This window comes from Saccopteryx bilineata, chromosome 10, assembly GCF_036850765.1.
Source record: "Saccopteryx bilineata isolate mSacBil1 chromosome 10, mSacBil1_pri_phased_curated, whole genome shotgun sequence".
In the NCBI taxonomy this organism is placed as follows: Eukaryota; Metazoa; Chordata; class Mammalia; order Chiroptera; family Emballonuridae; genus Saccopteryx; species Saccopteryx bilineata.
Window position 1 is genome coordinate 46,413,737 of NC_089499.1, and position 115,670 is coordinate 46,529,406.

At 41.5% G+C, this 115,670-nt stretch overlaps 1 protein-coding gene across 1 annotated transcript; it reads left to right on the top strand.

Moving 5' to 3' along the window:
- The first annotated feature begins 3,188 nt into the window (after positions 1–3,188).
- On the top strand, positions 3,189–115,439 carry C10H3orf20 (chromosome 10 C3orf20 homolog). Its single transcript, XM_066245138.1, is given in 16 exon segments — positions 3,189–3,669; positions 4,426–4,563; positions 25,930–26,049; positions 35,679–35,814; positions 36,777–37,056; positions 42,406–42,410; positions 46,795–46,947; positions 47,710–47,830; positions 54,979–55,119; positions 62,642–62,765; positions 64,165–64,417; positions 100,658–100,961; positions 102,855–102,962; positions 104,269–104,411; positions 114,553–114,687; positions 115,300–115,439. Coding segments are annotated over 16 exon segments (2,739 nt in total). The 3' UTR covers positions 115,397–115,439.
- Positions 115,440–115,670: the final 231 nt, after the last annotated feature.

Genomic DNA, 115,670 nt, shown 5'->3' on the forward strand with positions numbered 1-115,670 from the left:
TTCTAGATTTGAATAGACTTTTCTCCAAAGAAAATATAAATTGTCCAATAGCACATGTAAAGATGCTCAGCATCACTAGTCATCAGGGAAATGCAAATGAAAACCACAGTGTGGTACCACTTCACATCCTCTACAACAGCACTAATAGACAAGGCAGGTCTGACCTGTGGTGGCACAACAGATAGTGTCGACCTGGAACACTGCACTTGCCTGGTCAAGGTACCTATGGGAGTTGATGTTTTCTGTTCTTCTCCCTTCCCTCTCTTTCCTCTCCAAAATGAATTAAGTCTTAAAAATATAAAACATACTAAGTATTGACAAGGACATGGAGAAATTAGAAATTTCATACATTAAAGGTAGGACTGTAAAATGGTGCAGCCACTTTGGAAACCAGTCTGTCACTTCAAAATGTTAAATATTTAGTTACCACATGACCCACAATTTTACTCCTAAGTATGTATATACATCCAAGAGAATGAAAACATCTGTCCACACAAAAACTTACACGTGGATGTTCATAGAATCACTATTCATAGTAGTTAAAAAGTGGAAACTACCAAAATTCCCACCAAATGATGAGATCAACAAATTGTGATATAGCCATGTAATGGAATATTATTCTACTAAAAATAAAGTACTGATACCTATTATAACACAAACCTCAAAAACACTATGCTAAGTGAAATCAGCCAGTCACCAAAGGCCACATGTTATATGATTTTACGTATATGAGTAGTCCAGAACAGGTAAACCGACAGACAAAAACTAGATTAGTGGTTGCCAGGATCTAAGGGGAATGGAGAGGGACCACTAACGGGTTTCTTTATGGGGTGATGAAAATGTTCTAAAATTAGTGGTACTGGTTGCACAACTTTGAACATACTAAAAGCCATTGTACACTTTTAAAAGACTGAATTATATGGTATGTGAATTATATGTCAGTAAAGCTGTTATAAAAATCAGCTTTTATCTGTAGGACATATCTTCAAAATTAACCTCAAAGGAAAGGAATTGGCAGGGGGGGGGGGTAAGGAGAAGTTCCTCAAGGCAGTCACCATTTCAAGGATTTTATTTGTCTTCATCTGAGCCCTGACTTAAAAAAAAAATCAGCTGTGCACGGTCAGGGTCAGATCTTCTGGCTGGCTGCCCAGATGACAGAGATTCTGAGTAGTTTCTTTGTTCCATAGGCTTAACATTTTAAAAAACGAACCTATTTTTCCAAGTCTTCAGAGCTGAGAAATAGATGCCAGGGGGTCAGCATATAGACATAGGAAACCACTTTATCTGCAAGTCAGCCGGATGTCAGAAAGGTTTGCTCTATGTGACTCTTGTTCTTTGGAGATTTTGTTGCTGACAGATGAGCAGAGGCAGTCAAAGGCCATGGGGAAGTAGTGTTGCATTTGAAAGGCCTCTGGGCCAGGAGTCCACAGACAGGCAACCCCTGACCAAGAGCTTTGCCTTTCTAAGCCTCTGATTCCTCATCAGGAAAACCAGAGAGAGAATAGCCTTGTCACCCCAGGTGGTTGCACCAGATCATGGTGGGAACCTGCTCTGTAAATGTTGACAGCATGCACCAGGGCCATGGTCCTGGAGTGGTGAACTTGGGGTGACTCTGAAGGACATGGTTTGAAAAGTTAAGAATGGGGGTTGTTTGGTGGGAGAAGATGGCCATGGACGCAGTGGGGAGTGATTGTCAGGCTGAAGGTGGTAGAGTCGATGGTTGGAAATCTGTGCTAACAGTTGTCAGAAGGTGCCAGACAGCAGTCCTTCCCCTGCTCTACAGGCCACCATTTCTAACAAGTGTGCTCAATGGGGCCATTTAAGTCAGATAGCAGGGCCAACTCACTGACACGGCATGGAAATGCTGGCAAAGGTGATCAGAGGGGGGCCCTGCCCTCTTCTGCTGTCAGCTTCCCCTTAGACCAGCCTTTCCTATGTCTTTTGAATTCCTGAACATCTTTCATATAGAGGCTCATACTCTCACAAAGCTCCTCAGAAATTAAATCAGTTTTGTGTAGTGTAAGATCAAGAAGTAACTTTGTATTTTTTTCATGTATTTTAGATTGACATGGACGTGGCATGTGCTTAAAGGGTTTATTTTGATCAGATGAATGAACCTTTCAGATCTGATTATAAAACCCTAGAAGTTTATTTGCATATTTTTTTCTAGCCATTTTGTGTTCATCAAATTGTTCTTCATACTCTCTCTCTTTAACCAATGGTCTATTTTTGGTATAAAGTAAGAAGATAAAAAATAAAACAGTTTAGAAGAATGTCAAGGTAAAAACCACCTAGTAGCATCTAACGATGTTCAGCTAACCTGACGTGAAAACATATGTCCACTTGATGATCACTCAGAGCCCTCAAGTTTTTTTTAAAGTAGGAAAATACTACAGTTTACTGATTTTAAGGTACACATTTTCCCCGTTTTAACATCTCTGACACTGTGGTATGTCTTACAATCAGTGGTATCTCACATTGATTTTTTTTTCATGTAAGATAGTGCATCAGTTATATCAAATCTAATATTTTGTGAAATGTGGCAAGTATTATTAGTCATTAAATTTTTAAAAACTTACTCTTTTTATTCTTTCTTGTCTTCCCTTGGACGTACATGTTGAATAATGGCAACGCATCCTTGCATTGCCACCAGGAGCTTATCCAGCCAGGAAGCTTAGCTCCTTACTCCAGAGAAAGCTAATAAGACATCTTTCTGTTTTTGCAAGTTTTTATTAATAGACCACGAGAGATTTTCCACTCTCAGACCTCTAACTACAAAAGGTATGATAGAACCTTTCTCCCTTCCCCATCCTTTCCATTCCTCCATCCCCTGGGGTCCGTCCATAGCAATTCGGTTTGTGTAACTGACCCTGGAACAGTTTTTGGAAACTGCTCATCCCCAGGCCCTCCCCAAAATGACTAATATGAGTCTATCTGAGGTTTCTCTGGGAAGAGAAGAACATACCTTTGCCCAATTGTGGAAGGAGTGACCAATTATTATCCTTCTTGGATAGGACCCGCTGGCTTAATGACCTATAAGAGCCATTTCAGCATTTCTATACAGTCTGTCTCCAAGCCTTCACTTTAGGTCAGAATTTTCACTCTCGTTCACCTCACAGTGCTCTGACTCTTTACAGCTGAAGGTCTCTCTTGTCTGTATTACCTAGCAGTATGCATGCTGTAGCAACATGAGCAACATGAAGAGTAACCATGAACTCTACCTGCAGTATGCAGCCATGGCCCCTATGCTGCTGGCCCACATCTCCAAATTATTCATCACATGCCGGAATGCAGGCATTGCTGTACCTAAGGGCATCAGAAACATTTTTGAGTTCACCTGGGAGGAGCTCATCGCTGGCCCTATGGTCCCTTCCCCGTCTGACATCCCGGGCCTGGAGATCAGCATTGGGACCCCACCCATGGTACTTGTAGAATCAACCCCTGTGCAGGTCCCCATCCAGAAGAAGCAGCTACCACCATTAGTACCACCACCACCACCGATGCTACCCACATCCGCTGGGCCATCCAGGTTTACCACCCACTCTAACACCTGTGGCCATCGGGTGCGCTCTAGCCAGGAGATCATGCACACGTTCCAGCAGCAGTCCATCCACCTGCTGACAGAGCTGGTCACCCTGAAGATGAAGGCCATGGAGGAGTCTGTGTCTGGTAAGTCTGGCTTGTCAGATTTTTCTCCATTTTGGGGGAGGGGCTGGAATGGTCTGTCTAGACGGATGTGTTGTGTTTACCACACCCACCCCAAACAGATATAGAAGGATGCACTGGGAACAGGTAGCAGCCATGGATCTTGCTGTAGGCATTGAACTCCTTTCATGACAGTCCCCAAGAATCGTCCCCTCACCCTCTCTGCTCTCCGTTCCCCCAACTTTGCAGAGCCAGGACTGGAAAGTTGGCTGTAGAGAATGGTGTGAGGTTAGAGGTACTGAGGGGTGGAGTTTGTGGAATTGCTACAGAACTGGATAGGGGTGGTACTCAGGAGCAGGGGACATATGAAGTTGCCAGTCAGGGGGAACAATTGGTGGGTGGTACATAGAGCCCAGTAGGGCCAGAATCAGGGAGAGTTATGAGAACTGGGGTCCATCCATGGTGAGGGTGTCATCCCAAGATCAAGGCCAGGACCTAGAGTCACATCAGTAATCAAATCTTCTAAATATTGTTATTTTAAATACCAACAGTATCAGTACCCAGGTCTATGGGTATGGAAGAGAGAAGGGCAAGGTGGGCAGAGAGGAATGTGCTACCGGAGAACTTACCCTTCTTTTAGGAACCCCCCCAGTCTTACTTACCCTAGGTACAGATCTCCAGTCTACCCTTATTTCCTGGGCCATTTATGGAGGTCCTTTTCTAGAAGCATTAGCCCCATGCTGGAAGGAAAATTAGTTGCTTTGAAGATTTGTTTAATAGGTGCCAACCCCCTGGACATCAGAAGGCACTTCGTGGAGGCCAGCCAGCTCCTCCACCTCAAAGCTAAGGAGATGGCTTTCAATGACCTGATGTGTGCCGTCAGGAGAAGTGGCTATGGTGTTGGACACATGGGGAAAGGTGGGTACCCACGCTTTAGCCCTTAGGTGAAAATTCAAACAGTACCAACCAAAGTGCAATGGAGAGGTCAAATATCCAGTTTAAAATGTTTGATGTTTCTGAGAGTTGAGGTGGATTTGGAGCAACAAAGATTCTCAAATGCTGCAGGTGAGTGTATAAATTAGTGCAGTTCCTGAGGAGAGCATTTGTTAGTATCTGTGAGGTGGGAGATGCTCTAACATCTCACAACCCAGCAATTCTTCTCCTAGCTCATTCCCTAGAGCTGTGCTTCTCAAACTATCTGCAGTGAAGGACCAATCTGCAAATTTCTGACCTCTTGTGGACCTACCCTTTTAAAACTATGATAAAGATGTCACAGCAACGTCAAATTGCTACAGAGGTTTCTAAATGTTTACTCTGAATTTTTGTGCTCCCACGGTCATGGCCTGCTGTGGACTCATACCAGTCCACAGGTCATACTTGAGAGTTGTTGTTGACACTTGTGCAAGAAATCATACCATAATGTTTATTGCAGAATTTTTTGGAGTGCAAAAAATTGGAAACAAATGTCCATTGACAGGAGGAAAAAACAAGTAAATTATAGTCTGTTTAGAAGCGAAAATGAAAGTGAATCAAGTACTAAGCACATATATCAATAGAGATAAATATTAAAAAATACTGTTAAGAAAAAATGTTATAGAAGGATACATTTGGTATGATACTATTTAAATAAAGTTGAAAAGATTGCAAAGTAATAATATATTGCTTATCTGGTACATTATACAAAGTACAAGTATAAAAGCACAAAGTTGGAAGAGTGATCTTTGGAGCAGGGTGGAGGGGAGTGGGATCTGGATGCCACAGTGATTCAGTCATATCTGTAATATTGTATGTCTTAAGCTTGGTGGATATACAAGTATTCATTTGGAATGCCTTAAAGTCCTCATTGTTAGGAGGTTTCAAAAGGAAGCATAAAAATTTTACACAGTAGTTACCCCTTATTTGCAGTTTCACTTTCCACGGTTTCAGTCAACTGGGATTTGAAAACATTAAGTGGAAAATTCCAGAAATAATTCATATGTTTTAAATTGTGTGCCATGCCATTCTGAGCAGTGTGATGGAATCTTGTGCCATCTTAGTCCGTCCCGCTCAGGACATGAATCATTGCTTTGTCCAGTATATCCACACTGCAGATGCTCCTCACCCACTAGTCACTTAGTAGCCATCTTAGTTATCAGATTGATTGTCATGGTATCACAGAGCTTGTGTTCAGTAAACCCTGTTTTACTAATAATGGCCCGAAAGTGAAAGAGTAGTGATGCTGGCAATTGGGATATGTCAAAGAGAAGCCATAACTTGCTTCCCTAAATTGAAAAAATTAAACTCCTAGACTTAATAAGGAAAGAAAAAAATTGTATGCTGAAGCTTCTAAGACAGACATGGCCAACATATGGCTTGTGTAATAAGTGTATGTGGCCCACGAATAAATTTTTAATATTCTCCGCTACTTTAAAATCTCAGCTACTCAGAAGCTGAAACGTCTTTGATTATTGGAAATCGAGATATTTAAGAAGATAGTGATACGCGGAAAAGAATTCTGCGTGTGACTAATCTAGAGTTAACTTCCAATAATTGGTTGAATGGATTCATGATACTTATTTATTTTTTTTAAAAATTCCATTATAAAGATTTACAACTTTTGTATTTGTCTGTATTTGACATGAACTGTTTGACGTTTAGTAGTGATGTGAAACCCACATTCTTTTAGGTGGGGTTTGCCAGTGTGCACCCAAGGTCAAACAATTCGTTATTTTTGTGGTCAAGTGTGCTGAATCAAGTGGCATTGTAGCATAGACAATAGCTGCAGTTGATAACTGAAAATGTGTCCAGGCTGTTTGTAAAACGAAATGATTGTTTTATTTGAGATATAACCCCTTCAAGCTCATTTTACTAATTAAATATTGTTTCAATTGCTTGTGATACAGTTTGGATATTTGTACGGTATGTAATTATAGTTTTATTAAAATATTTTTTTATTAAAGTAATATTGTATATTAAAATTTTTCCCCTTACTTATATTTTACAACAAATTAAATAATAAAATTTTGTTTACTTAAACGAATCGTTTTTGTATTTAACATTTTTTAATTTTATTATTTTGTCCGGCCCCTGAAAAAAGTTTTCTTTCTAATCTGGCCCGGGGGCAAAAACTGTTGGCCACGCCTATACTAAGATCTGTGGTAAGAACAATCTCCTACCCATGAAGTTGTGAAAAAGGAAAAAAGAAATTCATGCTGATTTTGCTCTTGTACCTCAAACTACAAAAGTTACAGCCACAGTATGTGATCATTGCTTAGTAAAGATGGAAATCAGGCATTACATTTTTGTATAAAAGACATGAACAGAAAATATTTTCCAATCAGTGGGGACACGTTGCTCCAGGAAACATTGAGGCTTCAGAAAGACTTCAGCAAGGGATCCCCTGAAAGGAGTGACACCAAGACATTTTCTGTAAGCAAGCGACGGTTTCACAGATTCAGGAATCGGTTTGGACTGAAAAATATTAAAATTACTGGAGAGAGAGAGAGAGAGAGACCACATTCACATAACTTTTATTACAGGATATTGTAGTAATTATTCTATTTTATTATTGCTTTTAACCTTTTACTGTGCCTGATCTAGAAATTAAACTTTATCATAGGTATGTAGGTATGGAAAAAACATAGTATATATAGAAGTCAGTACTCTGCAGTTTCAGGCATCCACTGGGGGTCTTGGAATGTGCCCCCTGTGGTTAAGGGAGGTTACTGTATCTCATAACCATTTGCCCCCACCTATAAAGTCTTCATTTATCATCTCTTCTATCCATTGAACATTTGTCAGGCTTCCCTTGATGGTCAGAGGTTAAACATCTGATAATAATGCACATACAGTGCAAATAAATTACATAGTAGAACTGCAATCCTTGGGGGAAATGTGGATTTCATTAAGTCAATGAAAGTGATGTTGGAAAGCTACTCTGTTCCCACACGAAGCCACTGATGAGCGACACGGTGGAGCAGAACTAGTAAGCTACTAAAGACAGGAAAACCATCTAGGGCAGTGGTCCCCAAACCCCGGGCCGCGGACCGGAACCAGTCCATGGGCCATTTGGTACCGGTCTGCAGAGAAAGAATAAATAACTTACATTATTTCCGTTTTATTTATACTTAAGTCTGAACAATTTTATTTTTAAAAAATGACCAGATTCCCTCTGTTACATCCGTCTAAGACTCACTCTTGATGCTTGTCTCGGTCACATGATACATTTATCCGTCCCACCCTAAAAGCCGGTCCGTGAAAATATTTTCTGACATTAAACCGGTTCATGGCCCAAAAAAGGTTGGGGACCACTGCTCTAGGGTAATAATGATCCATGCAGAAAGGATGGTTTGGGTATCAAAGGGTTAGAAATAAAAATTGATAAAGCTTGGGTATTTTTGCAGAAACAAAAAAACAGTCATGAAGGGCCTGACTGGTGGTGGCACAGGACAGAGTATCAACCTGGGGTGCTAAGGACCCCACCTTTGAAACCCCAAGTTCTCCAGCTGAAGCATGGGCTCATTGGCTTGAGTGCAGGTTTGGCAGCTTGAGCACAGGGTCGCCAGCTTGAGTGCCGGATCATCAACATGATTCCAGGGTCACTGGCTTGAGCCCAAAGGTCCCTGGCTTGAGCAAGAAGGGTCACTGGCTCACCTTCGGGCCCCACGCCCACCTCAGTCAAAGCACATGTGAGAAGCAATTAATAAAAACAACTCAGGTAAAGCAACTAAGGGTTGATCCTTCTCATCTCCCCCCCTCCCCCATCTCTCTCTAAAAATAAATAAAAAGCAGACATAAAGGGACTTATGTTTTATTGCTATCATACAGCCATTCAGGAAAAAAAGAATGACATCACCTCAAAAAGATTGACACAGTTGTTTTTATTTCTTATAAGAATTATCACGTGTTTATAGTATCAATGAATTTTTGTTAAATACAAGATAAAAGAGGGTGTTTGGTTTTTTTTGATAAATTTTGTTTTCCTTTTCTAAGATAAAATCCCAAACTCTTTTTCCCCCATGCTATTTACCATGCAGTGGAGGTCTCTTTTTTTTTAGGGGATTTACTCTATGCCATTTCTGTTCAGGATCAGCTATGCCCTGGTAACACAGGTCCTTCTAAATTATACTGTAACTACGTATTTTTGCATGTGGTTACCAACATATATGTAGTTCTGCACCTTGTCTTCTCTATAGGGCTTAGAGATTCATCTCATTGGGGTGGGGGCGGGGGAGACAGCTGTCCATTGGTCTGTTTATGAAAAGGGGGAGTCCCACGGGGGATGTCATGGTAGCTCTGGCCCAAGCACCCACCCATGGTACTCCCACCTGAACATTCTGTTCCTTCACCTTGGAAAGGAAGACTTCATCGCCATTTTAGCATTCCACCTCATGAAGTGTTGAAGCACTCTGCAGAGCCACAGGCTTTTACCTGTGCCGCTTGAGCGGCACACAGTAGCTTCCTGTGTCCCTCATGGTTGTGTTAATCTTAATGGAGGAGAATTTGTCAAGAGCTGAACTCTGGAGAGCCTTTTGGTGATGTCCGTGTCCTGCTGCATCAGTGGAGCTCTAGGAAAGCTTCTCTGTTCATCACACTCCCCCTCCATCACACTCCCCCCTCCATCACACTCCCCCCTCCATCACTCTCCCTAGGAACTCTCGCTTGGTGCCACATCTGTTGCAGCCACTCCTTTCTTTAAACAAGCCTAGAGCTTGGGGGGGGGGGAATCAAAATGACAGAATATAAATGAAGAATCTGTCCACTTCTTTCAGAAAAGCATTCACCAAGGAGAACTTGAATTAGATAGCTCTCCCAGAGCATTAAAGAGAAGATACAAATCAATTTGTTTTGCATAAATTTCGCTTTCCTAGACCGTCTTAATATGTGAGGTAGAACAAAGCTATAACTGAGTCTGGAGTATTCGTCCCTTAAAGGTGTAGCTAGAATATACATAATAGTAAGACTGGTTCCAGCCTTTTCTCCTGTCCTAATACCTACTAGTCCTGGCTTGTCATAAAAGAAAACTCCTTGATTTGTAGTTAATTTCAATATTATTAAATAGAGCATATAGAAAGAAGAAAGTGAATAATCTTCCCATCTTTACATATAGCTATTTTTCTTCCACTTATGTAATTTTCTTTGTGCTCTCTCTCCCACCCCTGCCTCTCTCTCTCTCTCCCTCTCTCTCTCTCTCTTTCTCATGTGTGTATGTTTTTAAAAGAATACAGCAGTTTTCTATTTCTCAGTGTCATTGACTCAACAGACAAATGTTTTCCAGTTTTCCAACATGGTTATATACTTTTAATAATTGTCATTTAGAGCAGGTATAGATTCCTTCTAATATTTATGTTCCATAATTTATTATTATTATTTTACAGGGACAGAGAGAGAGTCAGAGAGAGGGATAGATAGGGACAGACAGACAGGAATGAAGAGAGATGAGAAGCATCAATCATCAGTTTTTCATTGCGACACCTCAAGCTGGAGACCTCGGGGTCTCGAACCTGGGTCCTATGCATCCCAGTCCGACGCTCTATCCACTGCACCACCGCTTGGTCAGGCTATGTTCCATAATTAATGCTTAGGTTTCTGTTTCTTTTTATTATGAGTACAATAGGTATTGTAGCATGCAATTTTATATACATCACTTATTTCTGTAGTGTTGGTGATTAAGAGTGATTACCTAGGAAAGGGCTATTGGGGCAGAAGTTCTCAGTATGTGTTTAGCTCTTGCTAAATATTGCTTTCTTGATGAATTTTCTTTACACCAGTAGGGTTGACTAGTTTTATTCCATCTTTACCAGTGTTGGGTATAGTTCTTTTCTTTTCTGCTCAATTAGAAGGTTGTTCTAATTTTAGTTTTTGAATCACTAGTGTGATTCTGCATTACAGCATCCAGTGTGCAGTCTCTGGTTATTATCTTTGTCTACCTCTGAAGTCAAGTTTTCCTTTTTTTTATGGTTTGTTTGAGTTGTGTGAATGAATGACTTGCTTAACATTTCCTAACAATTAATCAGTGAAATGACCATACTTGGGGGAAAGAATAATGAAAGGATTCGATGAAGATTTTCTATGAGTGATGGGGGTGTTAAATTCTAATTCTTTAAAAAAAAATTTATTGTGTTTACATAGATTCAAGTGTCCCAATGAATACATCCCCCAACCCCGTGTTCCCCTCCACATCCCCCTTCCCCCCTCCCTACAACGCCCTCTACCTTCCCTCCAGGATTTCCTTTTCTACTCTCTATAATGCTGTGTTATGTATATATAGTTTCAGCAATCTCTTTCCCTTCTCTGATCCCATCCTCTCATCCCCTTTCTCTCTGTCCGTTTTCCCTCTGGTCCCTTTGATCCCACCTCTGCCTCTATTCTTTTTTTAAAAATTTATTTATTAAATTTAATGCAGTGACATTGATAAATCAGGGTACATATGTTGAGAGAAAACATCTCTAGATTATTTTGACATTTGATTGTGCTGTATACCCCTCCCCCAAAGTTAAATTGTCTTCTGTCCCCTTCTATCTGGTTTTCTTTTTGCTCCTCCCCTCCCCCAACCCCTCTTTCCTTCGTCGCCCCATCCCCCCTCCCCCCACCTCCCATCCCTGTTGCCATCACATTCTTGTTCATGTCTCTGAGTCTCATTTTTATGTCCCTTCTATGTATGGATTCATATAGTTCTTAGTTTTTTTTCTGATTTACTTATTTCACTCCGTATAATGTTATCAATGTCCATCCATGTTATTGTAAATGATCCGATATCATCATTTCTTATGGCTGAGTAGTATTACACAGTATATATGTACCAAAGCTTTTTAATCCACTCGTCCTCTGATGGACACTTGGGTTGTTTCCAGATCTTTGCTATTGTGAACAATGCTGCCACAAACATGGGGGTGCATTTCTCCTTTTGGAGCCGTTCTATGGTGTCCTTGGGGTATATTCCTAAAAGTGGGATAGCTGGGTAAAAGGCAGTTCGATTTTCAGTTTTTTGAGGAATCTCTCCATACTGTTTTCCACAGTGGCTGCACCGGTCTGCATTCCCACCAGCAGTGCAGGAGGGTTCCCTTTTTTCCACATCCTCGCCAGCACTTATTCTGTGTTGTTTTGTTGATGAGCGCCATTCTGGCTGGTGTGAGGTGATATCTCATTGTGGTTTTAATTTGCATTTCTCTAATGATTAGTGATGTTGAGCATTTTTTCATATGCCTATTGGCCATCTGTATGTCCTCTTTGGAGAAGTGTCTATTATCTCTTTTGCCCATTTTTTGATTGGATTGTTTGTCTTCCTGGTGTTGAGTTTTACAAGGTCTTTATAAATTTTGGTTATTAACCCCTTATTAGACGTATTGTCAAATATATTCTCCCATTGTGTAGTTTGTCTTTTTATTCTGTTCTTGTTGTCTTTAGGTGTGCAAAAGCTTTTCAGTTTGATATAGTCCCATTTGTTTATCCTGTCCTTTATTTCACTTCCCCGTGGAGATAAATCAGCAAATATATTCCTCCGAGAGATGTCAGAGAGCTTACTGCCTATGTTTTCTTCTAAGATGCTTATGGTTTCACAGCCTACATTTAAGTCTTTTATCCATTTTGAGTTTATTTTTGTGAGTGGTGTAAGTTGGTGGTCTAGTTTCATTTTTTTGCAGGTAGCTGTCCAATTTTCCCAACACCATTTGTTAAAGAGGCTGTCTTTACTCCATTGTATTTCCTTACCTCCTTTGTCACATATCAGTTGTCCATAGAACTGTGGGTTTATTTCTGGGTTCTCTGTTCTGTTCCATTGATCTATATGCCTGTTCTTATGCCAGTACCATGCTGTTTTGAGTACAATGGCCTTGTAGTATAACTTGATATCTGGAAGTGTGATACCTCCCACTTTATTCCTCTTTTTTAAGATTGCTGAGGCTATTCGTGTTCTCTTTTGGTTCCATATAAACTTTTGGAATATGTGGTCTATATCTTTGAAGTATGTCATTGGTATTTTAATTGGTATTGCATTGAATTTATAGATTGCTTTGGGTAATATAGCCATTTTAATGATGTGTATTCTTCCTAACCATGAGCACGGTATCTGCTTCCACTTGTTTGTATCTTCCTTGATTTCTTTTATCAATGCTTTGTAATTTTCTGAGTACAAGTCTTTAGTCTCCTTGGTTAAGTTTTACTCTTAGGTACTTTATTTTTTTGGTTGTAATTGTGAAGGGGATTGTTTCCTTAATTTCTCTTTCTGACTGTTCATTGTTGGTGTATAAAAATGCCTCTGATTTCTGAGTATTGATTTTATATCCTGCCACTTTGCTGAATTCATTTATCAGGTTCAGTAGCTTTTTGGCTGAGACTTTAGGGTTTTCTATATACAATATCATATCATCTGCAAATAATGATAGTTTTACTTCTTCTTTTCCAACTTGAATGCCTTTTATTTCTTCTTCTTGTCTGATTGCTGTGGCTAGGACTTCCAGGACCATGTTAAATAAGAGTGGTGAAAGGGGGCACCCCTGCCTTGTTCCTGATCTTAAGGGGATTGCTTTTAATCTTTGCCCATTGAGTATGATGTTGGCTGTGGGTTTCTCATAGATGGCTTTTATCATGTTGAGGTATGTTCCCTGTATTCCCACTTTGCTGAGAGTTTTGATCATGAATGGGTGCTGGATTTTATCAAATGCTTTTTCTGCATCTATTGAAATTATCATATGGTTTTTGTCCTTCTTTTTGTTTATGTGATGAATCACATTGATTGATTTACGAATATTGTACCAGCCTTGCGTCCCAAGAATAAATCCCACTTGATCATGGTGTATGATTTTTTCCATATATTGTTGGATCCGGTTTGCTAATATTTTGTTGAGGATTTTAGCATCTATATTCATCAGAGATATTGGCCTATAATTTTCTTTCTTTGTGTTGTCTTTGCCTGGTTTTGGAATCAGAATTATGCTTGCCTCATAAAAGGAGCTTGGAAGTCTTCCTTCCTCTTGAATTTTTTGAAATAGTTTGAGAAGGATAGGAGTTAGTTCTTCTTTGAATATTTGGTAGAATTCCGTTGTGAAGCCATCGGGCCCCGGACTTTTCTTTGTTGGAAGTTTTTTGATAACTGTTTCGATCTCATTTGGTGTAATCAGTCTGTTTAGGTTTTCTGATTCTTCCAGATTGATTTTTGGAAGATTGTATGTTTCAAGGAATTTGTCCATTTCATCTAGGTTGTCTAGTTTTTTGGCATACAGTTCTTCATAGTATTTTTTTACAATATTTTGTATTTCTGTTGTGTCAGTTGTTATTTCTCCTCTCTTATTTCTAATTTTATTTATTTGAGTCCTCTCTCTCTTTTTCTTGATGAGTCTAGTTCAAGGTTCATCAATCTTGTTTACCTTTTCAAAGAACCAGCTCCTAGTTTCATTGATCCTCTGTATTGTTTCTTTAGCCTCTATGTCATTTATTTCTGCTCTGACCTTTATTATTTCCTTCCTTCTACTACATTTGGGCTTTACTTGCTGTTATTTTTCTAATTCTTTTAGATGCAGGGTTAAGTTGTTTATTTGAGCTTTTTCTAGCTTCTGAAAGTGTGCCTATAGTGCTATGAACTTCCCTCTCAGTACTGCTTTTGCTGTGTCCCATAAATTTGAGTTGTTGTATGCTCATTGTCATTCGTTTCTAGAAATTTTTTTTTATAGTGTAAAAATCCAAACCTTTAATCCAATATACAAAATAGGGAAGTCTCTAATACAGGGGTCCTCAAACTTTTTACACAAGGGGCCAGTTCACTGTCCCTCAGACCATTGGAGGGCCCGGACTATAAAAAAAACTATGAATAAGTTCCTATGCACACTGCACATATCTTATTTTAAAGTAAAAAAACAAAACGGGAACAAATACGATATTTAAAATAAAGAACAAGTAAATTTAAATCAACAAACTGACCAATATTTCAATGGGAACTATGCTCCTCTCACTGACCACCAATGAAAGAGGTGCCCTTCCAGAAGTGTGGCAGGGGCTGGATAAATGGCCTCAGGGGGCTGCATGTGGCCCACAGGCCATAGTTTGGGGACCCCTGCTCTAATACAAAGTCACTTATCTTGGGCATGATGGGAATGTACCACTTCACATCAAAAAGGGTGGGAAAGGCTTAATCCCAAAACCAAGCCCCAGGCTACAAGGATCCTGCCTGCCCACAGCCTGCCCCCAACACACATTAATATCACCTGGATGACGGCCTCCACATGGGCAGCGCCATCTTTAACAAAGTGAGCAAATACATTTTATCTGCCCAACAATCCACCCCTATGCTCACTTTACTACCCACAATCTACACCACCGGCATCCCTGTGCAAGGAAATTAGGCACATTACACAAATTACAATACAACAACATGGCAAATCATACAATTTCAACAATCACAAATGTACACTTCACCAGTCTCTGAACACTTAGCCCAAAGCACAAAATGTCCTTGGCCTTCTTTCTAGCCACGGGAAAAGCTTCCCGGGGCAGGGGAGTGCTTCCAGCAAAGCCACCCCCCACCCCCATCAGGGTATTTTACATTGTCCAAAATTCATAAGTCCATACAACAAAGGAGTCAATGCCCACTCTGGTCGTAGTCCAGGAAATCAGTCCACGTACATGGGGCGTCAGCCACCCCCCTCATTCCTGCCGTCCTGGCAGGTCTTACACTGTCCCAAAGAGGGGCACATGGCAATGGCAGTCAGCATTTCAATCTCTGCTCCAGAGAACATGTCCAGCCCTATGTCTCAAAATTGCAGACCTACCAGGGCCATAGTAGGTGCTGCTTCCAGCTGGGCTATCACCTTCTGGAGACTGCAGATTGCAACTCCAGCCCGATTCTCCTCATCTTCCAAAGAGGAACTGAAAACACCAGCTCCCACTGCCGGGCTTGCAGCCCCGGGCCCGGCCTCAGCCCAGGCCTCAGCTTCAGCCTCAGCCTCAGCCCCGGCCTCCTGACGCTGCTGGCTCTCCACAATATCCAGGGCAATCTGCAACTCACGAACCTGTGAATCCTCTTTCAGCAGCTGCTCCATTTCCAGGCGAATCTCGCAAACCTGGTCGGCCTCCTCCTCCAGCGCTTCCTCCAGCTCTAGGGTCAGCATCTGTTTCTCCCAAGTTTGCTCCAGCTTCTTCCACTGCTTGCTTTGCAGGTTCTGGGCAGCCTCTTCCACAGAGCTCTCAGTTTCCCCTCGCATGGCTGTAAAAGTCAGCCAGCCTACAATCCCCAAAAGGACAGCCATGGGGAACCCTAACACTAGCCAGTCCTCTATTCCACCACTCAAAGGCTCCTTGCCGATCTGTATCGAATCCTGCCACAGACTACACCAAATGTAAAGCCAGTATCCATAGCCAGGGTCACTATCACAGCAGCCTAGCCCATGCAGGTTCGCATTGGATTCGGACAGTCGGTAAAGAAACAACGGAGCTACAAACTGGTGGGCCATAGTCTTTAATCCTAGCTTGCACCCGGCGAGCAAGTAAAAACATACACTGGGCTCCAAAACCCACTCACAGTCAGTGCTCACAAGGCTACTGACTTATCCGAGTTTCCTAGAATCAAAGGTTTCTAGGTCACCAGACTTATTCACCTCTGTTCCCCATCTCCTTCCTTCTCCCTGCACAAACTCTGCACTAACTGGCCTCTCACTCAACACTCCACCATCTTGGCTGCTTCTCCTGGCCTACTCCACGTGGCCTCCTTCTGCTCTCTGCTCTGCTATCTCCTCTAATATTAATAATCCCAGGAACCGAGAGAGCTAGGAATTTTTTTTATTTTTTCTTTGATCTCATTCTTAAGCCATTCGTTATTTAACAACCTGCTATTTAGTTTCCATGTGTTTGAGAATTTTTGAGCTTTTCTGTTGTGGTTCATTTCTAGTTTCATGCCGTTGTGATCGGAGAAAGTGCTTGATATGATTTCAGTCTTTTTAAATTTGTTGAGAGCACTTTTGTGCCCTAACATGTGGTGTATCCTAGAAAATGTACCATGAGCACTTGAAAAGAATGTATATTCTGCTGCTTTAGGGTGAAAGGTTCTGAAGATATCTATTAAATCGAGTTGATCTAGTGTTTCCAATAAGTCTACTGTTTCTTTGTTAATTTTCTTTCTTGAGGATCTATCTAGTGATGTTAGTGGGGTATTGCAATCCCCTACTATTATAGTATTGCTGTTGATCTCGCCCTTTAAATCCATCAAAGTCTGCTTTATATATTTGGGTGCTCCTATATTAGGTGCATAGATATTTATAATAGTTATATCTTCCTGTTGGATTACTCCCTTTATCATTATGTAGTGGCCTTCTTTATCTCTTACTATATCCTTTGTTTTAAAGTCCAGTTTGTCTGATATAAGTATTGCTACCCCAGCTTTTTTTTTATTTCCATTTGCATGAAATGTTTTTTTCCATCCTTTTACCTTCAATCTATGTGTATCTTTTGTTCTAAGGTGTGTCTCTTATAGACAGCATATGTATGGGTCCTGTTTTCTTATCCACGCAGGTACCCTATGTCTTTTGATTGGATCATTTAATCCATTTACATTTAAGGTTATTATTGATATGTAGTTGTTTATTGCCATTTTCTTCTTTAAAGGTGTATTCCTTTTTTGCTATATTCTTTTCCCACTTTGATCTGTTTACAACAGGCCCCTTAACATTTCCTGCAGCATTGCTTTGGTTGTAATGAATTCCTTGAGTTGTTTTGTGTCTGGGAAAGTTTTTATTTCTCCTTTGATTTTAAACGATAGCCTTGCTGGATAAAGTAGTCTTGGTTTTAGGTTCTTGTTCTGCATTACTTTGAATATTTCTTGCCATTCCCTTCTGGCCTCAAGTGTTTCTGTTAAGAAGTCAGATGTCATCCTTATGGGAGCTCCTTTGTAGGTGATACCTTTTTTTTCCTCTTGCAGCTTTTAATATTTTCTCTTTATCGCTTAGCTCTGGTATTTTAATTATGATGTGTCTTGGTGTAGGTTTCTTTGGGTTTCTCTTTAATGGAGTCCTCTGTGCTTCTTGGACTTGTGAGAGTTTCTCTTGCATTAATTTAGGGAAGTTTTCAGCTATATGATTGAACAAAGTCTCTATCCCTTGTTCTTTTTCTTCTTCTTCAGGAACCCCTATGATGCGGATGTTATTTCTCTTCAGATTGTCACAGAGCTCTCTAAGAGTTTCCTCTGACTTTTTGAGTCTCTTTTCTTGTTTCTTCTCTGCTTTCATGCTTTCATTCCAGTTGTCCTCCAACTCACTGATTCGATCCTCAGCTCTATCTATCCTGTTTTTAATTCCTTCCATTGTGGTCTTTATTTCTGATATTGTATTTGTCATCTCTCACTGATTCTTTTTTATACTTGTTATTTCTCTATTTAGGTGTTCATAATGACCATCCATTGTTGTTCTAAGATCCCTAAGCATCCTTACAATCATTATTTTGAACTCTGCATCTGGAAGTTTGATTATTTCCATATCACTCAGTTCATCTCCTGAAGGTGTCTCTTGTGGTTTCATTTGGATTGCACTTCTTTGTCTTCTTATTGTCTGTTTTGGGGTGTTTTATTTATAGAGTTGGTTGAGTCTAGGCTTGGTGTTGTCTGCCTCCAGTTTTCAGTTGTGTTATTTCTAGATCTTCTTGGGTTGGTATCAGCTGTTATCTGTAATCCACTTTCAGATTTGGGCAGCTTTGAAGTCTTGATTTTTTTGTTTTCTTAACAGGTGATAGTCTTATTTACTGATCTCAGCAGGGGGCTTCCTTGAAACTGTATCCAGGAATGTGATGGGTGTAACCTGAGACTCTGAAGGCCTCTTTAGCCAACTAATCTCTCTGGGGGCAGGGTGTTTTCTCAGCTTCAGTAGGGGGAGGTGTATCTCAGATCTCCATGGAGACCTGAGTTACTGCCCCTCCTCCCCACTTCTTGTTTTTAGCTATGTCTTGTTGCGCTGATTGGAGCTGGATAGATGTCTGGAGATCTCTGATCCGGAAGCAATTCAGTACTGTTTTGTGAAAGGTTCAGTCCCTACCCAGCTATGGCCGCCTCCAGCACGGATGAGTCAGCTTTTTTAGGTTGTCTCCTTCATTCCTTAGCCCCTCACAATCTGTCCCTCTCTCTTTCCTTTCTACTTGGGAGATAAGCTGGTCTTTTCAACACACCTTTCTCCCTGGTCACCAGGCAAGTGGCTGTGAGCAGTAGTTTCTGTGCTTTTCCCTTGTGTGAGATCCCCTCTGGGCTCTCAGCCTCATTCCCCACCCCCCCATTCCTGTAAGCAGGAGAGATTCAGGCGCTCTCTACCAGGTTTGTTGTGGCTTCTTCTTTGCTCTTTGGTTTTTGAGAGCTGTTCTTGTAGTTCAGAGTTGGTTTTTCATGCTGATTTTTCCTAAATTGATTTGTATTCCAGTTTGGTGGTGAGAGCTGGGGTCTGTGGTCCACCTACTGCACTGCCATCATCCACCTCTGCCTCTATTCGGTTCCTCAGTTCACACTGTTTATTGGATTCCTCAAATGAGTGAGATCATATGATATTTTTCTTTCTCTGCCTGGCTTATTTCACTTAACATAATAGTTTCTAGGTCCATCCATGTTGTCACAAAAGATAAGATTTCCTTTTTCATTGCCACATAGTATTCCATTGTGTATATGTACCACTGCTTTTTTTTTTTTTAATAATTTTATTTTTTTAATGAGGCGACATCAATAAATCAGGATACATATATTCAAAGATAACATGTCCAGGTTATCTTGTCGTTCAATTATGTTGCATACCCATCACCCAAAGTCAGATTGTCCTCTGTCTCCTTCTATCTAGTTTTCTTTGTGCCCCTCCCCCTCCCCCTTTCTCTCTCCCTCTCTCCACTCCCGTCGTAACCACCACACTCTTATCAATGTCTCTTAGTCCCACCTACAGTGGGAATAATGCAGTTCCTGGTTTTTTCTGATTTACTTATTTCACTTCATATAATGTTATCAAGATCCCACCATCTTGCTGTAAATGATCCGATGTCATCATTTCTTATGGCTGAGTAGTATTCCATAGTGTATATGTGCCACATCTTCTTTATCCAGTCATCTATTGATGGGCTTTTTGGTTGTTTCCATGTCCTGGCCACTGTGAACAGTGCTGCAATGAACATGGGGCTGCATGTGTCTTTACGTATCAATGTTGCTGAGTTTTTGGGGTATATACCCAGTAGAGGGATTGCTGGGTCATAAGGTAGTTCTATTTTCAGTTTTTTGAGGAACCACCATACTTTCTTCCATAATGGTTGTACTATTGATACTTTACATTCCCACCAACAGTGTATGAGGGTTCCTTTTTCTCCACAGCCTCTCCAACATTTGCTATTACCTGTCTTGTTAATAATAGCTAATCTAAAAGGTGTGAGGTGGTATCTCATTGCAGTTTTGATTTGCATTTCTCTAATAACTAAAGAAGATGAGCATCTTTTCATATATCTGTTGGCCATTTGTATTTCTTCCTGGGAGAAGTGTCTGTTCATGTCCTCTTCCCATTTTTTTATTGGATTGTTTGTTTGTTGTTGAGTTTTATGAGTTCTTTGTATATTTTGGATATTAGGTCCTTATCTGAGCTGTTGTTTGAAAATATCATTTCCCATTTAGTTGGCTGTCTGTTTATTTTGTTATCAGTTTCTCTTGCTGAGCAAAAACTTCTTAGTCTGATGTAGTCCCATTCATTATTTTTTGCCTTCACTTCTCTTGCCATTGGAGTCAAATTCATAAAATGCTCTTTAAAACGCAGGTCCATGAGTTTAGTACCTATGTCGTCTTCTATGTACTTAATTGTTTCAGGTCTTATGTTTAGATCTTTGATCCATTTTGAGTTAATTTTAGTACAGGGGGACAAACTGTAGTCCAGTTTCATTCTTTTGCATGTGGCTTTCCAGTTTTCCCAGCACCGTTTATTGATGAGGCTTTCTTTTCTCCATTGTGTGTTGTTGGTCCCTTTATCAAAAATTATTTGACTATATATATGTGGTTTTATTTCTGGGTTTTCTATTTTGTTCCATTGGTCTGAGTGTCTATTTTTCTGCCAATACCATGCTGTTTTGCTTGTCGTGGCCCTATAGTATAGTTTGAAGTCAGGTATTGTAATGCCCCCAGCTTCATTCTTTTTCTTTAGGATTGCTTTGGCTATTTGGGGTTTTTTATAGTTCCATATAAATCTGATGATTTTTTTGTTCCATTTCTTTAAAAAATGTCATTGGAATTTTGATGGGAATTGCATTAAATTTGTATATTGCTTTGGGTAATATGGCCATCTTGATTATATTTATTCTTCCTAACCAAGAACAAGGAATATTCTTCCATCTCATTATATCTTTTTCAATTTCCCTTAACAATGGTTTATAGTTTTCATTATATAAGTCCTTTATATTCTTTGTTACATTTATTCCTAGGTATTTTTTTTGTTGTTGTTGCAATCGTGAAGGGGATTATTCTTTTGAGTTCGTTCTCAAATGTTGCATTGTTGGCATATAGAAAGGCTATTGACTTCTGTATGTTAATTTTGTATCCTGCGACCTTACTGTATTGGCTTATTGTTTCTAGTAGTCTTTTTGTGGATTCTTTGGGGTTTTCAATGTATAGGATCAAATCATCTGCAAAAAGTGATACCTTTACTTCTTTTCCGATATGGATGCCTTTTATTTCTTTGTCTTGTCTGATTGCTCTGGCTAGAACCTCTAGTACCACATTAAATAAGAGGTACCACTGCTTTTTAATCCACTTGGCGACTGATGGACACTTGGGCTGTTCCAGATCTTGGCTATTGTAAACAATGCTGCCATGAACATGGGGGTGGATTTCTTCTTTTGAATCAGTGATTTGGTGTTCTTAAGATATATTCCTAAAAGTGGGATAGCTGAGTCAAAAGGCAGTTCGATTTTTAATTTTTGAGGAATCTCCATACTGTTTCCCACAGTGGCTGCACCGGTCTGCATTCCCAAAAGCAGTGCAGGAGGGTTCCCTTTTCTCCACATCCTCGCCAGCACTTATTCTGTATTGTTTTGTTGATGAGCACCATTCTGACTGGTGTGAGGTGATATCTCATTGTGGTTTTAATATGCATTTCTCTAATGATTAGTGATGTTGAGCATGTTTTCATCTGCCTATTGACCATCTGTGTGTCCTCTTTGGAGAGGTGTCTATTCTTTTCTTTTGCCCATTTCTTGATTGAATTGTTTATCTTCCTGGTGTTGAGTTTTACAAGTTCTTTATAAATTTTGGTTACTAACCCCTTTTCAGATGTATTGTCCAATATGTTCTCCCATTGTGTGGTTTGTCATTTTATTTTGTTCATATTGTCTTTAGCTGTGTAAAAGCTTTTTAGTTTGATATAGTCCCATTTGTTCATCCTGTCCTTTATTTCACATGCCCATGGAGCTAGATCAGCAAATATATTGCTTTGAAAGATGTTGGAGAGCTTACTGCCTATGTTTTCTTCTAAGATGCTTATGATCTCATGACTTACATTTAAGTCCTCTATCCATTTTGAGTTCATTTTTGTGAATGGTGTGAGTTGGTGGTCTAGTTTCATTTTTTTGCAGGTAGATGTCCAATTTTCCCAACACCATTTGTTGAAGAGGCTTTCTTTACTCCATTGTATGCTCTTACCTCCTTTGTCAAATATCAGTTGTCCATAAAGGTGTGGGTTTATTTCTGGGTTCTCTGTTCTGTTCCATTGATCTATATGCCTGTTCTTATGCTAGTACCAAGCTATTTTGAGTACAGTGGTCTTGTAGTAAAATTTGATATCAGGAAGTGTGATACCACCTACTTTATTCTGCTTTTTCAAGATTGCTGAGGCTATTTATGTTCTTTTCTGGTTCCATATAAATTTTTGGAATATTTGTTCTATATCTTTGAAGTATACCTTGGTATTTTAATAGGAATTGCATTGGATTTATAAATTACTTTGGGTAACATAGACATCTTAATGATGTTTATTCTTTCTAATCACGAGCATGGTATATGCTTCCACTTGTTTGTATCTTCCTTGATTTCTTTGATCAATGTTTTATAATATTCCGAGTACAAGTCTTTAATCTCCTTGGTTAAATTTATTCCTAGGTACTTTATTATTATTTTTTTGCAATAGTGAAGGGGATTGTTTTCTTAATTTCTCTTTCAGACAGTTCATTGTTGGTGTATAAAAATACCTTTAATTTCTGAATATTAATTTTATATCCTGCCACCTTGCTGAATTCATTCATCAGGTCCAGTAGTTTTTTGACTAAGACTTTAGGATTTTCTATGTACAGTATCATATCATCAGCAAATAATGATAGTTTTACTTCTTCTTTTCCAATTTGGATGCCTTTTATTTCTTTTTCTTGTCTGATTGCTGTGGCTAGGACTTTCAGAACTATGTTGAATAAGAGTGGTGAAAGGGGGCACCCCTGCCTTGTTCTTGATCTTAAGGGGATTGCTTTTAATTTTTGCCCATTGAGTATGATGTTGGCTGTGGGTTTGTCATAGATGGCCTTTATCATGTTGAGGTATGTTCCCTGTATTCCCACTTTGCTGAGAGTTTTGATCATAAATGGGTGCTGGATTTTATCAAATGCTTTTTCTGCATCTATTGATATTATTATGTGATTTTTATTTCTTTTGTTTATGTGATGAATCTCATTGATTGATTTGTGAGTATTGTACCAGCCTTGCCTCCCCAGAATAAATCCCACTTGATCATGATGTATGATTTTTTCATGTATTGCTGGATCCAGTTTGCTAATATTTTGTTGAGAATTTTAGCATCTAAATTCATCAGGGACATTGGCCTATAGTTTTCTCTCTTTGTGTTGTCTTTGCCTGGTTTTGGAATCAGAATTATGCTCACCTCATCAAAGGAGGTTGGAAGTCTTCCCTCTTCTTCAATTTTTTGAAATAGCTTGAGAAGGATAGGAGTTAGTTCTTCTTTGAATATTTGGTAGAATTTACCTGTGAAGTCATCTGGCCCAGAGTTTTTATTTGTTGGGAGCTTTTTGATAACTGTTTCGATCTCATTTGTTGTAATTGGTCTGTTTAGGTTTTCTGAGTCTACCTGAATGATTTTTGAAAGATTATATGTTTCAAGGAATTTGTCCATTTCACCTACACTGTTTAATTTTTTGGCATACAGTTCTTTATAGTATTTTCTTGACAATCCTTTGTATTTCTGCTGTGTCGGTTGTTACTTCTCCACTCTTATTTTTAATTTTATTTATTTGAGTCCTCTATCTTCTTTTCTTAGTGAATCTGGTTAAAGGCTCATCATTCTTGTTTACCTTTTCAAAGAACCAGCTCTTGGTTTCATTGATCCTCTGTATTGTTTTTTTAGTCTCTATGCCATTTATTTCTGCTCTGATCTTTATTATTTCCTTCCTTCTACTTCCTCTGGGCTTTACTTGCTGTTCTTTTTCTAGTTCTTTTAGATGCAGGGTCAAGTTGTTTATTTGAGCTTTTTCTTGCTTCTTAAGGTATGCCTGTAATGCTATGAACTTCCCTCTCAGGACTGGTTTTGCTGTGTTCCATAAATTTTGAGTTGTTACATGCTCATTATCCTTTGTTTTTAGGAATTTTTAAATTTCTTCTTTGATCTCATTGTTAACCCATTCGTTATTTAATAACATGCTATTTAGTTTCCAAGTATTTGAGTGTTTTTCAGTTTTTTCTATTGTAGTTCATTTCTAGTTTCATGGCATAATGATCAGAAAAGATGCTTGATATGACTTCAGTCTTTTTAAATTTATTGAGACTCATTTTGTGTCCTAACATGTGGTCTACCCTAGAGAATGTACCATGAGCACTTGAAAAGAATGTATATTCTGCTGCTTTAGGGTGAAAGGTTCTGAAGATATCTATTAAATCGAGTTGATCTAGTGTGTTCTTTAAATCTGCTGTTTCTTTGTTAATTTTCTTTCTTGAGGATCAATCCAATGATGTTAGTGGGGTATTGAAATCCCCTACTATTATAATATTGCTGTTGATCTCACCCTTTATGTCTATTAAAATCTGCTTTATATATTTTGTTGTTCCCATTTAGGTGCATAGATATTTATAATGGTTATATCTTTCTGTTGAATTTCTCCCTTTATCATTATGTTGGACCTTCTTTATCCTTTACTATAATAAGTATTGGTACCCCAGCTTTTTTTTAAATTTCCATTTGCATGAAATATTTTTTTCCATCCCTTTACTTTCAGTCTATGTGCATCTTTTGTTTTGAAGTGTGTTTTTTTAGACAGCATATGTATGGTTTCTTATCCATGCAGCTACCCTGTCTTTTGATTGGAGCATTTAATCCATTTACATTTAAGGTTATTATTGATATGTAGTTGTTTATTTCCATTTTACTCTTTAAATATACTTTCCTCTTTTACTAGATTTCCCCCCCCCCCTTTGTTCTGTTTACAACAGGCCCCTTAACATTTCTTGCAGCATTGGTTTGGTTGTAATAAATTTCTTGAGTTGGTTTGGTTTGTTTTTGTTTTTTTTTTTTGTCTGGGAAGCATTTTATTTCTCCTTCAATTTTAAATGACAGCCTTGCTGGATAAAGAAGTCTTGGTTGTAGGCTCTTGTTCTACATTACTTTGAATATTCCTTGCCATTCCCTTCTGGCCTCAAGTGTTTCTGTTGAAAAGTCTGATGTTATCATTCTGGGGGCTTCTTGTTAGGTGATTGACTGCTTTTCTCTTGCTGCTTATAGTATTCTTTCTTTATCTCTTAGCTTTGGTATTTTCATTATAATATGTCTTGGTGTAGGTCTCTTTGGGTTCCTCTTTAATGGGACTCTCTGTGCTTCTTGTGTGACTTTTTCCTTCATAAATTTAGGAAAGTTTTCAGCTATGATTTCTTCAATCAGGTTCTCTATCCCTTGTTCTTTTTCTTCTCCTTCAGAAACCCCTATTATGTAGATGTTTTTTCTCTTCATGTTGTCACAGAGCTCTCTTAGTGTTTCCTCAGACTTTTTGATCCTCTTTTCTTTTTAATGTTCTGCTTTTGTGCTTTCGTTTATCTTGTCCTCTAAATCGCTGATTCAATCTTCTGTTTCATCCAGCCTGCTCTGGTCATTTCACTCTTGAGAGATACTGGAGGAGTAGGCAGGAGGGACTATAGAAAGGAACCTTAATTTCTCTTAATAACTCAGAGCTTGCTTGTTCATTGAAAAACCTTTTTATTTCAAGGGATGGTTGTTTTGCACAACAGGGAACTTTAGAATATCTGCTCTATCATACTGATAGAGCAAAAAGTCCGTATTTTATTTCTGGTTAAAAAAATAAAATTGAAAAAATGAAGGAAGAATCCTCTCTTTTCCATTCCAGATTCCTTCACAGGCATATCAGCTGTGGGAGTGAACTCACCTTATCAGCTTACCTATGAGGCCTCTACAAACTGTCTGAGCTTTTCCCTCTCAACTGGAAAGGACATCAAGAAGAAAGCAGGTAACAGTGGTTCCCAGCAGGATCTCTTAGCCCATCTGTGATGGGAGTGGTGGGGGAATAGAAGATTCCCTGATTGATCAATAGCACAGTTTGATTTCGTTTTCTGATAGGAAGGATATCCAGCTGTCCTGGATATCCAGAAGCTCTTGACACATATTCTTTCCCATAAAGTTGACACATTTCAACTTATTACTCCAAAGTGCAGTCTTACTGTTTGAATGTTTATATGCCTGCCATTCCTGGTCATGTGGTTCTTCTCACCTGGGACAACACTTCTCTCAAACTCATATTGTTCATCCCTGAGTATCCTAACCTGACCCCCTCTGGTCAGAGAGATCCGTGTTGTTCTTACAAAGCAATTTGTAAGTGTAAAGTGGGGGAACTCCTCTCTGGAAAGAGGTATTTGGATACAAAACCTAACAGTGTGTCCTAAACTGGGCCAGTTCATGTGGGCAGGAAACAAAGAAGACATAGAGGGCACTCCTATTCTATTGAGGAAGATGTACATAAGAAAGAAAGGCTTAAGGGAAAGAATGGGTGGCAGATGAGGCCAAACAGTATAGCAACAGCTGTGCAGGCACTCAGAGCAGAGATGAGTCAGGGCTGGAGAAGGCAGGGTAAGGCCCCAGAGAACTTCAAGGCCACCTCCCTCCTCTGATGGCAGAGTGGTGCAATAGGGTTGGTGTGGGAGTCCTACATTTAAAGGAGGTGGTGGGAGAATTGGCATAAGGTAGGAATGCTTCAAGACTGTCCAATTGATTCCCACAGAAACTGGAGGTAAGGCTGGAAGTTGAGAAGTTTGGATTTTATTCCTGCTCCTTCCCCTGGCTGGCTGCATGATTTTCCTCCTCCAGGCCTCACTCTTCATATCAAGCTGATTCTATATCCTTTCAGTTAATGAGCAGATATTTAGTAAACAGTTGCTAGTTGTCAATCATTGTTCTAAATGCCAGGGGTACATATGTATACTCTAAGACAAAGAGTGTCTTCCTGAACGGAGCTGATACCTTCAGCTTCCCTGCACAGAGTAGATTCAGCCATCTCATTTCCCTGGTTCCTTTACCGCTATTGATAATGTTTCCTCTCACTGTCATTCAGCAGCCCACAATATCACCTCTAGTGCCCCACTTCATGTACTCCATTCTTATCATATTTCCTCCTGAACTGGCCCTAAACTGATACAGTCACTTTAAGGGAAAACAAAGTATCCTCAAGACACATAATGATTTTATGATTTTTCTTCCTAATGACCTCTAGTGTAATGCTTTGAGTAAGGTTGTTCATAAGCAAAAGTTAATTATGTTTGTCTCTTTGCCCATATGGCTATTTTTCTCTACTACCCCACCAAGATGCAATTTGTCTTGATATTTCATCATTCTCACTAGAACATATGTTCAATGATGCTGCATTTCTTATGGAGTATTGATACGTTTTGGAATTTTTCCCACATATGCATGCTAGACTGGATGATAAACCTTTCCTGCTAGTTTATAAGTAATCATGCATCCTATATTAACCAGGAATGTCCCAGTTTATGTTTATTGCCCTGATATAACTATGAATTATGCCCACTTTCAGTATAAAAACAGTGTATTTTCCAGTTTGAAAAATATATTGTAGAGTGATCCTGGCTTTAAGTCATTTAGGTTTGGGACCTACCCTATCTGTCCCAAGCTCATATGCTATCACACCTCACCAGCCAGCCCCCTTTGCAGTTGTAGGGCCAGACAGACTTGGAGCAGACAGGCTCTAGGAGTTGGGCCTGCCCAGAAGATAATAGCTCTTTCTGGTAAGTAGCCCAACTTTATAATAAGAGAACTGAGAGAAGTCTGTCAACAATGGAACAAGAGGCTGTCACCCTTGAGGACTCAAGGCAACAAGATGTAGGCCAGCCATGGATACTCAGGCCAGCAGATGTCCTGGGAGTTAGCCAGTTGGTAATTGGACCTAAGGGTCAAGTCTCTGTTAGGAGGAGTTGGGGAAGGGACAAGGAACCATTCAGGTTAGCAGATACCAGTGATGGTACTTAAGCATTAGCCAGAAACCCCAAAGCTTGGCTAACAATGTGAAAAAATCCTTCTGAGGCCCTCAGGGCTCAGTTGGAGCCCAAGAAATGCTCCTGACATGAAGCCAGATTTATTCTTTAGACCAAAGTGAAGTTGAGCCTGCATGTATCCAGGGAGAGCATGTGGCTGCATCTGGGTAGACAGTAGAAACTCAGAAGCAGGCAGGACCTGAATAGCTGCCTCTAGTCATGGAACTTTAGTCATGGAGGATCATCTCCACAATTTTATGTCATCATATCCTCATACCACTTGTCACAGAAGATAACTATAAAAAGAAGTGCAACAATCACAAAACATTATCATCTACAGTTTTGAGTAGGCAGAAGAAAGATTCAGCAAACGAAGACAGGGCAATGGAAATTATTTAATCTGAAGAACAGAAAGAAAAGATTGAAAAGAACAGAGCCTAAGGGACATCATCAAATGAAACAACATACATAATATGAGAGTCCCAGAAGGAGAAGAGAGAGAGATAAAGGGATAGAGAAAACATTTGAAGAAATAATGGCTGAAAAATCTCCAAATTTGATGAAAGACCTGAATATATCCACCAGAGAAGCTTGACAGACTCCATGTAAGAGGTACTCAAAGCAGCCCACACCAAGACACATTATAATCAAACTTGCAAAAGTCAAAGACAGAGAATCTTGAAAGCAGCAAGAGAAAGCAAATCACTACATACAAGTAATCCTCAATAAGATTATCAACAGATTTCTCATCAGAGATTTTAGAGGTCACAGGTCCTGAGCCAGTATATTCAGAGCACTAAAGGAAAAGAATTTTCAAATAAGAATTTTATATCCAGCAAAACTGTTTTTCAAAAGTGAGTGAAAAAGTATGGTGGTTCCTCAAAAACTTAAGAATAGAACTAACATATGACCCAGTAATCCCTCCACTGGGTATATACCCCCAAAACTTGAAAACACTGGTACGTAAAGACACCCACACCCCCATGTTCATTGCAGCATTATTCACAGTGGCCAGGACATGGAAACAACCAAAGTGCCCCTTAATAGAGTTCTGCAAGATGTGGTACATACATACAATGGAATACTACTTATCCATAAGAAATGATGACATAGTGACATTTACTACAACATGGATGGACCTTGAGAACATTATACTGAGCGAAATAAGTAAATCAGAAAAAACTAAGGACTGTATGATTTCACACATAGGGGGATATAAAACAGATTCATGAACATAGATAAAAGTGAAGTGCTTACCAGGGGGAGAGGGATGTGGGGAAGGGGAATGTGGGGGAAGGAATAGGGAGAAAAAGCACAAATATAAGGTGATAGAAAATGATTTGACTTTGGGTGATGGGTATACAGTATAATCAACAATTCAAATACTATAGAAATATTTACCTGAAATCTATGTACTCTTATTGATCAATGTCACCCTGTTAAATTAATTTTTTTTTTATTCAGTGAGAGGAGGGGAGGCAGAGACAGACTCCTGCATGTGCTCTGACCGGGATCCACACAGCAAGCCCACTAAGGAGCGGTGATCTCCCCATCTGGGGTGTTGCTCCATTGCTCAGCAACTGAGAGCTCTTATTAGCGCCCGAGGTGGAGGCCATGGAGCCATCCTCAGTGCTCCAGGCCAACTTGCTCCAATTGAGCCATGGCTACAGGATAAGAAGGGAGGGAGAGAGAGAAGAGGGGTAATAGAGAGAAGAAAGAGGGGGAGAGATGGAGAAGCAGATGGGCGCTTCTCCTGTGTGCCCTGACCAGGAATTGAATCCTAGATGAACATCCACACACCGGTGGATGCTTTACCACTGAACCAACCAGCCAGGGCCAAATTTAATCTTCTAGATAAAAATTAAAAAATAATATAAAAAAGTGAGTGAGATATTAAAACATTCCTGGTTTAATACAAAACATGAGGGAGTTTGTGATCACTAGACTAACCAACCCTGCAGGAAACACTCAAGTTCTGCAAGATGAAGTGAAAGTACACTAGCCAGTACTGCAAAGCCAAGTGGAGAAATAAACAATTCAGTGAAAGTAAAAACATGGCGAATATAAAAACTAGTAGTATGGTAACAAAGGTTTGTAACTGAATTTTTTCTATGTGATTTAAAAGACATACATTTTTAAAAATACTATTAGTGTAAAAGCTATTACTGTAACTTTGGTTTGTAACTTGTTTTCTATATAATTTAAAAGACTAATACAGGTACATTTAAAAGAATTGCTGCCTTATGTTCTGGGGCACATAATACATAAAGATATAACTCTGTGCCATCAACAACTGAAAGGTGTAGAGACAAGGCTGTAAAGGAGGAGAGTTTTTGTATGTTGTTAAAATTAAGCTGGTAAAAATTCAAATTAAAGTGTTATAACTTTTAAGATATTAAATGTAATTCCCATGGTAAACACAAAGAAAATAGCTACAGAATGTACAAAAAAAAGGAAATGAGAAAGGAATTTAAACATTTCAAAATCTTTAAATATTGGCTAAACACAAAGAAGACAATAATACAGGATATGAGGGACAGAAAGCTATAAGGCATATAGAAAACAAAAAATACAATATAGCAGTTAAGTCCCTTATCAGTAATTACTTTAAATGTAAAAATAGTAAACTCTCTAATCAAAAGACAGAGATTGGCAGAGTGGATACGAACACATAATTCAACAATATGCTTGCTGTCTACGAGAGCCTTGCTTGAGATTCAAAGACGAATGGAAAGTGAAATGATGGAAAACGATATTTTATGCAAATAGTTACCAGAAGTCAGCAGGAGTGGCTATATTATTATCAGACAAAATGAACCTTAAGTCAAAAAAGTTTACAAGAGACAAATATATATTATAGACACTATATATTAATAAAAGTTTCAATACAGCAAGACAATACAATTATAAACATTTGTGTACTTAGTGACCATCAAAATATTTGAAGCAAAAACTGAAAGATTAAAGACAGAAATAGACAGTTCAACAGTGATAGTTGGACACTTCAATACCTCACTCACTATAATAGAAAAAAAAACAATCAGAAGATAAATAAGGACAGAGAACTTAACACAACAAACCCAACTAGTTCTAATAGATATACAGAACAAAAACAGAATACACATTTTTCTCAAGTACACATGGGACATTTTTAGGAGTAGGCCATATGTTAGGTCACAAATTAATTCTCAATAGATTAAAAAAGATAGCTGTCCTATGAAGTATCTTCTCCAACCACAATAGGATGAAGTTAGAAATCATTAACAGAAGAAAAACTGGAAAATTTACAAAATTGTGGAAATTAAATAACACACTCTTACCCAACAAATCAAAGAACTCACAAAATAAAATTAGAAAATACTTATCTATGAATGAAAATGAGCACACAACATACCAAAACAAGGGATGCAGCAAAAGTGACACTAAGGGGAAATTTATAGTTATAAATGCTTACATTAAAAGACAAGAAAGAGCCTGACCAGGTGGTGGCGCAGTCAATAGAGCATTGGACTGGGATGCAGAGGACCCAGGATTGAAACTTCGAGGTCGCCAGCTTGAACGTGAGTCAGCTTGCGCACGGGGTTGCTGCTTGAGTGTGGATCATAGATGTGAGCCCAGAGGTCGCTGGCTTGAAGCCCAAGGTCACTGGCTTGAGCAAGGGATAACTCACTCTTTTATAGCCCCCTGGTCAAGGCACATATGAGAAAGCAATCACTGAAGAACTAAGGAGCTACAACTAAGAATTGATGCTTCTCATCTCTCTCCCTTCCTGACTGTCCCTATCTGTCCATCTCTCTGACTCTCTCTCTGTCTCTGTAAAAAATAAAAGACAAGAAAGAGCTCCAACCATCTAACTTTACAGCTTAAGGAACTAGAAAAAGAAGAAGAAACTAAACTCAAAGCTAGAGAAGGAAGGAAATAATAAGGATTAGAACAGAGATAAAGGAAATAGAGAAAACAATACAGAAAAGCAGTGAAACTATTAAAAACATCAACACATTTGACAAACTTTTAGCTAGATCAACTAAGAAAAAAGACTCAGATTACTAAAGTAAATTGAAAGTGGACCACTACTACTAATTCTATAGAAATAAAAAGGACAAGAGAGTACTATGAACAAGTGGACACCATAAATTGTATAACTTACATAAAATGCAAAGATTTTTAGAAACACAAAACCTACCAAGACTAAACCATGGATAAATAAAAAATTTTGAATAGATTTATAAATAGTAAGGAGATTAGTAATCAAAAAACCTCCCAACAGAGAAAAGCTCTGGACCTGATGTCTTCAGTGGTCCAAACATTTAAAGAAGAACTAATGCTGATTATTTTCAGACTTTTCCAAAAAATCGAGGAGAGAACACTTCCCAACTTATTCTATGAGGCCACCATTATCCTATACAGGAACCAAAAACACTACAAGAAAAAAAAACTTCAGGCTGATATCCCATATGAACACTGATGCAAATTTTCTTAACAAAATAGCAGCAAACAGAATTCAGCAGCATATTAAAAGGATTACACACGATGACACCAAGGATGTTTAAACTTACCAAAACTCAATCAATGTAATACACCACGTTAACAGAATGAAAGGGAAAAACCCACATTATCATCTCACTTGATGCAAAGTCATTTGACAAAATTTAACACCCTTTCATGATTGAAAAAACACTCAACAAACTAGGAATAGAAGGAAACCACCTCCACATAATAAGTCACATATGGAAAACCCAAAGCAAACAGCATACTCAGTGGTGAGACTGAAAGCTTTTCCTCTAATATTATTAACAAGGTAAGGATGCCTGCTTTTACCACCTGTATTCAACATAGTACTGGAAATTCTAGCCAAAACAATTATACAAGAAAGGAAATAAAAGGCATCCAAATTGGAAAAGAGGAAATAAAATTATCTTTGTTTGCAGATAATATGGTCTTACATGTAAAAACCCTGGAAAGCACACCAAAACTGTTAGAACTAATAAATGAATTTGGCAAAATAGCAGGATAAAGTCAACACACAGAAGTCAGTTGTATTTCCACATATGAGCAATAAACAACCGGCAATTAGAAAAACAGTTTCATTTACAATAGCAGCAAAAATAATACTTAGGAATTAACCAAGGAGGAGCAAGACTTGTGCAATGCGAACTATGAAACATTGCAGAAAGAAATTAAGAGACATACAGAAATGGAAACATATCCTATGTTCATGAATTGGAAAAATTACTATTGTTAAACTGTCAGTACCACCCAGAGCAATCTACAGATTCAATGCAATCCCTGTCCAAACTCCAATTATGTTATTTTTTTCAGAAAGAGAAAAACTGATCCTAAAATTCATATAGATCTCAAGGGACTCCTGAATATACAAAAATATTTTCAAAACAAAACAAAACTGGAAGGCTTAAGTTTCTGATTTCAAAACTTTCTACAAAGCTACAGCAATCAAAACTGTGTGGTGCTGGTATAAAGACAAATAAATAAACCAAAGGAGTAGAATAAAAAGCCCAAAAGTAAACCCTTGCATATATAATCACATAATCTTTGACAAGGGTGCCAAGACCATTCAGTGAGGAAAGGACAGTCTTTTCAACAAATGGTGCTGGAAAACTGGACATTCACCTGCAAAACAAGGAAGTTGGATCCTTACCTAATACCATATGTAAAAATTAACTTCAAGTGGACCAACGACCTAAATGTAAGAACCAAAACAATAAAACTGTTAGCAGAAAACACTGGAGAGAGGCTTTATGACATTGGATTTGACAATGATTTTATGGATAGGACACCAAAGGCACAGGCAACATGAAAAATTAGACCAATTGAACTTCATGGAAATTTTTTAACTTTATACATCAAATGACACTATTTGCATAGTAAAAAGGCAGTTCATATGGAATAGGAAAAGATATTTATAAATTATATATCTGATAAGGAATTCTGATATCAGAATTTTTAGAAAACTTCTAAAGCTCAAGATAAAAAAACAACCTTAATGAAACAGGCAAAGAACTTGAATAGATATTTCTCCAAGGAAGATACACAAATGTCCAATAAGCACATAAAAGATGCTCAGTATCATTAGTCATTAGGGAAGTACAAATCAAAACTGGGGAGGGGCTGCAGAGAATCTTCCTGGTAGGATGTGTACTGTCACAAAAACAAGCAAAAATAAACAAGACTTGAAGAGGCTATTGGAATGCTTATGCACTACTAATGGGAATGTGAAATGGAGCAGCTGCTGTGGAAAACTGTGTGGCAATTCCTCAAAAAATTAAAATGGAATCACTGTAAGATCCAGCAGTGCCACATCTAGGTATATATCAAAGTAATTAAAAGCAGGTTCTCAAAGTGATTTTGCACACCTGTATTCATAGCAGCATTCTTCACAATAGCTAAAATATAGAAGTAACACAAGTGTCCATTAATGGATGAATGGATAAAGAAAATGCAATCTACACACACAATGAAATATTACTCACTCTTAAAAAGGAAGGAAATTCTGACACTTGCTATAATATGGATGAATTTTGAGACGTTATGCTATGTGAAGTAAGGCAGTGACAAAAATACAAATACTCTGATTCCACTTACATGAGATGTGAGTAGTCAAATTCATAGAGACGGAAAGTAGAATGGTAGTTTCGGGGGCTGGAGGAGTGGGAGTGGGACTTATTGTTTAATGGGTATGGAGTTTTAATTTTACGAGATGAAAGAGTTATAAAAATCGATAATGGTAATGGTTGTGCAACAATGTGAATGTATTTAACACAACTGAACTATACACTTAACAATGGTTGAGATAGTAGCTCTGGCTGGTTTGCTCAGTGGTAGAGCATCGGCCCAGCCTGGGGAAGTCCTGGGTTCGATTCCCGGCCAGGGCACACTGAAGAAGTGCGCATCTGCTTCTCCACCCTTCCCCCTTTCCTTTCTCTCTTATCTCTCTCTTCCCCTCCTGCAGCTAAGGCTCCATTGGAGCAAAGTTGGCTCTGGGTGCTGAGGATGGCTCCATGGCCTCCACCTCAGGCACTAGAATGGCTCCAGTTGCAATGGAGTGATGCCCCAGATGGGAAGAGCATTGCCCCTAGTGGGCTTGCTGGATGGATCCCAGTTGGGCGCATGTAGGAGTCTGTCTCTCTTCCTCCCTGCTTCTCACCTTAGAAAAATACAAAAAAAAAAAATGGTTAAGATAGTAAATTTTTATGGGCATTTTACCACAATATTTAAAAAAATGCAGTCCAATTTTCAATGGATTCACACTGCTTTCTGCAGAAGGCCTGTGATTAGCCAGCATCAGAGAAGTGTTGAAGACAATGGAGACAGAATTGAAACTTTTTCCTTTAATCAGAAATATCAGAAGGGAATCACTTAGGCACCCATGGCCAGCATGTCTACGCTCTCCCCACCTAGAACATAGCTGGATTCATCACTCTGCACAAGTCTGTTTCTGACATATGCTTAGTTGACTTGCAGAATGACATTGGTTTTATAAGTAACCTTATAAAACAGGGATTCCTGTCCCCAGGAAGCATAAATGATTCTCCCAAATATTTTGACTCCATCCCTAACCTCTTTATCTCAGCTACAGGCAAATCAAAAAATTTAGAAGAGACAATCATGTCACCCCTTCAACAAGCAATGGGCATTTCTGCCTCTGAAAATGTGGAGGTCAGCGACCCCTGTCCTGAGGCCCGGGAGAAGCTGCGGAAGATGTGTCGTCATATGTGAGCACCTCAGTGGTTGGGGGTGGGTGAGAGAGGTGGGCACAGTTGCCAGTTGCCTGTGTGTGTGTATAAAGGGGAAATCACTTGAGTAGCAGGAAGTATCAGCCACCCAATGCCCTTAACAGCAGTGACAAGGTGATGGCCTGTCCCCAGTCCTTCCTCACAATCTTTTCCAGTTCTTGTATGGCCTTATGAGGAGGATGGGCTTTATGCCCATTTTGTGGGTGATGAAATGGAGGCAATGGGTCCCACAGCTCGGTGGGTCTGAACCCAAGGCATTGCTCTTTGCCCCTTCATCGGTTATACTCCATTATGGTACTTTTTATAGTATACAGCCTTTGTGCCCTGAATGTTTCTTTTACGTAATTTCTTGTATATAAAAAAAGAAACACCCCTCAAAACAAACAAAAATGTTGACATGAATGATTAATGCTATTTATGATTTTATGGATCCCACAAGTCCTAGCAAGTTAAATATATTTCTCTGAAGTCCTGGACTGTGGGTCATAAAGAACTTAAAACTTCGTCACATCTAACCCATATATGTCTTGGACTCCCTGGCCTACAGCTAATGAACATGGGTAAAAAGAAGCCACTCGGTTTTGCTTCTTACTGTGAAAATCTGGAAAGAACCTCTCTTTCCCTGTAACCTCAGGACTGGAAGGTGAGCAGAAAGCCTCCAGCTCCCCCAGGACCCCTCTGTACACAGTACCACGCCATGGGTCCTCACCTCACGCTGACGGTGGAGAAGACTGGTCTCAGAGCTGTACCAGTCCCTTCCCAGTTCTTCCTAAAAATGCTAATTAACTTTGAGGATGAAGGTTTTGGGGGTGGGGAAGACAGGTTCTTTTGGGACAGGGAAGTGAGATGAGAGTCTCGGGAGCTGGTGAAGGGCTGTGGAGAATCTTCCTGTTTGGTGATAGCCAAGTGGCCAGAAGAAATATTGGTCTCCTTCCTTGCAGAGAAGCTGAAAGGATCTCAAGGAAAGAGAAGAATGTCTTCTACCCCATGATCTTACGCAACTACAGGTCAAAGATGCTCTTCCTTCCAGTGCCGACCCCAAAAGGGGTTTCTCAGACCCCAAGCTCCTATCACCTGCCCCCTCCAGGTGTTCAGACTTCCACTCTCACCCCTCAACAGCCTCTCATCACCGTAGCTCAATTGGGCCGGCAGTCTCAGGAGTGGAAGGGAGCCAAGAAGACCATCAAGTTGCATTATACCTTCTATGATGGGTCTTCTTTTGTTTAATATCCTTTTATTTGGGGCTGCCCCTTATTCCCAGCAACTCAACCCCAGAGAACTTCTGGGCCAGGAAAATTCTGAGTTTTTATTTTGTTTTTTTTAATTTAGCCAAAAAGCCTGGTGACAGGTTCTCCAGGGTCTTAAGAGTTTGTCCAGGTCAGAGAGGGCTCCCTTTGGAGAATATCTGGACAGGAAGCAGCAGATCAGAAAGTCACCTTAGACCTGTGTTCCTTGCAGGGGTCCTGTCACCCACCTCCCAACATGTGCTAGAGCTATACCAGATCACAGATGCCCAACCCATTTGGCAACAAGACTGAGGTCCGAGAGGGGCAAACATGTATTCCAGGGTTTGCAGTCTGAGTTGGACAAGATGTCAAAGAGGGAGACACTAAGCCATTATTCATCTTTGTCCCTTCATTGTAGAAATGGTAGTGTGACTCACTCAATGTCACAAAAGGAATTTGGTGGCGGAGCCCTGGATTCAGGGCTGCCTCACCTCCATTTAGGGCCTTCTCTCTGACACCATTTTTATGCCTTTCAGGATGGTTTTCTCCAGCAGAGAGCAGGATAGAGAGGATGGAAGGGGCACTCGGTGTTTTCTACCTTTGGAGAATAGGGCGGCTCTCTGAGCTGTCAAACAGGCTGCTCAGACAGGCCTGCTTGGCAGTACCCCTACCCCCTCAATTCATTTGGTATTCTCTCCACTGAACTGGGAATTCAGAATTTAAGCACCCTGTCAAAGGAATCCTATTGTTGCTCTGACCGTAAATGAGTCCATTCATCACACTCTGCTCTGCTCTGCTTTTAATGCTCCCTGTTATATTGCACACAGCAAACTCCTTCCACTTCCCCCCTTTACTGACTCTACACTGCATTGAATAGGATCATCCCCCTGAGCTCCTCATGAAGCTATGTCTGTGAATCAGGTTACTATCAATGGGACCCGAGAAGATAGACTAGTTTACAATCAGGGCCCAGCAGCAGCCTGCTGGGATCCATGTTCTCTCACCTGTCTCAAGAGTTCAAGCCCAACCTGGGTGGGATCACCCAAAATGTGCAGGCCTTTGCTACTGGCATGCTTGACTCATACCCCAACAATGAACACATCCTGCCAATTAATGCGTTTCCTCTTTGAGAGTCCCAAGAGGTCTGGGTTGTGGGCCTAGTTCTTCTTGGTGACTGCGCACAAGTCACTTTATCTCTCTAGGCCTCACTTCCCTCCATTATAAGATGAGGAAGTTGGACCCAATGATCTTGAAGGAGAAGTTCTGTGTTACTGTGTTCAAATGGTTAAAACACATGATGCAGCTATCGGAACCCTGTTGAGTAGAGAAAATGTTTGAAAAACACTTCTCTCGCCTCATGGCTTCCACAACAGTAGGCTCAGCAGTTGATTCTGTTCTCACAGAGATGCAGAATCAGGTAGAAATGATATATCTTCCCTTCAGATCCCTAAGCCCCAAGCCCTGATGGGTTTGCACTTGTCAGCATCAGACCCCAGAACCACTTGTGTTCATTGCATTTGGGCTATCAGCGTCTCTGGATTTCTTCCCTCAATTTCTGATTCCCCACCAAACTTCCCTCTAAGCTTTTATTCATATGAAGATATTAACTCACCACATTGATATAAAGATATAAACCTTAATCACTATGTGTTCAATACTATGCTCAGCACTGTTCCTTTAGGGATCAGACCATTGTGTGAGGTAAGAATTTTTAAAATATGGTAAAATCCACATAGCATAAAATTTACCATTTTAACATTTTAAAGTGTATAATGCAATGGCATTAAGTGCATTCACAAGGTTATACAACTATTGCCACTATTTAGTTCAGACTTTTTCATCACCCCAAAAGGAAACCTATTAAGCAGTCTCTCCCATTTTCCTTACCCCACCCTCCCTGGTGACTGCTAATCTGCTTTCACTTCTATGTATTTGCCTATTCTGGCTTTTCTTTTTATAATTAAAAAAAAATTTTTTTTTTTTTAAAGAGAGAGGAAGGGGCCTCTGGCTTGGACTATGAACTATCTGGCTTGACCTGTGGTGGCGCAGTGGATAAAGTGTCGACCTGGAAATGCTGAGGTTGCCGGTTCGAAACTCTGGGCTTGCCTGGTCAAGGCACATATGGGAGTTGATGCTTCCAGCTCCTCCACTCCTTCTCTCTCTCTGTCTCTCCTCTCTCTGTCTCTGTCTCTGTCTCTGTCTTTCCCTCTCCTCTCTAAAAATGAATAAATAAAATAAATACATAAATAAATAAAAATAAAAAAAAGAGAGAAAAAAGGGATGGAGTTGCTGGGGAGGAGCATCAACTTATAATAGTTGCTTCCTGTATGTGTCTTGACCAGGCAAGCCCAGAGCTTCAAATTGGCAACCTCAGCATTCCAGGTCAACACTCTATCCACTGCACCTCCACAGGTCAAGCCAGATAGTTCATATAAGTAAAAGCATATAATATACGACCTTTTGTATCTGGCTGCTTTCACTTAGCATAATGTTTTTGAGGTTCTTCCACATTGTACAGTTAACTCTCAAACATAGCAGGTGGATTTTTTTCAATTGATTCTTTCAGTTCAATTGGCCCTGCTCAGTTTAATTTTCCGAAGTTCAACTAACCTGCGAAGTTCAGTTGACTCTTCCAATCAAACTCTTATTGTTCAAGGGTCAGCTAGAGGTTGGGAATCCTCAAATGTGAAGGACCAACTTAAGTTATACACATACTTTCCACTGCATGGGCAGTCGGCACCCCTAACCCCCATGTTGTTTAAGGGTCAGCTATGGTATGCATCAGTACTTCATGCCTTTAAAAAAAGGGGAGGGGTAAATTCACATAACATACAATTGATTCTTTTACCATGTATAATTCAGTGGCTTTCAGTACATTTACAGTATTTTGCAACCACCATCTCTATCAAGTTCAGAAACCTTTTTGTCAACCCAAAAGAAAACCCTACAGCCATTAAGCATTCACTGCCCATTTCCCTTTACCCCCAGCCCTGGCATCACTAGTTTGCTTTCTATGTATTTGCCTGTTGTGGATATCTCATATCAATGAAATCCTACAATATGTGGCCTTTTGTGTCTGGCCTCTTTCATTTAACATAATGTTTTCAAGGTTTGTATATATTGTAACATGCATCAGAATTTTCTTCCTCTTTATAAATAAATAATATTCTATTATATGGATTATACCACTTTTACTGGGTCATATGTTAATTCTATATTTAATTTATTGAGAAATATCCAGAATGTTTTCTGTAGTGGCTGTACCATTTTATATTCCTATCAGCAATGTGTGACTATAATTGACATTTTTTAGGTTTTAATTTCAGCCGTTTTAGTAGATGTGAACTATCTCATTATGTGTTTTTTTTAATCTTTAAATTTTATTTAGAAAATTAACTTTAACAGGATGACATTGATCAATAAGAGTACATAGGTTTCAGGTGAATATTTCTATAGCATTTGAACTGTTCATTATGTTGTATACCCATCACCCAAAGTCAATCATTATGGGTTTCATTTGCATTTCCCTAATAACCAATGATTTCAAGTATCTGCATGTGCCTTCTTTTATACATTTTTGTAGAAATATGTATTCAAATCTTTTGCCCCTTTGTTGTCTTTTATTTTTTGAGAGAGTTCTTTATTCATTGTGGATACTAGACTCGTATCAGATATATGATTTGCAAATATTTCCCTTACACTGTGGATGTCTTTCCATACTCTTGATAGCATGCGTCCTTTGGTGTATGAAGTTTTTAATGTTGATGAAGGCAATTTTTCTACTTTTTTGTACTTTGGTTTTCATCTGTATAAACCCATTACTTATTTCTTTGTTTTCTTCTAAAAGTTTTATAGTTATAGCTCTTATATATAGGTTTTTGATAAATTTTGCATTTTTGCATGGTATGAGATAAGGGTCCAATTTCATTTTTTTCATTGTTCCAGAACTGTTTGTTGAAGAGACTATTCCCCATTTGAATGGTCTTGGGACCCTTGTTGAAAATCAATTGTTTGTAGATGTATTGGTTCCTTTTTTTACTCTCAATTGTATTACATTGATCTATATGTTTATTATTATGCCAGTACCACACTGTTTTGATTATTGTGGCTTTATAGTAAGTATTGAAATCAAGAAATATGAGTCCTTCAACTTCATCATTTTTTTAAAGATTATTTTGGTTATATGGGGTCCCTTGTAATTCTATATGAATTTTAGGATCAAGTCTTCTATTTCTGCAAAAAAGATTGATAAAATTTTGATAGGGACTGCATTGATTCTATAGATCAATGGGGAATATTGCCACTAATAATATTAATTTTTCTAATCCTTGAATACTAGCAACAAATAATCTGAAGTGCTGTATGTACAACAACAATAAAAAAGCAATGAACCAAAGGAAATTATATAATTTACAATAGCATCAAAAAGAATGCTTTGGAATGAATTTAACCAAAAAGGTGTAAAACTGTTCACAGAAAACTCTAAAATATTGTTGAAATAAATTAAAAAATACTGAAATTAGTGGAAAGACATCCTGCATTTATCAGGGAAATTAATTTTTGTGTTTTGATCATATATCCTGCAATTTTGCTTTCCATGTTTCTAGGAATTGGTCCTTTTCAACTAGGTTATCTGATTTGTAGATACACAACTGTTTAAATAATTCTTTTATGACCTTTTTTCATTTCTGTAAGGTCATTAGTAATGTCTTCACTTTCATTTGTAATTTTAGAAATTTGAGTTTTTCTTTTTTTCTCACTTAGTCTAACTAAAGTTTTGTGAATTGTGTTAATCTTTTCAAAGAACTAATTTTTTTCTCTCTATTGTTTTTCTTTTGACTACTTTGTTTTTTCTCTGTTCTCATCTTTATTTCCTTCCTTCTGCTAGCTTTAGCTTTAATTTGCTTTTTCTTCTTATAGTTTATTGAGGTGGAAGTTTGGGTTATTGATTTGATATCTTTCTTCTTCTTTAATGCCAGTTTTTATAGCTATAAATTTCCTTCTGAATACTACTTTTACTTTATCCCATAAGTTTTGGTATGCTGTGTTTTTGTTTTTGTTTATCTCATTATTTTTCCAATTTCCCTGGTGATTTCTTCTTTATCCATTGGTTAAGTGTGTTGTTTTATTTCCACCTATTTGTGAATTTTCCAAATATCCTTCTGCCAGTGACTTCTAGTTTCATTCTGTTGAAATATACTCTCTTACGAGTATAATCTTTTAAGTTCATTGAGACCATTTTGTGGCCTAACGTAATGTCTACACCAGAGAATGATCCACATGAACTTGAGAAGAATGTGTATTCTGCTGTTGTTGGGTGGGATATTCTGTATATGCCTGTAAGGTTTAGTTGGTTAACAATATTGTTCAAGTGCTCTATTTCTTTATTGATTTTCTGTCTAATTATTCTATCCATTATTGGAAGTGAGGTAGTGAAGTCCTCAACTCTTAAAGTATTTATTTTTTTAATTTAATTGATTTTTTGCTTTATATATCTTAGGCTCTGTTGTTAGGTGTGCATATGTCTATAATCATTATGTATTCTTGAGGCATTGACTTTTTTCTGAATACATAATGTCCTTGTTTGTCTCTGGTAAAAGAATTTTTACTTAAAGTTTGTTTTATCTGCCCTGGCCGGTTGGCTCAGCGGTAGAGCGTCGGCCTAGCGTGCGGAGGACCCGGGTTCGATTCCCGGCCAGGGCACACAGGAGAAGCGCCCATTTGCTTCTCCACCCCTCCGCCGCGCTTTCCTCTCTGTCTCTCTCTTCCCCTCCCGCAGCCAAGGCTCCATTGGAGCAAAGATGGCCCGGGTGCTGGGCATGGCTCTGTGGCTTCTGCCTTAGGCGCTAGAGTGGCTCTGGTTGCAACATGGCGATGCCCAGGATGGGCGGAGCATTGCCCCCTGGTGGGCAGAGCATCGCCCCTGGTGGGCGTGCTGGGTGGATCCCGGTCGGGCCCATGCGGGAGTCTGTCTGACTGTCTCTCCCTGTTTCCAGCTTCAGAAAAATGGAGAGAGAAAAAAAAAGTTTGTTTTATCTGAAAAAAAAAGTCTTTTATCTGATATTAGTATAGCCAACTTTGATGTCTTTTGGTTACTATTTGCATGGAATATCCCTTTTCATCATTTCACTTTTAACCTAGTTGTGTCTTTGATCTAAAGTGAATCTCTTGCAGACAACACATATGTGAATTATGTTGTTGTGTTTTTAACCCATTCTCACAATTTCTGCCTTTGTTCGGAGAATTTGATCAATTTATATTTAAAGTAATTGTTAATATAAAAGGGCTTAATCCTTAAGCTACTTTGCTTTTTGTTTTTTTATATCATATCTTTTTTGTGCCTCGGTTCTTCCAATACTGCCTTCTTTTGTGTTTATTTGTTGTTGGTGGTGTTGTAGCATGGCATTTTGATTCTCTTCTCATTTTCTTTTCTCCATATTTTTGAGTTATTTTCTTCGTGGTTACCCTGGTATGATCAGTTGATTAGTGTCTACAAAAATTTATATTTACATGTAACCTCAGAATGTGACCGTATTTAGAAATAGGGTCTTTGCAGATGTAATTATTAACCCTTTGAGTAATGAGTGTTTTTTCATGCTCGCTGATCCCTGGGAGTGAGTTTTTTTTTTCAAAAAATGAAATTAGTTCCAATTACAGTTTTGTTAACTTAAAATTATGTTTGTTTGATAACCAATTTATGGAAACAAGAAGAACATACATTTGCCTTTTTAAAATGTACATGTATGATCGTACTCTGGATGGTCAGGAGGCACAAGGACATACATGAGCATTTGTACTAGTCAAAGGGTTAAGTTAAAATGCAGCCATATTGGATTAGTATGGGGCCTAATTCAAGAAGAGAAAATAGAGTTACACACCCAGTAATTAAGGCTATGTAATGACTGAGATAGAAATTATAATTATGCAACTATAAACCAAGCAATGCCAAAGATTCCTGAAAATCACTAGAAACTAGGAAGAGGCAAGGAAGGATTCTTTCCAGAGCATCCAAAAGTATGGCTATGTCAACACATTGTTAATTTTCAGAACTGTGAGAGAATAAATTTCAAGTTTTTGGACTCAATTACAGCAGTCACAAGAAACTAATACATTTGATTATTACAACTGACAACAAACTAGTTTGAGTTAATATGAACTTAGCCTTAATGGTATATAAAACCCTGCTCCTATACAGCTTATTTTTCCTCCTTTATGTTGTTGATATCAGAAATTACATCTTTTTATACACATATGCCATTAACATAGATTTATAATGATTATTTTATATATATATTTTCAAGTCACATAAGAAAGAAAGAGGAATTATAAACAAAAATACTAGAATACTGGCTTTTATATTTACTTATATAGTTACTTTACTGGTGGTCTTTTTTTCTTTGCATGTCTTTGAGTTACTATCAGGTATCCTTTCATCTCACCTGAAGAAATCCTTTTAAAAAAATTTATTTGTTGATTTTAGAGAGAGAGGAAGGGAGAGAGATAGACATAAACATCCATCTGTTTCTGTATGTGCCCTGACCAAGGATCAAACCCACAACCTTGGCACATTGGGATGATGCTCTAAGTCTAACCAACTGAACTATCTGGTGAGGGCTGAAGGACTCCTTTTAATATTTCCTGTAGAGGTGAACCTCCTTCCTCAGCCTTTGTTTGTTTGGAAAGTCTTACTTTCACCTTCATATTTCAATGATAGTTTCGCTTAATATAGAATTCTTGGTTGACATTTTTTTCTTTCAACCTTATAAATATTCCATCCTTGTGCCTTTTGGTCTCTGTGGTTTCTGAGGACAAATTGGCCATTAGTCTTATTGAAGATCCCTTGTACATGACAAGTCTCTTTTCTCTTGCTGCTTTTAGGATTCTCTCTGTCTTTGTCTATTGACAATTTAATAATAATGTGTCTCAATGGGGCTTTCTTTTTTTCTTTTTCTTCTTTTTCCAAATGAGAAGAAGGGAGATAGAGAGACAGACTCCCACATGTGCCCCAACGGGGATCCACCTAGCAACCCCACCTGGGGCCGATGCTTTGCCCATCTGGGGCCATGCTTGCAATCAAGGTCTTTTTAGCACCTGAGGTGGAAGCTCCACTGAGCCATCCTCAGCACCAGGGCCAGTGCTCTCAAACCAATCTAGCTATGGCTGTGGGAGGAGAAGAGAGAGAAAGAGATAAGGGGGAGAGGGAGGAGTGGAAAAGCAAATGGTTGCTTCTCCTGTGTGCCCTGACTGGGACTCAAACCTGGGACATCCACATACTGGACTGATGCTCTACCACTAGTCAACCAGCCAGGGCCTCAGTATGGCTTTCTTTGAATTTAGCCTACTTGGAATTTGTTGAACTTCTTGAATATGTAGATTGATGTCTTTTGTAAAATTTAGGGAGTTTTTATCCATTATTTGTTCAAGTATTCTTTTTGCCCCCTTCTCTCTCTCTTCTTCTTCTGGGGCTCTTGTTATGCATATATTGGCCAAGTTGATAGTCTCCCACAGGTCTCCCAGTCTCTATTTTTCTTCATTTTTTTCCCCATGCCTCAGACTGAATAATTTCAATTGCTCTATTGTCAAGTCAACTGATTCTTTCTTCTATTGTGTCAATCTACTGATAAACCCATCTAGTGATTTTTAAATTTTTATTTATTATACTCTTCAGCTTCAGAATTTCTATTTGGTTACTTTTTATGATTTTTGTTAATTAATTTTTTTATCAGTTTGTGGGAAAGGATTAGTTGGAACCAGTGCTTCTTAGGGCCTCTTGGTAAAAATGAACAGGTAGACATTGACTGCTCTCCTAGGTTGGTCAGAAGAGGAGGCAGGGCCCTGGTCATTTAGCTCTGCGGTAGAGCGTCACCCCTGTGTGTGGAAGTCCCAGGTACAATTTCCGGTCAGGGCACACAGGAGAAGTGCCCATCTGCTTCTCCACCCTTCCCTCTCTCCTTCTTCTCTTTTTCTCTCTTCCCCTTCTGCAGCCAGGGCTCCATTGGAGCAAAGTTGGCCTGGGCTCTGAGGATGGCTCAATGGCCTCCACCTCAAATGTTAGAATGGCTCCAGCTGAGACAGAACAATGCCCCAGATGGGCAGAGCATCACCCCCTGATGGGCTTGCCAGGTGGATCCTGGCTGGGCGCATGCAGGAGTCTGTCGGACTGCCTCCCCACTTCTAACTTCGGAAAAATACAAAAAAAAAAAAGGAGGCAGCCTGACAGCATTATAAATACTACTGGCCTCAGAATTGAGATACCGGCTCTACCACTTCCTTGTGGTGTGATGTGAGGCAGACTATTTCTTTGCACCTTGAATTTCTCAACTGCAGGGTGACCAACTCATCTTGGTTTACCTGAGACTTTCCTGGTTTTAGCAATGAAAATTCTGCATTGCAGGAAACCTGTCAGATGCAGGGAAACCCTACTCATCTGTGAGATGGAGATGGTAATATTTACTACAGAGTGGTTGTGAGAAATAGAAAATACAGAAATGCACCAGAGGCATGGTTGGTTCCAAGTCATTTAGTTGTTACTTATGCAAAGTGCAGTGAGGGTCTTTGAAAACCAGTAATCATGTACCATTTTTGTTTTCTTTTTTAAAAATTTTTTACTGCATTTACTGAGAATGATGTACCATTTCGCTAACACTTTAACTTGTAGACTTGCTTTCCATGGGGCACCTGAGAACAGAACATGGGGAGTTCTTTGTTAGTTCTACTTAACCATTTCTGCCAGCTATCCCTCCGGAAACATTGCTGTGTGTCAGATACCCACATGCTGCAGAGGGAGAACCATCACCTGCCTCTTTAATGACATACCCAACATCTCCTTTCTGGCCCTGTTCAGTGCTGAAGGCCAGGGCTATGTTCACCACAACGTAAAGTCCCGGTGAGTGAGTTGGAGGAATTATGGCTCCATGGAAATATCTTTGGGGGTAACCAAGGAGGAAATTAAGGTGGTAAGTAGGAGTTCTTGGGGAAAGGAGAGGCCAGGCAGAGTCCAGAGGTTTAGGAAGGCAGTGCCTGCAGAAAGATAGGTACTTTGGGGCCCTCACTTGCTGTATCTGTGTCATAGCCAATAAGAATGGCAACTCTCTAAGACCTACTCTAGTTGTATCCCTACAGCTCTAAAACCTTGATTGTTGGCTAGATTTATGAATCAATTCTTTAGTAGAGAGAAGTGTTTTTTACCAGAAGAGAGTGAAGGAGAGAGCACCACTTCTGTGGGGTGTTTTTTAAAAGGCACATATTTTGCCAGCTAAAGTTGATTTTGCCTGGCCTTTCATAAGGAACTGTTCTTGGAAGAAATGACTTACTTTCATATATTAGATGCCACTCTTTTGATGCCTAAGATTGTGTATAATCAGAGTCCTGGGCAATAGGGCATACATTCCATTTCTGTCCCTCTTGGGCCGGAGCCTCCATCATCTCCCTCAGACTTGCCCTTCCCCACAGATTCTCCCATTAGCATCCACAGGAATGAAGGGGCCTCAGACCATATTAGGCAAGGGTAGTGAGACTGCCTACAGTATTTCATGCTTCCTCCAACTGGGGCAGAGTCTCAGAGCCCTGCCTGCCTATAGCCAGTAGTGATGAGGGCTTCCTTCAGCAGCCTGGTGGCGCTGGCTCCTCACCTGTGTGTCTCTCCTAGCTGCCCATATGTCTTGATCTTGGATGACGAAGGCGGGACCACCACCGACTACAAGGGCTATAGAGTCCACAAGTGGAGCTGGGTTTCTAAGACGGAGACTTTGCTCTCCCTGGAATATAAGGTAGGGGTTAGCAGCACACGTGGGGCAACCTTGGCAGCCTTCCCTGGGCTGCTCAGCATTAAGAGCCAGAGGGCCAGAGGGCTACCTGTAAGATAAGAACCCTGCTCTCTAGGTGACTGTGGTCTCATTCAGAGGTTCCCAAGTTGGTGAACTGTGGTCCAGAGCTGGCTGGCGTGAACTTTTCACCAGCCTACAACAACTGTTGGCTTAGCTGCTGTACCAAACTTTCTTGGTAATATCCTTCCTATGTTATTTTTCTTATTAATAATATTACATTTTGATCATTTAAATTCATTATTTTAGAGGTAACCATTATAGTAGTTGATAGTTTTATTTTTAATGCTTATATGTGGCAATAAGAAAAGTTAGCAATTCTATGTTGGTTTCCCAAGTTTTTGTTTCTATAACTTGACTATCTGTGAAATTTAAAAATCTGGGAATCAAAGGTGGCTGATAGACCCAAACCCTTTTTTTTTCTTTCATTGGGTTGTTCAGATGGCCATTAATCAAAGATTTGTTAATTTATTAATAAAGCAATTAAGTGTGCTTGTCACTTTATCTGAACCTGATTTTCTCATTCTTAGCACTACTGACATTGGGGATAGATAATTTTTTATAACTGTGTAGGATATTTAGCAGCATCCCACTAGATGCCAGTAGTACACCCTCTTTCATTTGTGACAACCAAAATGTATCCCCAGACATTGCCAGATGTCTCCTGGGGACAAAATTACCCCTGGTTGAGAATAACCAATCTAGGAGATAGAAAGACGAGTAATTCCTTTTTGAAGAATTCAAAAGTTTGGGTGGGGGTTAATTAGACACAGGGCAGAGAAGAGTAAGGGCAGTGAGAGAGGGACAAGCTCTAGGGTTGGGATTCAGAGAAAGATCACAGAACATAGACTCCACCCAGAGTAGCCTGAGACTAGAGCCCCAAAGTAAGGATTATGGACAAAAGCACTGCACTCTTGGAGTACATGGTGGAACTCAAACAGCTTACTCCTAATCTCCTGTGTCCTGCCTTTCCTATTCATCCTCTACATTGACCACTGCATTCTCATTCTTTTTTTTTTTTAATTGAAGTGAGAAGAGGGGAGATAGATTCCCACATGCACTCTGACCAGGATCCACCCAGTGACCCCCATCTGGGAACGATGCTCATAACCAAACTATTTTTAGCTCCTGAGGTGGAGGCTCCATGGAGCCATCCTTAGTGTCCAGGCTAATGCTCAAGCGGGACTCATTCGAGCCATAGCTATGGGAGGGGAAGAGAGAAAGAGAGAGAGAGAAGAAGGAGGGGAAGGGAGTGGAGAAGCAGTTGGTTGATTCTCCTGTGTGCCTGACTGTGAATCAAACCTGGGACTTTCACATGCAGGGTCGACACTCTACCACTTAGCCAACCAGCCAGGGACACATTCCCATTCTTTTCTTTCTTTTTTTTTTTTTGTATTTTTCCAAAGTGAGAAGCGGGGAAAGTGAAGGTGAGGCAGACAGACAGACTCCCACATGTGCTAGATTAGGATCCACCTGGCATGCCCACCAGGGGGTGATGCTCGGCCCATCTGGAGCATTGCTCTGCTACAATTCGAGCCATTCTAGCACCAGAGGCGGAGGCCATGGAGCCATCCTCAGTGCCCAGACCAACTTTGCTCCAATGGAGCCGTGGCTGTGAGAGGAGAAGAGAGTGATAGAGAGAAAGGAGAGGGAGAAGAGTAGACAAGCATATGGGCGCTTCTCCTGTGTGTGGTGGCCAGGAATCAAACCCGGGACTTCCACATGCCAGGCCGACACTCTACTGTTGAGCCAACAGGCCAGGGCCCACATTCTTATTCTTATATTTTGATTCTTTTAGATCAGTGAACCTCTGTTCAGAAATATTCCATCTATTGATCATATCTCAACCTTCATACCTCCTCCTCCAGCACCCAACCTAAAATGCACTCCATCTTTTCTCTGCCAATTCACAATTTTCCTCCCTCAAACCCCTGCTCAAATTTTTTCTTGTTTGTGGTACCCGACCCCATACCCATTTCTCTCTTTTCACATTGCAATGAAGAGAGGTTTGTAGCTCTGGTTGCATATCAGCAGCATCTGTGGGATTTTAAAAATGCATTTTCCCAGGCACATTTCCAAAGAGATTCTGATTCAATGGGTCGTTATGAGTCCTAGATTTTGAAGTTTTAATGAGTATTTCTGATACTTGGCCAGGTTCAAGATTTCAATCTAAGGGTATATTGAGGTGTTGTCTTAAAATTTAACTTTTTATAGCTATATGAAAAGTTTATAATGCAAGAAGATTATAAATTGGTTGTAGGCAGGCATCATATGTTGTGTGTCCATGTGGCCAAGTGGACAGACAGCTGGGATGAGAGTCTGAGGAGACAGGTTCTAGTGCCATTTTTCTGGACTCGGGGTATGCAACTTTGTGAAAACCACTCAGCCTCTTTGAGCCTTGGCTGTCTTGCCTATCCAAGATGGGTCCCCAGACCTGCTCTTCTGCCTCAACTGCTTTTGTAAGAACTAAATGAAATAATTGAGGGGAAGGTGCTTTGACATATCTAAAATGTTTTAACAGTGTATTTTTGTTTACTGTTCTGTTCCTTGGAGCTGTATACAGACATAACACAACAGGGCCTGGAGCAGTCAGGGGTGGTCTGGAAGACAGTGTCCCTTGAGTTGTAATGTGAGTTTAAACGCATATGATTTATGTAGAGAGAAGAGGGAAGGGAGAGGATTTTGGATAGAGAGAGTAACCTATTTAAAGACTGAAGTTGGGACTTATTGTTAAAAGTTCACAAGTGTCTCTTGCGAGAGAAACAAGGCCAAGAGGTGTATATACTGTAGTGTGAAGGTAAGAGGTGTTGAGATGTCAGGCTGAGGAGTGTGTATGCTTTATTGGAGGCTGCAGTGGCCAATTTGTTTTTACCCAGTGTAACATTTCCAGTGTTCTTCATTCCTCCCTGAAAATACAAGTTGCTTTCCGGTATCATTTCTTTTCAGCCCAAAGAGCTTCCTTTAGCACTTCTTGAAGTGTAGCTCTGTAGGCAACAAATTCTGTTTTCTTTCATGTGAAAATATGTCTTTATTAAAGGATATTTTACTCTAGATCTAGGGTTCTAGATTGACAGGGGTTTTTTTCCTTTTTGCATTTAAAGATGTTCTGCTGTGTCTGACCTCCATAGTTTATTATCAGAAGTCTGTAGTTATTCAAGTCATTAAATCATTATTCATTTTCACTAGCTGCTTTCAAGATTTTTTTTTTTTATGCAAGAGAGAGAGGGATAGACAGGGACAGACAGATAGGAAGGGAGAGAGATGAGAAGCATCAAATGGTGGTTGTGGCACTTTAGTTGCTCATTGATTCCTTTCTCATATGTGCCTTGACTGGGGGGCTCCAGCCGAGCCAATGACCCCTTTGGTCAAGCCAGTGACTTTGGGATTCAAGCCAGTGACCTTTGGGCTCAAGCCAGTAACCATGGGATCATGTTTATGATACCACACTCAAGCTGGCAGCTTCAGGGTTTCAAACCAGGATCCTTAACATCCTAGGCTGACGTTCTATCCACTGTGCCACTGCCTAGTCAGGCTAATTTCCTAAGTTTAGATATGATATGTCTAGGTGTTGTTTTCTTTGCATTTATTTTGTCTGGGGTTTACTGAGCTACTTGAATCTGTAAATTCACATCTTTAACCATATTCAGAAACTCTTCTGCCATTAGAAAAAACATTGTACTCCAGTCTCTCTCCTTTTCTTCTGAGACTCCAATTACATGTATTTTAGACCTTTTAATATTGTCTCAAAGGTCCCTGAGGCTCTATTATTTTTGTTGTTGTTGTCATTCACATTTTTTCTCTCTGCTTTTCAGATTGGATCATTTCCATGAATCTGTCTCCAAGTTCACTGACTTTATCCTGTCATCACCATTCTGCTATTATGCTAATCCTATAAAATTTATTAAATTTCAGATAATGTTATACATTCTAGAATTTCCATTTAGCTGTTTCTATATTTTCTATTTCTGGTATTTTTTATTTATTTATTTATTTATTTATTTATTTATTTATTATAAGTATATTTTCCTTTACCTCATTGAATATAGTTGAATTAGCTGCTTTAAAGTTCTTGTCTGATCATTTCAATATCTGGGTCATATCAGATAGGATTGGCCTCCATCAGTTATCTGTTGCTTTGAGAATGGCTCACACTTCAGAGGTTCTTCACATGTTGAGTAATTTTAGTTTGCTGACATTGTGAGTGTTCTGTTGTGGAGTCTTTTAATTCTGGTGTATTTCTCTGAAGAGTATTGATCTTTTTGTTTTAAAAGGCAAGGAACTTGGTTAGATTCATACCACAAACTTTGTCTCACCTGCAGGGGGGACAGCTCAGATCTCAGTTTAGTTTTTTTGTTTCTCTAACTGTAAGCTGCCTTGAGTCTGCCCTGTTCACGTATAGTTCACGGATCAGCTAGAGATGTGGACAGTTTATTCATAGTATTTGGGGTTCTATTTCTCTCCCTTCTGGAAATATTTTCTTACTTTTCTGTGACTATAGTTGCCCCAGGTCTGTCCTTTGACTCTTTGAACCGAGCACTGGTGGAGTTTGGGCCATGACTGTGGCCTGTCTTCAGACCAAATCTGTAAAACAGAAACTTATCCCGTGCTGGTGCTTTCCTTTAAGTTTTGACTCTTCAAAATCTGCCTGCTCTTATAAAAATCTTCATAACTTTGGGTAGTTTTGTTTCTTGTATGAGTCTTTTTGGTGGTTTTTTCCAAGCCTCTTAAGAGCTGACTCAGCTATACTGAAAGTAGAACCAGTTGGTTAGTTTTTAAGCTGAGGGCTTATATGCTCAGTCTAGCAAAGTATTTTTCAACGGCCAGTTCACGGACTGGTGCCAGTCCATGAAAGAGTTAACTACCCTGATGTCGTATGAAGATTATCAAGGTGGTTAGCAATCTTCATACAACATCAGCATGATTAATAATCTTCATATAACATCAGTGAGGTTAACTCTTTTGTGGACCAGCACAAAATTTCTGGTAGGCCGACACTGGTCCATGGATCAGCAGTTGGAAAACACTGGTCTAGCATTTGTGTGGAAGATTTGCTTGAGAGGGAAAGCTCAATGGATAGGCTAGTAGAAAGACTAGGTTGGGGTTACTAGCCAAATCTGACATGATTAAGGGTAGTAGCAATATTTTTAAAAAGAGTCATTTCAATAAAAAGAATTTGATGGCATTCAGGCATGGGCTGTAACAGATTAATGAAAGGAGAGGGGAATTATAGATGACTCTGCAATGGAGTGTATATCTTCTGGGTGGAAGCAGAGAAGTTTCTGAGTCAGATATCAATGTGTTTTTAGATGTTTTAACTGGGTTCAACAGCCATATCTCTTCAGGCTGTTGAATCCTGACCTAGGGTGAGAGATTGAGGGTGATGGATAGATATAGATATATAGATATATAGATATAGATATAGATATAGATATAGATATAGATATAGATATAGATATAGATATAGATATAACTGGGCTGGCTTTTGAACTCCTGAGCAGATGAGCAGTGACTGAATTTGTATTGGAGGCATTGGGGAGAGGAAGAGAAACCACCCAGGGATAAAGGATAAGAAAAACAGCTGCACAGTGCTAAGCCATTTGCCTCTTTTATCCCATGAAATCTGCTGAGTGCCTTAGGAGGCAGATTCTATTATTGTCTCCACACTCAGAGAAGGGAAGTAACTTGCCTAAAGTATCCCAACTGGTTAGTGACAACACTGGGATTTGAAACTTGTCCAACTGCAGTGTTTGAGCCCTAACCCATGGCTCTATTCTACATCTCTCTAGAAAGAAAATTGAAGAGAGTAGAGTTTCTCTTAAATGAGAGTGTGATTAACAAGCTTGAAGATGTCAAAAGACTTGGAGAGAAGACAGCTATGGATCAATTGTTTTCAGGGTGCTTGAGGGGACTAGCATCCAGATTCCAGAGTATGAGGAAGGGACTCATTGGTGAAAAAGTTGATTGTGGACCTTTGGGCTAACAAATGGAATAGTAGAAGGAAATGAAGGAGTGAAATGGAGTCTTTTCTTAGTTCAGGAGTCCTGGAATAGGTGTAGGTCAAAGACACTGAACACTGAAGGGAGCATCATCGTACAGCAATGTAAGGCTTCAGCCTCCTAGACCTTGGGTAGGAGCACTGTGTATAAATAACTGCACAGATGAACCGTCCACGGGCCTTATATGTGACTTGTTCTGCCACATCCTGACTGTCCCTGTTCGTGTTTGCTATGGGCCTTTGTGGCTCACAAAGCCACTTCCATAATCTTTATCTCATTTGAACCTAATACTCGTCTTTCAGCTATTTCATATAGAAGAATTTGCACTTCAGAGAGGCTCAACAGCTTGCTAACGGGAGGTAGAAGTGGGACTTACCCCTAAACCACAGAGTTCTTAGTAAGGAATGAGTTGCTATAAGGGCAGCTCATCCTCCCAGAAACCACTACATAGGAAATCCCACCACTTTGGAAGTGGTGAGAAGGGGTAGTTCCTTTGGTTTCTCCTCAGAAGAAGAGTGGTGACATATTTGGTGACAGTAGAGGAGGGCACTGAGCATGTGTGGCTCAGTTCCTGCTGGATTTCTTTTTACTCTCTGCCCACCCACCTGTGGAGGGCTATGTTCTGGGGCTCGCCGTCGGACGGTCCGCTTCCCGAGGCAGCTCTGTGTGCTGTAAAGCAAGGCTCATCATCAGACCTGGTGCCTGTGTGGACACAGTACCTGATTCAGGGATAGTTTTGGCTTCTGACCCTTCAAGCTGCATCCCTATCCAGCTCTATTAGAACCAAAGCTGACTCACCTGCTGGACTTCTATATCTCTTTCACAGCTGGTTCCAAGCTTGGGTTGTAAAAGGAAGTGGCAAGGGTAAGAAGTCATCAGCTACCTTTTTTTTGTTACTCGCCCAAAGAGAGACTGAAATTATTCTCTCTTCTCCATGAAAGCTAAATTCCAACATAAGAACCAGAAAGATTTTATATTCCCATCAGTCCAAGCCAAGAGAGGTGTTGTGCTTTGTGGCGGGTCAGGGAGGAGTGTGAGTGGGAAAGGCAGAGACAATAGAAGGAGGGGTCCGCTGAGATCTGATTTCTTCATCTGCAGGTGAATGAGCAAATGAAGCTGACGGTTCTAGGGCAGGACTCCATCACTGTCACCTTCACCTGCATGAATGAGACAGTAACACTCACTGTATCGGCCAACAACTGTCCCCACAAGGTAAGGCATGATAAAGGGTAAGGCAAAGCAGACCAGGAACCCAGGTTTAAGCCCAGGGCATCTCAACACGCCTTGCCACTCCATATCTCAATGCATTTGTACCTCTTACACCACCCCCATGCACGTACACCTGCACCCCATGCAAGGCACACCCTCTTTCTTTGCCTCATGGATTCCTACTCATCATTTACTGTCTGACCCAGCACCTTTTCTGTGGTACTTCTTTCAGTTAGGAGTCTTAGTTGTGACAGAATCCAATACAGACTGGCTTAAGCATGAAAAGAAACTATATTGGCTCAATAAACTGAAGTCTGTCAATAGGCAGTTTCAGGCATGGCTGGTTCCAGGCCCTCAACTGATTCCATAAAATCTTCCCATCTCTTGGCTCTGCTTTTTTATTTTTGGCTTTATTTTCAGGGAGTTTTCTTACAGTGACAAGATAGTCATGAGCATTTCTGGTCATTTCTCTCATACATGTTTTGGTCTCCCCAGGAGAACAGGGACTTCTGTTTCTTAAGTGCTCCAAAGTGCCACACTAACATCATTTGCTTTATTGGCTGTTCATACCTGAATTGCTCTTTGTGGCCAGGAATGTGTGTTGTTCTCACTGACCATGCTCAAGTGTCATGTCTATCCTGGGAGCCATGGGTTGCAATCAGCCCCGGGTGTAACACCTGGACAAAGAATGAGGAAGAAGTGTTTTCCTAAAGAAAAATCACAGTGCTTCCCAGAAGAGGAAGAGAAGCTGCTGGACAGAACAACTGCCAATGCTGCCCCCCTGATCCATCTCAGGCCGAGTCCGTCTCCCCTCAGCCCTCCCAGGCGCGGCTCACTTCTGTTCTAGCACTCCTTTATTTTAAGCCAGTCTTCTCCACCAAATTGGGAATTCCCTGTGATCTTTACCAATGCCTATTGTCCCCGGGTCCAGCACAAGGACTGCTTCAAATTAAGTGCTTACTAAATATTTGTTGGGTGGGTAAGAAAACAGTAGAGACTGGAAGCCCAGTTCTTTCATTTGCTGGGTCTGTATGGATCCTACTGCGTGCCTGGTCCTGAGTCAGCATTGTGGAGAAAGATGGAGAGGATGAAGGGGACACGATCCCTGATTTCTGAAAAATTTATAATCTAGAAGAGAACAGTTGACATACACCATGAGACTGAGGTAACCAAGGGCTCATTGATGGTGCAGGCCATCTGCGTTGAACACAAGGCACCTTGCTGGGATAGGCTCATTTAGGAAGGCTCCATGAAGTAGGAGCAGGAGGACCACACCTCTCAGTTTGCCCAAGGCCAGTCCCTGTTTACATCTGTCAGCCTGGAGGAATTATTAATAGCACACCCTTTCACTCTCAAAAGTATTCTAGTATGGGTGATCAATCATATGGTCACCCTGAGCAAGGCTTTCGCACTGTGGGGGCATTTGCCACCACATGCCACAGGCTCATAGACTGTGAAAGCTGATGGAACTCATAAGGCATAGCCAGCCTAATGTCCTTACTTTACCTGGGGACACAGGAGACAGGCATTTGTAGGGAGTCACGTTATCTGAACAAGATAACAAAGAACATTCATGTCTCTCTTGGAGGAAAGTGTTACACCTGTTTCTTTCTTTCTTTTTTTTTTTTTTTTTTGTATTTTTCTGAAGCTGGAAACGGGGAGAGACAGTCAGATAGACTCCCGCATGCGCCCGACCGGGATCCACCAGGCACGCCCACCAGGGGCGATGCTCTGCCCACCAGAGGGCGATACTCTGCCCCTCGGGGGGGGGGGGTCGCTCTGCCACGACCAGAGCCACTCTAGCGCCTGGGGCAGAGGCCAAGGAGCCATCCCCAGCGCCCGGGCCATTTTTGCTCCAATGGAGCCTTGGCTGTGGGAGGGGAAGAGAGAGACAGAGAGGAAGGGGGGGTGGAGAAGCAAATGGGCGCTTCTCCTATGTGCCCTGGCCGGGAATTGAACCCGGGTCCCCCGCACGCCAGGCCGACGCTCTACCGCTGAGCCAACCGGCCAGGACCTACACCTGTTTTTTTCAATGCATTTTTATTTCAGCAGCATTTTAACTTCATTAATTTATTAACTAATTCAATAAACATTTATTAGTACCTGCAGTGTGCCAAATTGGCTGCTGGGATGTAGAAATGAAGGAAGTCTCACTCTTTCTAGTCTCTGAAATACTTTCAGTCTAATCGAAGGGCGAAAGCATGAACACCTGTTGTGTTCCAGCTTAATAAGTGTGGAGCACTGAGGGAGCTGCCAGGATTTGTTAAAGGGGTCTCAGATAAGCACGCAGGAAACTCAGATGCTTGTGACTTCGGCCTGCACTTCATTACTTCAAAGAGCAGAATGACCCCAGGATTTTGAGTCCATCTGGGCTAAGATGAATGATCGTGCTTAATGATGAGTCCATCCTATTAATTTGGTTTGATGCTATTTCTCTAAAAGTGATTGTTGATGTATTTCACAGAACTAGAAAAAATATTCCAAAAGTTTATATGGAACCACAAAAGTCCACGAATAGAAACAGCAATCTTGAGAAAGAAGAACAAAGTTGGAGGAATCATGCTACCTGATATCAAACTATACTACAAGGCCATAGTAATCGAAACAGCGTGGTACTGGCATAAAAACAGACATATAGGTCAATGGAACAGAATAGAGAACCCAGAAATAAACCCTCACCTTTATGGTTAATATTTGCCAAAGGAGGCAAGAGCACAAATGGGTAAAGACAGTCTATTCAATAAATATCCCAATAAATATTGGGAAAATGAACAGATATGTGCAAAAAAATTAAACAAGACTACCTTCTTATGCCATGCACAAAAATAAACTAAAAATTGATTAAAGCCTTAAATGTAAGGCTCAAAACCATAAAAATCCTAGAAGAAAACATAGGCAGTAAAATCTCAGACATTTCTATAGCAGTAATTTTTTTCTGATATATCTCTTCAGACAAGAGAAACAAAAGAGCCTGACCTGTGGTGACACAGTGGATAAAGTGTCGACCTGGAACTCTGAGGTTGCCAATTTGAAACCCTAGGCTTGCCTTGTCGAGGCACATATGAGAGTTGATGCTTCCTGCTCCTAATCCTTCTCTCTCTCTCTTTCTCTTTCCTCTCTAAAATGAATAAAGTCTAAAAAAAAGAGAGAGAAACAAACAAAAAAAATAAATGGGACTACATCAAACTAAAAAGAGTTTGCACAATAAAGAAAGCCATTAACAAAATGAAAAGACAACTCACTGAATGGGAGAACATATTTGCCAATGATACATCAGATAAGGGGTTAATATCCAAAATTTATAATGAACTTATACAATTCAACATAAAAAACCCAAATAATCCAATTAAAGAATGAGCAAAGAATCTGAGTAGACACTTCTTCAAGGAGGACATACAAATGGCCAATATGCATATGAAAAGATGCTCAACAGGCCTGACCTGTGGTGGCGCAGTGGATAAAGCATCGACCTGGAAGTGCTGAGGTCGCCGGTTCAAAACCCTGCACTTACCTGGTCAAGGCACATATGGGAGTTGATGCTTCCAGCTCCTCCCCACCTTCTCTCTCTCTGTCTCTCCTCTCTTTCTCTCTCTCTGTCTCTCCCTCTCCTCTCTAAAATGAATAATAAAAAAAAAAGATGCTCAACAGTCACTAATCATCAGAGAAATGCAAATTAAAAGCACATACCAACCGATGGCTCGGTTGGTTAGAGCATCATCAGCACAGAGGTTGCTGGTTTGATCCCCGGTCAGAGCACATACAGGAACAGATCGATGTTTCTCTCTCTCTCTCTCTCTCTCCTCTCTCCCCTCTTCCCTCCTCTCTGGCTAAAATAAATAAATAAATTTTTAAATAATAATAAAATCTGTTACAAGTACTAATAACTATTTTTTTTAAAAGCACAATGAGATAATCACCTCACACCTGTCACAAAGGCTATCATCAATAAATCAGCAAGTGTTGGCAAGAATGTGGAGAAAAGGGAACCCTCTTGCACTGTTGGTGGGAATGCAGATTGGTGCAGCCAATGTGGAAAACAGTATGGAGTTTCATCAAAAAATTAAAAATGGAACTGCCTTATGACCCAGTGATTCCACTTCTGGGAATATAGCCAAAGAAACCAGAAATACTAATTTGAAAGAATATATGCATCTCAATGGTTATTGCAGCACTATTTACAATAGCCAGGATTTGGAAGCAGCCCAAGTGCCCATCAGTAAAGGAGTGAATAAAGAAGCTGTGGTACATTTAAACAATGGAATACTACTAGGCTGTAAAAAAGAAGTCTTACCTTTAGCGACAGCATAAATGGACATGGAGAGTATCATGCTAAGTGAAATAAGTCAGAGAAAGACAAATACAACATGATTTGACTTATATATGGAATGTAATGAACAAACTAAACAAACAAAATAGAAATGGACTCATAGATGCAGAGAACATACTGACAGTTGTGATAGGGGAGGGGGGTTAGAGGGCTGGGTGAAAAAGTGAAGAAATTAAGCAAAACAAATGACAACAGGATGGTGATTACTGGGGGAAAGGGGTGGTGGAGGTAAAGGGGGAGAAAGGGGGATAAATGGTGACAGACAGAGATTTGACTTTGGATGGTGAACATACAATACAATATACAGATGACGTGTTATAGAACTGTACACCTGAAACCTATATAATTTTATTAACCAATGTCATCCCAGTAAATTCACAAAAATTTAAAAATAAATAAAAGTTATTAAATGACTTTAAGTATGAGGTCACATGTCCTTGATAAGTATGAGGTCACATGTTCTTGATAACCTTTTTGGACCATTTAAAACAATGTGAGTTTACTTATCAAAGGCAATAGATATTAGACAATTATTCTTTCCCATAAAATTGTAATAATACTTTGCTTGCCTCTTGTCTGGTAATCTCTGAAATTTGGAACACAGCTGAGAACCAGGACTAAGCAGGTAAAGACCCCCATGAACAAGAGAAATCACTCTAAGTCCATGAATCTACACATGCCCACTAGACCTAGGAAAGCCCCTTAGTAATTCAAGACTGATTTTTTTCCCTTCCATAAATGCAACCTTAGCAAGCTAGAACTAGAAATCCAGGGCTGTGATGTCCAGTGTGGTAACCACAAGTTGCACATGGCTGAGGACTTGCAATGTGACAGGTCCACTGGAGATGGGCTATAAGTGAAAACACGTGCTGCGTTACAAAGACTTAGTATGGAAAGACAATGGAAAATTGGTCCTTCATTATTTATTTTTTATTGCATGTTGAAATCATACTTTTTTATATAATGGGGTAGATAAATATGTTATTAAAATTAATTGTTACCTTTTAAGAACGTTTTTAATGTGGCTACAAAGAAAGTTTCAAACCGCTCACGTAGCTCGCATTTTATTTCTACTGGCCTGTGCGGGTCCAGGAGGTAGAGTCTTTGTAAAGGAAGCTCCCAGAGGCACTGGCAGTGCAGTAGAGGCTAGGAAGTTATTGAAAAGGCATCATAACTCAAAGAGCATAACTGTCTTGGGGGCATTTAGCATAGGGATAAACAGACGTTAAAACAGCTTCCAAGAACAGTACAGTACTGCATGCTAGACAACAGTCATTGGTGTTGACTAAGAAGATTGACTTGCCAAAAAGCATCCAGGTCATACCGCTTCTGTTTGAGAGCACAGGGAGGTGGAGTATACATTACAGCTCCCCAACCAGACAACAGCAAATGAAGAAATATCAGATTCCCTGTAGGTAACAGCGTTTTCAAACATTGATCTTACTTGCCAGGTCAAGCATGTCAAAATATTTTCACATGAAATCCTTGAGGTTGAGAGAATTCCCTCCTTTTGGATTCTTGGTGTACTGTGAGAACTGCAAGAAGCCCTTGAGAAAATTTGCTGAGTGCAGGGGCTGGCAAAGAGCCTCAGCTAGGAAGAGGCCATAGGGCCTTGGGCCCGTCCCTTCCCTTTGGGGACATCAGTTTCCCCATCTGTATTGTGATGTATAAGGGCCCACCCAGCTTTCACACTGCCATCCTGGGACCTTTACAATCCATTCGACTCCATCGAGTCTGGTTATCACTCAGCGGAATCCATGGCAATCTAGGAAAACTGAGGGTAGGAGAGGGGGAAGCCTCCCCCTTCAAAGTCCCTGTCACTGGAAAGCTTGTTAAATGGTTTCCCCAGACACCCATCTCCCTGGAAGAAGAGTGACAGGCAGAATGGCAGTCCCAGCTTTACAGCCCTGCGGCCTAGCTCCTCACTAAATATTTCTATCAAGGCAGCACTTTGGAAGCGAGGCAGTGCCTCAATTTAAATGCTTTATTGGCCCAGAGTGCTGCCTCAAATCCTTTTTGGATGCAGGCTGGGTATAAATTACAAATAAATAAATAAAATTAGCCCAGAAGCGGCAGCTGGGGCCAGCAGTTGGAAGGGTGGTTGAGGCTTTGCCATTAATTGGAGCATCCTTTACAGAAGTCCTGCCTGCAGGGTAAAGAAGGACATGTGGGATGACCTCATTGTTCTTCAGAAAATCTGTCCACTGCCCGCCCCACTCTCTCCACCTGAGGCTTCAATTCCACAGAAGAAAAATCTTTCTTTTTCACAGAAGAAAAATCTTTTTTACACCTCTTCTGTGTTAACTGAGAGAGTTGGATTGGATGGTTCTTGCCTTTAGGGGGCTGACTGAGTTTAGGATAAAGAAGGTAAAAAATGATCAGGACCCAGGGCAGAAAGGACAGTAATGGGCAAAGGTGCAGATTTAGCATGGAGAGCAGCTGCTGCTGGCTGAGGAAATCGGCAAAGGCTTCCCGGAGGAAACAGCCTGGCTGCCTTGCTCTGACATTAGAGCCTAGTTTTGCAGGACCATTTTGATGCGCTGGCAGAGGGAGCGGTTGAACTGCAGGGAAGCCCCAGCAGTTCCTCACCACCCCGCTGGGGACCCCAGAGCCAGAATGGCTCTTCAGGGTAACCCTGAACTGAATCAGGTGACCTGGGCCTTTGTGCTCACAGGTACCAGTCAATCTGTGTAACCTTGGCCAAGGGCAAGTCTTCAGCTGAAATGCTTTGGCAGCTGGAGGGAGTTGGAGGAGATGCATACAGAGGGAGACTGGCTCCAGAGAGGCCTGAATCCATTTAGTTATTATTCATAATGCAACAAGCATTAATTGAACGCCTTCTGTATGATGGGCACTCAGACACAAAGGAGACCAGAACTCGGTCCCTGCCCTATAGGAGCTTACAGTTAAGTGGGAGAGACAGGCTCAAATGCATTCAGTCACTTCATAAAGGGCTAACTCTGTCTTCAGGCTGCATGATGATAGGGGTCCAAAGCAAAGAACAGGTCTTCCCAGTAGAATCAGGGAAAACCCTCCAAGGAGCGGACATTTAAGCCAGGTTGGGCCACGGTGCAGGAATTCATTGGGCTACAGGGGAGAGAGGTGTGTTCTAGGCAGAGGGAACAGCACATCCTCCAAGTCAGAGCAAAGCCAGGTTGTCACTGGTCTAGGCAGATGGCCCCTGGCAGGACAGGTGACAATGCCCTCCCCTTGGCCTCTCCCCAGGTGACCCACAAGATCAGCAGCTTGGACGAAAATATATTTAAGATGAGCCGAGCCCGGACAGAGATCAAGAGGCGGTTTCAGAAGACAGTGTCTCAGTTCATGAATTCTGTTTTACTGGCAGCAGGTAATGAGGCAGAAAGGTTAGTGACAGCCTATCTAATGGCTTCCCAAATCCTGAGTTACCTGTAAGTCATCTCCAAGGACAGCTCTTTGCCACCCAGGGGGGTGAGCATGGCGGGGAGAGTTCCGCACTGGTAGATGGGATTACTGGGCACAGAGTGCTGAAGTTACTTGCTTAAAGCCACACAGCTAATAATGGTGACCTTCGCCACCTTCCATTTTTGAACACTCTCCCATGTGTCTTTAATGTCTTTGTGTGATTATCTTATTTTCCTGGGTCCCCTCATCTTTCTTTGTGTCTCTCTGTCCCCACCCCCACACCTGGTTTACCTTTTAGCTCCATCTACCATATTGTCCAATTCTCCACCATCCATTTGCAACCCTATTTCTCTCTCCCCATTGTAGAAGATCTCAGAAAAGGAGAATAAAGCAGCCACTTCACGTGGCTGTCCTGTTAGGCCCATAGAGCTCCCTGGGGCCAGTGTGGGTAGCTCAGGACACCTCCCACATCTGGACTTTTCTCACTGCTGATGAGCCTGAGGACAAAGGAACATTGGCATACAGCCCACCCTGTATCACTCCATGCCACCCACTGGCCAGGCACAGAGGGGCTGTGCTACCCCCATGGCCTTCTTGGAGTGCTTTTCTTCATCCTGAAGACTCAGTCCAACTTTGCCCTTCTTCTGGAAAGACTTCCCTGATTCCTCCAGCAGAGTGGGGCATGTTCTCTGGGCTCCCAAAGCACTTTATATGTGCTCTAATTATAAATCTTATTACCTCACATTGTGAATATTTCTGTTTGCTCATCCCTCCTGTACTGCCACTAGAATTTTACAGAGGGAGGGAACCCTGTTTAGGGCAGTCTTTATATGCCCAGCAACCAGCAGTCAATAAATGGTAAGTGAATGAAGGAACCAGAGGTCCCTGGCCTCAGAAGTTTTTCCAGCCTAGTAGGGAAAGTAAAATAAGAATATAAATAAACGCAATATAACAAAGAAAGTAGATGAAAAATGACTTAAATCTGTAGACATAGGGAACAGGGTTCTCAGGAAAAGGACAGCATGGATGCATTCTGTGCCCAGTCTCTACACTAAATGCTGTGGAGGACACGAAGCTGAATGGAACACAGGCCCCTTGGGAGGAGAGGGACCTCAGAGGGGTATTGATGAATGAATAGAAATGAGCTTGATTCATTCTTACATTCAGCCAGAGTTTACTGATCTAACTACTAGGGTTGGAGCACTATGCTGCACAACAGAGGGCAGGCAGCCCGGCAGGAGGGTCTGCAAGAGCGAAGGAGTGGAGAGGAAGTTGAGCTGAAGGGTATCCACATACAGAACCTCACCTCAGGGCGGTAAGGCCAGGCCACCAGGGAGAGTGACAGCAGTGTCTTCTGTTAACAGGCCTGCTCACCACAGAACATCTAGTAACGGAAAAGGCAAAAATAAGTCAAACCAGAATGAAATCCTGTGGCTATCTCGAGCGGAACACCAAGTCAAGTCTATTCTCAGGAGAAGCCCTTGCATTACAAAATCAGTCAACCCAACCTGAATCCTCCGTTGGAGGTTCTTTGAAGGAAGAGCCTGCGTCTGCTCCTCCGAGCCCCACTCAGAAGAAGATCATCAAGATCCAAACCAAAACCCGGGTCCCATCCAGGTGGGCTTGGGCCTGCATTTCCTCCAGCTTCTGTGTGTCAGATGCTGGAATTGGTAGTAGACACACATTGGTGAAGAAAATAGATGAGGCCCCTCCTTCATGGAGCTTTAATTCTTGGGGTGGAAAAGGATAGAAGGTAAACACATGAATAACTGAAATCATTTTAGTGATAAGGCCAGAGGTGGACTTAATGGCAGGCATACCAGGCATGTGCTCTGGGCCCCAACTTCTGAAGGGCCCCGCAAAACCCCAACTTTACACTTTTTTCTAATGACACCAAGTTTGGCTTCAGATGTGCAATTTGAACATTAATAGTACATAATATTTTTTATTTATTTAAAAATATGGTTAACATGTATTTTTATTTTCTCTGTCTTTCTTTTTTTAAGGGGCTCAATATTTTCTTCTGCACCTGGGGCCTCAACAAACCTTAATCCACCTCTAGATAAGGCAAGGAAGAAAATAAATTAGCATAAAGGGTTAGAGCGGAAGTTGGTAATTTAGGGCCATTTACAAACCTGGCCCCACTGCCTGCTTTTTTAATGGGTGAGCTAAGAATGGTTTTTATGTTTTTAAATGCTTGGGAGGAAATTGAAAGAAGAATATCTCATGTCTGACCAGGTGGTAGCGCAGTGGATAGTGTTGGACTGGGATGTGGAGGACTCAGGTTCGAAGCCCTGAGGTCACCGGCTTGAGTGTGGGATCATAGACGTGACCCCATGATTGCTAGCTTGAGCCCAAAGGTCACTGGCTTGAAGCCCAAGGTCACTGGCTTGAGCTCAAGATTGCTGGCTTAAGCAAGGGGTCACTCGCTCTGCTGTAGATCCCTGATCAAGGCACATATGAGAACACAATCAATGAACAATTAAGGAGCTGCAATGAAGAGTTGATGCTTCTCATCTCTCTCCCTCCCTGTCTGTCCCTATCTGTCCCTCTCTGACTCTCTCTCTATGTCAAAAAAACCCAAAAAAACAAAAACAAAAACAGGCCCTGGCCAGTTGGATCAGTGGTAGAGCGTTGGCCCGGCATGTGGAAGTCCTGGGTTCAGTTCCCAGTCAGGGCACACAAGAGAAGCGCCCATCTGCTTCTCCACCCTTCCCCCTCTCTTTCCTCTCTATCTCTCTTCCCCTCCCGCAGCCAAGGCTCCCCTGAAGCAAAGTTGGCCCAGGCACTGAAGTTGACCTCAGGCACTAGAATGACTCTGGCCACAATGAAGCAATGCCCCAGATGGTCAGACCATCGCCTCCTGGTGGGCATGCCGAGTGGATCCTGGTCAGGCTCATTCAAGAGTCTGTCTGACTGCCTTCCCGCTTCTAACTTTGGGAATACAAACAAACAAACAAACAAAAATAAAAAAAAAACTAGACAGCCACAGAGAGATATGGAAGCAACATCAAGCAAAGGATAGAGCAAGTACAAAAGCCCTGAGGAAAGAACAAGTTTGGTATATGTGAGGGAAAGGAAAAGACTGGTATGGAGCCTTGTGATGAAGAAGTGAGAGTAACTGAGGATGGAGAGGTAGGGAGGAGCCAGATCACATAGCCTTGTCAGTGTTATAGGAAGTCATTCCATTACTTTAAGGCAGAATGTGACATCATCTGATTTATGGATTTAAAAAAAAAAATTTAAAGATACATCTTCTATATTTTTATTTTTGACTTTAAAAAAATATAAAATAAACATAGAAAAAAATGAACAAATCTTGAATGTATATAGCTCAATGAGTACCATATAGTGAACGTAGCCTACTTCCAAGTCAAGAAATAGAACATTACCAACTCCTTAGAAGTCCCCTGTTTCCCCCCCCCCCAATCAATAACCTCATGCTCCTCCCCAACAAAAAGATTTCTAACACCATAGGTTAGCTTTTAATATTTTTAACTTTATTTAGCCGGAACTATTCAGTATGTATTTTTTGGCATCTAGCTTATTGTGCTCAACATTATAATTGTGAGATTTATCCATGTTGCTGTGTGTAGTTTGCTCATTTTCATTGCTATGTAATAATCTATTGTGTGAATACACTACAAATTATACATTTTAATATGGATGGATAGTTGAGTTGTTTATAGTTTTGGTAATGAAAGATTGTGCTGGTATTCCCATATGTCCTTATTTCTGCTTGTTCTATGCCTGGGTATGAAATTGCTGTCACTGAATATGTGTATGTTTAGCTTCTATTAGACTTCCCAGGTGGTGGTATCAAGTTTCACTTCCACCTGCAGTGTATGAGAATTCCTGTTGCTGCACATTCTCACCAATGCTTGATGGTCAGTTATTTCAATTATAATCATTCTTTTTTTTTATTATAACCATTCCATAAATGGCTTTTCATTTGCATTCCCCTGGTGACTACAGAGGTTGAGCACCTTTTCAATTGTTCACTGACAATTTTGGATATTAGGTCTCTTTTTTCTATTAGTTGTTTGTCTTTTCTTCATTTATATTTTTGGAGTTCTTTATATATTGTGGATATAAGACTTTTTTCAGTTATACATGGTACAAACGATTCTCCCGGTTTTACACTGGTAATGGTGTATATTATTAGTAAGTTGTTAGGTTTAATGTCCAATTTTCACTGTTTTTCTTTATAGTTAGCATTTTGTATCCTATTTAAGAAATTCCCTATTCAAACAGCATAAAGATATTCTCCATAGTTGTTTTCTAGTAGCTTTTTCTGTTTCAATGTTTATATTTACATATTCTTCACCTGGAAGTGATTTCTGTGTATGGTGTCAAGTAGGAGCTAAGTTTTAATTTTTTTAGTAAAAGAACAACCTCAGCAATTAAAAAGATTATAATTTTCCCTCAGCTCTGTGGTACAAACTCTATCATAAATCAAAGAGCTCTCTCTATATAAACCAAGGGTCATTTTCTGGACTCCCTATTTTGTTCCCTATTGTTTTATTACAATTTTACTAATACCAAATATTCTTACTATGGCTTTATAGTAAGTATTGATATGTAGCAGAGTAAGTAAGTACTCAGACTTTGTTGTTCTAAATTATTTTGCTGTTCATTTCCATATAATTTTAGAATCATCCTGTCAATTAAAAAATTTTTTCTGAGATTTTGACTGAGTTAATATGTTTTGTAATATTGGAGTATTTCAATTCATGACATGGTATATCTTTTTACTATTTAGGTCTTCTCTGATCTTTCCACAGTATTTTGTAGTTTTCAGAAGTCTTATATATCTTTCGTTAGATTCATTCTAGGGTATTTAGTAGTTTTTATTGCTACTATAAATTGTTTTTAATTAATTTTTTTGGCATCTGGCTTCTTGTGCTCAAGACAAGAATTAATAAATTGAATTTATTGGGGTGACCTTGGTTAATAACAGTACATAGGTTTCAGGTGTACCATTCCACAAGTTATCCTCTGTACACTGCACAGCACATTCACCACCCCAAGTCAGGCCCCCTTCTATCACCACTTACCCCCCTCTTTCCTCTTCTACTTCCCCAAGATATGGAAGCAGCCCAAGTGCCTGTCAGTAGGTGAGTGGTTAAGTTTACATAACAGAATACTATTCAGCTGTAAAAAAGACATACATTTTACCTTTTGCTATAGCATGGATGGATCTGGAAATTATTATGCTAAGTGAAATAAGCAGTCAGAGAAAGACAAGTACCATATGATTTCACTTACCTATATGTTGAATCTAATGAGTAAAATTAACTAACAAGCAATATAGAAACAGATTCATAGATTCAGAGAACAGACTGACAGCTGTCAGAGGGGAAGGAGGTTTGGGGCTGGGTAAAAAAACTGAAAGGATTAAGCAAAGAAAGGAAAGATCATAGACATTAACAATAGTGTAGTTAATTTAAAATTTCTATTTGTTACTGGTATATAGAAAGCCAATTAATTTTATCTCAGTTTAAGTTTACTTTTAATTTACTTATACAGTGGAACCTTGACACATGAGCACTTTAAATCACGAGCAATTTGGGAGATGAGCAGTCACTCGTGGGATTTTTGCTTTAAGTCACGAGCAGATATTTGAATCACGAGCTTCTGCCACCCTCCACTAGATGGCCTGCCGAACGTTCTGAAAGGGAGGAAGAAACAAACTTCCATGGAAGGGTTTTTGTTGAAACAGCCTCTAAATGAAAGTGAGGAAAGTGTGGCAAAAAAGCCAAAAGTCAGTGAAGAAAATGATGATTAAGCAAAGTAAAAAAATAACAATTACATTTAGCGATAAAGTTACATATCATACGTAGCGTGTAAGTTAAATTTTGCAATTAAATGTAGCGTTAAGTGTGTAGAGAGTAAGTTATGTTAAGTGATAGCGCATGAAATGAAAACCTCCTCCGCCAGTCTCCTTCCCCTCCGCCAGCATCTTTGCCTGACCTTGAAGGTAAATACACTTCATAAACCAGTTTATTTCTTTACATTCTCTCTTATTATGTGTGTGTGCGTGTGTGTATTTGTTATTTATAAAGTATATTTTCTTATTTAAAAGCATATAAAACACAAAAATTTGTGTAGTGTTGGGGAGCCAGAACAGATTAATTACATTCCTATTAATTTAAATGGGAAAATTCAATTTGACACATGAGCAAATTGAAACAAATTAAACTCATGTGTCAAGGTACCACTGTAGTAAACTTTACCCTTTTTGGTGTAAAAGTCTATAAGTTTTGACACATGCATAGAGTTCTGTAACCACCCAGATACAGAACAGTTTTATCACCTCCCCCCACCAAAATAAATAATAACCTACAAATTCCTTTTGCAGTCAAATTCTTTCCTCGCCCTTAATCCCTAACAACACTGACCTGTTTTCTGTAGCTGTAAGTTTAGTATTTTCTTAACTGTCATATAAATGGAATTATACAGTATACAACCTTTTAAGTTTAGCTTTTTTCACTTAGCATAATGTATGCAAGATTCATCTACATAGGGAGGGAAGCTCCAGTCTTTGTGAGGACTTGTGTATTTCACCCTTATTCTTTAGGGATAGCTCTTCAGGTCCTCAACCAAAAGCCAGGATTGTGTATGAGGGCCAACACCTTTGGTGGGCCCTGCGATCCCATTCCCAGCTCCCTCCTGCTGACCTGTGAACATGTCAGGGGCTCTGCTCAGCTTCTCAACCAGCCATCCCCAGGTTTCACTTTCAGAATCAGGATAGAGGGTAAAGCTGTCCTATATGTCACACTCACCTTTCTTGGTTGTCTCCTCTTTCAGATGCTGACCCTGAAAATTCTTACTTTAGAAATCTTTAATGCATTTACAGTTTTAAAAGATATATTTTATTGAGCTTTCCTCATTTTTTTTCTCAGAAGGTGGTCTAAAACACCTTAGTCAGCCATTGTTGGAAGAGGAACATTCTTGATTGCTTCCTGGGAAAATGATTTTTGGATGTAAAGAGTAGAGTCAGAATGATTAAGATACTATTTTAGTATCTAAGTGACACTGATATTTCACTTTCAAGGGTAGTATCAGAATAAGGAAAAAATTAGACATTTTTCTTATAAATTTTGGAAGTAGAGCTAGCAAAATGACTGATAGATGTTGGATATGGGAAAACAAGTATCATGGATGACTTTTAGGTTTTTGGCTAAAATAGCTGAATAATGATGGTGTCATTGACTTGGATGGGGAAGAGTGATGGCAAAGTAGGTTTGGGAGAGGTTAGGTAAGAATAAATGTGCAAATTAAAAATATGCTCTCTTCAGTATGCGTTTGTATCTATGTGAGCAGAGATCTTGGCCCAGACAGGGAGAACTCAGGAGACATTCAGAGCCATTGTTATAATTTTTCTTAGGCTGTCAATGGGAATTTTTGCATCTCTATTTATCATGCATATTCATCTGTATTTTTATTTTCTTATAATTACTTTTTAGATGAGTCTGAGGAAAATTGGTGATAATTCTTAAAATTTTTGGTTGCATTCACAAGTGAAACCATCTGGTCTTGGGCTTTTCTTTTTGGAGAGGTTTTATTGATTACTGATATAATTTTTTTACTTGTTAGACTCATTCTGATTTTACATTTCTTTTTAATATTTATTGATTTTTAGAGAGAGAAGAATAGAATGAGAGAGAGAGAGAAATGAGAGAGAAAGAGAGAGAGAGAGAGAGAGAGAGAAAGGAACATTAATTTGTTATTCCACTTACTTATGCATTCATTGGTTGATTCTTATATGTGCCCTGACTGAGGATTGAACCCACACCTTAGTATATCAGGATGATGCTCTAACCAACTGAGCTACCCAACCAGGACTATATTTCTTCTTCTTTTTTTTTTTTTTTTTTTTGTATTTTTCCAAAGTTAGAAGCGGGGAGGCAGTCAGAGAGACTCCCGCATGAGCCCAACTGGGATCACCCGGCATGCCCACCAGGGGGCGGTTCTCTGCCCATCTGGGGTGTTGCTTCGTGGCAGCCGGAGCCATTCTATCACCTGAGGCAGAGGCTATAGAGCCATCCTCAGCACCCAGGCCAACTATGCTTCAATGGAACCTTGGCTGCGGGAGGGGAAGAGAGAGATAGAGAGAAAGGAGAGGGGGAAGGGTGGAGAAGCAGATAGGTGCTTCTCCTGTGTGCCCTGACTGGGAATTGAACCGGGGACTTCCACACGCCTGGCTGACGCTCTACTGCTGAACCAACCAGCCAGGGTTCAGGACTATATTTCATCTTGAGTCAATTTTAGTGGTTTGCGTATTTCTAGAAAATTTTTCATTTCATTTAGGTTATCTAATTTATCAGTGTACAGTAATATCTTCTCATAATCCTCTTTAGTTTTGCGAGGTCAGTAATATCCAATTTTTATTTTTGATTTTAGTAATTTGATCCTTCTCTCTCTCTCTCCCTTTGGTCTAGCTTAAAAAAATTAATTTTTGAGAGAGCCAATATTTGTTTAGTTGTTTCTCTATATTGGTTTTTTGTTCTCTTTTATATCTCACTTTAATCATTATTATTTCCTTCCTCTACCACCTTCGGGTTTAGTTTGTTTTTCTAGTGTAGGGTTAGGGTTCGGTTATTGGTTTGAGAGCTTTCTTTTAATGCTATATATCTCCCTCTGAGAACTGCTTTCAATGTATTCCTTAAGTTTTGGTCTGTTGAGTTTTTGTTTTCATTAATGTCAAAGTGTTTTCTAGTTTTCTTCTTTGATCCATTCTCTGAAGAATATGTTGCTTAATTTCCACATATTTATGAATTTTCTAAATTTTCTTTTTCTTTTTAATTTCATTCCATTGTTTTTGGAGAGGATATTTTATATGATTTCCTTCTTTTTTAATTTATTAAGACTTTTTCATAAGTAATTATATGGTCTATCCTTAAGAATGTTCCATGTACACTTGAAAATAATGTGTCTTCTGCTGTAGTTGGATTAAATGATCTAGGTGTAGTTGGTTTCTAGTGTTTTTCAAGCTATTTATTTCCTTATCTTTCATATAGTTTTTCTGTTCATTATGAAAGCAGGGCATTGAAATATTCAACTATCATTGTAGAATTGTTTATTTCTGCCTTCAATTCTGTCAGTTTTACTTTATATATTTAGAAGCTCTATTGTTATATGCATATATGTTCATAGTTGTTATATTTCTAGAGAGAGTGAGCCTTTTCTCAATACATAATTACTTATTTATGTCCTGAAATGATTTTTTACTTAAAATCTGTCTTTGATATTTGTTTAATCACCACTGCTCATTGTGTTATATTTGCTGGGAGTTTATTTCCAACTTTTCATTTGCAACCTTGTTGTGTCTTTGAATTTATAATAAGTATTCAGTAGAGAGAACATATAGTTGTGTCATGAGTTTTTATTTTTATTCTGTCATTCTTAGACTTCCATTAAAGATTTTAATCCATTTGCATTAAAAAGTAATTACTATTAAACAAGGACCTACTTTAGCCATTTTGCTATTGATTTTCTGTAAGTCTTCCATCTTTTTTTGTTCCTCAATTCCACTATTGTTGATGTTGGTATTTTGGGGTACATGTGAGTGCATGTGTGTGTGTATCATAGTGTGATGGTTAATTTTATGTTTCAACTTGACTGGGCTAAGGAATAACTGGACTAAGAAGAAAATATTATTTCTGGGTACATCTGGGAAGGTGTTTCTGGAAGAGACTAGCATTTCATTCAGTTGACTGAATAAAGAGATTCACCCTCACCAGTGTGGGAGGGCATTATCCAATTCAATCAGGGCCTGAATAAAACAAACAAAAAGCATCAAGATCTTTTATTTCCACTCTAACAGTTAATTAGTATTAATGTAAATTAATTTAGGGAGCTTCACAAATGAATTTGGATTTTAGTGCTTGAAAAGATCAAATATAAGATGTAATAAATCTGTTACCATGATCTCTTTTTAAAATTTTTTATTGAATTTATGGGGATGATATTGGTTAATAAAATTATATATGTTTCAAGTGTACAATTCTGTAATACATCATCTGTATATTGTGTATTCACCATCCAAAGTCAAGTCTCCTTCTATCACCAGTTATCCCCTGTTTACCCTCTTCTACTTCCTCCCATGCCTCCTGTCTCTCTTTTTGAGCTGGGAAGTCCATTGGAGCTCCTGGTTCTTAGGCCTTTGGACTTCAGGACCAGCAGCTTCCCAATTCTTGTGCCTTTTACCTTAGACTGTGGATTATCCCATTGGCTTTGCTTCTCAGGTCTTCAGACTGAGATTGAATTATACCACTGGCTTTCCTTGTGTTCTAGCTGCAGACAGATTGTGGGACTTTTTGGCCTCCATAAGCATATGAACCAATTCCTATTAATTTCCACTTATATATATCTATATAAAGTCTATTCTGTTTTTCTGGAGAAACTTTACTAATACATACAGTTTTGATTTTCTTCTCTGTATATATCTCCTTATATGTATATATTTTTAATTATTTTTAGTTACTTTGGGGCTTACAATATTAATTTAGTTGGAATTAAAACCAACTTAGCTTCAATAGTATACAAAATCTCTGCTCCTATACAGCTCTGTACCCATACCACATGGCTATTTCCACAAATTATATCTTTATACAATGGGTGCAAAATGAGCAGATTTATAATTATTATTTTACCCATTTGTGCTGCGGCCTGGATCTATTCACCCCCTTTGCCCGCCTCAGTTTCTATATTCTCAGTTCCCAGTGAAAGCCGCCCTGTTTAGGTTAGTGAGGAAGGTGGAGCATTTCTTACTCCCTATTTCCTTCAGGGTTTGATTATATATTTAGCCAATTTTTCGCTCGACCATACCTTCGGGTGTATTGCGAAACATCTGGAGGCTCCAAGAATAGGTTTTTCTGTTTCTGGTTGAAGATCTTGTTGAGTTTTGGGGGAGATTTATCAGTATCGCTTCCTACCGCGCCATTACTCTGATGTCATCCTATTTTACCCATTTGTCTTTTAAATCATATTGGAAAAAAACAGAGGAGTTACAAACTAAAACTATCACAATACCAGTTTTATATGTACTTATGTAGCTACTCTTACAGGTATTCTTTATTTCTTCATATCGTTTCAGTTACTGCCTACTATTCTTCCATTTCAATCTAAAGGACTTTCTATTAGCATTTCTTGTGGAGCAGGCCCACTAGTGGCAAACTCCCTCAGCTTTTGCTTATCTGGGAATGTCTTGATTTCTCTTTCATTTTTGAAGAATAAATTTGCTCACTATAGAAATCTTGGCTGATACTTTATTTGTCTTTCAGCACTTTAAATATGTTATCCCGTGACCTTCTGGCCTCTATGATTTTGGATGAGAAACTGGCTGTTAGCCTTATTGAGGATCCCTGTACATGATGATTCACTTTTCTCTTGTTGATTTCAAGATTGATTCAACAATTTTGTTTTAATGTGTCTTGGTGTGGATCTCTTTTAATTTATCCCATTTAGAACTTGTGGAGCTTCTTGGAGGAATCTCAAGTTTGTAAAGTTTTTGGCAATTATTTCTTCTAATATTCTTTTTCCTTTTTCTCTTGTGCTATAATTCCCATTGTGTATATTGGTATTCCTGATGGCGTCTCACAGGTAACTTAGGTTCTGTTTATTTTTTCATTTGTTTTTCTTTCTGCTCCTCAGACTGGATAATCTTAATTGTCCTATCTTCAAGTTTGCTGATTCATTTTTTTCCTGCCTGTTCAGATCTGATGTTGAAAATATCATTTCAGTTATGGTACTTGCAACTTTAGAATTTTTCCTTGGTTGTTTTTATCATTTCTATCTCTTTATTGAAGTCTCTAACTGGTGGGACATTTTCCCCCTCATTTTCTTTAGTTCTTTGTTCTTAGTTTCCTTTAGCACATTGAAACTAACTAAAACAGTTGACTTAAAATCTTTGTCTAGGCCCTGGCTGGTTGGCTCAGTGGTAGAGCATTGGCCCAGTGGGCAGAAGTCCCAGATTCGATTCCTGGCCAGGGCACACAGGAGAAGCGTCCATCTGTTTTTTCCACCCTTTCCCCTCTCCTTTCTCTCTTATCTCTCTCTTCCCCTCCCGCAGCCGAGGTTCCATTGGAGCAAAAGTTGGCCCAGGCACTGAGGATGGCTCTATGGCCTCTGCCTCAGGCACTAGAATGGCTCCAGTTGCAACAGAGCAGCGGCCCCAGGTGAGCAGAGCATCGCTCTCTGGTGGGCTTGCCTGGTGGATACCAGTTGAGTGCATGTGGAAGTCCGTCTCTCTGCCTCCCCACTTCTCACTTCAGAAAAATACCCCCCCAAAATCTTTGTCTAAAAAATCCAATATCTGAATTTCCTCAGGGAGAGTTTCTCTTCATTTCTTTTATCCTTTGAGTGAGCCATACTTTCTTGTTTCTTTGCATGTTTCATGATTCTTTGTTGAAAACTGAACATTTTGAATGTTATAATGGGATAACTCTAGAAATCATGTTCTACTCTTACCAGGGTTTGTTGTTACTGCTTATAGTTTGTAATTTTTTGTTGTTGTTTAGTGACTTTTCTAAGCTAGTTTTGTAAAGATTGCATTCTTTATTCTGTGGTCACTGAAGTTTCTGTTTGGTTATCTTAGTGGTCAGTTAATGAAATTCAACAGCAACTTCTTTAATTATTTTTATTTTATTTTATTTTATTTTATTTTATTTTTTATAGAGACAGAGAGAGAGTCAGAATGAGGGATAGACAGGGACAGACAAACAGGAACAGAGAGATAAGAAGCATCAATCATTAGTTTTTCATTGCGCATTGCGACACCTTAGTTGTTCATTGATTGCTTTCTCATATGTGCCTTGACCATAGGCCTTCAACAGACCAAGTAACCCCTTGCTTGAGCCAGCGACCTTGGGTCCAAGCTGGTGAATTTTTTTTTAATAATTTTATTTTTAATGGGACGACATCAATAAATCAGGATACATATATTCAAAGATAATAAGTCCAGGTTATCTTGTCGTTCACTTATGTTGCATACCCATCACCCAAAGTCAGATTGTCCTCTGTCTCCTTCTATCTAGTTTTCTTTGTGCCCCTCCCCCTCCCCCTTTCCCTCTCCCTCTCCCCCCTCCCCCCCGTAACCACCACACTCTTATCAATGTCTCTTAGTTTCACTTTTATGTCCCACCTACGTATGGAATAATGCAGTTCCTGGTTTTTTCTGATTTACTTATTTCACTTCATATAATGTTATCAAGATCCCACCATCTTGCTGTAAATGATCCGATGTCATCATTTCTTATGGCTGAGTAGTATTCCATAGTGTATATGTGCCACATCTTCTTTATCCAGTCATCTATTGATGGGCTTTTTGGTTGTTTCCATGTCCTGGCCACTGTGAACAATGCTGCAATGAACATGGGGCTGCATGTGTCTTTACGTATCAATGTTTCTGAGTTTTGGGGGTATATACCCAGTAGAGGGATTGCTGGGTCATAAGGTAATTCTATTTCCAGTTTTTTGAGGAACCACCATACTTTCTTCCATAATGGTTGTACTATTGATACTTTACATTCCCACCAACAGTGTATGAGGGTTCCTTTTTCTCCACAGCCTCTCCAACATTTGCTATTACCTGTCTTGTTAATAACAGCTAATCTAACAGGTGTGAGGTGGTATCTCATTGCAGTTTTGATTTGCATTTCTCTAATGACTAAAGAAGATGAGCATTTGTTCATATATCTGTTGGCCATTTGTATTTCTTCCTGGGAGAAGTGTCTGTTTATGTCCTCTTCCCATTTTTTATTGGATTGTTTGTTTGTTTGTTGTTGAGTTTTATGAGTTCTTTGTATATTTTGGATATTAGGCCCTTATCTGGGCGGTTGTTTGAAAATATCATTTCCCATTTAGTTGGCTGTCTGTTTATTTTGTTGTCAATTTCTCTTGCTGAGCAAAAACTTCTTAGTCTGATGTAGTCTCATTCATTAATTTTTGCCTTCACTTCTCTTGCCTTTGGAGTCAAATTCATAAAATGCTCTTTAAAACCCAGGTCCATGAGTTTAGCACCTATGTACTTAATTGTTTCAGGACTTATGTTTAGATCTTTGATCCATTTTGAGTTAATTTTAGTACAGGGGGACAGACTGTAGTCTAGTTTCATTCTTTTGTATGTGGCTTTCCAGTTTTCCCAGCACCGTTTATTGAAGAGGCTTTCTTTTCTCCATTGTGTGTTCTTGGCCCCTTTATCAAAAATTATTTGACTATATATATGTGGTTTTATTTCTGGGTTTTCTATTCTGTTCCATTGGTCTGAGTGTCTATTTTTCTGCCAATATCAGGCTGTTTTGATTGTCGTGGCCCTATAATATAGTTTGAAGTCAGGTATTGTAATGCCCCCAGCTTCATTCTTTTTCTTTACGGTTGCTTTGGCTATTCGGGGTTTTTTATAGTTCCATATAAATCTGATGATTTTTTGCTTCATTTCTTTAAAAAATGTCATTGGAATTTTGATGGGAATTGCATTAAATTTGTATATTGCTTTGGGTAATATGGCCATCTTGATTATATTTATTCTTCCTAACCAAGAACAAGGTATATTCTTCCATCTCATTATATCTTTTTTGATTTCCCTTAACAATGGTTTATAGTTTTCATTATATAAGTCCTTTACATTCTTTGTTATGTTTATTCCTAAGTATTTTATTTTTTTTGTTGCAATTGTGAAGGGGATTATTCTTTTGAGTTTGTTCTCAAATGTTTCATTGTTAGCATATAGAAAGGCTATTGACTTCTGTATGTTAATTTTGTATCCTGCGACCTTACTGTATTGGCTTATTGTTTCTAGTAGTCTTTTTGTGGATTCTTTGGGGTTTTCGATGTATAGGATCATATCATCTGCAAAAAGTGATACCTTTACTTCTTCTTTTCTGATATGGATGCCTTTTATTTCTTTGTCTTGTCTGATTGCTCTGGCTAGAACCTCTAGTACCACATTAAATAAGAGTGGAGAGAGTGGACAACCCTGTCTTGTTCCTGATTTAAGGGGGAAAGCCTTCAGTTTTGTGCCATTTAATATGATGTTAGCTGATGGTTTATCATATATGGCCTTCATCATGTTGAGATATTTTCCTTCTATACCCATTTTGTTGAGAGTCTTAAACATAAAATTGTGTTGTATTTTATTGAAAGCCTTTTCTGCATCTATTGATAAGATCATGTGGTTTTTGTTCTTTGTTTTGTTGATATGGTATATTACGTTAACCGTTTTACGTATGTTGAACCATCCTTGAGATCTGGGATGAATCCCACTTGATCATGATGAATTATTTTTTAATATGTTGTTGTATTCAATTTGCTAATATTTTGTTTAGTATTTTAGCATCTGTATTCATTAGAGATATTGGTCTGTAGTTTTCTTTTTTTTGTGCCATCCTTGCCTGGTTTTGGTATGAGGGTTATGTTGGCCTCATAAAATGTGTTTGGAAGTATTGCTTCTTCTTCAATTTTTTGGAAGACTTTCAGTAGAATAGGAACCAAGTCTTCTTTGAATGTTTGATAAAATTTGCTTGTATAGCCGTCAGGGCCTGGACTTTTATTTTGGGGGAGGTTTTTAATGGCTTTTTCTATTTCTTCTCTACTAATAGGTCTGTTTAGGCTTTCTGCTTCTTCTTGACTCAGTCTAGGAAGGTTGTATTGTTCTAGGAATTTATCCATTTCTTCTAGGTTGTTGAATTTAGTGGCATAAAGTTTTTCATAGTATTCTACAATAATTCTTTGTATATCTGCGGTGTCCGTAGCCATTATGAAAGGTGATTTCTCCTCTTTCATTTTGGATTTTGTTTATATGAGTTCTTTCTCTTTTTTCCTTGGTAAGTCTTGCCAAGGGTTTGTCAATTTTGTTGATCTTTTCAAAGAACCAGCTCCTTGTTCTATTAATTTTTTCTATAGTTTTTCTGTTCTCTATTTCATTTATTTCTGCTCTGATTTTTATTATCTCCTTTCTTCGGCTGGTTTTGGGTTGTCTTTGTTCTTCTTTTTCTAGTTCCTTAAGGTGTGAAGTTAAGTGGTTCACTTGGGCTCTCTCTTGTTTGTTCATATATGCCTGAAGTGATATGAACTTCCCTCTTATCACTGCTTTTGCTGCATCCCATAGATTCTGATATGTCGTATTGTCATTTTCATTAGTCGGTATATATCTTTTGATCTCTGCACTTATTTCTTCTGTGACCCATTCATTTAAAAGTGTGTTGTTTAGTTTTCACATTTTTGTGGGATTTTTTCCTCTTTTTTGCGGTTGAATTCTAGTTTCAAGACTTTATGATCAGAAAATATGTTTGGTACAACTTTGATTTTTCTGAATTTGCTGATGTTGTTTTTGTGGCCCAACATATGGTCAATTCTTGAGAATGATCCATGTACACTGGAGAAAAATGTATACTCAGTCACTTTGGGATGAAATGTCCTATAGATGTCTATCATATCCAGGTGCTCTAGTGTTTTGTTTAAGGCCACTATATCTTTGTTGATTCTCTGTTTGGATGACCGATCTAGGCCGTCAGCGGTGTATTGAGGTCTCCAAGTATGATTGTATTTTTGTCAGTTTTTGTTTTAAGGTCAATAAGTAGCTGTCTTATATATTTTGGTGCTCCTTGCTTTGGTGCATATATATTAAGAATTGTTATGTCTTCTTGATTCAGTGTCCCCTTAGCCATTATGAAATGACCATTTTTGAATCTGAGTACTTTTTCTGTCTTGTAGTCAGCATTATCAGATATGAGTATTGCTACGCCTGCTTTTTTTTTGGATGTTATTTGCTTGGAGTATTGTTTTCCAGCCTTTCACTTTGAATTTGTTTTTATCCTTGGTGCTTAGATGAGTTTCCTGTAGGCAGCATACAGTTGGATTTTCTTTTTTAATCCATTCTGCTACTCTGTGTCTTTTTATTGGTGAGTTTAATCCATTTACATTTAGTGTAATTATTGACACTTGTGAGTTCCCTATTGCCATTTTATATATTGCTTTCTGTTAGTTTTGTGTCTTGTTTGATCCTTCTCTTTTGTTTTTCTATCTTTTGTTTTTTTGTTTATAAATAAATTTTTATTTTAATGGGGTGACATCAATAAATCAGGGTACATACATTCAAAGAAAACATTTCCAGGTTATCTTGTCATTTAGTTCTGTTGCATACCCATCACCCGAAGAGAGATCGTCCTCCACCACCCTCCATCCAGTTCTCTTTACCCCTCCCCCTCCCCCTCTCCCTCCTTCCCTCCCCCCACCCCACATAACCACCACACTCCTGTCCATGCCTCTTAGTCTCGCTTTTATGTCCCACCAATGTATGGAATCCTGCAGTTCCTGTTTTTTTCTGATTCACTTATTTCACCCTGCACAATGCTACCAAGACTCCACCATTCTGCTGTAAGTGATCCGATGTCATCATTTCTCCTAGCTGAATAGTATACCATGGTGTATATGTGCCCCATCTTCTTCATCCAGTCCTCTATTTTTTTTTTTACAGTGATTAAAAGCCTTTAAGTACACTCTTGGCCAATACAGCAAGAATCCATAAAAGAGTAGTGTCCTTAACATGTTCACCAAGTCCAAGTTGGCCCCATCACCATGCCCAATCCCTGAAAAATGCAACCCAATCACAGTTCAGTCTGTTAGGAGCTGTCACAGGGAGCAGGAGTCCAGGAAAGTTCCCCACAGAAAAAGTCCGCATGGCACTGGAATTGTTGTCACCATTCTATACTTTGCAGCTCATGTCCAAGTCCCAATGACTGCTGCTTCTAGCTGGCAATGATTCAGGTAGACTGGAAAAAGCCATCTGCAGCATGCGTGGATATGGAGCTTCCGTTCTCCTCTGCCTGGAGAGTTGAGACCAGGTTGCTTTTCCCTGGAGCTCTGTGACTGTGGCATGGAAAAGAGAACCTTGGGCTACACTAAGCTGGGGGGCAAAGGTAAATTCATAATACAAGTTGGCAAAAGGAGGAAAGAGAGCTCTAAATTAGGAGTAGATCCCAGCCTGAAATATGAGTGGGGCATTGAGGTAGGAGGGATAAAGGAAACACCATATATTAAGCAAAGCAGCAGAAAATAAGACTATCAACACCCACAACAGAGATCTTTGAGGGAAGAATAAAAAACCTGACTATTCAGGCAAAACATAGTTAAGTGGGCCTTGTGCAAATGAGATCAGTTTACCTGCTTCTTGGAAGAAACACCCCAGGCTCATCCACAGTGTCATAGAGGGGCCAACGGCCCTGGGCACCTTCAGCCCCCAGTGGCAAACCCCAGCTTTCTGGGCAAGGCTAGGTCATAGGTGGCTGGAGCAGGGCTGGAAGAGTCTGAACCCTCCCTTAGAGGAGCGAGGGGGAAGCCCACCTTCCAGTGTCCCTGTTTCCTCACAGCAGAGGCGTGTAAGCCTGGCAGGCCTTAGCTCAATGACCTTCCTTTCCACTATTGAAGCAGGACCCAGATGGCATCCTATGAGACCCCTTAGGGTGTTGGAGCCTTTAAGGGTGTATCCTAAAAGCTGGTAGTTCCCCTGATCTCTACTGGGCTTTTTCTGCCTCTAGGTATCTTAAAAGCCATTCTCAGAAGATCTCGCTGAGGGGTTTGAGGATCCCCATCCGCCCATATAAATCTTTTCCACATAACTGGCCATTTGAGAAAAGACAAAACAGTGTTATTAGCTAGATACAATAAAGAAGGTAGTAGTTTGCAGGCGAAAAAGATTTGGTGTCTCCTGTTCATCAGCATTCAGAAAAAATGTAAAAAAAAAAAATTTTTTTTAAGTAAAAAAGCATGATATGGTAGACCCGTCGGAGTCATTGGCCTGGTGTGCAGGATTCCCGGGTTCAATTCCTGGTCAGAGCATACAGGAGAAGCGCCCATCTACCTCTCCACCCCTCCCCCTCTCCTTCCTCTTTGTCTCTCTCCTCCCGCCTGCAGCCAAGGCTCCACCGGAGCAAAGCCACCCCGGGCACTAAGGATGGCCCCATGGCTTCCGCCCCAGTCGCTACAATGGCTCTGATTATAACAGAGCAACACCCCAGATGGGCAGAGTGTTCCACCCTGGTAGGCATGCCAGGTGAATCCCAGTCAGACACATGCAGGAGTCTGTCTGACTGCCTCCCCATCTCCATCCTCAGAAAAATACAAAAAATAAATAAATAAAAGAAAAAAATACTACAAAAAAGGGGGGGGGCATTCCCTTGTGCTAAAGCTCCAGGGAGCTTGGAGTGAGCTCGAGTATGTCTCATGAAGCATGGAGCTCTATGTTGACACACAAGTCCCCGAAGAAGGAGGAACTGCTGAAACAGTTTATCAGCATTTGTCCCTAAGACAGCAGTTGGGAACACCATACGTAAATATTTGCTGTCTGTCCACAGATTAAGGGGGGAACATGACAAATGCTGAAAAGCCATGATCTTTGTGCCCCTCCCCTCCCCCAACCCCCTCCCTCTCCTCCCCCCACCCTGTAACCCGAACACTGTTGTTCATGTCTCTGAGTCTCATCTTTATGTCCCACCTATGTATGGAATCATTTAGTTCTTAGTTTTTTCTGATTTACTTCTTTCACTTAGTATAATGTTATCAAAGCCCATCCATGTTGTTGTAAAAGATCCTATGTCATCATTTCTTATGGCTGAGTAGTATTCCATAGTATATATATATACCAAAGCTTTTTAATCCACTCGTCCTCTGATGGACACTTGGGCTGTTTCCAAATCTTTGCTATTGTGAACAATGCTGCCATAAACATGGGGGTGCATTTCTTCTTTTCAAACAGTGCAATGGTGTTCTTGGGGTATATTCCTAACAGTGGTATAGCTGGGTCAAAAGGCAGTTCTATTTTTAATTTCTTGAGGAATCTCCATACTGTTTTCCACAGTGGCTGCACCAGTCTGCATTCCCACCAGCAGTGCAGGAGGGTTCCCTTTTCTCCACATCCTCGCCAGCACTTATTCTGTGTTGTTTTATTGATGAGCACCATTCTGACTAGTGTGAGGTGATATCTCATTGTGGTTTTAATTTGCATTTCTCTAATCATTAGTGATGTTGAACATTTTTTCATATGCCTGTTGGCCATCTGTGTGTCCTCTTTGGAGAAGTGTCTATTCATTTCTTTTGCCCATTTTTGGATTGCATTGTTTGTCTTCCTGGTATTAAGTTTAACAAGTTCTTTATAAATTTTGGTTATTAACCCCTTATCAGATGCTATGTCAAATATATTCTCCCATTGTGTAGTTTGTCTTTTTATTATGTTCTTATTGTCTTTAGCTGTGCAGAAGCTTTTTAGTTTGATCAAGTCCCATTTGTTGATCCTGTCTTTTATTTCACTTGCCTGTGGAGACAAATCAGCAAATATACTGCTGCGAGAGATGTCAGAGAGCTTACTGCCTATGTTTTCTTCTAAGATGCTTATGGTTTCACGGCTTACATTCAAGTCTTTTATCCATTTTGAGTTTATTTTTGTGAGTGTTGTAAGTTGGTGGTCTAGTTTCATTTTTTTGCAGCTAGCTGTCCAGTTTTCCCAACACCATTTGTTGAAGAGGCTGTCTTTACTCCATTGTATTGTCTTACCTCCTTTGTCAAATATCAGTTGTCCATAGAGCTGTGGGTTTATTTCTGGGTTCTCAGTTCTGTTCCATTGATCTATCTGCCTGTTCTTATGCCAGTACCATGCTGTTTTGAGTACAATGGCCTTATAATATAACTTGATATCTGGAAGTGTGATACCTCCCACTTTTTTGTTCCTTTTCAAGATTGATGAGGCTATTCGTGTTCTCTTTTGGTTCCATATACATTTTTGGAATATGTGTTCTATATCTTTGAAGTAAGTCATTGGTATTTTAATCAGTATTGCATTGAATTTATAAATTGCTTTGGGTAATATAGACATTTTAATGATGTTTATTCTTCCTAACCATGAGTACGGTATATGCCTCCACTTATTCGTATCTTCTCTGATTTCTTTTATCAGTGTTTTATAATTTTCCGAGTACAAGTCTTTAATCTCCTTGGTTAGATTTATTCCTAGGTACTTTTTTTTTTTTTTTTTTGGTTGCAATGGTAAAGGGGATTGATTCCTTGATTTCTCTTTCTGCCAGTTCATTATTAGTGTATAAAAATGCCTCTGATTTCTGAGTATTGATTTTATATCCTGCCACCTTGCCAAATTCATTTATCAGGTATAGTAGTTTTTTGACTGAGACTTTAGGGTTTTCTATATACAATATCATGTCATCTGCAAATAATGATAGTTTTACTTCTTCTTTTCCAATTTGGATGCCTTTTATTTCTTTTTCTTGTCTGATTGCTGTGGCTAGGACTTCCAGAACTATGTTGAATAAGAGTGGTGAAAGGGGGCACCCCTGCCTTGTTCCTGATCTTAAGGGGATTGCTTTTAATTTTTTCCCATTGAGTATGATGTTGGCTGTGGGTTTCTCATAGATGGCCTTTATCATGTTGAGGTATGTTCCCTGTATTCCCACTTTGCTGAGAGTTTTGATCATGAATGGGTGCTGGACTTTATCAAATGCTTTTTCTGCATCTATTGAAATTATCATGTGGTTTTTCTCCTTTCTTTTGTTTATGTGATGAATCACATTGATTGATTTGCGAATATTGTACCAGCCTTGCCTCCCAAGAATAAATCCCACTTGATCATGGTGTATGATTTTTTCCATATATTGCTGGATCCGGTTTGCTAATATTTTGTTGAGGATTTTTGCATCTAAGTTCATCAGGGATATTGGCCTATAATTTTCTTTCTTTGTGTTGTCTTTGCCTGGTTTTGGAATCAGAATTATGCTCACCTCATAAAAGGAGTTTGGAAGTCTTCCTTCCTCTTGAATTTTTTGAAATAGCTTGAGAAGGATAGGAGTTAGTTCTTCTTTGAATATTTGGTAGAATTCACTTGTGAAGCCATCAGGCCCAGGACTTTTTTGGGGGGGGAGTTTTTTGATAGCTGTTTCAATCTCATTTGTTGTAATTGGTCTGTTTAGGTTTTCTGATTCTTCCAGATTGATTTTTGGAAGATTATATGATTCAAGGAATTTGTTCATTTCATCTAGGTTGTCTAGTTTTTTGGCGTACAGTTCTTCATAGTATTTTCTTACAATATTTTGTATTTCTGTTGTGTCAGTTGTTATTTCTCCACTCTCATTTCTAATTTTATTTATTTGAGTCCTCTCTCTTTTTTTCTTGGTGAGTCTTGTTAAAGGTTCATCGATCTTGTTTACCTTTTCAAAGAACCAGCTCCTGGTTTCATTGATCCTCTGTATTGTTTCTTTAGCCTCTATGTCATTTATTTCTGCTCTGATCTTTATTATTTCCTTCCTTCTACTAGCTCTGGGCTTTACTTGCTGTTCTTTTTCTAGTTCTTTTAGATGCAGGGTTAAGTTGTTTATTTGAGCTTTTTCTAGCTTCTTGAGGTATGCCTGTAATGCTATAAACTTCCCTCTCAGGACTACTTTTGCTGTGTACCATAAATTTTGAGTTGATGTATGCTCATTATCGTTTGTTTCTAGAAATTTTTTAATTTCTTCTTTGATCTCAATGTTAACCCATTCATTGTTTAATAATGTGCTATTTAGTTTCCAAGTGTTTGAATGTTTTTCAGTTTTTCTATTGTGGTTGATTTCTAGTTTAATGCCATTATGATCAGAGAAAGTGCTCGATATGATTTCAATCTTCTTAAATTTGTTGAGCCCACTTTTGTGCCCTAACATGTGGTCTATTCTAGAGAATGTACCATGAGCGCTTGAAAAGAATGTATATTCTGCTGTTTTAGGGTGAAAGGTTCTGAAGATATCTATAAAATCGAGTTAATCTAATATGTCCTTTAAGTCTGCTGTTTCTTTGTTAATTTTCTTTCTTGAGGATCTATCTAATGATGTTAATGGGGTATTGAAATCCCCTACTATTATAGTATTGCTGTTGATCTTGCCCTTTAAGTCCATCAAAGTCTGCTTTATATATTTAGGTGCTCCTATATTAGGTGCATAGATATTTATAATGGTTATATTTTCCTTTTGGATTGCTCCCTTTATCATTATGTAGTGACCTTCTTTATCTCTAACTATGGTCTTTGTTTTAAAGTCCATTTTGTCTGATATAAGTATTGCTACCCCAGCTTTTTTTTCATTTCCATTTGCGTGAAATATTTTTTTTTCCATCCTTTTATCTTCAGTCTGTGTGCATCTTTTGATTTAAGGTGTGTCTCTTGTAGACAGCATATGTATGGGTCCTGTTTTCTTATCCACGCAGCTACCCTATGTCTCTTGATCGGATCATTTAATCCATTAACATTTAAGGTTATTACTGATATGTAATTGTTTATTGCCATTTTTTTTCTTTAAAATTGTATTTCTCTTTTGCTATATTCTTTTTTTCCTTTGATCTGTTTACAACAGGTCCCTTAGCATTTCTTGCAGCCTTGGTTTGGTTGCAGTGAAATCCTTGAGTTTTTTTTTTTTGTCTGTAAAGCTTTTTATTTCTCCTTCAATTTTAAATGATAGCCTTGCTGTATAAAGTAGTCTTGGTTGTAGGTTCTTGTTCTAAATTACTTTGAATATTTCTTGCCATTCCCTTCTGGCCTCAAGTGTTTCTGTTGAGAAGTCAGAAGTCATCCTTATGGGGGCTCCTTTGAAGGTGATAGTCTTTTTTTATCTAGCAGCTTTTAATATTTTCTCTTTATCATTTAGCTTTGGTATTTTTTTGTGTGTGTGTATTTTTTTCTGAAGCTGGAAATGGGGAGAGATAGCCAGACAGACTCCCGCATGCGCCCGACCGGGATCCACCTGGCACGCCCACCAGGGGCGACGCTCTGCCCACCAGGGGGCGATGCTCTGCCCCTCTCGGGCATCGCCCCACCGCGACCAGAGCCACTCTAGCGCCCGAGGCAGAGGCCAAGGAGCCATCCCCAGCGCCCGGGCCATCCCCGCTCCAATGGAGCCTCGGCTGCGGGAGGGGAAGAGAGACAGAGAGGAAGGAGGGGGTGGGGGTGGAGAAGCAAATGGGCACCTCTCCCATGTGCCCTGGCCGGGAATCGAACCCGGGTTCCCCGCACGCCAGGCCGACGCTCCACCGCTGAGCCAACCGGCCAGGGTCTAGCTTTGGTATTTTAATTATGATGTGTCTTGGTGTTGGTTTCTTTGGGTTTCTTCTTAATGGAGTTTCCTGAACATGTGAAATGTTTTCCTGCCTTAATTGGGGGAAGTTTTCCGCTATAATATGTTTGAACAAAGTCTCTATCCCTTGTTCTTTCTCTTCTTCTTCAGGAACCCCTATGATGCGGATGTTATTTCTCTTCATGTTGTCACAGAGCTCTCTTAGAGTTTCCTCAGACTTTTTGAGTCTCTTTTCTTTTTTCTGCTCTGCTTCTGTGCCTTTATTTATTGTGTCCTCTACCTCACTGATTTGATTCTCTGCTTCATCCATCCTGCTTTTAATTCCTTCCATTGTATTCTTTATTTCAGATATTGTATTTGTCATTTCTGACTGATTTTTTTTTATTATTTCAATGTCCTTTTTTATATTTGCTATCTCTTTATTTAGGTTTTCGTAATGGCCATCTATGGTTGTTCTAATATCTTTGAGCATCATAACAATCGTTATTTTAAACTCTGCATCTGGTAATTTGGTTATATCTGATTCACTTAGGTCCCTTTCTGGGGATTTCTCTTGGTTTATTTGTGTTGTATTTCTCTTTTTTTTTTTTAATAAATTTTTATTAATGGTAATGGGATGACATTAATAAATCAGGGTACATATATTCAAAGAAAACATGTCTAGGTTATTTTGTCATTAAATTATGTTGCGTACCCCTCGCCCAAAGTCAGATTGTCCTCCGCCACCCTCTATCTAGTTCTCTGTGCCCCTCCCCCTCCCCCTTACTCTCTCCCTCCCTCCCTCCCATGTCCTCCCTCCCCCCACCCCTGGTAACCACCACACTCTTGTCCATGTCTCTTAGTCTCATTTTTATGTTCCACCAATGTATGGAATCATGTAGTTCTTGTTTTTTTATGATTTACTTATTTCACTCCTTATAATGTTATCAAGATCCCACCATTTTGCTGTAAATGATCTGATGTCATCATTTCTTATGGCTGAGTAGTATTCCATAGTGTATATGTGCCACATCTTCTTTATCCAGTCTTCTATTGAAGGGCTTTTTGGTTGTTTCCATGTCTTGGCCACTGTGAACAGTGCTGCAATGAACATGGGGCTACATGTGTCTTCACGTATCAATGTTTCTGAGGTTTTGGGGTATATACCCAGTAGAGGGATTGCTGGGTCATAAGGTAGTTCTATTTGCAGTTTTTTGAGGAACCACCATACTTTCCTCCATAATGGTTGTACTACTTTACAGTCCCACCAACAGTGAATGAGGGTTCCTTTTTCTCCACAGCCTCTCCAACATTTGCTATTACCCGTCTTGTTGATAATAGCTAATCTAACAGGGGTGAGGTGGTATCTCATTGTAGTTTTGATTTGCATTTCTCTAATAACTAATGAAGCTGAGCATCTTTTCATATATCTGTTGGCCATTTGTATCTCTTCCTGGGAGAAGTGTCTGTTCATGTCCTCTTCCCATTTTTTTATGGGATTGTTTGTTTGTTGTTGAGTTTTATGAGTTCTTTGTAAATTTTGGATATTAGGCCCTTATCTGAGCTGTTGTTTGTAAATATCATTTCCCATTTAGTTGGCTGTCTGTTTATTTTTATATCAGTTTCTCTTGCTGAGCAAAAACTTTTAATTCTGATGTAGTCCCATTCATTTATCTTTGCCTTCACTTCTCTTGCCATTGGAGTCAAGTTCATAAAATGTTCTTTAAAACCCAGGTCCATGATTTTAGTACCTATGTCTTCTTCTATGTACTTTATTGTTTCAAGTCTTATATTTAGGTCTTTGATCCATTTTGAATTAATTTTAGTACAAGGGGACAGGCTATTGTCGAGTTTCATTCTTTTGCATGTGGCTTTCCAGTTTTCCCAACACCATTTGTTGAAGAGGCTTTCTTTTCTCCATTGTATGTTGTTGGCCCCTTTATCAAAGATTATTTGACCATATATATGTGGTTTTATTTCTGGGCTTTCTATTCTGTTCCATTGGTCTGAGTGTCTATTTTTCTGCCAATACCATGCTGTTTTGATTATCGTGGCCCTATAATATAGTTTAAAGTCAGGTATTGTAATGCCCCCAGCTTCATTCTTTTTCCTTAGGATTGTTTTGGCTATTCGGGGTTTTTTATAGTTCCATATAAATCTGATGATTTTTTGTTCCATTTCTTTAAAAAATCTCATAGGGATTTTGATGGGAATTGCATTAAATTTGTATATTGCTTTGGGTAATATGGCCATTTTGATTATATTTATTCTTCCTATCCAAGAACAAGGAATATTTTTCCATCTCATTGTATCTTTTTCGATTTCCCTTAACAATGTTTTGTAATTTTCATTATATAGGTCCTTTACATTCTTTGTTATGTTTATTCCTAGGTATTTTATTTTTTTTGTTGCAATCGTGAAGGGGATTATTTTTTTGAGTTCGTTTTCTAATATTTCATTGTTGGCATATAGAAAGGCTATGGACTTTTGTATGTTAATTTTGTATCCTGCGACCTTACTGTATTGGTTTATTGTTTCTAATAATCTTTTTGTGGAATCCTTCGGGTTTTCGATGTATAGGATCATATCATCAGCAAAAAGTGATACCTTTACTTCTTCTTTTCTGATATGGATGCCTTTTATTTCTTTGTCTTGTCTGATTGCTCTGGCCAGAACTTCTAGCACCACGTTAAATAAGAGTGGAGAGAGTGGACAACCCTATCTTGTTCCTGATTTAAGGTAGAAAGTCCTCAGTTTTATGCCGTTTAATATGATGTTGGCTGATGGTTTATCATATATGGCCTTTATCATGTTGAGATATTTTCCTTCTATACCCATTTTGTTGAGAGTCTTAAACATAAAATTGTGTTGTATTTTATCGAAAGCCTTTTCTGCATCTATTGATAAGATCATGTGGTTTTTGTTCTTTGTTTTGTTGATATGGTGTATTACGTTAACCGTTTTGTGTATGTTGAACCATCCTTGAGATTCTGGGATGAATCCCACTTGATCATGATGTATTATTTTTTTAATATGTTGTTGTATTCGATTTGCCAGTATTTTGTTTAGTATTTTAGCATCTGTATTCATTAGAGATATTGGTCTGTAGTTTTCTTTCTTTGTGCCATCCTTGCCAGGTTTTGGTATGAGGGTTATGTTGGCCTCATAAAATGTGTTTGGAAGTATTGCTTCTTCTTCAATTTTTTGGAAGTCTTTCAGTAGAATAGGAACCAAGTCTTCTTTGAATGTTTGATAGAATTCACTAGTATAACCGTCTGGGCCTGGACTTTTATTTTTGGGGAAGTTTTTAATAGTTTTTTCTATTTCCTCCCTGCTGATTGGTCTGTTTAGGCTTTCTGCTTCTTCATGACTCAGTCTAGGAAGGTTGTATTGTTCTAGGAATTTATCCATTTCTTCTAGATTGTTGTATTTGGTGGCATATAATTTTTCATAGTATTCTACAATAATTCTTTGTATATCTATGATGTCTGTGGTGATCTCTCCTCTTTCATTTTGGATTTTATTTATTTGAGTCCTGTGCCTTTTTTCCTTGGTGAGTCTTACCAAGGGTTTGTCAATTTTGTTGATCTTTTCAAAGAACCAGCTCCTTGTTTTATTGATTTTTTCTATAGTTTTTCTGTTCTCTATTTCATTTATTTCTGCTCTGATTTTTATTATCTCCTTTCTTCGGCTGGTTTTGGGTTGTCTTTGTTCTTCTTTTTCTAGTTCCTTAAGGTGTGAAGTTAAGTGGTTTACTTCGGCTCTCTCTTGTTTGTTCATATAGGCCTGAAGTGATATGAACTTTCCTCTTATTACTGCTTTTGCTGCATCCCAGAGATTCTGATATGTTGTATTTTCATTTTCATTTGTCTGTATATATCTTTTGATCTCTGCGCTTATTTCTTCTTTGACCCATTCATTTTTTAGAAGTATGTTGTTTAGTTTCCACATTTTTGTGGGTTTTTCCCCCTCTTTTTTGCAGTTGAATTCTAGTTTCAAGGCTTTATGATCAGAAAATATGCTTGGTACAATTTCAATTTTTCTAAATTTGCTAATATTGTCTTTGTGGCCCAACATATGGTCAATTCTTGAGAATGTTCCATGTACACTAGAGAAAAATGTATACTCTGTCGCTTTGGGATGAAGTGTCCTGTAGATGTCTATCATATCCAGGTGTTCTAGTATTTCGTTTATGGCCACTATATCTTTATTGATTCTCTGTTTGGATGACCGATCTAGAGCCGTCAGCGGTGTATTGAGATCTCCAAGTATGATTGTATTTTTGTTAGTTTTTGTTTTAAGGTCAATAAGTAGCTGTCTTATATATTTTGGTGCTCCTTGCTTTGGTGCATATATATTAAGGATTGTTATGTCTTCTTGATTCAACTTCCCCTTAATCATTATGAAATGACCATTTTTGTCTCTGAGTACTTTTTCTGTCTTGTAGTCAGCATTATTAGATATGAGTATTGCTACGCCTGCTTTTTTTTGGGTGTTGTTTGCTTGGAGTATTGTTTTCCAGCCTTTCTCTTTGAATTTGTTTTTATCCTTGTTGCTTAGATGTGTTTCTTGTAGGCAGCATATAGTTGGATTTTCTTTTTTAATCCATTCTGCTACTCTGTGTCTTTTTATTGGTGAGTTTAATCCATTTACATTTAGTGTAATTATTGACACTTGTGGGTTCCCTACTGCCATTTTATAAATTGCTTTCTGTTAGTTTTGTATCTAGTTTCATTCTTCTCTTTTGTTTTTCTATCATTTGTTTTTGTTTGTTTGTGTTCCATACTTCTTTCCTCTGTTGCTACCTTTTTTAAGTCAAGTGTTTTTGTGGTGGTTTTTTCAAGGGTGGTTACCATTAAGTAATGAAAAGGGTACCTACCATATTCATTGTAGTATCCTATCTTATAAGTATTTCTGCACTTCATCGTCCTTTGCTACTGTTCATCTCCATCCTCTCCCCCCTTTTTTTCCTTTGTTGTCACAGTTTAAGTTTGGTTTTATTGTGTTCTTGGTGGAGCTGTTACTTGTGGTGTTGTTTTCTTTTGTTCTTTGAATCTGGTTGGAAAACCCCCTTTAGTATTTCCTGGAGTGGGGGCTTTCTGCTGATAAATTCTCTCATCTTTTCTGTATTTGTGAATGTTTTTATATCTCCTTCATACTTGAAGGATAGCTTTGATGGGTATAGTATTCTTGGCTGAAAGTTCCTCTCTTTCAGGGCTTTAAATATTGGGGTCCACTCTCTTCTAGCTTGTAGAGTTTCTGCTGAGAAATCTGATGATAATCTAATAGGCCTTCCTTTATATGTTGTACTCTTCTTTTCCCTGGCTGCCTTGAGAATTTTTTCTTTGTCATTGGTTTGTGTCATCTTTATTATGATGTGCCTTGGAGTGGGTTTGTTGGGGTTAAGAAAACTCGGTGTTCTGTTTGCTTCTTGAATTTGAGGCTTTAGTTCTTTCCACAGGCTTGGGAAGTTCTCATCTATTATTTGTTTGAGTATATTCTCCATTCCATTTTCTTTCTCTTCTTTCTCTGATATACCTATTATTCTTATATTATTCTTTCTGATGGAGTCCGACAATTCCTGTAGGGCTTTCTCGTTTTTTATTATTTTTGAGTCTCTTTCTTCTTCTCTCTGTTGTGCCTCAAGTTGTTTGTCTTCTATTTCACTAATCCTATTCTCAATCTGGGCTGTTCTGTTAGCTAAGCTTGTTACCTCGTTTTTCAGCTCGTGAATTGAGTTTTTCATTTCTGTTTGATTTGTTTTAATAGTTTCAATTTCCTTGGTAATATATTCTTTGTGTTCATTGAGTTGTTTTCTGATCTCCCTATATTGCCTTTCTGTGTTTTCTTGTATATCTCTGAGTATTTTTAAGATTTCTATTTTAAATTCTCTGTGATTTAGCTCCAACGCTTCCAATATGTTAAGTCTTTTCTCCATAGATTTTTCCACATCTATTTGTGTTACCTCTCTTTCTTTTTTATCCATAATATTTGATTTCCTCTTTCTTATTGGCATCTGAGGGTGGTCTTGTTGATAGCACTAATTAGAATTAATAAAGAGTAAAAAGTAAAAAAAAAAAAAAGGTAAAACACCCCACAAAAAAAACAGTAATAATTTATTATTTCCCCCTTTTTTTCTTTCTTCTCTTTCCCTCCTCTCCCCTCCTCAGGGAAATATCGTGCCTATAATGGAGGGCCTGATTTGGGGTAAAGAGTTCAAGGGGCAAAAAAAGGGAGTAGGGACCTACTAAATGCAAAAAAAAAAAAAGGAAGAAAATTTTAGACAAGCATAAGATGATTTGCTTGTAAGTGATGGTCAACTAAGAGATATAATGAGAGGGATAAGAGGGAACCAGAAAAAAGGACCAAAAAAAGAATAATAAAGAAGAAAAAAATAAAAATAATAAGTAAAAATCTGTTGTATTAAGTGGAGCGAAGACTAAATACAATGGAGACCTTGGGTTGGGAGGACCCAAAATGCCACAAAAATAAACAAACAAGAAAAAAACAAAAACAAAAGCAAAAAAGAAAAATAAAGCCAAAAAAAGCCTTGAGTCCCAAATTAACTAATTTGTTCGTGATTGAGGATTAAATGGGAGGAAAGTAAAACGAGAAAAGAAAAAACGAATAGAAAGGAAAAAATAAGAAAAAGAGAAAAATGAAGGAAGAAATAAAAAAGGAAGAGAAAAAAACAAAATAAAGCAAATAAAAAAAAAACAAAAGAGGAGAGAGTGAGAGTTAAGTGTTTTGGAGTATAACCTTAAAGGAGGGTGAGGATGAAGAAGAGAAATAAAATGTAACAGTTATGGGTAGTGTAGTTCAAGAAAAGGGAAGCATAAGATGGGCAGAGAATAGAAGGACCGAGGTGGAGGAAATAAAGGCAATAAGATAGAAGAAACAAACAACAACAACAAAAAAATTAGTGGAACAAGTTGTAAAGTCTGTGGATTTTTCTTGATTTTGAGAGGTTAACTTCTTCCTTTTTCTTTTCTCTCCCTCTTCCTGGTCGGTGACTCTGTACCCCAGGCTCTGCCCCTGTGTCACACTTAGGTAGGGATTTGCAGTTGATGGGATTCTATGGCAATGTCATATAATTGGCTTTAGTCTTGCTGGTAGTCAAGGCTTGTTGGCGTTTGCAGGGTCCAACGATGAGAGAGTTTGCTTTCCTGGATTCTCTCTCCTAGTCCCCCCTTCCTGAATTAGCAGCCTGGTGATCCAGCTATAAGGCTGCAACTGCTTCTGCCTGGGGAGTAAGAGGCTCAAAGAGCTGGGAAATCCCCACTCTATCCCCACTCAGTGCAAGGCTTTGGGAAAGGCTCTGACAGTCAGGGCCTCCAGTGTAATCAGGCGGGGGTGGGAGTCAATTGTTGTCAAGGTGACTGTTCAGCGCCTAGCATTCAGTTGGACCTCTCAACCCAGGCTTTCCACACTTTGTAGCCTGTTTTGGCTGGGAAGAAGAGGCACTAGTCTCTGCTTGCGACTAGTGTAGTATAGATCTTATTATCTGCCAAGTCCCTCTTGAAAGCGTTTATCCCTGAATATGGAGGCTCTATCAATCAGAAGTTGCCCCCGCCCCTTTAGCGAGAGGCACTAAAAAATATCACGCCTCTTGTCTTGGGTCGCTGAACTGAGAGAGATCTTATCAATTAGAACCGAGGGTGCGCAGATTTCATGGGTTAAGCTAATTTCAGTGATTGGGTTGCAGCTGTGCTCCCGAAGGTATTTTAGGCTGCCTGCGCGTGCCCCTCCCCCAATGCTTGATTGTTAGCTTGAATGGCTGGGTGAGGTGCCCTGCCCACGGAGAGAATCTCCCAAGTAGAAGACCACCCTGGTGCCTCTCCTGCTCGCCCTGCCGCTGGCGGCTGAATCGCACCAGGCACAGGATAATGGGGCACCCTGGGTGTGCGGGCCAGTAAGGCGCTCTGGGCGTGTGGAATGCCCAGGGCATGCGCGCAAATGGGGTGCTCCGGGCACCGGTGGCTGGGGACTCTCACTCACAGTGCGCGGGCCGCTGGGAACGTTAGCGGTGCTAGCTCTGCAACCGAAGCGGGCGCGCGCCAGCGGCTGTTCGCTGCTCCCGAGTGTGGGCGGTGCTCACTCTGCAACCGTACTGGGTGCTCGCCAGCGGCTGCTTGCCGCTCTGGAGTGTGGGCGGTGCTCGCTCTGCAACCGTACCGGGCGCGCGCCCGCGGCTGCTCGCGGCTCCCGAGTGTGGGCTGACTCACCACAGGCGCACTCCCTCGCAGCTTGAATGAACGTCGCTGCGGTAGCTTCCTCCACACCCTCGTCTCTCAGATTCAAGTGATAACAGTCCTTTCACTTTCAGTTTGTGTAGAACTCCGGAATGCTCCGAAGATAAATTTTTCTGTTTCTAGTTGACAAATTTGTTGTAATTTAGGGGAGATCTGTCGGATGCGCTGCTCACGGCGCCATTTCTGTGACGTCACTCTGTGTTGTATTTCTCTGCCTCCGCATTTTCTCTTCACAGGAGTGGCTGTGATCACGTGTTCAGGTGCACAAGGGTTGGTGGCCTTGGCCTTTGCCCCGCCCTTGTGTGTGACGTTTTGCTCGGTCCTGAGGGCACTGGCGAGCACCTTTGCTCAGCTGCGGGTCTCCGCTTGTTTCCGAGCTTTCGCCCTGCCCTTGCAGGAGGATCCCACTCAAGGAACAGCTGCTAGCCTTGGCTCTACTGCTGGGCAGGGCTGCATGCCCAAGCTCAGCTCCATAGCGGAACTCCGCCTCTTCTGGGCTTTTGGCTCCACCCCCACGGGAGGAGCCGGCTACCAAGTCAGACCTCAAGCCTGGGTTGCATGGGCGGGGCAGGGCTGTGCTCCTCTGCCCTTGCTCAGGGGCTGGTCTCCACCCTTTCCGGGGTTCTCGCCCTTCTCCCGGAGGCTGGATTACAGGCTGCCGGCAGCTGAGCTTGACCACTTTTGCACGCCCCCTTCCCCCCAGCCGGGCAAGATTGAGCTCACACCTGAGCCCAGTGGTGGCCAGCCAGCTTCCACCCCTGCCAGCAGAACCGCGCTTTTGTCTCCCGCTGCCGCCCGCTCTCCGGTGCGCCCTCAGCCGCGTGGGTGGGGGCGTTGCAGCTCAGACCCTAAGACTCACTACCGTAGACCCGAAAGCTCCCTCCTTCTATGCGACTCTGCTCTGAATGCCGCGGGGGAGCTTGTTTGGCTGCTTTCCTGCTTCCCTTTTCTGGTATTGCTGTTTCCGGGGGAAATATTCACTTCAGCTTTGGGGAGTGACTCGTCCCAGGGGTTAGGGTGGCTATCTCCCAAAATATTTCTCCCTATGCCTCCTAGATTACACTCTCTTCCTGTTACTGTGGTCCTCTCCTCTCTCCCCCTGTCCCCAGGAGCCCCAGGTGATTGTTTTTGAGAGAGATGTTCTGCATGGTCCCTTTAAGAAGGATCCTGGGTCTGAGAAATCAGACTCTCTCACAAACAGTATCCTGACTTGTTTCTAGCTAAATACTGTCCTTACGCTTCTTCTGGATTCTGGGGCTGCAGGCTGGGGCTTTGTTCCTGGGGCTCAGGACCCTTTCCCCTCTGCTAAACTCACTTTCTGCCACGCAAGTCTCTCCCTGCTGCCGTTCGCTCGGAGGAGCTGGGCGGCCCTCTCGGCGTTTCCGCGTTTCCGCTTTTCCTACCAGTCTCGGTGGGCTTCTTCAGTGTTCCTTGGTTGAAGAGTCCTCTTAGTTTAGTCCAAAGTTGGTTTTTCCAGATTATAGTTCATAAAATTAGTTTGTAATCCACTTTGGTTCTGGGAGGTAGATGCTGGTACGTCCGCCTACTCCAGCGCCATCTTGTCTCCTCTCTATCTTTTGTTTTTATTTGGTTGTATTCCATACATCTTTCCTCTGTTGCTATCTTTTTTATCTCATGTGCTTCTGTGGTGGTTTTTTCAATGGTGGTTACCTTTAAGTAATGAAAAGTGTTCCTACCCTGTTCATTGTAGCGCACTATTTTGTGAGTACTTTTGCACTCCATCGTCCTTCGCTACTGTTAATCTCCATCCTCTCCCCCCCCCCCCAAGCTGGTGAATTTTTGCTCAAACCAGATGAGCCCACGCTCAAGCTGGCGACCTCAGGGTCTCGAACCTGGGTCTTCCGCATCCCAGTCTGATGCTCTATCCACTGCGCCACCGCCTGGTCAAGCATCAGCAACTTCTTTAAATCCTATCTTTGCAGATTGACTTTTCTGTGCTGGCATACTTTTTCAGTGCTTTTATCCAGGCTGTTTAAACTCTACTTTAGCCTTTACTTACCACTTGTGCAGATCACAAACGTGAGCCACAGGTGAGCCAGAGGTGGAGGCTTAGGGTGTTTCAGGCTTTTCTAAACATAATTCCAACCCTGGGCATACATGTGCCCTTTTATATTTCCTGGTGTACATGGAACCTTTCAAAGCCTTTATTACTCCATGTATTATTTTCCCAGCCTCTCTCTCCCCAGGCTTTTTTGTCTGTCTACTGTGTGGTCTGCTATCCCTTGCACCAGGTGATTATGTCTGGTATATTTCCCTTTAAATGCTTTGACAAATGCTGCCAAGGATGCTGCTCCATCCCTAAGAAAGTTCCAACATGGATGAAACAAAGGCAAGCCCCTTAGCCAACCCAACCTTCAGGGAACCTCCAGATCGTCAAACTACACAACCACAATTCATTGAGAACAAAGTCCATATTACCCTCTCTTGTACAACAAGCTACACCAGGGACATGGACTGCCACCCCCATGGATGCCACCAAGCTAGAGAGTGGGAGATGACAGGTGTGTAAGTGGAAATATCACAACACTCTCTTACCAAAATTTAGCAGTTTCTTCACTAAGCATTCTCTTGATTGTTGTAAGTTTTTAAGTTAGTTTCCAGAGCTCTATAAAGTTGATTTTGACATTATTTGCCAGATTAATTGGTGGTTTACTAAAAAGACCAAGTTCTGGGGTTCTCTACTCTGCCATTTTCTGTCGACTTCACTCCTGTCTTTTTATAATTTAAAAAAAGGTAATTTCTATTTAATTTTTTGTGAATTGCATGTTTACTTCCTTTGTCAATATTTTATTGGGTTATTAACTTTAAAAAAATCATTTGTAGTTCTTTATTTAGTAGGGAATTGTCTTTCTGTGATAGGTGTTTTATGTGTGTTTCCAGTTTGTCATTTGTCTTCTGTTGTTGCTTGTGACAGTTTTACCACTCAGGGCTTTTTAGCTTGTTTTTTTTCCCCCTATTTATTTATTTATTTATTTATTTATTTATTTATTTATTTTCAGAGACAGAGCGAGAGTCAGAGAGAGGGATAGATAGGGACAGACAGACAGGAACCGAGAGAGATGAGAAGCATCAATCATCAGTTTTTTGTTGGGACTCCTTAGTTGTTCATTGATTGCTTTCTCATATGTGCTTTGACCGTGGGCCTTCAGCAGACCGAGTAACCCCTTGCTCAAGCCAGCGACCTTGGATTCAAGCTGGTGAGCTTTTTGCTCACACCAGATGAGCCTGTGCTCAAGCTGGGGACCTCAGGGTCTTGAACCTGAGTCTTCCGCATCCCATGGGAACTTTATATTCTATTGGGATAAAGAAGTACAATTATCAAAATTAATAAGTAAATTGTACAGTATGTTAGATAGTGAGGAGTGCTAAGAAAGAAAGCAAGGCAAGGAATTAGTGAGAATATTGAGGTGAGGGGATACAATTCTGAATAGGGCAGTCAAAGAAAGTCTCACTGAGAAGGTGACAATTGCATAAGGAGGCGAGAAGTAACTTGTGTGGCTATCTGGGTAAAGAGCCAAGCAGGCAGGAGGAACAGCAAGAGCAAAGACCCTGAGGTTGGCCAGAGTAGCCAGAGCTCAGTAAGCAAAGTGAGACGCTCTATCCCTGCACCACCGCCTGGTCAGGCTGGTTTTTTCTTTTGTGTAGTTGAATTTATCAGTCTTTTTTTTATCATGACTTCTAGACTTTTGAGTAATACTTATAAAAGGCCTTTCCTGGTCAAAAGTTATAAAATGATTCTCCCATATTTTCTACCAGAAAATATGCTGTATGTAATATGTAAACATAATAGTTTTGCCCAGCATATTACATACATACATAAAATGATTCTTCCATATTTTCTACCAGAAATTTTATGGCTTAATTTTCTTCATATTTAAAATCTTGATCCATTTTAGGTTTATTTTGGTACATAAGTTGTGATTATATAACCCTTTTAGTTGTGATTATCTAACCCTTTTCTTCCCAGATGTTCAGGCTTTTGAATGAGAAATACTTTTAAGTTTGTTTAGCAAATATTTACTGGTATCAAATAGCCTCTGAAGAATTCTGAGTAGTAAAATACTTAACATTGCTCTTGTTTTAAGATGACCTGGTTTCTAATCCTGGCCCTTGCCATTTAATTACTATATGAATTTGGGCAATTCATTCACCCAGTGGGAGCCTTCTGTTTCCTGGTTTGTAAACATAATAGTTTTGCCCAGCATATTACATAGATTATTACAAAACTAACTAATATAGATTATTACAAACCTGACAATGTCTCTGCCAAAGGCTTTTGATGCTGCAAAATGCTAACCACGATATAAGGCTATAGTAGTGATAAGAATGAAAACCATAGCAACTTTTTATATTTGGATGGTGCTTATTCCTATCTAAGCACAAGAACCCTCCTAACCCGGCGTCAACCCAGCACAGGGTCTGGCGCGTAGCAGGTGCCTAATAAGTACTTGTTTGGATGTTTATTAAATCTCTATTGAATCTTTACTATTTTCCAAGGGCTACTATTCCACTGAACAAAACAAGCAAACAAGCACTCCAAACTCATGAATCCATGGAACTTATATTCTATTGGGATAAAGAAGTACAATTATCAAAATTAATAAGTATTGATAAATTGTAGTGTATGTTAGTGAGGAATGCTAAGGAAGATAGCGAGGCAGGGAATTAGTGAGAATATTGGGGTGAAGGGATACAATTCTGAGTAGGGCAGTCAAAGAAAGTCTCACTGAGAAGGTGACAATTGCATAAAGGAGGTGAGAAGTAACTTGTATGGCTATCTGGGTAAAGAGCCAAGCAGGCAGGAGGAACAGCAACAGCAAAGACCCTGAGGCTGGAGGACAAGCACGGGCCAGAGTGGCCAGAGCTCAGTAAGCAAAGTGAGCATGTTGGAGAAGAATAAGAGCGGTAAAGGGGAGGGGGAAGGGGGCAGATCGTGTGCAGCCTTGAAGAGCATTGGAGGCACTTAGGCCTTTAATCTGTGAAATGGAGAAAGCCACTGGAGGGTTTCAGAGAGAGCAGTGACAAGACATGGCTCAGATTGTAACAGGATCCCGCAGTCTGCTGTGCAGAGAATAAGCTGAAGAGGGGCCCGGGGATAAAGCAGAAGACCTATTAGGAGGCACTTCCAGGCATCCGGGCAAGAAATGATGGAGGCTTGGACCATATTAATAAGTGTGAAGGGACAGGAAAACTGGTTGGACACTGAATCTTTCTTGAATGAAAAGCAGACAGGCTTGCTGATAGGTTGGATAGGATATGGGGTGTGAGAGAAAGAAAGGACCTCACGATGACTACAAAGTTTTTGTTGAATGGATGAGCAAATGAATCACTTGTTAATTGCATTTTGCATCTGAGGGACTCACCCATTCAAGTTGGTGCTGCATGGTGGTGGTGGAGGCCAGGCGAGAACTGCCTGCAGCTTTGACTCCATAGCAGCGGAGCTTTTGTCCCTGTGGAGGCAGGGCCTGCTGAGCGCCTGCCCACTTACTTGCTCCTTCTTGCAGAGGAAAGGCCCTGGAGGTGCTCAACCCCAACAGGCGGACAGCCTCACTCTCTGACTGCCCGTTGGTGCTGCGGAAGCTCATCCGTAAGGAAGACATCCATGCTGGCTGCAAGTGCATAGTGAAAGCACCGCTGGTTTCTGACATAGAGCTGGAGCGCTTCCTGTTGGCGCCACGGGACCCCAGCCAGGTGCTGGTGTTCGGAATAGTGTCTCGCCAGAACCCCACCAGCACAGGACAGCTCCAGTGGCTGTTCAACACACTCTACAGTCATCAGCAGCAGGGCCGCGCCTCACCCTGCATCCAGGTGGGTCCAGACCCAGCAGAGGAGCCCCAGTGTCCGGGGGTGGGGAGGCAGGTGGTAGACCTCCAGGGAAGGCTAGGACTGGCTGAGCACCTGACTGAGAGGCTGCCTCTCTGCCTCAGCACATGGTCCTCTTTCACTCCTTTCTCCTTGAGATCTTTGCACACACTCTTCCTACTGTTGGCAGTGTTTCCCACTCATCCTCTGGTCCCAGGATGAATGTCACCACATCAAGGTAGGTGCCTTTTCTGACTTGAGACAAGTTTGTTTCTTCCAGAGCACTCACACAGTCTGTGGTTATGTACCTGTATGATTAGAGCAGAGCCACATTCACCACTAGATCCTCAGGGATGAGAAATGTTTGTAGACAGTAGCCGAGTACCTACTGTGCACCAGTCCTGTGCTCCACTGTTGACTTTGACATAGCTCTGGAAGGCGTCCCAACGTGCTGGGGCAGTAACTACAGCAAGCCCCGGTGAGGGCCAGGAAAGGACAAATCTCGGTGGGTAGGAATGGGAAGCAGAGGAATACCTCTCAGGACCCAGGAGAGTCTCCCAGGATAACAGGGTTTGGGCAGGTGGGTGAGTGTGTCTGGTAGAGGTAATGGCCTTTGTCGAGGCAAACAGGGAAAGGCCACTCAAGGTTCCAGTTCATTGTGGGTCAGCCAGTCAGGGGCACATGGAACATACCCCACCTTCTTGCCAAAGAGTCGTTTCTAAATCTCATCATCACCCTGAGTCAGCAGCCATTCCAGCAGTGTTAGCACAGTTCAAAGGGTAGCCCTGTCCCCAGACCAACTGCAGCAAAAGATGCCATGTGAGCACAAGAGCAGCCCCTAATTCTGAGGTTTTGTGTACACCCTGGGGACACCCTCTCAAGCCTCGCTCCCAGGAGTGCCACCCTCCTGACATACCTACCCTCAGACCTGCACTCCAGCCAGTGCCAGGAGCTTGGCATTGGAAGGTTTTATTCTAGTCTCATATATGAAAGCCACTTAGGTTTTAAACTTAGTTTATTTCAGGGCTATTAATTGTTTAAGCACAGGAATGCCCAGTGGTGCAGCCCAGCGATGAGCAGCACGAATGGATCAGGGACTGGCCCAAGGTGGTTGAGGGCCGTGGCGGGTGGACAGCAGGATTGGAGGAATGCAGAGAGCAGCCCTGGAGGGTGGTCTCAGCATGCACTGACTCGGGCTCCACCACTGAATGTCATAAGACAGAAACCTCCCGTGAAGTTCCCTTGCTCCAATGCTGGAACACCAGGTGTGGTTCTGGGTTTCACATTTTAAACTGAAAGGCAGGACAACTGGAGGCATCTGAAATTAAAGGCAGATAAAACCAGAAAGTATCACATAAACCATATTAATAGATCCATAGCATCCAGAAAGGAGAAAGAAAGCAGCTTTACTCTGGATTGACCAGGCCCTATCTCAAGTTTTGGGTTCGATTTAGTAGAATTGGATGGATTTAATGACTGGGAGGTGTCCAGAAGGACAGTCAGCAGGGGGACAGAAGTCAGAAGAGTCCTAGAAAAGGTTACACCCAGTAACACAGCTCAGCTCCCGCCTTCGAAATCTCCATACGGTTTCTCTCAGGCAGAGGGAACAGGAATGTCCCAGAGACTCCAGAGGGCCAGGCTAGCCCTGGAGCTCACATGGTAGGGACGTCATCTCCATAACAGTTGTTACCAACAGAGGGCCCTCAGTGGGTCTGGAGACATTATCTGGCATGGTCATGGGAGGTGTGCATGCAGATACTGAACAGCCCCTTGGAGTAGGAGATGAGAGGGGGTGTTGTATGGGACTGCAGGACTAGGTGGGAACCTGACCTGGCCGGGAATATAGGAATGTGACACAGCCTCTTGGCTGGGGGTGATGGGCATTCATTCTTTCGGCAGTGCCAGCGTGACCCCTACCGCCTACTGCAGTATGACCTGGACAGCCCCCTGCAGAAGGGCCCACCCCTGCTGGTGAAGAAGTATGCTGTGGTGCAGGGGATGGTTCTGGTGAGCCGGATCCCAGCGGGGGACCCCCACCAACGACCAGCCGCTCCAGTCTCCATAACCCTACCCTTGTGGCATCACAGATGTGGGAGCGGGGAGGATAGAAGGCCTGCGGGATTCTCTCCCAGTCTAGCCTCCGGTCTCCAGCCTGACACCATGTGGCCCCCATTCCAAGAGACTGAAGGGACACTTGAAACTGGAAAGCCAAATTCTTTTCATCTGTTTGTTTTAAGTAACTTTTTACTAAAAATATTGCATTGTAAAAACATATACAGGGTGGGGCAAAAGTAGGTTTACAGTTGTGGGTTTGCGAAAGTTTATTCTTGTGTTATTATTAATTGTTATATTATTTTTTATTAATGACTATAAACCTACTTTCCCCACTCTGTACATTCATTGTGAAAATTTTGGAAAATACAGTTTAGAACATAATTAACTTCATCATGTCACCCAGATTGCCTCATTTGTTAGCTAACAACTGTGTGCTGGCCCCTGATTGGTCAGTATGGGGGAGGCCCTGGGCGACACCCATGCTCAGATTTTGGTATCTGGCCTTTTCAGTCTTTCTCTGACTTTTGGGCCCTCCTTTTCAAATTAAAGTGATATAAGCACTTCCCCATGCCTTAAAATAGTTTTTAACTGCTGTATAAGAATGTCATCTTAGTTTTTCTACCTGTGCTGCTTTTTGGTGGCCTTTTTGGGTTATTTTCTTTCTCTTATATTTCTTTTCTCTTTTCTCTTTTTTCTCTCTTTCTCTCTCTCTCTTTCTCCCTTTCTTTCTTTATTTCTTCTTTTTTTTTTGTCATGACAAATAACACTAATGAGTATCCTTGCACAGAAATCTTTACTTGTTGGAGACTGACATGCGGAGGGTGGGGACACAGAGATCTGTAGGACAAGAACCCTTCCCTTCTTGCCCTTAAGGGGCTCCCATCCCATGGGACCAGCTGATCAATGTATCAGAGTGGGTTTGAGGCCAGCTGCCTTGTAAGCAGGAAGACATCCTCGTGGCCCCCGAGTTCTGGGAGGTCTTATGTATGAAGTAACATTTGAGCTGGTCTGTCCAGCAGTGGGAAGAAGCTGGGATGATGGCCTCTGACCTGGAGGCCTAGACAGAGGACAGGCTCAGCCACACCTCATGGTGGGTTTCAGAGAGAGTGCACTGAAGAGAGGCCAACACCCCTTCCCTGGCTTCCAAAGAAAGGCCTGGATTCTGGCACAAGCTCTGAGAGCCAGTAGCACTGTCCCGGGACTCAGTGCTGGTGTGCTGAGGGCCTCTTCACTCTGCTTCCTTCCTGTCTGTCAGCAGATGTTTGCTGGGGGGAAGCTCCTTTTTGGGGGCTGCATTTTGAATGGATACGGCTTCAGCAAGCAGAATCTGCTGAAACAGATCTCCCGGACTCAACAAGACTGCAAGATGGGCTACTTCCTGCCAGAGAACTATAAATTTAGGTAAAACAGGAAAAACTCGGACTGAGGAAGGATGGGGGCAGCAAGGGAGGAGTGGAGTGGAGGGAGGAGGCTGCACTGTGGAAGAGGCACTGCTGAACTGAAGAGCAGTGAGGTAGGAGGGGCAGAGATGGGGACCATGGTCTCCACCTGCGGTCCACAGTAGAAGCTGGCATCGGAGGACTTTGCAGGTGGGCGGGGGGGGGGGGCGGTGTAAACAGGCTGTAAGGGGGTGACCAAGGCTGTGCTGTTGGTTTCTTTGGGGCACAAGCTTGGGAGAAGGGCCCTCTTGGAGAAGGAGGGACATGACTGTTTGCCCAGTGCTGGTTCTTGTAGGAGAAATAATGGAGACAGGCATTAGGCAGGGGCCCTAGTGACACCCTCACCTTTTGTCCCTTTGGACCCCACCCCACCCCACCCCATCCCATCCTGTGTGCAATCCAAGTTCTGCTTCTATTTTGTTTATCAGCAGGTCCACGTAGACAAGGCTTGTTAATGAAGTGATCTTAGGTCCTTGAGATAGGAAGTGGTGTGGCCTGGCTTAAGTCTGCCTCTCGGCCTCTGAGCTCTGGTTTTTCAAGCAGGTGATGCCCATTACTGAGCACCACCTGGGCCCAGCTTGGATGGGCAGAGCAAAGATAATTTCTCGGCTCAAGAAGTATACAGCCTGGTCCAGGGAAGGAGTCTGGGGTCATGTCATTGCTGAAGGCTGTATTAGGAGAAAGGAGCAAATTCTAGAATGCCTGGGCCGTATGGTGGTACCGAAGAAAACTGAGTGGCTCAGAGGTCCAAGACAGGGCTAGATCCCTGCTCTGCTCTCTACTAGCTGCGTGACCATGGGCTAATCCGCTTGCCTTCCTAATCCTACTTTCCTCACCTTTAAAACGAGGGTAATAACGCCCACCTCAGAGGGTTGTTGTGAGGACCTTACAGAAGTACATTTGCTAAAGTGCTTTATAAACCTGTGTGTAGACGTGGGCTTGCCTATGATTGCATTCCCACTGCATAGAGTTGGGCATCCCCACTCTCACCTGGCCCCACACTTTCTAGGAGTCCTGACAGCAATCTCTTCTTGTGTGCTGAGTTTGGGGCTTGTCAGAATGTCTGCCTGACCTGAATGAGGTTTGAAATGCTTAGTGGAGAAGGCAGGGTCAGAGGAGGCTACGGATGTTAGGAAGGACAGGTGCTGGCAGGTGCAGAGAGAAAAGTGACTGAACCCCCAAGGCCTGAGACTCAAAGAGGGAGGGCTTGGAGGTCCTCGACTAGCAATTCTAGAGAAAAAGGAAGACAGAGGCAGTGGGGTTACTCAGCTTAAGTAAGAAATACACCAAAGACCAGAGAGGTCAGGAGAGGACACCATTAGGAAGGCCCAACATGTGGATGAGCTGAGGCCAAAGATGACAAGCAAAGACATTTTCAGGGACATTCAGAAGCCCAGTCTGCCACTTAGGGATGTGGTAGATGGGGAGTGGGGGTTGCCAAAACTAGTTACAAAAAGACATAGCTCTTATTTGGCTTCTGCTGTCCTCCAAAGGAGGATGACCTTTAATGGGGAAGGGAAACCTATCCCTAACATAGGTGAGAGGGCAGGAAAAGGAGTCAGGCTATCTCTTGTAGCTGTGTGAACTCAGCAAATCATTTACCCTCTCTGTGCCTCAGCAGGAATAAGCATAGTTTTTACCTGTCTTGTGTAGTAAGGATTAGGTGAGTCAATACATGTGATATGCTGGCACATCACTAACATTTACTGAAAGGTTACAAATTACAGTTGTCAGTGCTATTATTAGAAGTAGTAAGATGAGTTCCAGGCTTCTAATTTCTTATAACCAAGGGTTCTGAAAGGACTTAATGGTATATTTATGACAGTTTTCCAAAATTTTTGAGGGATAGTGGTGAAAGAATCAGAAAACTATACACACGCATACAAACACACACACACAGCACAGATGGTTTAGGTTATTGAAAGTGGAAAGAGGCTGATTCCTGAAATTATAAACCAGCAGGACTCTTTCTAATTCTAGAATGGCTTATTAGGTTGATAGTTTGAAAACACAGAGAAAGGGAATGGAATCTCTACAAGAAAATGTTGCCATAACAACAGTTATCTATAGCTGTGAAACTACCACCCGAAGCTTAGTGTTGCAAAAACAATGCAATATTTGTTATTATTGTCTCTGACAGTGGGGGAGCCTACTGGGCTCAGCTTGGCGGTTCTTGCTTGAGTCTCTTGTGTAGTTGCATCCAGACGTTGACTGGATCTGGAGTCCTCTCAAAGGCTTGCGTACTCACATCGCTGGTGGTCGATGCAGGCTGTCAGCTGAAACACATGCAGCCTCTCCATGTAGCCTACAGTTCCTCACAACGTGGGGGCTGGCTTCCAAGGGCAACGTACCAAGAAAGCCAGGTGGGAGCTTCATTGCCTTTTATGTTTCGGCCTCGTGAGTCTTTTAGCACCACCTTCCCCTGCACGTGGGTACCTAGAGTCAGCCCATGTTCAAGGGACAGGAACAAGACCCCACTTTTTGATGGGAGGATTGTTGAAGAATTTGGGGGTGTGCTTTAAAGCCACCCCCGACCCTAATTCCTATTCCAGCAGGGCAACTAGATCAGTGGTGAGAGACATGCCGTCAGCCTGGATTGCTTGGATTCGGGAAGTCACTGAGTGAGAGCTCTTGATGTCTTTATGGACAAGATGGATAGACGTAGCTCAGGCAGCCATTATTCAGCCCACACCCAGTGAGCAGTGATCACTGGCAGCCTGAAGGGCGGACCTCTGTGCTTGGCCTGCCCACTTGTTTCCTAATTATATAAAACTTGGATGAGTGAATGAAAGCTTGCTGCTAAGTTGTGTAGAGGGGTAGAGATGACAGAATCGAGGTTTGCAGTACACTCCAAACCAGGGGTGGTTTGAAAGGAAGAAGAACAAATGTTCGCCTTTAGGTTTGGAAGGTTTATGGTCAGTGGATGCGGAAGTCCTAGCATGACAGACTATTATGCTGAAAAAAAAAATCTTAGCAGGCAGAAGTATCAGTGTATAATGCAAGGGAGGTGTGTCGCACCTGGAGTGCTAAAGTTTCATTTCTGGGTCTTCTGCTTCAAGGATGTTGGCAGCCAGCTGTGCACTTGGAGCTGTAGGCATGGGCAGTGAGGCTCACTTCCCTTGGGAACCCTGTCTTCCTCACCTAGAGTTTTAATCTGCTTGCTTTTGTACAGCCATGGGTTGGGAGGGATGGGAGAAAAGTTGAGTCAACAGAGTAAATGCAGGGAGCTGGTGGAGCTGGGAGCCAGATCGGGAAAGGCTGGGCCGGTCACTGGGCTGCGGGCACTTCGGCCTTCTCCTTCCTCAGAGGAGCTGGCCGCTGAGATCATCCTCAGTCTGGGCCCGGGTGAAGTCCCCGAGGAGAAGCAAGGGCTGTAAGCAAGAAGAGCTGGGTCTGTCCATGGCTAGTGAAGGAGCCTCCCTCTCAGCGAGGGAGCCCCCAAGGCAAGGGCTTCAACGCCCAGCCTCTCTACTGTGGCAGCACCAGTCCCATTCTCACTCTGCCCACCGGAACATCCTCACCTGCTCCACTAACCTGTCCACAGCTGTGCCACTACCTGGAATTCCAGCGTGAGTGTGTGCCTCCCCCAGGTTTCCTGGGGTGCTCCCTGGTGCAGCTCCTTCCTCGTGTGGGAAGGAGGCTGGATGCCCAGCCAGCCCGGCTGAGTGGGAGTGGGCAAGGAGAGGGAGCCTGTGTGATGGTGGGGCCTTGGGGGCTGCCTCTGACCCCAGGTCTGGGCTGAGTGGGGCTGTACCAGGAAAAGACCCAAAGAAGGCTTCTGACTCCAGGACTGACCTGGAGACCAGGGCTCATGCGGCTTAGAGCCCCACCAGCCCTGTGTCTCCTTTCCCTCGTTTATTAAGCAGCTAGGGGCCCCCACCCCTGTAGTAACCCAGCACTGGGCACTGGGTTCATCCTGGCTGGGCCCCTCCTTGTCCTCTGGGCTTCTCTATGACGGCCTACAGCTTGGGGATGGGATCCCAGAGGTGGGCACATTGCTACAGGGACGCATAGAGCTCGTCCTCCCCCAGCCAAGTTCTGGGCCCCCAAATGGAGGGCACAGGAGCCCCAACAAGGGTATGCTCAGCAGGTTGGATAGTCAGGAAAGCTCCTGGCCATCCAGAAGGACAAGCAGAATACACATGGGGTGGTTACTTGAGAAGGTGGCCCACCTCATGAGTCTGGGTTTCATCCACCTGGCCACTGGGTGGCTGCTCTTCCCCTACTTCCTCATTGGCCTGGTGAGTCCTCATGGCCAAGAGAAGCCATGCTATTTGCTGACTCTGAACTTTGTGCCCAAGACCAGAGGCACATTGCACTGCAGTGGGGACCAGTCAGGAAAGGGTGTGATGTAGGGGAGGAGGGCAGAGGGCAGGAAAGGCTGGCCAGGCAGAGAGAACAGTGAGACACTCCCTCCCCCCAGAACATCAGGAAGCTCAGAGTACGAGTAGCCCCTGGAGGGGAGTGGTGGAAGTGGGCCCCGTGTTACACAGAGTCAAGATTAGCCCACCTGATCCTCACCAAGGTGGCCTTCCCCCTTCCAGATGCAGCCAGGAGCTGCAGGGGCTTTGAGTAGGAGGGTGCCCCGGGCAGCTTTGTGAAGAAGAGGCCCTGGCTGTCTCTAGAACAGCGGTTCTCAACCTGTGGGTCGTGACCCCAACGGGGTCGAACAACCAAAACACAGGGGCCGCCTAAAGCCATCGGAAAACGCTGCTCTAGAAGACGCCCTGAAATGATAAGACCAGATGGGACTGGAGCCTTTGACATACCCTGGGGATTGGGACCTCTTGGAAAAACTGGTGCCCACAGCCCAGGGACAGAGTTAATTCACAGAAAGACGAGATTGTCCCCTGCTAGCTGGTTAGCTCCCCAAGTACTAATATACCTCCTTTGCCATCACAGTCTGGGCCTGGTGAAGGGCCTGGTGGGGGCTCCAGGTGATGCCCCTCCCTGTCCTGTCTCACTGATTCCCACGGAACCTGCTATGGCAGCTTCTACCTGGGCATCTTTCCCCTGTGCCCCACTGGGCTTGACTCCATTTCTCCATTTAGCTGTGCTTTCAGTTTCTAAGAAATGCTGAGCCACAGCCCATCCCAGGAGCAGAGGCGATTGGGTGGGGGTGAGGAGGGCCCTAGGGCCACCCTGCCTCCTTTCCAGCCTGCTCACTGCAGTTTCAGCCCAGAAAGTCTCAAGAGACCTACTCGTGGGGTTCTGCTTTCCTGCCACCTCTGTGCACATGGGACTTGAAGGAGACAGGGAGAAAGCCTGGTCCAAGCCTCGGGGCCACAGAGCATAGATTCACCATGTTGGCAATGCGGTCCCTGCCACCTTGACCTGCCTTTGCTGTGCTGCCACAGGGCCAGCTTACAGCCCAGCACAGGGCCGTGGAGAGAGGGGAGTGAAGCCATAGACTCCACGCCCAGCTGTGGGGCGATGTGGGAGTCTGGGAGGCGAGCCTCCGACAGAGAAACTAATCCTACTTTCCTCACCTTTAAAACGAGGGTAATAACGCCCACCTCAGAGGGTTGTTGTGAGGACCTTATGGAAGTACATTTGCTGAAGTGCTTTATAAACCTGTGTGTAGACGTGGGCTTGCCTATGATTGCATTCCCACTGCATAGAGTTGGGCATCCCCACTCTCACCTGGCCCCACACTTTCTAGGAGTCCTGACAGCAATCTCTTCTTGTGTGCTGAGTTTGGGGCTTGTCAGAATGTCTGCCTGACCTGAATGAGGTTTGCCAAGGCGAGGAGCCCCTAGTGCCCACCCTTTGGGGCAAAGAGCCAGAGAGAACAGGGATGAGCCCTGAAGAGGCAGGGTGCCAGACCATGCCACAGACATGGCTTTAGACATGTCACTTGCCCTCCCTGGGCCTCAGCTGTCTCCCTGTGAATTGAGGACATCATTCTTTCAGGACCAGTCTTAGAGGCTTGAGTTGAGAGAATCAAAAGCTGGAATAGATGATGCACCCTATACTGACAAAATGTCATGTGCCCTGTGAAGTGCAAAGCCCAGGGTCAACTGTCACATGCCCAGCCAACCATGGAGCACCTTCCAAACTACCATGGCATCCATACAAGACAAAGTCCTTTGCAAAGTGCCACGTGCCCAACAAGTCACCAAGGGCTTTGGAAGCTGCGATGCAGCCTGTAACCTGCGAAGTGTTTTGGGAACTGCTGTGTGCCCCCTGTCCAGACTGGAAGATGGGCCCGCTCCACAGCCTTTCGTAAGCTGGGAGCCCTGTGCCGTGCTTTCAAAGCTGCAGTGGACTCTGTACCCTGCAGAGCACTCTGTAAACCACAAGACACTATAAATGACAAAGTGCCTTATAAACTGTCAAGTGCTCTATCAAGTGCAGAGTACATTACAGAGTGGAAAGGCACAGTGCTATGTTAATGTCTATGTAACACTCAATAGGCTTTGTAAACTGTAAAGTGCCATTCATATATGAGGGAAAGGCCTTCACAGTCATGCTGCTTGGTAGCACTCCTACCATGCCCACTTAGAAGAGGCAGGAGGAGGCTGAATAGGAGCAGGAGGACCAGGGCGAAGGGTGAGGGGACAGAAAACAGGCACGGGAGGGCCAGGGAGCAGTGTCAGGAGCCCAGGGTCTGTTCTCAAGCCAGCTGTGCTGGAGACCCATACCCTCCTCAGCAGTCCCTGCCAGGACCCCTCTAAGGATGGTGATGGAAAGAGTAGGCCTGTGTCCAGCGAGGAGCCAGCCTCTACCAGGCCCTCTACAGTGGTGCTGCTCTGGGGAGGGCACTCCATCCCTGCCAGCTGCTCATGCCAGCACCTTCCCTCAGCCAAGGAAGCCCACCTAGAGCCTGCCTTCCGAGGCTGTGCTCACTCTGTCCTAGGTGCCTCTACAGTTCCTGCAAAAGAGGCATCAAGCCAGGTCCTGGAGAGAGTGTGAGCTCTGTGTGTGCCCAAGTACAGAGCATGGCAGAGCTGGCCCTCGACACTGCCTCCCTGTCCTGAGTTGCCTCCCTACTTCCACAGCCAGGCAGCTGTCCCTACCCTGCCATGGTGGTTCTCAGCAAGGGTCCAGTTCAGCTCCAGGATTTTGTGGCACTGTGAACCTGTTGCTGACCTGCTTAGGGTCAAGCCACTCTGTTAGGGAACCCAGAGACATGTGAGGTATATGCAAGGCCTGCTTGGTAAGATAAGACTTGTCAGCTTATGGCAAGGAGGAAGTAGAACCCTGTTAGAATGAGGCAACACCCAGGCTCTTCATGTTAGGATGTTACCGTGGAGCCATCATGGGGAGTCCTGGGAAGACCTGTGGGATTAGGGTCCTTTGCTGAAGGATAAAGCAGACCTTGAATAGGAGAGGGCATGTTGTGGGAGGCTTCTGTGACTTGATCACACAGGCAGTGGGGAGCCACTAAAGGTTCTTGAGCTGGGGAGAAGCTTGCTCGGAATTGGCCCCTAGACTCAGGAATCTGGCAGGGACTAGGTTGGGACTAACCAGGATGTCGAAACCTGCTTACAGGAGCAGTGGGGATGGAGGAAGGTGGCTTTAAAGCCACCTCTCTGCTATCCTAGGAACCACCAGAAAGGGCTGAGTGGGGACAGGTTATCCTCTTGAAGTGTGGGCCGGGGGCTCAGGAAAAGGAGACTGACCTTGATGCCATGGAGAGGTGGGCTTCCTGTCTGTCAAGGGCCAAGCAGTATTTGCTGACACTTCCCTTTCACTGAAATGAGTAAAAGGTTTTTGAAATTGCTTGAGGGACTGGCCTGTTGCAGCCCGTCAGATGGCCTTTTCTACTTATCCCTGATGAAGGATGGCACCCATCTCTAGAGCATTCTTCCAGGGAAGCACCTGGCCTGCTATCAGTAAGAACAGGAGTGGTTCTGTCACCCCAGCAGAAGAAGCCTCACCGTGTCACTTCCTTTCCTCTGACGTCCCTGTCATTTGAGTCGTTTGTTCATTCACTCACTTATACCTACTGAGAGCCATGCCAAGTTGCTGAGATCAGATCCTCCCCTCAATTGACTGAAGTTAGAGCTATGAACCCTGCACCATAATAAGCAGTGGAGGAAATGACCCTCTGAGAGTTCCAGGAGGGCTTCGCAGAGGACGTGACATGGGAACCTGACCTTGAAGGATGAATAGAAGGCCCAGGAGAAAGGAGAGGGAAAAGGCACTTTTGGCAGAGGCTAAGATGGGCAAAGGCAAGGTGTACTTTGGGAGTCAGGGAACAGAATGACTATGGATTTAGTGGAGGCTACCAAGGAGGCTATTAGAAAAACATGCTGGTGGTTTGGGGTTAAGTTCTGATGGGTTTTAAGCTGGGCATCACTCCAGGGAGTTGGGACTCATCCTTGGAGAAGTTGGGGAGCCACACACTAGGTTTAAGCAGGAGAGACAAGGCCAGAGCAGGGAAGATGAGCCCTCAGGCAGCAGCATGGACACTGGGTGGGAAAGGCTAAGGTTGGAAGCAGGGAGGAGGCCGTGCTCTGGAGGGGTCACTTCAGGCTTCGAAGGAGTGAGGAGCTGGCTGTAAGCTCAGGCCTGGTATTCATTCCTGGAGCCTAGCTCAGGGAGTAGGTTCTCAGTAAATACTCATGATGTAAATGAATGAATGATAACATTTAGGGGAACCAAGCTTCTTTCTGGGCTTCCCCCCTGCACTCCCCAAGTACCCTCTGCCACGCACAGAGTTCAAGGGCCTCTTCCCCATTCACCCTGGGCTGAGCCCCTGCAGGAGGGCCCCGGAGGAGCCCATCAGCCTGGCCCTGCTGCTGCCCTTGGGAGTAGCAGAGATGGATACACCCCTACGCTCAGCCCAGAAACCGCCACAAGCCACCCAAAGACCGAAGCTCTCAAAGGGCTTCAGGTAGGCCTTTGCCCTTGTTCCCATTGCAGCGTTGTGAAGGATCCCGGGATCCCGCCGCAGTGTGTTGAGGGGTCACTTGCTCAGGTTCTCCCAACGGGGCAGGGTGGCAGAATGAGCTATAAAGGGAGACATTAGTTTGCTAGATGCAAACATTCTGAATATACCCACATTCTGTGACCCTGTTTTGGTATTCTTAGATTTTTTGTTTGTCTGGGACCCTCACAATGATGGAAGAGGCCTCCCTCGCCCCTCTTTCCTTGTGTCTTGTCTCTGAAATGTCCTTCCCTTAAACTAGTTACATAGCAGAGGCTTGATAAATACGGAGAGACAATGAATGAAAAGGTTGGTCCAGTCTCGGCCGTGAACCTACCACATGCCCTCCAGCTCCCCTGTTTCTGCTCTTGTCAGTAAAATGGGAACCCTGAGTTTCCTGTCTCATGGGGCTGCTGTGATGCTCAAAACCCTCTTGTAGCTGGAAGTGTTTGTAGCTAGAAAGCCTTGAGCTGTGGTGCAAAGGTGAGGAGTGTCCGTGCTTGTTAGTTTCTTAGAACGACGTAACACCATTCCACAAACTGAGTAGCTTAAACAGAAGTTGTCTTGTGGATAGGGAGGCCAGAAGCCAGAGATGAAGGTATGGGCAGGCCAGGCTCCCTCTAAGGGCACGAGGGTGGGATCTATTCCCGCCCCCCAAGCTTCCGGCCACTCCTAGGCTGTGGCAGCACCACTCATCTTCACATGGCGTTCCCCTGTGTGCATGTCTGTGTCCAAATGTCCCTGTTTTAAAAGGACACCAGGTATATTAGATAGGGGCCCACCCTACTCTGGTATGACTTCTTTGCAACTCATTACATCTTCAGTGACCGACCCTATTTCCTACACTCTGGGACACTAAGGGTTAGAACTTCAGTACGTGAATTTTGGGGGGACACAAGCAATGGCACTGTACATCATGATTTATTCCTGTCCTCCATTGCTCGCTTGATGGTCAGGCTGGATGTACAGGTATCATGGACACAGAGTTAGGGCAATTCCAGCCTTAAAAAGAAGCCAGGAAACCAACCTCCAGTGAGTCCCTGGGTTACCAGGGGTCGGGTTTTCCCTTCACCCAGCCCAGGAGAAGCAGCTGCGCCCTCTTCACTCTAGGAGCTGGAACACTGAAGGGGCAGCTCTGAGTGAGGGCCTCTGGCCCAGGCACCCCCGCTCTGGGCCCCCTCTGGCCAGGCCTCCACTGAGCGCTGCCCCCACCCGGCCTTCCTTGCAGCACTTCTCCCTCCATCCTGGGCCTGGATGACCCTGACGCAGCCAAGAGACCAGTGTCAGAAGAAATCCAAGGAAGCGCCTCCTCGGTGACCATAGGGGACAAGGCAGAGGCGTCTTCTGATGAAGCCGAGAAGAAGTAGGTGGCCTCCCTGGCCCGGGGCTGAGGGAACCTCCTGTGGTCACAGCATAGGCATGGCTCACAGAGGCCACACGGGACTGAGTGACTGTGGGCAGTCACATCCCCCCGGGCATGGGTCACCTCCAACAACCCCTGACCTCTGGCCTGCTCTACCAACACACTGCCCAGTTGTTCTCCCTGGAGCTGCTGGCAGTGGTCTGGCTGGCGGAGATTGAGGCCCTTAAGCTTTTTGGTGAAACTCCACAGCCCAGACCCGTCTGTCTGTGAGGGAAAGGTAGAGCCTGCCGGCTATCTCTCTGTAAAAAACTTCCTAGATCTGTCAAGTCCACTAACGTGGCCAGGTTCACTGTAAAGCAAATCGTGTTTTCTGCAAGCGCATGAAAAATCACATACTTCCCGTGAAGATAGAAAAGCAAAACTGTGAGCACCTAGAAAGTCACAGGTGCCACCGGGACCCCCAAGTTGCAGTGATACCCAGAGAACCTCAGCTGTGCAAGATGGAGGGCCCCACCCACCTGGGCCCAGGCCAGGGCAGGGCTGGGAGCACTGTTCAGACCAGTTCAGTCCACCCATTTTCCAGCATTTGCTTCTCTCTGTTTGGATTTTTAGGGCGAAACCTTCTGACATTGATCTGCATCCTCACAGCAAAGACAGGGAGGGCAGTAAGAAGATAGACACTGGGAAGAAACTGGCCTCCAAGAAGTGATGTGGGACCCTTGACCACCAGAGTACCAGGCCTGGGTGCAGCTCCTCCCTCGCCCACGCAGCCCCCTGCTCTGCCTCCCCAGCCCCCACCCCTTTCTCTAAGCCTCTACATAATAAACAAGCATGCCTCCAGCATCTAGGTCAGTCCATGGGCTAGGCTGGCTCCACAAGGCCAGAGGCCCCCAGCAGCCCTGGTCCAGGCTCGGTCCTTGGACACTTGGTTGCCCCAACCCAGAGGTTCTTCTTGGCCAGTGAAGTCAGCCCACATTCTCCCT